General features: G+C 40.2%; 1 protein-coding gene across 1 annotated transcript; it reads left to right on the top strand.

Annotated features, from left to right (window-relative positions):
• Positions 1-31,405: 31,405 nt before the first annotated feature.
• On the top strand, positions 31,406-140,509 carry LOC137501182 (lysosomal acid glucosylceramidase-like). Its single transcript, XM_068228044.1, has 12 exons — positions 31,406-31,612; positions 31,708-31,873; positions 83,961-84,161; positions 108,636-108,777; positions 114,452-114,605; positions 117,943-118,103; positions 118,668-118,905; positions 127,506-127,644; positions 129,885-129,926; positions 130,077-130,123; positions 137,068-137,348; positions 140,332-140,509. The coding sequence occupies exons 1-12, from the start codon at positions 31,406-31,408 to the stop codon at positions 140,507-140,509; spliced, it is 1,956 nt and encodes a 651-aa protein (XP_068084145.1).
• Positions 140,510-144,179: the final 3,670 nt, after the last annotated feature.

The raw sequence follows: 144,179 nt of genomic DNA, 5'->3' as shown, positions 1-144,179 counted from the left end.
TGTTGCCAGCGCGCTACAGTCGCGAGAACAGCTACAAATGAGCATCGCCAGACCTCTGTTGCCAGCGTGCTACAGTCGCGAGAACAGCTACAAATGAGCATCGCCAGACCTCTGTTGCCAGCGCGCTACAGTCGCGAGAACAGCTGATGCACTACGACCGCGGTAAACAGCCCTCGTAAAGTGCAATACCGGACTCAGAAAAGCTAATGAACCTGGATTGGAAACAAATTCACAAACACTTCACTTACTAACAATGTCCGACACTAAAAAGAGAATACATTATTAAAAATAAAAGAGAATGAAGAAATAACACATCACTCACCACTAATGGCTGGCGCAGGATGGAGGTTATGGACTACAAGGGCAACACTCCACAGATCGCATTATCACTTTCTTGCCAGTTGTCTTTGCCGATCTACGCTGATATATTCTAAACACTCACGAACTAGTTACACTAAGCAATACACGGACGTAAATAAAACTACAGCAGTTTTTATATACTGAACCCTTTAGATCCATATAGAGGGATACCTACCTTTTTTACCTATCAGCAAAGCTCATGAGATCTGTCTCTTGGGTCGTATCGGGTTCTTCGTCACTTGCTGAGGTAAAGGTAGGGTTCAGTAATTCTAATCTATCTACTGGAATGAAAGGTCTGTTTAAAAGATTCCTATTTATTCAGGAAAATTTTGAAGCATGGTATGTCAGCGGTATCATAGAAGTCAATTGTGTCCACTGGACACCACAATCATTTTTTACATAAACGTCAGAACACTGGTGTGAGACTTTAACGTAACTGCCTGACGGGCATTCATACTAGAAACCATTGTATCAATCATTAATCATTTAAGAAAGGAAAGTCTGGAAATCCTTAAATTCGGCTTCCATGTGAGACCACATGTACCATCATAGTGATTCGTTATGGTCCAGCCCTCGTAACACGAACTCTGGACTCTGGGTATAATTAAGGCCGTCCAATCGGTGTGTGCCACACAGTGGTTCTACGGCATGGACCCTTAATTGAATCGATGTGACCTGCGTCTATGTCATGGACCGACATCTAATCTTCTAAGTTACTTTAAAGTCATTGTGGATGATGACCGCAAGGAAATGATGCTACAATGGCATATGGCCCTAATCTATGTCACTGAGGTTGATGACCCCCTGACCATCCAAGTTTCTAGGCTGAAGGCTAAACACAATTAAGTTACATCGGTTGATGACCAAAGTTTCCACTTTACTATCCCAGCACATTCACTGCTCAATCAATCAAAGTTCAATAATTACAACAATAGCAATGCTCACAAACTTTGTGGCAGTAAAATCCATCTCCTTCGGATATGTCCCTTTAATCGTTACTTTATTTTTTAATATTCCCCAGAAAACAAACTAAAATTTCCATAATGCATCTCCAAGTTATTCGCTTGATTAAAGTTATTTCAAAATGCGGTTTCACTGAATTTAATAATTAAATAAATTTAAATGATTTGACGAAATGTTAACGAACAACAAATTTTATCTCCGCGGACTCTGGTTTCTTCACAAATTCCTACACAGCTGTGATGTGAATTCAATATTGCGATGTTTATCTGGCTGGAAAAGAATTGTTACATAATTCATGTCCAGTTATATATCTTGTCTCGTGATTTCATACTTTAAAATCTAATCTAGTCCTAACCGTTATTAACACTTGGATATCCTAATACTCTACGTACAAACCAAACAACTCGCCATATAATTACGATGTCATATCTCGTCATTACCATTTATGAATTTTGCACACCCCTCACAGACAAACCGATCACAACCACCGCTCTATATTTTGGACAACCCTGAATTTGGTTACTCCGTTCCTCATACTCAAAGTTCGTGATTTCAAATGTTCATTACATCCCCAATTACAGTATTTCACAATACTCAGATCATTACCGGCTATGAATTTCAACTAAATCCAGCATTTTAACGTTTTCCCTGGCCGAGAATTACAGTACAATCTCAATTACACTCCTTTCCCGTTATCACAGCTGAGGCCTCTCACCCCCGAAGTTCGCTTGGCAGTTACATGAAACACCCGGTTCGTTCTACCTGACTGACTTCTCAAAATGCTCCCTTTAAACTCTGCCGACATAATTAAACAAATACGATATTCTAACCAACAAAATGCACAGATTATGCTTCAAGATGCCCACACTAATTATACGCGTCGCCAATTATTACCGCTATGGATTTCTATGAATTTCTTTCCATTTCCAACATAAAACATTCCTCGGGCTTCCATGTCCCGGCTTCAATGACAGGACTCTAACCTGATTCGCACATCTCATCTCAACTCATATAAAACATTCCTCGGGCCTCCATGTCCCGGCTTCAATGACAGGTCCAACCTGATTCACATATCAACAAACTAACCTCTGTTTCCCAGCTCCACAATTATCATCGACAAAGAACTGGAATAAAAACCTTACTAGAAATCTCGACGTCTAATATGGCACAATGAATTACTCATGAATAACTTCGCATAAATGAGATCGTATTTAATAACTTGATTTTATGAACAAAATGACTGAAACATTCTACTAGATTTTTTTATTGTCAGTCAGACACAGTTTAAAATGAGCCTAGAAAAACGTTTCTCTCCGTGACCAAATTCATCACCCTAGGTTCTCACCCGACAGCGCGCTTCCACTCGATTGAAAATGAGTGACCATGGATTATTATTATTATTAACGTCAAATTGCAGACAGAAAATGTTTACGTCGAATGAACATCTTAATTTGGCATCACAAAATATAGGCAGTACACTTCACACGGATGACGATCTACATTGGACGTGATATCACTTCGGAACCCTATTCAATAACTTTTTACAACATTATACGGCACTCGCAAGACTTCATAAATTTATCCAAGTGGAAAATAAAACAAATGACTTTTTTTTAGTCGTATTCTCACATTTACAAAACTTAGTAGGGATGACCACACTGCGTCGTATATCCCCATTCAAATACACCTTTTGAGATCACGAGACAAGATATAAGAGGTAGTAAGATGGAAAGTCACCTACCTCATGTAGTCATAGGGCTCACCTGAGACCCTGGCATTTTATTTAGCCATTTTTACATTCATGGCTTTACAATCCATTATGTTTCTTCAGGTTTCCTGGAATAAAGCATTAAAAAAAAATACCCTTCACTTGTTTGCTGAGTGCACACGATGGACTATAATTATTTCCGCACACGAATTCTTAATCACATTAGAATTTATTCAGTACTTTGACCGTCCTATCTGGTACAATTATTTCACTCAAGAAAAACTATCTCCTCATGGAGACAAGACCTAGCCACACTGGCTGAAATCTGCAGTTGAACTCAGTCTACTTTCGTTGTTTGATTTCGCAGAGCAGCTCAACAATTTTTCGTCCGCTTTGTATCACAAATGCCGGAGAAGGAGACTTCGTCATGGCGTCCCTTCGTATTTATAGAAGTTACCCCCTCTCTTCGGATATCTCCCTTTGCCGCCAAGAAAATTTCTATAAATTTTCTGACTTACCTAAACTGTAATTTCAAGAGTTTTGAAAGTGACTACATTCTTGCTACATTTCTGGCGGTAGTGTTCATGGACATTTAAAATTTTTACGGGTTCGATTTGCGAGATGATTGACCCCCTTTGATAGGCACTATATTTTTTTGACTTGGCTTGGTCACGCCATGTACACGCGCTTTGAAATAGTTCACAAAAATGACTTGAGATTCTTCCGCCGTTGACACGTGTGGCTGACGTCACGTACCCCAGAGCGTGAGACCGAAGTTAATCACCCCCTCGTCACGTGTCAAATCCATGCTATCAAGAATCCAACTTTTAAATGATTGTCGATTTATACATAATGTTCTTAGGGCACAAAGGTCATGGGTTCAAATACTGAACTACTAAACCTGCATTTTACTAACTTACGCTATGCTAAACTGTAAACTACGCTATACTGTACTATACTGGAGAGAAAAAAAACGAATGTGAAAAACACAAATTTCTGAAAAAAAAATGCCAAAGATTGCGAACCGTACCGAATATCATACACGCTGAGAGAGATACGTTAACCACGTGGTAAATGTAAATATTAGAGTTGGCAACTAGGTTTCGAGATTGCACTCTGTCGATATAAGTCGATATAAATAGCAGCTTGGGATTGGTTGGATGTCCATGTTTCAGCGCATAACCACCAGACAGAGCCAAAGTAGGCCAAAACGTCAATTTAGAAGGAAAACAGTGAGGAGTATAGTATCATTAAAGCATGTTATATGAAACTGTATATATTTCAGTGGTAGAAATATTCACTGCTATGTGCTACATCCAGAAACATCTGAATCGTCCGGATATAGGGCCCCCTATCCTATATGTGATTTTCATCATTGTTATTTTTATAGTATACTAATGTGAGTGCATGCAGCCATGTTTGATCGCTGGCTGTCAAGCCAGATAGTATACACTCCGTCTGATTATGGAAGAATACTATTCTCTGCTAGATACTCTTTGATTCTCTGACCTTCTCCGGCTTCTAAATATACTCAACAGATGACGGAACGTTCTAATAATTTACACGCTGCTAAGAGAAAACAGTCGACGGACGCACAGACGGGAAGATATCAAGTCGACTAGCCTTGTTTGACCATTAATGAAGCGCTGGGACAAACTCTTGAAAAAGTGGTTGCCCACTTCCCCGAACCAGTATTCAATCGTGTCCAATTATACATTGCACTACCTCGGGCAAGATCATTTGAAAATACGCCCGAATGGTCGAAGCACTAAAAAAATGAAATTGCGTATGGGTTTTAGTGACGGGAGATCCCAGGAAGGTTTCGGCTCGCCAAGTGCAGGTCTTTTGATTTGACACCCGTAGGCGACCTGAGCGTCGTGATGAGGATGAAATGATGAAGACAACACATACACCCAGCCCCTGTGCCAGGGAAATTAACCAATGATGGTTAGAATTCCCGACCCTGCCGGAAATCGAATCCGGGATCCCTGTGACCAAAGGCCAGCACGCTAACCCTTTAGCCATGGAGCCGGACGTCGAAGCACTGAATATATTGTATGGAAAAAGTGTTATAAACTACATTACGAATGAATCAATTATGTACAGGTATTAAATGTTAATAAAACTATTGAAAAGGGCGGGCAAAACAGTGCGACTATGACAGGCATATCAAGATAGGTTATCTGACCTATTTATAATAAATGCTGCGGAGTCGCACGGGTCCACTTATTATTATTATTATTATTATTATTATTATTATTATTATTATTATTATTATTATTATTATTATTATTATTATTATTATTACAAGCCACAAGTGTCATGAACAATAGTAGGGTTGCGGCACTATATATCGAACACTTAAGGTTATCTCTACGAATTATTGATCAGTATTTTTTTCCAGTGAAGAAAGGACCTCTGAAATAGTTATAAAACCTTAACGGAACAACCCCTGGTTGCAACTGGCTTGTTCAGACTTTTAAAATGTACAATTTGTGGGCTCCAGGCGCCTTTAAATGCAACAGTTGTATTCCTTCATATATCGAACGGTCTGCGTTATATATCGATCTGAGAGGTCTTATTTATCGAACACGATTTTTATATATCGAACGGTAAGGTTTTAAATACCGAACAGAAATATTTTAAATCACTTTATTTTAGACATTATATGATTGTAATAACATGAGCAAAATAGAATGATTCTTAAATATAAATCACAAAAGTAGAGGAAGCAATATTAATACACATTAAAATATCTCGAGAAACACACACACAAAAAAAACTACAGTTTCTTACCTCTACCCTTCCACAGAGAACAGAACATGTTTTTAGACTTCCTTGTTTCTTTTCTTTCTCCTCAATTCTTCCCGGTACTCCTTTGAAGATATCGCGTATATTTTCTTTAATCTAAACTGATGAGGTTTTTCTGGTACTTGAGGAACTTTGAGAAAATCTCTGAAGGAATCTTCGCTACTACTTGAGGTGGGTGAGCAAGCGAGTTCCGAAGCAATTTCATGCTCATTCAATATTTTCGGCTTGTGAACTTTTACTCCACTCTTCAAAATTACGGCACCAGGAAGATCTTTCTTGGGAGAAGGTACATACACCTCTAAACGTTCATCATTCCACGTGAAATCATCTCTTCCCTGATCACCATCATCTTCTGATGAACTGTCTGTCATCGTTTCATTCTGATTAGTAGATATTGTTTCACATGTTGTATTGTACCGAGTTGTAACACTTTTCCAATAAGCATACAAATCTGGTTCACCATCATTCTGTTTTTCTCCATCACGTCTTAGTTTGTCATTGAAGTTATCGAGAATGCGAGAAGGCAAGAATTCCTCCAGGTCATCAAGCACAAACTTTAACTTCTGGTTGGAAGTGGAAAGGGATGATGGGCTGCCTTCGTCACTCTCTTGCTGTTGCCTTCCCACCGGGGATTTCAAAATATCTGCAACACATTTTGTGTAGTCCACAGCGTTGGGATCTAGTGGATAGAGACCACACTTACGAAAGGCGCTTTTCACAATATCTGGCCTAACAGCATCATCCCAAACTTTCTTTAACATGGGTGCAAAATTTACCTTGGTTACTGATGCACCCAGAGTTCGTATTTTCTCGTCTTGAAGAGCATTTTCCCATGCTCCCTTTAGAGGTGCAAATACCCCCACATCTGCTGGTTGCAGAAGATGGGTGGCGTTAGGGAAAAGGCAGTACAATATTATTCCATTGTCATGACAATATTCACTGACTTGAAGGGATAAGTGACTCCTGTGTCCATCAAGAAATAAAATAACAGGAAGTGTAATTTTCTCTACCTCTAGCCATGACCTAAAGTGTTGAAGGTAGTTCAGAAACGTTGGGGCCTTCATCCAGCCACTTTCAGTTTTCTCGTAGATCCAAGGTTCTGGTACACTATCTTTTATAAGTTGCTGAAGTCGTATGTTGCTGAAGACGATCATTGTTGGGGCACAACGCCCGTCGGCACAGAAATTTCCGAGCACTGAGCACTGTTATGCCTTCTTTCTCTTTAGAGGTTGCCGTAATTTGAAGCTGTTCCCCTCTGACTCCAAGGTACTTTCCTGAAACCTTATGGAACAGAAAATTTGTCTCGTCTGCATTGAAGATCCTGCTTGGGTCTTCAATAATTGAACTTACATCCTCAGATTCCAGGTAGCACGACAGTCCAGCAAACCAACCACGTATTCTCTCTTCAGAGACAGCAGCCCTGCCCTTGCTAATGGTTTCAGCCTTCTTCTGAGACAGGGAAGGATGCCGTCCCATAAAGCATTTGAACCAGATTTTACCAGGTCTTCCATACTTAAACGGTGTGCTCCTTCCTGATGACTGCACAATTTGCTGAACAGTGTCAAGTAAATTCTTTTTCTTCAACGGAAATCCTCTCTTAGCCATGTTGATTACCCATTCACTAATGCCCTCTTCTTCTCGTGGACTCCGGAACGGCTTCCAGCCAAGCGCAGTCTGAATCTTCTGACGTCCAGAAAGTTTGTCGTTTAACGTTGTTAAAGGGACCTGGTATGTTTTAGATGCCTGCCTTTGCGACATCATACCGGACTTCACCTGTTGAACAGCTTCAGTCAAGGCAGATAATGAATACTGACACCTTTTCATTTTCTCAACATGTTTAACTTTGGCTTTTGGGACAGTTCCCCCATTGGGCGTCTTAATTTTGACCATAGTCAAGCTCTGAGCACTAGTTAAGGAAATAAATAATTATTTTCTGCTTTATAGTTTTAAATAGCTAAAGTGTAATAAAAATGTTTTTTTCAAAGAGTGCGGGATAACTGCCCCTACACGCCCCTCTTGTCGACGCCACTTTATTTGCCGACGACGACGAGAAACCTTGGATAGTGACAGGATTGTTAAATAAAGTGATTAGAACAACGTACGGCATCAGACAGACACAAGACTTCGTAAAGGAAATCTAACTATACCCGATGAAGTTCAAAATTCAGGCCCTCTCAAATTACAGATAGACGCCTCAGCAGTCACGACCACAGATATCCGGACTTCGGCACCAAATTAAACAGTACTACAAATTAAAATCATAAACAGCCCATTCATTTTCAGTGGTGTTCGATATTAAGGGTTGTTTTTGTATTAAATGAACCTCATTTATCGAACGTCCTTTCGATATTTGAAAATGGGAGTCAAATATCGAACAGTATTTTATTTTAGAAATAAATATGAAGATAGGTGAAAAATCACAATACAAGAAAATAAAAAATATGTATGTATGTTAACACAACCTATTATTTAAAGGATACCTTCTGAAGACACTATTTTACCGACAAAAACAGATAATCACAGGGACACTGCACCTTAGTAACAATACAACAATCTCATCAAAATCCCGCTAAGTCCAAAGTTCTAAGACTTCCCCGCGCTCGCCAACAAGGTAACGACTTCAGCCTATCGATTGATATAAAGCCTAAGTTTGGAAGGGTGAATTTAGAAATCTCACATGTTATGTAAACTTTTCTATATCCTTATTATGAAACGGGATGTGCGAACTGTTCGATATTTAAAGGATGTTCGATATATAGTGCCATTACCCTACATTATGCAACAAGCCTATAATGGCAATAATTAAGACACGAGTATGTTTATAAAAACGAGCGAAGCGAGTTTTATCATTTCCATACGAGTGCCTTAATTACCATTATAGGCGGGTTGCATACGACTGTTTATGCTCGACGATAATTATAACTCTATTTTTTTTTAATATTCATACATTTCTGTCGAGATGTCGCTTGCCAGTTGAGTTTACTGAACAGAGCGCATGCGCTGGGTTATTGATTTTCCGTGAGTGGATCAGAAACCTTGACAATGTTATATGTTTTCAAAGCTTTGATAGAAGGTTATCACAACCTAGCTTTATTTCAAATACAAATTGTTTATTGTACAGTTTGTGAAGTGAATTTGCGGGAATGTGCCGTGTGGTTGTGGAATATTGGAAGTAGAAGGTGCACTGATGTTAATGTGTAAGTCCGACATGTTTGATTTTGGAAACAAGTGCGAAGCTATCCTTACCTAATTGGTCAAACAGTTGTATCATAATGAAAATCTGAACTCTGATTGGTGGAGAACCTGTATCATAATGAAACTTGAACTATAATGAGCTTCAAAAGATTCAGTTTTCTGGCATATTCTATAATATTTATATTCCGGCAACGTTGGGCATAAAATAATTTATTGTGTTATTAGTTTTACATCTCTCTTAACTACTTTTATGTTTTTCGGAGGCGCCGAAGTGCCGGAATTTTGTCGCGCAGGAGTTCACTTACAGGGTCATCCAGTTAACGCAGAACCGCAGCTGAGGCCTCAGTCGGCAAACTATCACATCCCGCCGGCCGGGCAATACGACAGCAAGCTAGAGTGACTGACAAATAATTTTAATACACTTTAAAAGTACTCGTCCATGGATTTTAACTTAACTTACTATCTCTTTGTACGGGATCGTAAGGAATTCCCGTTTGCTGAGAAAGATGGCTAAGAGATTTCTTCGTAGAATTTTTCAACCATTGTCCCATGTCTTCAAAATTTTCTTCTGTTAGCACTACACAGCCTTCTTTTCTTCTCATTAGCATTTTCCGCTTCACAAAATTTATTAACTAATCTATGAACCGTCCCACTATTTGAAACTCGAACATCTGGGAATTTATCTTGAAATAATCTCCTAACTGCACGAGCATATTCTGAACGGACATATGAATCGAGGTGTAACAGAATAATTCGGTCTATTATGATGGTTTTCCATTTTCATACTCACCTCACTTTGCACACGAAACAACCTGCGATGCGAGAAAAACCAGAACTAGTAGTCCTCGCAGGCTCCCTTACCTCCGCGCAGCTGTCGGCTTGGTCATTTCCAGCCGTCGCTCCGGTTCCAAGATTATTGGATGACCCAGTATATCTACTACAAGAGGTTGGTGTATTCGAACACCTTCAAATTCCAGAGGACTGAGCCGGGATCGAACCACCTACTTGAGCCCAGAGGGCCAGTTTTCTTCCGTCTGAACTACTCAGTCCAGTACTTTTATTATTATTATTATTATTATTATTATTATTATTATTATTATTTATTTATTTATTTATTTATTTATTTATTTATTTATTTATTTATTTATTTATTTATTTATTTATTTATTTATTTATTTGGTCTACAGTGTTCAGGTATATCGTTTGACCCCATTAAGGTTGCCTGCGTCTCTATTTGAAGGTTTCCCTTTTACTCTACCGGGTAGCAGACCGCCTGTGCATAAATACCAAATTTGTCACCAGGGTTTGTTTACGTACGGACATCGTACGACATGGATTGCCGAATGGACTTCTTTCTCGTTCTTCAAAAATCGGACTCTGACGAATTTGAATCTACGATCTTTGGTTCCGAAAGAAAGCACTACCACTGAACCAGAGATACATTGAACTGAGGGGGAATATCAGAGTTAATACCCTTCTACAGTATATACGAAAGTATCGGCTGAGAACTAGTATTACATATTGTACTTTTATTACTCATATTAAATTTGGGGTCGATGACCTTATATGTTAGGCCCCTTAAAAGAACAAACATTATCATCAAGATCAAAGCCAAGAGAAGACAGATGAAATAACGTGGTCCTTAGCAGGCCGATACGGACAAATAATAATGATAATAATAATAATAATAACAACTTAATAATAATAATAATAATAATAATAATAATAATAATAATAATAATAATAATAATAATTCTCGTTTATGTCCTGAAGATTCGCTCGAATGTTCAGACTTGCATGTGTATTTCTCGAGAGGTTAGCTTCACCGTTAAGAATATTAATACCGCTGAACTCAATACTCCTATAGTTATCGTTAAGCTACTTTTTCTTTTCTTTTAAGGCAATTGTTCCAATGAATGACAGTTTTTAAACTTTTTATTTAGAAATTACCAGTAACCTTGGAAAAGAAGCGCTTTATCTCAATACACAGCAAACGATCAGCTACCGTATGCAATGCAGGTTAATCTAACACATAAATTACATTGGTCATGGATGTTACATCTCTAAGTTTGGTGACTGTCTTTTGTTCGTACTACTGCAAGCAAGGTACAAAATATAATTGTCTGCCTGAATATTCACATTTCACACATACATTCGGAATTTACTGAGGAATGTCAATAACAGCTACACCCTTTCAAAAAGGGGAACAAGACATTAACATTAGAATAGGAATCCCTTCTCCCTCTTTCAACAAAACTCGCCACAAGCAAAGTACCACAGTTTTGTGTACATAATCACATTAAGTCTCATTTATTTGATATATATGCCTTTTGAACACAAAAACTGCTGTTTTCATTGTAGAGGCATCGTCAAAAGAGGGATGCATTTGAGGACTGGGGACTTAACTTTCCGAGACCAGAAAGAAAAATTAAATATAGGAACGGGTTATTTACGAAAGGAGGTAAGTTAGGTTTTGACGAAGATGAGTTCTTTGAGTGTAGAGGCATCTTTTAGATTATTATTATTATTATTATTATTATTATTATTATTATTATCATCATCATTATCATTATTATGTTATTGGCTTTACGTCCCACTAACTACTTTTACGATTTTCGTAGACGCCAAAGTGCCGGAATTTAGATCCGCAGGAATTCTTTCACGTGCCAGTAAATCTACCGACACGAGGCTGACGTGTTTGAGTACCTTAAAATACCACTGGACTGACCCAGGATAGAACCTGTTGAGGTCAGAAAGCCAGCACCTCAACCGTCTGAGCTACTCAGTCCGGCCATTTATTTATCTAACGACTTAAGTCAAAAGACTTCAGATTTTTTCATAAACAAACGCATTTGTTTGCTCATTGTTGGGAAGATTAGTTCTGCATTCTTTGGTTTATTTTTTCCCGTTTCGCAGTTGGAGGTATTGCTGAATCTGTTGTAATATACAGAGAAACATTAAGTATACTGGCTATGTACAAGTATGGATATTTTAATTTATTTTTCTACAGTTTGTTTCATATCGCACCGACACAGATAGGTCTTACGGTGACGATGGATTATGAAAGGGCTTGAAGTGGGAAGGAAGCGGCCGTGGCCTTAATTACATTACAGCCCCACCATTTGCCTGATGGGAAACCACCTTTAGGGCTGCCGACAGTGGGGTTCGGACCCACTATCTCCCGAATGCAAGCTCAGTATGAATTCTAAAGATTATGTTTAACTTAGCATTTAGCTTCGTTGGTTATCTTTGAGTACAGTAGTTCTTGCAAATTTCATTTCTGTTGTGCTTAGTAGTGACGTACGGTACCGGTATCGTAATTAGGATACGTCTGAAAGTAGTTTAAAAAATTACTGTAGTGTACTGTACAGTAGTATACGAGTAATATCCTATTAGAATTGAGTGTGCTTATTTTATTATTGTAAAATATTTGTGTAGTACCGGTGTAGTAGAGGTATCCGTAGAAACTCTTACTAAAATACTGTTGTTGTAATTAGGATAGGCTTAATTGCAGTTTGGAATTGTGTAGTTCTTGTGTATTACTTTCGATATTCAGTAATTAACAGCAGTTTTAATTAACAGCAGTTTTTATCCTGTTAGGGGTTGTAGAATTAAAAAAAATAGAGCACAACTAAGTAGTATTGTAGTGTAGTCGTATATTAATTACCTTATTGTTGTGTACTATCCCAGACAATATATCCCTTCGTTCATTTATTTTTTTTGCAAATAAGTTATTTTATTTTTTAATTTAATTTTCCCCCCCGTAAAGAATGGCTAATGAGCGCGAGTGTACTTATTGTGGGTGTGGTGAGGCATTGAGGGGTATGAGGGAGGAGTTGGAAAGTTTGAGGGAGATAATTAGGATTCTCACAGAAGACAGGAAGGAAGATAGGACTCCCTCAAACAATGTACAGGTTATAGTAGGTGTACAAGAGGGAGGGGAAGGAAAGGGAGGAGTTGTAGAAGACAGGTGGTCTAATGTTCTAAGGAGAAGGAGATTGCAGGCTAAGGGCTCTATTCAGGATCAGAATTCAGGACAGGTGTCTGTGCGAAATCGGTACGAGTCACTCCAGGTAGAACAACAGAGGGAAGATGAGGGACAGGGAACTGTTGCTGAGATTCGTGGTAGTAGGAGGAAGGGAAAAGGTAGGAAAGGGAAATGTAGAGTAGAGGATAGGAAAAGACAGGTGGAACAGGGTAATGGGAAGGAGAAAAGGGAGGAGGAAGTAGCTTCTGCAACAGTGAGAGAAGATAGGGCTGACCAGGAGGGAAGGGGATCAGATGAGGTGGGGAGGGTTGAGGCTCTAGTCATGGGGGATTCCATCGTTAGACACGTGGGGAAAGTGTGTGGAGGAAAAGGAACCAGGGTAGAATGTTATCCAGGAATTAGGTTGAGGCAGATGTTGAGGAAAGTAGAAGAGAGGGAGGAGGGGAAGGAGAAGGTGGTAGTGTTTCACGTTGGTACCAACAACGTAAGGCAAGCTGATATAAGTACCAACATAGTTGGAGATGTGTGGGATCTGGTAAATGCAGCACGGGTGAAGTTTAAGAAAGCGGAGATTGTTATTAGTGGAATACTGTGTAGGAGGGATACTGACTGGAGAGTGATTGGGGATTTAAATGAGACTATGGAGTGGGTATGTGGGAAACTGGGAGTGAAATTTCTAGATCCTAATGGGTGGGTAGGAGATAGGGATCTGCGCTCAGATGGCCTTCGTATAAACCGCAGTGGTACATATAAGTTAGGAAATTTGTTTGGAAGGGTAATAGGGAGGTACATTCAGGGAAACGGGATGGCCTAGGGAGCGGTGATAAGGGAACAGGGAACTGGAAATCAAGTAGGGATGACATAAAATTGTTAGTGTTGAACTGTAGAAGTATTGTAAAGAAAGGAATAGAATTAAGTAATTTAATAGATATATATTTACCAGATATTGTAATAGGAGTTGAATCATGGCTGAGAAATGATATCATGGATGCAGAAATTTTCTCACGGCACTGGAGTGTGTATCGTAAAGATAGGATAGGAATGGTGGGAGGGGGAGTGTTCATTCTGGTGAAAGAAGAATTTGTAAGCTACGAAAAAGTTAAAGATGAGACACATGAAATTCTAGGTGTAAGGCTCATTTCTAAAGATAATAGGCAACTTGATATATTTGGAGTGTACAGATCGGGAAAGGGTAGCACTGACGCGGATTCGGAATTATTTGATAGGATAGTCAGCTATGTGGGAAACGACATGGAAAGAAATGTGATTGTAGCGGGAGATCTGAATTTGCCAGATGTAAATTGGGAAGGAAATGCGAACGACAGGAAACATGACCAACAAATGGCAAATAAGTTAATATGGGAAGGACAACTGATTCAGAAAGTGATGGAACCAACCAGAGGGAAAAATATCCTGGATGTGGTGCTGATAAAACCAGATGAGCTCTATAGGGAAACTGAAGTAATAGATGGTATTAGTGATCATGAAGCTGTTTTTGTGGTAGTTAAAAATAAATGTGATAGAAAGGAAGGTCTTAAAAGTAGGACTGTTAGGCAGTACCATATGGCTGATAAAGCAGGCATGAGGCAGTTTCTAAAAAGTAACTATGATCGGTGGAAAACGGTAAATAAAAATGTAAACAGACTCTGGGATGGGTTTAAAGAAATTGTTGAGGAATGCGAAAACAGGTTTGTACCTTTAAGGGTGGTAAGGAATGGTAAAGACCCACCTTATTATGAAAGAGAAATAAAGAGACTAAGAAGGAGGTGCAGACTGGAAAGAAATAGAATTAGAAATGGCTGTGGAAGTAAGGAGAAATTGAAGGAACTTAGTAGAAAATTGAATCTAGCAAAGAAGGCAGCTAAGGATAACATGATGGCAAGCATAATTGGCAGTCATACAAATTTTAGTGAAAAATGGAAGGGTATGTATAGGTATTTTAACGCAGAAACAGGTTCCAAGAAGGACATTCCAGGAATAATTAATGAACAAGGGGAGTGTGTATGTGAAGATCTTCAAAAGGCAGAAGTATTCAGTCAGCAGTATGTAAAGATTGTTGGTTTCAAGGATAATGTCGAGATAGAGGAGGAGACTAAGGCCAAAGAAGTAATGAAATTTACATATGATAAAAATGACATTTACAATAAGATACAAAAGTTGAAAACTAGAAAAGCGGCTGGAATTGATCAGATTTCTGGGGATATACTAAAGACAATGGGTTGGGATATAGTACCTTATCTGAAGTACTTATTTGATTATTGTTTGGTCGGAGGAGCTATACCAGATGAATGGAGAGTTGCTATAGTAGCCCCTGTGTATAAAGGAAAGGGTGATAGACATAAAGCTGAAAATTACAGGCCAGTAAGTTTGACATGCATTGTATGTAAGCTTTGGGAAGGCATTCTTTCTGATTATATTAGACATGTTTGTGAAATTAATAACTGGTTCGATAGAAGGCAATTCGGTTTTAGGAAAGATTATTCCACTGAAGCTCAACTTGTAGGATTCCAGCAAGATATAGCAGATATCTTGGATTCTGGAGGTCAAATGGACTGTATGGCGATTGACCTGCCTAAAGCATTTGATAGGGTGGATCATGGGAGACTACTGGCAAAAATGAGTGCAATTGGACTAGACAAAAGAGTGACTGAATGGGTTGCTATATTTCTAGAAAATAGATCTCTGAGAGTTAGAGTAGGTGAAGTTTTGTCTGACACTGTAATAGTTGAGAGGGGAGTTCCTCAGGGCAGTGTTATCGGACCTTTATGTTTTCTTATATATATAAATGATATGAGTAAAGGAGTGGAATCGGAGGTAAGGCTTTTTGCGGATGATGTTATTCTCTATAGAGTGATAAATAAGTTACAAGATTGTGAGCAACTGCAACGTGACCTCGAAAATGTTGTGAGATGGACAGCAGGCAATGGTATGTTGATAAACGGGGTTAAAAGTCAGGTTGTGAGTTTCACAAATAGGAAAAGTCCTCTCAGTTTTAATTACTGCGTTGATGGGGTGAAAGTTCCTTTTGGGGATCATTGTAAGTATCTAGGTGTTAATATAAGGAAAGATCTCCATTGGGGTAATCACATAAATGGGATTGTAAATAAAGGGTACCGATCTCTGCACATGGTTATGAGGGTGTTTAGGGGTTGTAGTAAGGATGTAAAGGAGAGGGCATATAAGTCTCTGGTAAGACCCCAACTAGAGTATGGTTCCAGTGTATGGGACCCTCACCAGGATTACCTGATTCAAGAACTGGAAAAAATCCAAAGAAAAGCAGCTCGATTTGTTCTGAGTGATTTCCGACAAAAGAGTAGCGTTACAAAAATGTTACAATGTTTGGGTTGGGAAGAATTGAGAGAAAGAAGAAGAGCTGCTCGACTAAGTGGTATGTTCCGAGCTGTCAGCGGAGAGATGGCTTGGAATGACATTAGTAGACGAATAAGTTTGAATGGCGTTTATAGAAGTAGGGAAGATCACAATATGAAGATAAAGTTGGAATTCAAGAGGACCAACCGGGGCAAATATTCATTTATAGGAAGGGGAGTTAGGGATTGTAATAACTTACCAAGGGAGATGTTCAATAAATTTCCAATTTGTTTGAAATCATTTCGGAAAAGGCTAGGAAAGCAACAGATAGGGAATCTGCCACCTAGGCGACTGCCCTAAATGCAGATCAGTATTGATTGATTGATTGATAGAGGTTTATTTATGAAAAGGCGTATTTTTATTTGCTTCTGTTATTAAAATGCATTTTTGGGGTACGCAAATGCATTGTTAAAATCCACCAGTGAATGGTAATATATATAGTAATTCAATAACTTTAAAGATTGTACAGGTTTATCTATAAAATGGCGCAAGTCACGTATTCTTCAAATAAGTTCATATGCTTCTGTAATTAAACTGCATTTGTGAGGAATAAACATTCATCGCGAAACCTCGTCAAATACGCGGCGGTAAATGTTTGCTAATTCAAGTTTACTTCAACGGTGCTTGGGAAAATGTATTGTTATTTTGTCATAGCCGAACAGTTGACATTTTCGGCTTATATCTTTTCCGAAATAACCGAATCACATGAAGTCACATTTATTTTATCTCATAGGCCTAATACACGCCTTTTGAACACAAAATCTGTTGTTTACGTAGTATAGTCATGGCTAAAAGTGGGATACATTTGAAGACTTAACTTGCTCAGATCATAAAAGAAAAGTAAACAAATACAGCAATCTGTTAGTTATTAAAGGGCGTAAGTTACTTTTGTGATGAAAAATAGTTCATGGGAACAAACTATTTTTTGGGCCATTTGCCTGGTGTGAACATGGGAAATCACGGGAAACCGTCTTCAGGTTTGCCGACAATGGGGTTCGAATCCGCTATTTCCCTATTGCAAGCTCACAGCTGCGTGCCCCTAACCACACGGCGAAGCCCTCATTAACTATTTTTTTTTTTTTTTTGCTAGTTGTTTTACGTCGCACCGACACAGATAGGTCTTACGGCGACGATGGGACAGGAAAGGGCTAGGAGTGGGAAGGAAGCAGCCGTGGCCTTAATTAGGGTACAGCCCCAGCATTTGCCTGGTGTGAAAATGGGAAACCACGGAAAACCATTTTCAGGGCTGCCGACAGTGGGGTTCGAACCTACTATCTCCCGAATACTGGATACTGGCCGCACTTAAGCGACTGCAGCTATCGAGCTCGGTCATCAACTAATTATTGGTTGTGGTAAAGCAGTATTTAAATTATCACGAAGGAAATGTTTCTAGATAGCTCGCCAGTTACCAATTATTTCTTGATTAGGTCTATGTCCACAGGGATTGCAGGCTAACAATTTTAGGGTATTAAGGTGTTATTGGTGTGGGCTTCCAATCCGAAGCGTTACAGGCATGTTCGGTTTACCCGAAAAACTGCTCTTAAGGAAGTCAAGAATTTAGCAAGACGACTCCCAATTCTCAAGAGGCGTATGGTCTTAAGCGGGTCATACACGATTAAACAATTTGTATGTTTTACAACACGGCTTTGTACATTACATACAACCACACATGCTGCAACAGATACGCGCAAACATTAGTTGCTCAACTCCTACTATATGAGGATGTTCGAGGAAGCTTGTGTTTTCATGGGTGCCATGAGGCGTACTCAAGGGAATTTGGATTCCTTTCATATTTCAAGACGTCATACCTGTTGACAGCCTCAGGCATACAATTTGGTGCTCGCAGTTGTGATCAACGATATTCTATAAGAAAGAACTGAGTTCTCGAAAGAAACTATTTATACACAGACTACGCTTGTTTTCTTTTTTTGCTAGTGGCTTTACGTCGCACCGACACAGATAGGTCTTATGGCGACGATGGGATAGGAAAGGCCTAGGAGTTGGAAGGATGCGGCCGTGGCCTTAAGGTACAGCCGGGTGTGTAAATGGGAACACAGAAAACCATCTTCAGGACTGCCAACAGTGGGATTCGAACCCACTATCTCCCGGATGCAAGCTCACAGCCGCGCGCCCTTAAGCGCACGGCCAATTCGCCCGGTATCACACAGACTATAGTGTAGGGGGAGTGAAAGCTGAGTGATACGGGATATCTCATTTATAAGTTAATAGGAAAAGACATGAAAGTAGCCGAACTGATAGCTCATACGGACAGATGGGAACAGTGGCAGGAAGTTAGTCTGTTTGAGGAGATCAGGGTCATGTGAGGCGAATGGAAGAGGACAGGTTACCTAGAAGAATAATGAACTCGGTCATTGTGAGTAAGAGAAGTAGAGGGAGACCTAGGTGACGATGTTAGACTCTGTTTTGATGATGATGATGATGATGATGATGATGCTTGCTTAAAGGAGCCTAACATCCAGGTCATCGGCCCACTCGATTTTGAATTATTTAATGAAAAGAGGTGTGGACCCAAACGAAGCCACATAGCTAGCTGCAAATAGAGGATTGTGGAGGCTTAGTTAAATCACAGAGGCTTGCAGACTGAACGCTGAAAGGCATTACAGTCTATAATGAATATATATACAATAATATATGTCTATGTATGAAAAAAAAAGTGAGTTGAAGTAGGGGGAACCCGCGAGAAAAGGCTATGTAATGTACAGTGTAACGGATTTAATGGAACAGACATTTATTGCATAAAAATGAATGGACATACAATAGAAATTCGAATGCACTCTTAATAGCTTAAGCAAACAAATCTTTGACTTCTTCCGTAACTGCAAAAGAAAACTGAAAAAGACCAAGTAGAATTAAAAATGACAGAAAATTCACTATTCGATCGTCCGACTCGTGGGCTGAATGGTCAACGTACTGGCCTTCGGTTCAGAGAGTCCCGGGTCGGGGATTTTAACCTCCATTGGTTAATTCCAGTGGGTCGGGGTCTGGGTGTTCGTGCTGTCCCCAACATCCTTGCAACTCACACACACCACACATAACACTATCCACAATAACACGCAGTTACCTACACATGGCAGATACCGCCCACCCTCATCGGAGGGTCTGCCTTACAAGGGATGCACTAGGTTATAAATAGCCACACGAAATTATATTATACTATTCGATCGATCAGTTGAAGTAATAACTAAAGACGAAAATACAAGGTTCCAAGACAAATCTACATTAAAAGGCAAACCTATTATCTCGAAAGACGAGAGGAAACGGAGATCAGAAAGAATGAAGAAATACTGGGCACTAAGAAAATAACAACACAGAGAGAAATGATTGATTTAATGTAGCCCACAGAGCGTGAAACGAAGAAGAAATTCGAAAAATCTAGTCCTTTTAACGTTAGAACAAAAAAATTGGTTGCTATCCAAATTTATTTATCACATTCTCAATGAATTCAATGTTCTCTAGGACTGACTTTCTTCTTGTGAACACTGAACTTAATGGCCCATTTACTCTCCCGTCTCCCTTCATAGACCGATTCGCGCCCTAACTTACCGAATGTGCGTTCAATAGCAGATGTTGTCTCTGGAAGAGTCCGGTCGATTTTGATGGCCTCTGCTACAGCTGGGTAGAACGGTGTCGTTTGATATATTAAATCAACGTGCTGAAGGGATTCAATAGGAACTCCTTTATATTTCCAGACATCATACAATGTGACAGGCTCAACCATAAATCTTTGTATCTCAACCCAGAGCATGAGAACACTACCCCTTGTTACTTTGTAAAACCGTTCTACGGGCCTGTTTTACTTCAGATTATTTAAAAATAGAAATTTCAGAAATTAATTGCAAGTTTAAGTAAAACGGACATATTTTAGGTGTCGAAATGCTTTAAAAACCGAGTCATCTGATTTCAAATTTTAAAAGATTTCTCTCTCGCCGTGGATGTAGTTGTTGTAATTGCTTATGTTGTTGATGGAAAGAAAACTTATAAACAGGGAAAAAGACGCGGGATCTGGTTGAAGGAACTAGTTTGGAAAGAGCTGATTTTAGCCACAAAAATATCTTGAAAGAAGTACAAGTATCTACGTCGCTCGACTATAAAAACGATTTACGTAACCATCCAGCTACTTTCAGTGAGCTATCAGGTATGATCCCCTTTCAATCGAATAAGAACCCATAATTATGAGAAATCCAACGCTTCGAAGAAAAGATTGTTTGCAACCTTGTGTTTTCTTTCATCTGGGCTCACTTTTGCAGACCTGAAGTTCAAAACTGCAATTGCGCGTCCAACTACTCGCAAAATTGCCCATTAATCTTCTGTTGAAACATTCCGCAAATAATATCCCTGTCTTTTTTTATTTATCCACAAGTACATCGTAACTTCCGTTCTTTAAGTCAGGCGAATTTTACACGTATCGCCTTTCACTTACAGCATTTCTGGAAGAGGCTGATGAAGTGTGAATGAAATACTTCCAAAATACTCTATTTGGTCTTAATGATGTCATTATGTTGAGATCCAGTTAGACTGGGGATTGATTGCGTAACACTTCGCAAACATGCCATGCCCGCTGCAGTCGGTTGTCCAATGAGTCTGAATTTATATCACAGATTTCAAACTGTTGTGCAACGCTTCAGCCTCTGTTGAACAAATTGTTTGATTGTTTAGGGGACACTTCAGGGCTCGCTCAGCCCTGAAATTTACGTAACCACCCAGCTACGTTCAGTGAGCGGTGACGTAATTAAGAATAGTGGAAGACAACCGTCTACTCTTCCAAGGACTGTAATGGACCCTTCGGAAATATTTCTTTACGTTTAAGCTTTCTATTTAGATTTTTCTGATATGAACTTATATTTCAGAAATTATTTCATACTTCAGGACAGTGATTTTAATTACATATTTCTTGGCTGAAACAACCTACGAAACTAGAACTACTTCTACTAATCATTTTTTTATTCTTGAAGCCTATCTTCTTTCTTTGACATATTCTATCTTATTTTTATTTATGAGAAATAATCAATAATGCAATGTGTGTTACTTTACAATTAAGATTGAGACTAAAATTACAGTAACTCCGTGAGATCTTATCAGGGAAATTTGCTCCCTACACTTGAATTAACGAACAATGTTCTCAACTTATTATTTCTGTTTTAGAAACATTTTTCCTATATAATTTGTGCCTACCAGTTTACTTCAAATATATGAATAGTTTCATTTAGTTTGAATTCTTCACATGTAAGAATTTTTTTAAATATTTATGTATCGTGTATTCATTTCTGGTTTGTCATTTATTATGTCATGTGTAATTGGAACAGTATAGACTCTTTTGATGATAAACAAGTCGCATAAAAATAACCATGTCAAACCGTGTCATCTATTTGTCTTATTATTTAAACAATTAATTATATTATAAAAACTAATCATATTAATTTATTTTGTTCTTGAAAGAATAATTTCTTTCAGATGGTTACATTATTTATTTCTCACATTTTACTCTATGTTAATTACATCAATATCATTTTTTATAACTTTAAACAAAGTTAAACAGCAAAAGACTGAAGTCTATACACTGAAATTCAATTATGCTGTACGTAATTTTAAGGATGTTTATATAAATTAAAGCTGTAGAAGATAACTACAAGAAGAACATTTTACAGCCCTCCAGAGAACGTTGTGGCAGTCCTGGGGTTTCTAAGCGGCATTTGCCTCAGTGTAACAATATGCAATGCCCTTGGAAATCCCAAACGAGCACAACGGAACGCAACTAAGAGTAAGGAAAGCCCGGTCACGTTATCAGGTAAGGAGAGGAAAAATAAAACCTGGGTAACTCGGAAATGGGATAACTCAAGAAACCTAGAAGTTTAAGGAAATATCCGGTTCCTTGCAGAAACATCGATAAGTCAAAAAATAAAATTAAAAACATGTAATTTGAAGTTCTTGCCAGGTTGTCAAGGTAAAGAATCTCTGTAAGTCGAATCTAAAGAAACCCAACCTCTGTAACCAAAAAATAATTTGAAGCTGCATGAAAACTATGTTATTTGATGCTATCAAGCTAAATTACAGTCTAATTACAATAAGGAATTGGAATCCTTGACAGAAATGATAAATAGCTATCTTTTATAATAATAATAATAATAATAATAATAATAATAATAATAATAATAATAATAATAATAATTTTTGTGGCCCTGGTGCAGCCTCATGTGGTAGACACTCCGACGGGAGCAGCTGACTACTGTTGTGTATAAAAACCTGCATGTTACTGTGGTGGAGGATAGCGTTTGAAAGTAAAGAAAGTCTGTTGCCCAGTGGAGTGATGACACAATTGTCTAGCCATTCTACTTTCAACCAGAGTGCCTCGTGTTGGAATCCTGGATACTTCGGATGAGGTTTTTGGCTACATCGAAGGAAGGGTATCTGGTCTTAAGTCTCTAGCTAAATCCTGAATAGAACCTGGGAATGTGGAATTGAAGGGGAAAAAATATTAAAAAGCAACGCTGACCAATTTTGAACGTAACAGTGCTGTGCTTAAGTCAAATATGATAAGTTAACTGTCTTTATTACCAAACTCTATTAATATATGCATTTCAAGAAATCGTTAGTATATTATTTTAATTGACATTCCATTTGTGAAGAACTACTCATTTTATTTTTTTAATTCTGTTGTAACATATTTCGTCATTTATTAAAAAGACTCCCAAAACGTTTTAGGCCTAATTTTCAAGGAAATTGAAATGCAACTAGAAACCAGAAAAGTGCATACATTTTCCCTAAACATTTGATCATTCAACTCAGGTAACACGAAAACGTCACTAAGCCAAAACTTCAAACTTCCCTTCGATTTGGGGTTATTGAGGTTCGTCTATAATAACGATCTCTTCAAATGCTGACGACCTTAAAGAGACACAATTCTCTCAGTAATACTAGTTCAAGTACATAATGTCAGCAAACCTAATGTGCACATGTTAAAGGAATAATCAGCCTGAAACAGAGCAGACCATTCTAACATCTAATGTTGTTTTGATTATTAGGAACAAGATGACCCGGATCGAATTTTATAGATACCTCAAGATCATCTCTTCAATTACTTGAATAACTGATGTTTCCTTTGAAAATAGGGTACATTAATATGCCAGTAAATCTTCTGAAGCAAGATCCTGGCATTTTTGAGCATTCTCCAATGCTAATCGACAAGGCTGGACAGGAGGCGAACGGCTAACCAATTGAGGTACGTATTATTTTATTGTACACCTAAGAGTCAAGATTCCCAAAACGTTTTAGGCATAATTTTCAAGGAAATTGAAATGCAACTAGAAACCAACCTAGTGCATACATTTCTCTTGAACATGTGGTAAGTCGCTCCTAAGGCGAATTCTCAAAGGTTTGTAAAACTGCAATATTCTGAACGTGATCGCGATCAGATATCAAGAACGAAGGATTATCTACAATCTGTAGAAAAATCAGTCTGCAGTGATAAGAATCGAGGGCTGTGAAAAAGAAGCAGCAATCCAGAAAGAAGTGAGGAAAGGCTGCAGTTCCCCCCCCCCCCCGGCGTCATTTTCAATGTTTATATAGAACAAGCGGTAAAGGAAATTAAAGAGGGATTAGGAAACGGAATCAGAATCCAAGGACAGGAAATCCAAAAGATTTGTCGATTGTATTGTTATTTTATCTGCGACTACAGATGATATGCAGAAATTGCAGAATGGTACGGACAGAGTCTTGAGTAAAGAGTACAAGATGAAAATAAATAAGTCCAAAACAAATGTAATGGGGTTCAGTCGAACGAAGTCAGGTGATGCAGGAAATATCAGATTAGGAAATTAAGTCTTAAAGGAAGTAGATGATGATGCATAAAATGCAGACTAACACAAGCAAGGGAGGCCTTTCTTAAGAACAGAAATTTGCTCATTTCTAACATTGATAAAGGAATTAGAAAGACGTTTTTGAAGACTTTCATGTGGAGCGTGGCATTGTATGGTGTGAAACATGAACGATAACTAGCTCAGAAAGAAAGAGAATAGAAGCTGTTATAGAAGAATGCTGAAGGTGAGATGGATAGATCAAGTCAGGAATCAAGAGATACTGAATCGAATTGGTGAGAGGATACATGAGCACGTCCGGGATTCAATGCGAATGCGGGCTGATGCAGGTACCAATCCTAGCGGAGCTCATTTTAAATATTTCATCTGAGAAATAGTTTCATGGTATATGTTGGTACTGATTCGCGGTCCACACAGCCTAAGTTATTAGAATTGAGGAGATATCTGACGGTGAGATAGTTGCCCCGTTCTAGAAAGCCAAGAATAACGGCCGAGAGGATTCGTCGCGCTGACCACACGACACCTCGTAATATGCAGGCCTTCAGGCTGAGCAGCGGTCGCTTGGTAGGCCAAGGCCCTTCAGGGCTGTAGTGCCATGGGGTTTGGTTTGGTTTTTTAGATTTATTTTGTCTGGAAAGATCAGACCAAATCTCTTCCACCAAATCACATTATGAGATACAGTAATGCTTCAGCTAATGACGAAAGTAATTCCTCTCAGCCTGTGTGTAATCATTGTGGGGAACTGTTTAAGTCCACCCAGTAGGGGGAAGGCGGGGGGCGCAGTATTCATATCTTAAAAGCACATCTGAATGAGCACCGGGCACTGTTAGTGAATATACAGTTAACTGGGACATCAAACCTCATAATAAGTATTGAAATAAATTTAGGAACATGTACAGAACAAGGGAATCAATATAGAAAAGAAAACAAGAAACACACACAACTCGTACTACCAAGAGCATATGGATATGGAGGGGAAAACTACAAAGTGACATCAATGAATCTGATTATTTTCTTATTTGTAGAAGACTTTGTAAAGTTCCTGTCCACTGCTATTAATTTTTTCCTGGGCCTAAAAAACCAACAAGGAAATTTTACGAGACGCGTAAAAAGAAATCGTATGTTCATAACGAAAAAGGATATAAACAAAGTTTAAATCCGCAAAGGCCGGCTAAAAGGGATAGAGATAAAAACTAAGTAAATATTTATATCAATTGCCTCAATTTCAGTTGCACTATCAACGTAGGAACGCAGTTAGAACGGTCCTTCATGTAAACAATGAACAATGTCTGATTAATTCTCAACATGTATTTGGCTATTCACATGAAATATTAGGACACGAACATAATTCAGCGAGAGAAAATGACCCCCAAAAGTTTGTGAAGTTACTCAAACGGTTCACAATGACACGTTGAGTAATGTTATATCTAAATATGAAATACAGCTTGCAACAAATAGAATCGCGGAAGACACTTCACCTGGACCTGATTAGGTCATCGTTAAAGCCATTAAAAGTGAGATGGCTTCCGAGATAATCGCTACAATAACCACCCATGCTTCAAACAGAACAGGTACCACCATGTTTTAGAAAGGCAAGAACCGTTCTTATACACAATGGAGGTGCCGTTGATGACATTTGCAAACTGAAGACCAATCACAATCTTTTCTATTGTTAGGAGAGTAATAGAGCGAGCTCTTGATAAACACCTAAGATAATACGTTGCTTTTAATCCACAACAACGGTGATTTATATCTTCAGCCGGTACACATATCAATACTTCTACACTTGACTCGGTTTTAAATTCCGCGAAACTGAACAAAACTGGTATAACAGTGATTTTTCTAGACGTCAGAAAGGCGTTTGACAATGTTGGGCACCATCATTTAAACGAGACCTCGAGTAAATTAGGAATTCCTGAGAAATTACAGGAATTAATAGTTAATCTCCGGACAAGAAACACTACAAAAACAGAAACTGTTAACTGGAAAGACAGCACCTTTAAGTCTGAAAATGGGTGTCTCTATAATCTAGCAACAGATATTTTAGACGAACTAACTGAAGACACTCTCACAAGCCACTATGGATATTCTTTAGTACCGGTATCACATTTTTCACCTTTAACGATCATGGATTTCGCTGATGACTTGGTTGTCATAGGCAATAGTCTAACAGCAACACTTGAGCTCTCGAAAATAGTCATAAGGAGATTTCATGAAATAGGGCTTTATATCAACCCAATGAAATCTACGGCAATCTGCATCGAACGCGGAAAATTAATCGAAGACCCAGCTGAATTTAAGAGCTGTGATAAATCACGTTTGCAACATGGAGAAACAATCCGATATCTAGCAGTTAACTTTTCGAATGAAATAATTTCTCAACCTAAACAGGCACTCAATTACAAAATAAAAAGGAGAAACTGATTTCTTCTCTACTATTACATGCTGATCAGAAATTTAAAGTAATAAACACAGTTATATGCCCATATCGGCGTAGAGCTAACCACTCTACCCCATCAAGTGCCGAGGTTACGGATAGTGGAAGCCTTTACCTTCCACCCCTCCACGGGCCTTCATGGCCTGTACGGAGATTACTTTGCTTTGCTTTGCTTTGCTTTATATGCCCATATCTCTTACACCCATTCCAAACTATCAAACCAGAGAAAATTCCGAAAAAGTTCCTTTCTGATACAGACATATTAATAAGAAGTGCTCCTTAGGAAATTCTTCAAATACCTGCAGACATTCCTAATGGAATGGTCTACGATGAGAAAAATATAAGGGGTTGGAACTCTTCTGCACCACTTGGGAAGGGCATCTTCAGCACATTAACATCTGTAATGTACTATTAAGCTCAGGTGACGAATACATCCATGCTACAAGAAATCTGAAAGAAGAAATAACTCTTTCACTACAATCCCTCAATGTCGCTCCATCTGACAATTTGCTACATCCTCGCTTAGAAATAACTAATGCCAGAAATGTGAGAAGAGTACTGAGAGAAAAGATATTCAGTGAGTGGTGCAACGTGCAGCAGAATGAAAGAGGTGTATGGTTACGCAATGAATATACTCCTGCCAACTCCTGGATTCGAGACCATCATGGCTTGTCATGTAGTGAATGGCGTGAGGCAATTAAGATGACAGCAAACATTTCAGCAGTCAGATCGGTACCAGGAAGATCTCCAAAAGCCTCTCTTTCTAGGAGGTGCCTCAAGGAGATTGAAACTCTTGCGCATGTTCTGGGATCTTGTCCTCATGGTGAACTTTTAAGGAATACGCGTCATCATAACATCCGTTCGTTAATTGCGACAACGCTGAAAGACTATGGTTTCCAGGTATTCGAAGAGGTTCATGGCTTAGCGGAAAACGGAAGCCACAGAAGGATCGGGATCATTGCCTTCAAAAATAAGAAGAGAGATTACATCATCGAGCCCCACTGTTCGCTTTGAAAGCCGTAAGTCGCAGCCCCCAGATGTCAACCTCGAGAAGAGGAATAGTTATCTACCAACAATCCCTTATTACAGAGAGAAATACCAGCTAGAGGAAATCGAGATAGTGGGTCTGAAGATTGGAGCGAGGGAAACAATTCCCGTTTTTGCTACTAATTTTTGGAAGCAGATGTCTCTGCCAGTTACAATGTTAGTGGAGATTGCCATCATAGCCTTAAGAGTTTCATTGATAATTCTAAGAAATCATTGTTACAATTAGGTTACCATCAACATTTCTCAAGAATATTTATTTAACTTCTAAAAATGAATAGGCCTCTAAAAGTATACTTTGTCGCAAGGCAGCCTCTGCATGAGAGGAAGTATTTTATAAAATAAAAATATATGGAATAACAATCAGGAATATCAATTGTAACGATTAACTTAATGGAATGTCCGCCTCTGTGGTGTAGTGGTTAGTGTGATTAGCTGCCACCCCCGGAGGCCCGGGCTCGATTCCTGGCTCTGCCACGAAATTTGAAAAGTGGTACGAGGGCTGGAAGGGGGGTTCACTCAGCCTCGGGAGGTCAACTGAGTAGAGGTGGGTTCGATTCCCACCTCAGCCATCCTAAAGTGGATTTCCGTGGTTTCCCGCTTCTCCTCCAGGCAAATGCCGGGATGGTACCTAATTTAAGGCCACGGCCGCTTCCTTCCTTCCTTCCTTCCTTGTCTATCCCTTCCAATCTTCCCATTCCCCACCAAGGCCCCTGTTCAGCATAGCAGGTGAGGCCACCTGGGCGAGGTACTGGTCATACTCCCCAGTTGTATCCCCAGACCCAATGTCTCACACTCCACGACACTGTCCTTGAGGCGGTAGAGGTGGGATCCCTCGCTGAGTCCGAGGGAGAAACCAACCCTAGAGGGTAAACAGATTGAGAAATAAAGAAACTTAATGGAATATGACGTTATAGAATGCTCCAAAATTAAACAAAATATTCTAGAAGACCAGAACATCTGTAAAGTCGCAATATTTCATAATGGTAGGCCATAACCTGTAAGAATCCGTGAATATTTCATGGCCAAATATTGCCATGGCGACCACAACAAAGAGGATTTTCTTAGAAAATAAGAAATTACATAAGAAGACATTTCCATTGACTTATCTTTCACACAAAGATGACGGTTTCCCACCAAAGCGGTTTTTGTTATTGCTACCAATAAACCACAAGGACAAATCTTAAATAACGAGAGTTTTTGCTACAGCCAGTAACTTTCAATTATTTTGCGCTCACCAGAAAGAAGTTCAAAGAAGACAATGAGGAATAAGACCAGGAACAGTACTAAGAAATTTAAAAGTATTTACAAAACAGTTGTTTATGCGGAAATAAATGTTATTGCTGGAAGCGCGGATTCCTCCTTACTATCCAGTAAAGATACTTCAAATATAAACCATCCTCTTGATGTCAAAAATTACCAAAATAATTCCCTCTAAAAGCCGTTAATATTTCTACGGGTATTATGCAAGTATAAGGATAATAATGAACTGTCTGACTCCTTAGCTGAATGGTTCAGAGGGTCCCGGGTTCGATTCGAGGCCGGGTCGGAGATTTTAATCGCGTCTGATTAATTATTCTGGCTCGGGGACTGGGTGTTTGAGTTTGTCCCAACACTTTCCACTTCATATTCATACAACATAATACCCTACCAACCACCACAGAAAACGCGCAATAGTGATTATATCCTTCCATATAGGGTTGGCGTCAGGAAGGGCATTGGGCCGTAAAACAGGGCCAGTTCGCACCCGTGACCTCACAAGTGTGGGAAAAGCAGTAAAAAGAATAAGAAGATAATGAACTGCAACAAATTCAATCATGAAACTAAATAGAGGATGGAACGGAGATATTTTGAAATATTCAGTGAATATTTTATTACGTTAAGCTTAGCTATAGTAAAACATTATTTTCAAACCTATCTCCATTGTTATACAGTATCCGTTGTTAAGCGGCTCGAGTCATCCAACCACCATCCTAATTGTACCATTCCAGAGCAGTCCACCTCAATTTAACGTATAATATCCACAGCTACTCCTATCAGTACAGATAATTATTTATGCATTCTTGTGGAGGTCGCGTAGGGCTCCTTATCTCTGAGACGGTTCGATATCGTACTTCCTAGAGCTCAAATACTCGCAAGGTGACTGTGTAATCAGTGGTAAATTTCATCAGGATTTTTATTCTTCTGAGTCATTGCTTGCAGATGAACGTTATTTAGTTTTTAAAGCAGTAATACATTTCTCACTTGTTTTGGAAAATTAAATTAATAATATCGGTCACTTCAATCCTATTCACTAATAATTTTATTTGTTACTTTTACTCTCGCTGCTAGCTTTGTAACATATGAGTGGCTCACCTTAATATTCGGAATTCATGTATTTTTCCAAATTACATCAGGTGTAAACCTACAAATAAATAGTATGGATTAGTTATAATTTATATAGTTAAATTATACATACAGGTAAACCCCGTTATAAGCGGATTCGTTATCCGCGATTTCGCATATACGCGATTTTGGTTTTAAGTCTAGTGCTGCCATCTGTTAACAGTACGTGGAAGCTGTAATTCGGGTACAAACACGCGTGCCGAACTCTAACGTACACTACTTCGCGCGCCAAGGTTAAACGGAGCAAGCACATCTCTACGCACATCTTCTGTTGCGTTTGTCGAGACGTGAATCGTCAGTTCAGTTCAGTAGAGCTGTGAAATTGCACAGGTTTCGTATTTAGAACGCCGGATAAAAGGAAAGAAAGTGTGCCTGTCGAAGGAAAGAATCGTATAACAAAGTCGTATTCGTTAGAAACAAAGTTAGAAGTTTTGGATCGCTATGAGAAAGGTGAGCGTGTTTTTGACATTCAGCGTGCTTTGGAACTTAGTGAATCCACTGTGAGAACTATTCGCGACAATCCAGAATCAATTCGAAAAACTGTTTAATCTTATACTGACTAGAGTGACCAAATGTCGCTCGGAAGCGATGGAAAGAATGGATTGGATTGAGCATCACAACCAACAACACATGTCTCTCTCTGGAGCTGCTATTCAAGCTAAAGCCAAGAGCTTGTATGCAGACCAGTTTATTATTGTGTGTTTCAATCTTAAATTTTTTAAGTGTATAAAGTTTGCATTAAAATGGGTTTCAGAAACATGATAATGGTTACTTTTTGTAAAATTACTAAGAATCTCTGCTACTTTAAACTTAATATGTGAGTAAACGGAAACCTAACCCTATTTTACATATAAAATGGCTCTCGATTTACGCGAATTCGGTATGCGCGGCAATTCCGCGGAACATAACTATCGCGTATAACGAGATCTACCTGTATATATAATTTAACATAACAATGACGAAAAAGTTCAATTTCCGTTGCCTGTAGCGAATTTAGCAAATTACACTGGCGGAAAAAAAAAATCCAACCACCATGAAATAAGGAATGTAGAATACGAAAATGTTGGCAATATATTTGTCGAGGTAACATATATAATTGTTTAAATGTACAAGACGACAGGTTAATTAATATCCGCGCGAGGAAAGCCATCGCAAATGTGCCATGTTGGTCCATTAATAACCGGTGTAAGCGCCTAACTGTAGAAATGTGCATGCATTGTGTCGTACAGGTGCCGTATGTCAGCTTGTGGGATGGAGTTCCATGCCTGTTGCTCTTGCTCGGTCAATACAAGGACGGTTAATGCCGATTGTGGATGACGCTGGAGTTGTCGTCCAGTGATGTCCCACGCGTGCTCGACCGGGGACAGATCGGGGGATCAAGCTGGCCATTGCAACATGTTGACACTCTGTACAGCACGTTGGGTTACAACAGCGGTATGGGGGCGTGCATGGGAATGCTGTTCATGAATGAAAGCACAACAGGCCGAATCACCAGACGGACGTACAGATCTGCAATCAGGGTGCGTGTGATAACCACGAGAATTCTCCTGCTGTCATAGGAAATTGCTCCCCAGACCAAAACTCCCAGTGTAGATCCAGTGTGTCGACTCTGCAGACAGGTGGAATACAAGCGCTCACTTGGCCTCCTCCTAACCAACACACGGCCATCACTGGCACCAAGGCAGAACCGACTTTCACCGGAAATCACAACGGACCTCCACTCCATCCTCCAATGAGCTCTCGCTTGACACCACTGAAGTCACAGACGGCGATGGTTTGGGGTAAGTGGAATGCACGCCGCCGGGCATCTGGGTCGGAGCTGTCCTTCAAGTTACCGATTTCGAACAGTTCGTTGCCTCACTGTGGTGCCAACTGCCCCTCCAATTGCTGCTACAGACGCAGTCCGCTGCGCCACACCCATACGCCGAATACGGCGGTCCTCCCTCTCACGGTACTTATCTACCGTGCTCCCTCTCGGTGGTACCACGGGGACGTCCGGATCCCGGTCTTCTTGCGAGCGTACCCTCTCGTGACCACTGCCACTGCTCCCAGCACGCATTCACAGTGGAGACATTCCTGCCAAGTCTTTCTGCAATAGCGCGGATAAAATCCACCTTCACGTAGTATAGAAAATCGCAAATAGCTTCATCACATTAATATCCAGACAATCAGTGAATGAATAACTGTATTTGTGTTATTTACTCTACCACGTCTCTACTTGGGTAAGTAGAGGGAAATTTGTGGTACACTGCGCTGTTTTGCTAAACGTAACTGCTGTATATCACGAACTATTATGATTTTTTTGCTAGTGGCTTTACGTCGCACCGACACAGATAGGTTTTATGGCAACGATGGGATAGGAAAGGTCTAGGAGTTGGAAGGAAGCGGCCATGGCATTAATTAAGGCACAGCCCCAGCATTTGCCTGGTGTGAAAATGGGAAACCACGGAAAAACATTTTTATGCTGTAATCATTTCTCGATACGTACAAGGAAGGTTCCAACCTATACCTAATACTACTCCAGACAGCCCTTCCCATGTAGCTCTTATAAAGACGACACAGACAAGCTCTAGTTGTTCTAGATTCAAGACTTTCTCAATTAATGGTAGGCTTGTTCCTCTTATTCCCGTTTACGAAACGCATCGCTCTTCTTTGAACCTCTTCTAGGGAATTTATTAAACCTACCCTGTACGGATTCCAGCAAGCAGATTCATGTTTACTTGCACGAGAACTTACAATAAAGTGGTAAAATCGCAGAGAAATATTTTAATACCTCGTATGAGATGAAGAGTAGTTAATAATATAAAATTAATTATAGATAAGATATGACCTTACACAAATGATTAAATGTGAAAAAAATAGTGTTAAGAATAACACCAAAGAATCTGAAAATGACTGCGTCACAGCTTGCACACAGAACATTTGCTTCTTACTTTCGTTACCTAATCGTTTCCTTCTCATCCTTAATCAGTGTAATGCCGTTTAATGCTTGTAATAGAGATAATGTGGTATTTACACAATATAGTAAGTTTCAGATGTATTTTTAAAACAAAAGTTAAACCAATTCAGGGAACTAAACCTGAAAGTGAAATGAAAATCCACAGCCTGTGTCCAGTCATTCGACCGGGTCAGGAATGGAATGAATGAAGCCCCGTCTAGCGGCGAGGATAGGAATTGTGCCGGCTGCCGAAGCCTGTCGCACTCCCCTGGGGGCAATGATTAATGACTGACAGATGAAAAGATATTGGAGTGTGTTGCTGAAATGAAAGATGACAGGGAAAACCGGAGTACCCGGAGAAAAACCTGGCCAGCCTCCGCTTTATCCAGCACAAATCTCACATGAAATGACCGGGATTTGAACCACGGAACCCAGCGGTGAGAGGCCGGCGCGCTTCCGAATGAGCCACGGAGGCTCATAACTAAGCCTACCACAGAAAAACATGGTAAGTTTTTGTAACGTAAGTATAGACACCATATATATCTACTATCCATAGTGTAACATTATTATTATTATTATTATTATTATTATTATTATTATTATTATTATTATTATTATTATTATTATTATTATTATTCATACTGAATATTCAACACTATTTTGAAGATTTTTGGAAACATAATATTTTTGATAATAAATAATCATCTTCTTTTGCTACCGCTTTTTCCCACACCTGTGGGGTCGCGTGTGCGAACTGCGTCGCACATGTGGATTAGGCACTGTTTTGCAGCCGGATGCCCTTCCTGATGCCAATCCTATATAGAGGGATGTAATCACTATTGTGTGTTTCTGTGGTGGCTGGTAGTGTGGTATGCTGTCTGAATATGATGAGGAGAGTGTTGGGACTGGCACATACACCCAGTCCCCGAGCCAGAAGAATTAATCAGAACCTATTAAAATCCCCGACCCGGCCGGAAATCGAACCCCGGGGCCCTCTGAACTGAAGGCCAGTACGCTGACCATTCAGCCAACGAGTCGGACCATACAGCTTTCTGAAGAATAAATACTGTTAATATCTGTAAACAGAGTAACATTTGGTAACTAAGGATAGATATATAACGAATAATGCAGCTGAGAATAAATATTACTTATTACAGAATTCAGGATTATCTATCTACAAATCCAGCGTTCCGCCCAATTGTACTCTTCAGTTGGGATAGCACACCTTACTAAGATGTTGGCTGAAAAACGGTTGAGTTACCACTGCAAGTTTCGTCTTCAAACACTATGATTCATTCTTCTAACATGGGTGTGTTTGTAGAATGGAACTTTATTTTCTAGCGAATACCAATGAGGAAAGAACTGATAAAATTAGATAATTATTATTCACATTTATTGAGAAAAAGCACTGTAATTCGTTACACTAACAAATTTTATTAAATGTTTTATTTGTCTTCCACCTAAAGCCAGACAAAGATTTTTAATGTCTGTTATAGTGAGCGACGTATTCTTCAATAATAATGTATTTTAAGTTTGATTTTTTATAAGGTTGAATTGTTCCAGACGTTTGATTTTCTAAAACGTTGTAAGTACATGTTATCGGCGGATTGGGAAGTTATCGAACTACTTGTGAACTACAGTCGAAACAAATAATACAGTATTTGGGAGTGAAGCTGAAAGCCTACTTCTCTCTTCTGTTAGTAGCAAATACTCAATACTGGAAAAATAAGTACCCAGATGTAAGAGGTACATTCAGGGAACGTAGCCTAATTAGAGAAAAACTTATATTGATATGCATAAAACTCGATAAAATGTTACATCATTACTCGAAATCCAAAAGTAAATGCCACCAACAGCAACAATCGTGCAAGGTACGTTGCGTCTGGCTTAATTTGGGGAGCCTTTAAGATATTGCGGGAGGATTCAGTTCCTTTCTAGTTACCCGTTATCATTCTCTGGTAGGCTTTTCTCTAGTTACTTTACAATTCCACAATCAAATTTTTCCCATTCAAAATATTTGACTTCTAAAACTTAACTTCATTCACTTATTATGCAACCGTGAGTTCTGATCCGAAACGTGTTAGTGTGTTGTGAGTGTTACGTGTTATCAACGGATTGGGAAGCAATCGAACTACTTGTGAAGAATACCTTTTTGTATGTTTTTCTCGTGATTTACTTCTTGAAATAACACTGTAATCGTAACATTCTAGTAGCTGATATACAACGCATGGAAACGGACACGGGAAAGATCATGGTCTGATGGTTAACTTTTCAGTTGTAGTACAGAACCAGTAGCTTCACCAGTGCTGGATGAAGTATTATGTTACTTCTCCAGGACTTCGAAAGTCATCAGAATAATCCTGCAATTGACTGGAATAATAACAATGAGTTAATTTATTAATTTGACCACCTAATCAATTCAATAAGTCTTGTCTTTGTTGATTTACAGTGACATGTTAACTAAAATGGTACATGTTTCGCCTTGTATATAGGCATCATCAGCCATTGCCTTAACCTTGAAATAAAATCAGGCACCCGATTTACATATAAATAAAATAAAACGAATAAACTCATTGTTATAATTCCAATCAAATATCATCAATACACATCAAAAATGATATTTATCACATGTAATAATAATCCTACAATATCCATCACTGGTGGAGATATTCTTAAAATTGAACAGAGGTAAAGCAGGGCGTCTTTTCAGCAAATTCCCCTAACAGGTCGAGGCTTCGTGATGAGAATTTTGAGAACTAAATTTTTTGTTAAATCAATAGCAAACTATTTGAAATGCTAAAAGTCATTAACTAAAAGGGGAAAAAATTCCAAGGTATCATTTGTAGTCGCACTTAGAGATGATAGTCATTTAATGTCTCAATGCTATAAAACCCAAAAAATGAAATAATTTCTTTTTCCTTGCAAATTTTGGTACCATTCCAACATCATTAGAAGAGAAAAATCAGTTAGGCCTATTTCCTTAAGACTGGCGTTCTCTGAAATAATTGTAATTTTAATTGTTCTGATTACTTGTTGAAAAAGTAATTGAGTAAAATACTTCTTTGGTTACTGTAAATATTTAATAACCTGGAGTCGGTTCATTAACGAACCCTTCAGTGTCCAGCCTTCGACGTCGTGAAGCAACACCGATAACAAGTGATGGGAAAAGTACGAGAAAATTTTCAGAATGTTTAAGATCTCACAGGTAGATCGCGTTACCAGCGAGGAGGTACTCCGTCGTGTCAGATCAAACAAAGTCCTAACACTCGCAAAATTCAGGAAAGTATCCATCTTTGAGGACATTTTCCGAAATAACTACAGCCTGATAGAACTGTTCATTGCTCATACGCACCATCATCAAAGAGGGCACAAACAAAATTTATCGATAATTGGCGGACAGAGCAGCCACTCTCTCCAAATTGCTTTGAATCGATTCTCCTTCAGTAATGTTGTAGAGACGATTGCAAAGAATATGTATTCATGAAATGTTACCACTATGAGAACTCCTTGTATTTGAACCTACTTACAGACCTGCATATTTTTTGTCTTGTGTAAACAAGTGCAATATGTATGCATGATTTTCTACTATAATTGAAGTTTTTATTTCTCATCTATTGCAACTAAAACTTTGTGATTCTACATTATTTCCTGCGAACCTTCGAATGACCGTTCCCTTGTCAGCCCGGTAGATTATTGTTGCAAGAGGAAGTACAACTAATTAGGAGAAAGCTTGATCCTTCGAAAAATGAAGATACTGGGAAAGAAAAGGGAAAGGGCATGAAGGATGTGAAAATGAAAGACTCCCCAGCCCTCGCAAACCCACTACCGTCAGGATCGGACGAGAACAAGACCAAAGAATGTTGGATCAGAGGATTCAAAAGGGTACCACAAGGCTGTAACTCTTAATATCATCTTCAAGAATTCAAAAAGAGGTTTCCCGTTAGTGCAACACTAGCAACGCAATTTGCATTGATTGATTGATTGATTGATTGATTGATTGATTGATTGATTGATTGATTGATTGATTGATTGATTGATTGATTGATTGATTGATTGATTGATTGATTGATTGATTGATTGATTGATTGATTGATTGATTGATTGATTGATTGATTGATTGATTGATTGATTGATTGATTGATTGATTGATTGATTGATTGATTGATTGATTGATTGATTGATTGATTGATTGATTGATTGATTGATTGATTGATTGATTGATTGATTGATTGATTGATTGATTGATTGATTGATTGATTGATTGATTGATTGATTGATTGATTGATTGATTGATTGATTGATTGATTGATTGATTGATTGATTGATTGATTGATTGATTGATTGATTGATTGATTGATTGATTGATTGATTGATTGATTGATTGATTGATTGATTGATTGATTGATTGATTGATTGATTGATTGATTGATTGATTGATTGATTGATTGATTGATTGATTGATTGATTGATTGATTGATTGATTGATTGATTGATTGATTGATTGATTGATTGATTGATTGATTGATTGATTGATTGATTGATTGATTGATTGATTGATTGATTGATTGATTGATTGATTGATTGATTGATTGATTGATTGATTGATTGATTGATTGATTGATTGATTGATTGATTGATTGATTGATTGATTGATTGATTGATTGATTGATTGATTGATTGATTGATTGATTGATTGATTCATTCATTCATTCATTCATTCATTCATTCATTCATTCATTCATTCATTCATTCATTCATTCATTCATTCATTCATTGTCAAGATTCTATAAATGTTACCATCAAGCCATAAGTTATTCTAATAGCATATGTTTCATCAAGTGAATTGTGTGTATGTTAATATTTTGTATAAACTGTAACGTAGATGTTTGTATTGTTCTTATTTGCTTAGTAACCGGGGCGACTCTAGGGAAAGAGACACGCCGACTTGTCACTCCCTAGATTTGTGAAGGAGAATAAATAGTCATTTGTATTTAACATTTATACGACATTGTTAAATAGCGGAGAGAACTTCAGTAACAGCTTCCCTCCGGAACAGTTCGCACTCACGTGACTGGCACGCACAGATCCAGGTTTTATCCAAAGCCTGGCGAGAAAACCCTTACCTGTAGAGCCCGTGCCTAGGAGTGGAGTGTGTGACAGAGACTCTTTATCACAACAGTGTGATCCGTATGCTTTCGTGACGTTACGTTACGTTTGAATTCGGTAAGCGCTCTTCTCAGGAGTCAGTTTTCTATGATGATAAACTGAAAGTGAAGCAGTTAGACGGGACCACACCAAAATTAAACATTTTGTACAAACAACAAAGTCCTGAAGTCAACGGAAGGCAAATTAACTCTGAAGTGTATACAAAAAAGTGGTTATTGAGCTGTAACGAAAAGTGCGTTTTTCTGCTTTCCGTGCGCACTTTTTCGAGGAGACTTTCTCGTGCATCTGGGCGACAAAATGAAAAAGCGTGAGCAATAAAATAAACATATCAACAATGTTACGAGTTTTTCCGTTTAGAGAGGGTAAATACAGTATGTACCAATTCTATTCGTACGGGCTGTTTGCATTAGTACTTCAACGCACTGCCAGAAAATGATAAGCTGAAAAGGATTTTATTCACTGAACATACATTCAACAAAGCCTTCATAAAACATATCTACTGTATTTGTTTGCAACCATGTTAACAAAACATACAGCCTCTAATTAAGAATAGCGCGCCCCATAATCTTGTATCTTTTCTATTCGTACAAGCAAATTGAACACTTGAAATAAACAAAAAATAAAGGTCCCTGGAACATGTTAATATCTAGTAGAATGTTCCCTAGCCTTTATAACTGCCTGACGTCGTCGCCGCACAGAATACACTAATTTTTTTGCACATGTCCGGGCTGATTTTCTGCCATTCCTGAAAAATCACACTTTTAAGTTCCTCATTCGTACGTATACGTTGTCCACGGAGATAACTCTTTAACGTAGTCAAAAGATGTTCGATGGGATTTAAATACGGAGACTGGGAAGGTGTTCTAAGCTGCTTAGGAATGTTCCAGATCAACCATGTCTTATTAATATCAGCAGTGTGTTTTGGGTCATTATTATGCTGGAGCATATAAGCAGGTGGCATCCCCATTTTTTCCGCACCCTGCTTCACGTTTTCCCTCAGGATTGCATTATAGCCCTCCTTGTTCATTATTCCGTCAATGAAATTTATGTTATCCACACCTCTGGCCGACATATAGCCCCAAAGCATTACATACAGAGCTCCGTACTTTACATTTAGGAGTGTATTCGCCACATCATTGTCCGTACCAATTTTTCTCCATATTCTGTGGATGCCATCTGACCCAAATAGGTTTAGTTTTGTCTCATCAGACGAGATAACATCATTCCAGAATTCGTTTTCCTTATTTATATGCTCCTTAGCGAATGCCAGTCTAAGCCGTCTGTTTTTTCTACTTTTCCGAGGGATTCATCCATAGTACCCATGTCGATACAGGATCCGACGGATGGTGGAGTTGCTGATATTCTTTCCAGTTCGTTCCTCCGTGAGTTGTCTCAATAATGGTGCACTTAATTTGGAATCTGTCTTTATCAGCCGAACAAAAAATCGTTCTTCCCTTTCAGTTGAACACTTTCTCCTGGGTTTCCTTGGCTTGTTCTTAACAGTGCCTTTGTATTTAAGTTTATCAACCACATATTGCACCGTAGAATGTGTTCTATTGACTAGCTGCCCAATCTTTCGTAATGAAAATCCTTTAAGTGCCGGTTTATGTACAGTGTTCTTAAGTTCCGTACTTAACTCTGCACTCGTACCCATGTCCACCACAGATACACTAGGAAGGAGAGTAACGCACTTTAGCAGTCGTATGCCGTCACTGAGACTTTTCCGTGCATCGCAAACAGTGGGCATCATCCTGTACATGTGTACGAATACAACTGGTACACGCATTTGTCGATGCCGGCACATTCATTCATATAAAATATTCTTGCCTGTATGGAAATACGTATGGTTTTCACTAACGAATTATCATTGACAAACCATGTTTTTACCCGTAAAGTACGTTTTATTTCAATTTTTCAATCGTTAATGTGAATATACGAGTCTTCATAAGAAAATGAAGCCTGTACGAATAACAGAGGCACATACTGTATACCAACGCAATGAAATTCGCACTATCAACAGTCTATGGCCAAACATAATGAACAAGTGAATAAAAAGAGTTACGTATTGAACTTAATTATAAGTTTTATTCACTTTTGTGGTGCCTTCAAGCTGGTGTTAAGAGGAGACAATGAATCTGAAGATTCGGAAAATAAAGGCATATTACGCAAGTTGATAAATTTTAGTTCAGAGCAGGGCAAGGACTTACAAGAGCATCTTAATAAATGATCAGCGTTTACAGGATTATCTAAGACAATATAAAATAATTTGCTCGAATGCGTTGCAAAGTCGGTCACTAAGAACCATCAATCAATAATCACCGATAATGAGAGTACAATAAATAATTATTAAATTGGTAGAACTTAATTCTATTATTATTATTATTATTATTATTATTATTATTATTATTATTATTATTATTATTATTATTTTCCTGTACGGCCATTTGAGACCATGCTAAGAAACAATCACACATTACTGGAAGCCGCCTTTGTAGCCCAAAATCTTTGCATTCTTTTTATGACATCCTGTCTTCTTTCCTCTGTCCATGATCTTAATTTGTGACATTTTAATGTTTTGAATTTATATTTATTAGAAAGTTAAGGTTTGTGGTACGTAACAATTTATTTTAAAATGAGTATGGTTCCAATTATTTTAGCAATGGTAGACTAAGCCAGGGACCGTGGATCTCAAACACACTCTTCCAAATTGACATCCCCTGAGGAATATTCCTTCAGTCGCCCCTTTCGTTGCTTTGGGAATATCGTAGATTCATTCTACTGCCCCAATCCATAGAGACCTTATGACATATTAAAGTGTTTTTTATTCAATTTCTTGAGGATTAAGTTCCCCCAAGTACTTTTAAAAGATGTCTTAATTCAGGTAATAAATCTGTCTGAAAAGGGAGAGCTCACAATAACATTTAAGTGAGCAGTGAGCAGTCATGTTCTCAAGACACGGCCCGTCTGGATTTATTGCCGGTAATTACACGTTCAGCTACAACAATTGTAAAACGTGAGCTTTATACCAGATATTCTCCAACTACAGAGATAGACCTTGTTACCCTCATCACATTTTCATCACTCCGCATTTGGAAGATGAAAGTTTAAACCAAACAAGTAAACGCCGTCAGATAGCGAATACTGAAGTTTCATATTCAAATTTATTTCAGGATACAACTTCAGTAACGTCCAGGACTAGGTTAGATTTGTGTGTGTATTTTTAACTTATCACCGTTGTTTTAAAGGGTTGGACTTTGTTTAGGTGTGCGTGTATATTAATTTGTCAGCATAAGTGCTTAAACTTTGTTTAGGTAAGATAATACCAGTCTCCCACAATCTCAGACACCACAGATCCGGAAGTGAGTACTGTTTATTGTAATATTTCCTTATTTTTAATACATGCAATTTACAAAAGTTGATAACCTATTATACAGTAGCATAATCGGAAAACATGCAGTGAAAGCACAAAGAAGTGTCCGGAAAACAATATGAACAGTCGTATTATTATTTTATTTGGAAACTGTCTCCCATTGGAGATAGTCCAATCGGACTCTGTATACTCTCTCCCTATCGGTTCGTTTTGGCCAACTAGTGACCACGGGGCTCGTCTTAACTCTTAGCTATGGTCTTCTGCTTTTTGTTGGCCCAGTACGCTTTCACTTTCTGGCTGTGTGCTATCACTTTCTGGCTGTGTGCCTGCCTGCTTCCTTCCACCCATCCACTTGTGTCGGGGAGTCCCTGTACTCTTTTGCTTGTGAGGGACAGTGGGAAGACCCCCTTTAGGATAGCCTGTCGGTACTGAGATCGGTTCTCTGTGGTCTCTATTTTTTTCTGCAGTTCTTCTAGGCCTGATTTTACTGAGGTGATCCACTTGGAGTCATGTGCCCGTAGGTCAATCACTTGTAGTAGTAGTAGCAGTAGTAGTAGTAGTCTCGTGAAATTACTTCACTAATGTCCTCACGATCATCAATGTTTGCTACTCCAAGCCACGAGTATACAACATACCATGCTTGTTTGTTGCCTGATCCAATCTCTGGATGTTGGCTATCTTATCAATGCCCTACGTGCAATACGGTGATCATCTCCTTGCTTAATATTTGTTACAAAGGAAACTTCTGAAATGACACGTAATAAACTGTTAGTCCATATAAATAGACGGTGAAATATGTCTCCTTTGATTAATGTTGAAATAATGGAACAATTCTATACTGAATGTCCTACTAGAATTCTGAGGTCAAATAAGCTTTAGTGAATCGTGTACTCCTCCCTAGGTACGAACTCAGGACGGCAGCCTTCTCCGAGAATCGACCCGCAGGGAAGTAGGAGGAACTGCTATGGAATTATATGTGTCAACCAGCGTAGGGAGCTGGGATTCATTGTATGTGTAATAAGCTATAAAAAATAAGAAAATTGTATTTATTCAGTATAATAATGTAGTAACGTAATATAGTTAAAAGTTGAATTTTCCGAGTCGTGAGGAAGAAGTCGATCACAAGGTAATACAGTAAGAATTACGAGGATGATAATTCAATGCACACAGGACATAGGTCAGACACGGGAGCTGATCAAGTCATAGAGGAAGAATACGGGGTCCCAGGCCTGTGACTGGCGGAGCCCGTAATTATGTAGAATGTTCTATGGTACGGAGATCATAGAGGATTCACATAGACTTCGAGAACACTGGGTGGGGCTGAGAGGTTTATATAAGCTAAGGTAGCACTATCCCGGGGCCTTCTGTAAAGAACTTGCCAGAGCAGGTGACAGACGAATATCTGTCCGTCGACAAGGAAATTGTGCAACTGATAATGATGATGATGATGATGATTATTATTATTATTATTATTATTATTATTACTGAGCGCGCTTAAGTGCGGCCAGTATCCAGTAATCGGGAGATAGTGGGTTCGAATCCCACTGTCGGCAGCCCTGAAGATGGTTTTCCGTGGTTTCGCCATTTTTACACCAGGCAAATGCTGGGGCTGCACATTAAGGCCACGGCCGCTTCCTTCCCATTCTTAGGCCTTTCCTATCCCATCGTCGCCATAAGACCTATCTGTGTCGGGGCGACGTAAAACAAATAGCAAATAATAATAATAATAATAATAATAATAATAATAATAATAATAATAATAATGTTCTCATCGGTTTAGACTCTGAACAATCAGACTCGCCTAGACGACTTCTGCTCAAGATTAAGTCGCTTTAGAGTCTTCTCTGTACATATTGTACACAAATTCAGTTTTCTCAACACTTAAATACTCTTCAAGGGAGCGGCAAGCTTTTTCTTCTTTCTTTTGTTCTCACCTACTTGGAGCTTCCTAACCAGCTTGTTCTATCCGCTAGGGAACAACTCAATCAATTAACCAGCCAACCTACGAGATCCTACCTCTGTCAGTCTCGACAATTGCTTATATGACAGTTCACCATTCCCATCATTTTATTACTATTTTCACACAATTCTCACATTCGCCCTTAATACAGCACTTCTTCCTCTAGGTGTAAGCGTTAGAGTTGCAAGGGAAAACAGTCGTTCAGCAGGATGATGAAGACCACTCTGATTACAGGATAGAGATTAATGCTTTGAACATCTTGAGATTGGTCACAAAAATATCATTACAGTATGCGCACCTTTTAGTGATTCATGCCACTGCCTTCGTAATGTCCAGGCCGTACTGTACCTCTGATGACGTCACGCTTTGGGGGGACTTGAAGGCGATACGCATACGCTCCGCTTGAATAACACACTCGTTTAAATTACTTAAAAAACTGTTAACACCTTATAAAACCAAAACCTATCCTCAAATATTTTTTAATTTTGACATACAATGCATATCCTTCTCCGTAACGTTCTATTTCTCGCGTATATACGTTCGTTTGCGTGAGTACAGCCTAACACTGAGACATATTCTTGCGATTTTATCCATTTTCTGGTCAACTGGAACATTCACATCATACACACTGACAAAACATGCAGCCAATTACCATTACTATTTATTACAAATATAAATTATTTCTGTACCTCACTGTTTCCACTCCATGAACACTGCAGCTTTCCTGCAGAGTAGGTCAACTCTCTTTGAAGCACATCGTTGAATACACAAGTCGGTGTGAATTTTGGAAAAGTTATTTAAAAATATATTCACCCAAATATATATATGCTTACACTGTCCGGCCAGGTCTTTCAATTTCTTCCCGCAGTCACAAATGACTAGGGAATCTGCCAACTGCATTAAATCCAAAGCCAAGGATTTTGTGACACACTTAGGATCGTCTGAATTTATAAATACCATCTTATATGTATCTGACACTAACACACAAAATACTTTGTACACCTCAATTCCAAGTTCTATTGACATGTCTGATGGATACTTTAAGCCCCCTCGATTTAGGAAATTCAGGTATCTTACTTCTGGAGGTAATTCATAAATAAGATCTGAATCTATCAGAAGATAAGATTTACATAAATCACACTGCTGTTTGATACTCATAATATATATATATATATATATATATATATATATATATATTGCTATTTGCTTTTCGTCGCACCGACACAGATAGGTCTTACGGCGACGATGGGACAGGAAAGGTCTAGGAATGGAAAGGAAGCGGCCGTGGCTTTAATTAAGGTAGAGCCCCAGCATTTGCCTGGCGTGAAAATGGGAAACCACAGAAAACCATCTTCAGGGCTGCCGACAGTGGGGTTCGAATCCACTGTCTCCCGAATACTTGATACTGGCCGCAGTTAAGCGACTGCAGCTATCGAGCTCGGTAATACTCATAATTAAGACTTGCATTTTCAAATACACCGAATTCAGATAAGCCTTAGGTCTGATTACATAAAAATATAGGGCCTACCTAATGTTACCCATGTTTATGACATAAAAAAATTAACTCACCATCTGGACGGGACACTCTTATTTCTCTCAGGATGTGATTTTCAGGAAAGTGCTTGATACACACAACTGTGCTGTGATTAACTATTAAATTCTCCCTGGGAATAGCCTTCTTCCATAACTTAACTCGTTCTTCATCAGAAGGAAACACAAATACCGGAGTATACTCTCCTTGTTTATAATTGGCTTTGCAGCCAGTCACACAGCAACTCTTAGGCATGGTGATTTCCCTCACTGATCATCTTAATTCAAATATATACAATTCGTGGTTAATAATAAAACACAGAATGCACTAACTCAATTAATTTTACACTATAAATATAACTTTACACAAATAAACTACAAAATTAAAACACTGAAGAGCGATCTTCTTAACCTATAGCTTCACATAAATACACGCTCACACTAAGTTTTCTTCACTAATTAACGACTTTCCACTTAATAATGCAGTCGATGACGACTCATTCTCACATATATCTGAGTGAACATGCGGCCATCGTTAAAAATTTCAAAAAACTGCGACAATCTATGCGTAACTCTACTAACTCATGTGCTAAACTTCCCCCCTAACGATCAGCTGATTGCTTTCCCGCGCTCGTTACAGTACGGCCTGGACATCACGAAGGCAGTGTTCATGCACACCCTAGTGCTAAAACGGTCATCTTCGAGATTCGTATTGGCAACCTTTGAAACACAAACTATGAATCGCTTACGTATCGCTGTGCGACATCTGGCGTACACTTTACGAACTAGTACTGTTGTTTACACAGCAAAGCCAAACTATAGAATTCATGCTAGGAACACGATTCGCATCGAGAAATGTTATATACTGTTAAATAATGTATGTGTGACACAGTTGTTGGCATAAAGTAATATCGATCGATGATATTATCGATTCAATTCCGTTTTCATTTCCATTCAGTTGGCAGTATAACCGGAACCGGGAGAACTCCCTCCTTACTCCTCACCCTGTACAAAATAATATTGCTAAAAGGTGCGCGGACTATACGTCCCTCTGCACCGGAAGGTTCTCCTCAAAATTCGAGGAAAGTCATGTCTCTGCCATCGGTTGCTGCTGCACATATTTGTCTTCCTGCATCATACGAATGTACTCTTCGTTTTGACACTATTCTGAGGAATAAAGCCAAAAGTGTTTCGCTGCCATGATTCCACGCAAGCAATCTACCTCTTATTGAAACCTGGATATGACAAGGCCTCAATAAGAGCAGCCTCAGATTCTACCTCTGTGAAATTTAATATATTCATTCCCTGCTCACGTTGTAACGTTCCAGACGTTACAGTGTAATTATATTAATTTTATTATGTGTAATTAATTCAGGAATTTAACGTCATGATATTTATCTTGGTATGTAAGTGTATTATAATTCATGTTTAATCATTTGCTCATTATCATTTCATTACTTTGTAACTACGACTTGTAAACGAGGGCTGAATATTCTAATATTCACTTAGATTCTTGCGACATTTGTTTAAAATTAACTTGCAGTAGATTTCCGCTATCTTGCCACATCACCGAGGAGGAAGGAAGGACAAATTTAGACATCAAGTTCTGAGAAAAGCGAGCACGTGTTCAAGCGTGGTAACGTAAGCTACCGTATTTCGACCAGAATTATTCGAACTGATCACCGCCTATATTTTCAAAGGAGCGTCATGTTGCCATGGATACTGAGTGAAAGGACGAATAGAAGAACAGTTGATATCTTGGTTATGGCCCGTCAACTCTAATATCTGGAGTGGGGAGAGACGTGTCATCTGATTGGACCATGTGTAGCGACCTGTAATTAGCGCGAGAGAAGGTTATAAAAGGGCGTGCTGGAGCTCTTGGCTTCATCTTCATCTCTTGCATCTTGCATCTCTTCTACTAGATCTTGGATCTACTACTGGACTCTGCTACATTCTTCGGTATTATTCTTCGTTTGATTCTGCATTAGTATTCTACAGTAATTACTTCATTACCACGACGTGGTACTTAGAAATTCTGAATGAGGGGTGTATAGCCACTCTCATCAGGAAGTACGTACAGCTCGGCTACAAGACCGGTTTGAACCAGTCTAAGTCAATAGGTAGTATTAATCTAGATAGAAATGAAACTTCAGAGAATATTTTCAGTAAAGTTGGAAGGATTCTTAATTGAGTATCCTCTCCAAATAACCCAAGGTGGTTCTGCTAACTATGACTTAGGGCTTATCTCCAATATACGGGATAAAGCATAATAGGGAGTGTTAGTTTTGAAGTCATCTTCCAATTAGTGGTGGGTGCAATTTGCAAGGCAGGAATGGTACTTAGCTGCAGATGAAGACATCTCAAAGACGACCGGTGATGTTCCAGCTACAAGGATGGAAGCTTCCCAAGGACCAGCAGAACAAGACTAAATGGTGAGCAAGCGAGTTAAAGATATTGCAAGTTTTCGCGAAGTAGAGTCATTCAATTTTCTGTTAAATTCATTTTTTTAATTTAAATTCAGTTCTCGTTAAACCGTCGTCATTTATATTAAATATAATAAATAGTATTTTTTTAGTTCACTTTAATCAATCTGCCTTACTTAGCCTTTTGATTTTTAATTCTCCTGCTTAATGATTAGTGCACTATCACCCCACCCCTGTGATAAGAGTCCGTCCAAGCTTGATTATAAATTTTTATCTTTAAGTCCTCAACTTAAAGATTGGCGCCCTTAGCTTGAATGGTTGCATTTCTCATTTGATGATTGTTCTCCGAGAGGGGAAGTCACATAAATGCCGCTCCAACGTGTGGCGAGAAAATCATTAAGTACGGAGCAGTTAATGACAGTAACGATATCAGAATTAGTATTATGGGCAAAATTTGGATATCCACGTTTCATTAGGAGTGTTTGATTGTGGGAAGGGTCATGGCTGATCAGACGAAAGAGGAGAGGATGTTGCGCAGTGGACGGGCGATAAAAGGTAATAACGTATTGAGTTCAGAGGAAGAGTTGTGTAGTCTAGTAGAGGAAATTGAAGATAGAAGTGTAAGTAGTATGGAGAGTGAAGGCAAGCAGAAAGAAGTCAGTATGGAGTCAGATGATAGTAGGATGGGGGGCGAAGTGGAAGTAAACACTAACAATGAAAGTAATAATAATGATCAGTTAATGGGAATGATGCAGTTAATGTTAAGTAAGATAGAGGACAGTAAAACAGAAATAAAAAGTGAATTGGAACAAATTAAAATAGATGTAGAACAAACTAAATCTGAGCTTAAAGGTGAATTAGAACAAACTAAATCTGAGCTTAAAGGTGAATTAGAACAAACTAACACTAAAATTGAGAATATTAAATATGAACTTAAAGAACAGTTAGAGCAAACTAAAGCTGAATTAAGCAGGGAGATGAGGGAAAATAAGGAGGAAGCGAATCGGAGAATGGACGAACACAGTAGGCAGTTACGCGATCTAGTGGTAAAAAATGAACATTTTAATAAGCGATTAGAGGACCAGAAAAGTGAATATGAACGGCGAGGGAAAGAGGTAGAAGAAAAGTTTGCGGGGCAGAGAAGTGAATTCCTGGAATTAATGGGGAAGGAAAACAACTCTACTAGGGAGGAAGTAATGAGGCAGGTCACTAGTATTGATAAGAGAGTTGAGACTCAAGGAGGGGAAATACGGATATTTAAAGACCACGTCCAACAAGAGATTGACACGGTAAAGCTTAGAATAGAAGATGAGACCCGGGCAAGTGAAGAAAGGTTTGCGATAGCTGAAGAGAATAAGATTGAAATTAGGACATTGAAAGAGAAGCAGGTTAATTTGGAGAGAGAAATTGATAGGAGAGACAGAGATGTAGAATGCCGGATGGAGAAAGCAGAAAATAAGTTAAAACAGGTGGCAAAGGATAAACAGGTGTTCACGGGAAGGCAATGTCTAGGAAATAGCTACATTAGGGAAATAGAACTACCTAAATTTAATGGGAAACAAACGAACCCGCTAGATTTCCTTAAGATGATAGAAAAACGATTTGAAAAGCGTCTAGAGGAAGGGTCTATGGACTGGGAAGACGTTATGGAAAATATTGACCATGCTTTTGTAGGAGAAACACGGTCATGGTTCATGGTATATAGGCAGACGATGACGAACCTGAAAGAATTCAGAAATAAATTTAGAGAGAAATTCTGGAATGAAGCGATACAAGCTCGGGAGAGAGAAAGGGTGGTATTTGGGAGGTACAAACAGCATGAAGGAGTTACTATGACCGAGTACTTCCTGGCACATGTCATGATTTGTCAGAACTTAGATGGTATAACCGAGGGGTCTGATGTAGTAAGACTACTTTTAAGACATTTTCCGGACAGGGTGAGAGAAGCGGCCTGTATGCAAAAAGTTGGTACTATTCAGGAGATGGAGAACCTACTAGGCAGTTTTGATGCGTTAGGTAACCTTAGGAGTAGAACGGAGAATATTCAGAACTTTAGTCATCACAACGGAATGAGACATAACGGTAGAACACAGAATCACGAAGCTCGCAATCAGTTCAGACCTCAGCAGAACAGCAGGAGCGGAGCACAGGAATATAGGACAGGAAATTCCCAACGGAGGCCAGAGCAATGTACTAATGAGTCCAACGTCAATACACAAAGGGAACCTTTAAACTAACTAGAGGCTGTAATGTTAGGTCAGAATTCCAGCCTAGTACGAAGGTAGCGAAGTGTCTTGCCATGAAAGTGTTACCATATGACCTCGATGTTAGAGACGATTTGTTGTATGAACCCGAGCAGAATAATGGAGATTCAAGTAATAAAGTAGTCAATCCCGTTGTTAAATTGAAAGTCTGGGGGGCGTGGGTTAAAGTTTTGATTGATTCTGGTAGCCAAATATCATGTATTAGTTCTCAGTGGTATGAGTCATTAGTGAAACAGGGTATTCAGTTGGAGGAAATGCCTGTTAAGTCTACTTTTATCATTACGGCTGTTGGAAAGAAGTCTAAGCAAATTTGTAAACAAGTAGCTGTCCCGATCTGCATTAATAATTCTATTAGCGTTCAGATATGTTTGGTAATTCCGCATTTGATATTTGATCTTATCTTGGGATCTGACTGGTTAACGTTAAAATTGGCTCAGTTAAATTACAATGATCTTGTGCTAAATTTGAGGTGGAATAATGAGGATATCAAGGTCAAGTTTGAGGAGGAAATTCAGAGGAAAACGGAAGTTAGTACAGTGTGGAGAATGAGAGAGGTTTCTAAAGTAAATGAAGAGGCTAGTGAGGGCCTGAAGTTGTGTCAGTTGTGGATTAATGAGGATAAGATATGTGGCTTGAAAGAAGCCGTAAGTAGAAGTGAAGTAAATGAAATCCAGAAGGACAAGTTATTTGAAGTGTTGTGTGAACACGTGGAGATTTTCTCCGAGAAACCTGGTGTTACCCATCTGTATGAACATTCTTTTTCTGTGCTGGATAAGACTCCATTCAGCGGACCGCGGTATCCGATACCACACAAATATGCAAAAGCCGTAGAGGATCAAATTCAAGCTATGTTAGCAGACGATGTGATTGAAGTATCAAACAGTCAATATGTTAATCCCTTAATTGTCGTGCCTAAGTCTGATGAATCAATACGTTTGTGTATTGAATGCGAGAGCGTAGTGAGAGTGTTAGGTTTGCCTGAGGAACCGCCTAGTAATGCTGAATTTTACGTCCGACTGGCACGGGAGAACCTGATTAAATCTGGAGATAAACGTAAAAGGCAACAGAAACGTAAGGTACTGGATAACTTTGAGGTAGGTGATATGGTTTTGGTAAGAGTTCCCATGTTGTCAAATAGTGAGGATAAGGTAACTAAGAAATTTTTTCTGTTATATCAAGGCCCTTATAAAGTACATCGTAAACTAGGACCCTGTGCTTACAAGTTAGCGGATGGCGAGAGCGTAATGAATGGTTCATATAACATTAGTAGTTTACGGAGATACCTGTCGTGTGAGGTGGCTGAACCGGATTGTGAGATATAGGTCAGTAACTCGGGGAAGTTGCTACTTGTTATGTCAGACTACGAGTGGATGAGTGTACGTCTCAATTGTGGTGGTAATTCCTAGTTGTGTTTGTAAACAAGGGAGGTGTTTGTGTGGCGGTAGATTTACGCTCGTTCATTGACGATAGATCATCTGTTTTCCGTATGTGAGGCCATGAAATTTGATATATTTGTTTTCTGAGATGTTACAGAAGGCTAATTAAAGCTGACGACGGCAAATAATTAATTTTCCCGTATGTGCATTTCTAACTTACAATAATTTTACCGTGAGCTTAAATCACGTGTGTATTCGAGTGAAATGTATTGCATCCTGCTTCAAGATAAGGTTGAAACATTCGAAAGAGTGATAAAAGTGTAAATTGTTTGTATCATTTGTTTTACATGTTTCTAATGTAAAAGATTGGAAGAGAATGTGTTATTGCTATCTAGCAAAGAATGTCGGAGAGATGGGAAGTAAAAAGGACAAATAGACACTCGGCAGAGTTTGTAATCTGAATTGTATATATATTATGTGATATTCTCTAGGGTAATCTTGTTTTTTTACAAAAATGGAAAGTTGCTCATGTTGGGCATAATTTAGCATCTAAACCTCAAGATGAACTGAAATAACAGACAGTCGCAATGGTAAGCAGTCTAAGAGAGATATGATGGAAAGAGTGAGATATAATTAATTGTATGAAAATACTGTCGCTCGTAATGGGCAGGTAATAGAGGTATTTCAAGTCAATGTGGGAGTAAGTGTGTGAGTTCTCAACTCATATGATATTTGTTAAGAACTCATGGGGGCGTATGTAACGTTCCACACGTTACAGTGTAATTATATTAATTTTATTATGTGTAATTAATTCAGGAATTTAACGTCATGATATTTATCTTGGTATGTAAGTGTATTATAATTCATGTTTAATCATTTGCTCATTATCATTTCATTACTTTGTAACTACGACTTGTAAACGAGGGCTGAATATTCTAATATTCACTTAGATTCTTGCGACATTTGTTTAAAATTAACTTGCAGTAGATTTCCGCTATCTTGCCACATCACCGAGGAGGAAGGAAGGACAAATTTAGACATCAAGTTCTGAGAAAAGCGAGCACGTGTTCAAGCGTGGTAACGTAAGCTACCGTATTTCGACCAGAATTATTCGAACTGATCACCGCCTATATTTTCAAAGGAGCGTCATGTTGCCATGGATACTGAGTGAAAGGACGAATAGAAGAACAGTTGATATCTTGGTTATGGCCCGTCAACTCTAATATCTGAAGTGGGGAGAGACGTGTCATCTGATTGGACCATGTGTAGCGACCTGTAATTAGCGCGAGAGAAGGTTATAAAAGGGCGTGCTGGAGCTCTTGGCTTCATCTTCATCTCTTGCATCTTGCATCTCTTCTACTAGATCTTGGATCTACTACTGGACTCTGCTACATTCTTCGGTATTATTCTTCGTTTGATTCTGCATTAGTATTCTACAGTAATTACTTCATTACCACGACGTGGTACTTAGAAATTCTGAATGAGGGGTGTATAGCCACTCTCATCAGGAAGTACGTACAGCTCGGCTACAAGACCGGTTTGAACCAGTCTAAGTCAATAGGTAGTATTAATCTAGATAGAAATGAAACTTCAGAGAATATTTTCAGTAAAGTTGGAAGGATTCTTAATTGAGTATCCTCTCCAAATAACCCAAGGTGGTTCTGCTAACTATGACTTAGGGCTTATCTCCAATATACGGGATAAAGCATAATAGGGAGTGTTAGTTTTGAAGTCATCTTCCAATTAGTGGTGGGTGCAATTTGCAAGGCAGGAATGGTACTTAGCTGCAGATGAAGACATCTCAAAGACGACCGGTGATGTTCCAGCTACAAGGATGGAAGCTTCCCAAGGACCAGCAGAACAAGACTAAATGGTGAGCAAGCGAGTTAAAGATATTGCAAGTTTTCGCGAAGTAGAGTCATTCAATTTTCTGTTAAATTCATTTTTTTAATTTAAATTCAGTTCTCGTTAAACCGTCGTCATTTATATTAAATATAATAAATAGTATTTTTTTAGTTCACTTTAATCAATCTGCCTTACTTAGCCTTTTGATTTTTAATTCTCCTGCTTAATGATTAGTGCACTATCACCCCACCCCTGTGATAAGAGTCCGTCCAAGCTTGATTATAAATTTTTATCTTTAAGTCCTCAACATAAAGATTGGCGCCCTTAGCTTGAATGGTTGCATTTCTCATTTGATGATTGTTCTCCGAGAGGGGAAGTCACAACGTCAACTGGCTTGAAGTCCTTCAATCAGCATTATGCCTGTGTAGAGCAAGAAACACAGGAGATGTGAACCACTTCATCTTCGAGTGCAGGAGAACTATATCCTATCGCACAGAATTCTTCGATACCCTTGTGAAACTTCAGAGTCTCCTTCCATCACATATCCATCTGTTACTAGCAACCAGCGATCTACACATGTATAGTGCAACAGCAATTTTCTTGACTAAAATTGGTGTAAATATTTAAATAAATAATAGTGTTTCTGATGTGTTTTCCTTTTCTTCGCTCTATTCTAGGCTCTTTTCGACATTCTATATGAATTTTACCTTGTCATCCCATTGTTTTCTCTTCTGTAATATTTTAGTCAATGCATTTTGTTGATGGCCAAATGTCCTAAGGACGAATTACTGAGACATGATTCTTTTCTCAAAACAATAATCAAAGGTAAAGAACTGGGAAAGAAACCCAGCGGACGACCAAGGATATCACACATCAGGAACTCCGTTTGTGAACTGACATGTGGTTCATATAGCAACATGAAGACGCTAGAAGAAGATCGTCAGATGTGGCTACAGCGACAAGGCATTGCCATTAGTAGATGATGGTGATGATGATGATTATGAATATTCCCAAGAACCTCGTGTTCAGACTCTCAAGATATGATTGCAGTACACCCATTCGTGTTGTACTGCAAATTAACAGCTTTCTTCTAAACATGAAAAAAATATCCCATAGTACATAGTCCTCTCCCCCTGAAGAATGGCTAAGGTTTGAGCAGTGTTTATGAGGTTTTTACATACTATTGTAGATACAGAAGTTCATGTTTCTCTATTAGACTTCGGTTGTTCAACCCCTTAAATAACTTTTTTTTTTAAATTTACTTTACGTCGCACCGACACAGATAGGTCTTATTCGGCGACGATGTGATAGGAAAGGCCTAGAAGTGGGAAAGAAGTGGCAGTGACCTTAACTGAGGTACAGCCTGGTGTGAAAATAGGAAACCACGGAAAACCCCATCTTCAGGACTGCGGACAGTGAGGTTCGTATCCACTATCTCCCGAATGCAAGCTCACAGCTGCGCGACCCTAACCGCACGGCCAACTCGCTCGGTCCTTTAAATAACTGAAGGCACGTTGATTCCATCTTCAAAATGTTTAATGAGTCCTAGAACGAATTCCTCCTGGTTTTATCTGGCCTTTGAAGGGTATATCCAAGTATTTACTGCGTCATGTCTGCAGATTTAGGTTTCGATTGCTGTTTAGCTTTTCTAAAGATTACACTTCGATATCACCTGCTTATGGATGGAAAATAGCGATATTTCTCGACTTTTTCAGAGTCTGTTGATGCGCACAACACCGTAATTGTCTTCGGAGGAGACATACTTCTTCAGGGATGGAAACTACCTCGAATGTTTTAGTTTCACCACGACTTGTAAAATTATCACCACTGTCCACAGCTGAGGTGTAGCTTGAATCATCATCTTCAGAGTGGTCCGTTTGTATACCGTAGATCTTGAGCGCCTTTATCAAAGTGCTGACATTTTTGGTGATTGTGGAAGTTATTCTTTCTACAATTTTAATCCATATCACTCATGAATTTCTTCCCGAGATTCGGCAATGATGTTGTCATGAGTATGATCCCGTTTGAAACGTCGGCAGGCTAAAGTAGCTAACTGACTCTCCGTATTTACTTCGGAATCCGCTGTACTGCCATGAATCATCTACTTTTTGTAGGCCAATATCGCAAGTGGTGCGTACTTAAGTTAGCAAAGGCTTAGAACTGCCTTGAGTTCGTTCAACTTTTGTTTTTGAAGTTCGTGGATCCTTCTACTCAATGAACAAGGGCTAAGTACTTGTAAGATATGCTGGAGATTATTAAGATTTTTTCAAATATGTATTTATGAATATGGACCTTCAACTATTTACATCGGCATCAATGAATGAATTTAAAAAACTGGTAATATCTGCTTGGATTTTTTCTTGTGTTGGTACATGTTTCCGGGCTCAACATATACCGCATTACTAGCTGTGGTCAGCTTTACATTTCTTTGACCGAGCAAGTTGACCGCATAGTTAGGCTAGATTAGCTGTGAGTTTGCATTCGGAAGATGATGGGTTGGAATCCCACCGACGGCAGCTTTGAAGACGGTTTTCCGCGGTTTCTCATATTCACACTAGGCAAATGCTGTACCTTAATTACTCCTTTGTCTCCTGATGGTACTTTGAAGTATCATCTCAAATTTAGCCCATTATAAAATCACAGAATATTGGAATAGTAACGTTGAGTCGTAACGGTAATCTGCAGTGCCTAGTGAAGCCATTGGGAACCTTTCAGACACGGCCGACTTGATGCGTCGCTCTAGCTAGCTCCTGGAACGCAACGAGGGATCCAGTCGGCCGTGCTTTAGATGACCTGATTCATGAATATGTCACTATAGTAGGGCCCACGAGAGTTGAAGTCTGACAGGTGAGCGGCGAAAGCTGTAACTACGAAGTACGCTGCGTTGTCATAGTTACCTCCATTTGCGGCCTACCACCCTTTCAGACAGGCTGAGTGTTTAATAAAACATGTAGGCCTAGGCCTAATACAATTCATTTACCCTTGACCGGTTCCTAAGCTAGTGTTAATAATTCCAGCATTTAAGACAGAACACGACATTATCTATATATATATATAAAAGATTTCATAATCACTAACAAAATCATCAGTTTCTGACAATAACCTCAACAAATGCACATGTTAATCACAGAATAGAATAACACTACCCACATTGATAGTTTTTTTTTATTATTTAACTCGGATTGTTAACGGTACCTGTACAATTCAGGAATAAACTACGGTATAATAAACACAATAGGAAGACGATACTTCATCGAGAAAAGAAATCAGTCAGAATATGAACGACAAAAGTGACTGAGAGCAAGCCAATCCACGTGATGATAGCGTCCTAAAATGTTGCAACTCTGTTATCGTTGCCATAGCAACAGACCATTTTCGAGCAGTGTTAGTCAACTTTTTCTCGCAGGTGGCGCTAAAAGTCAGACTTCAACTCTCATGGGCCCTACTGTAGAGAACGCCACTAACTCCTCATGTGCTATCCAAATATTCATCTAAGTTTTACTTCATTTTGGCTGAAAATAGCCACAACATCGTAACTACGATTGAGACTTATATTATGTAAAACACTAACTAAATGCTGAGTTGTACCTGCTTTCCTTTATTCCTTGAAATGCAACCAGTACACTTTAAGTACCCACAATACTATGAGAGTTCCATTCTTTTATATTCTCTTTGGCAAGTAGAAGTAGTTAATTGTAGAAATTAACTAAATTTTTTGTGTGTGTAATGCATTTAGCTCCACAAATAATTGTATTTAGTGTTTATTTGTAGTAATCTGCGATTAGTGGCATTTATTTACAGTTTTCACACTGAGTAGTTCCGTAGGCGTTCGCTAGAATACAACCGGTAATTTAGGTCTGCGTGAAAGAAGAAATGTATCTTTCTTTTTAATAGTATTATTAAAATATCAATAGGTTTGTTGATAAAAATATACGGTACTTACAAAGACGGGATATTAAGAAGAGTCGTAACTTCGGCAGCGGTTATATCTATTAGTGCAGGCATTTGACAGGGTGTTTCAAATAGCAGTTCAACGGTCCCACCTACCACGAAGGTAATAACTTCTTTTAATAACGCGGTACTGTTGTAAATTTTGTTTAAAGAAAGGATTTCAACAGAATAGACGGTATTTCACTGGCGAAATAGTTAACAGTCTTAATTGTTATTGATTATTGTCGCTCTTCTTATTCAAATATTGGCATTGTTAGATACAGTCGGTGAACAAAGGGTGTAGTGTATCAAGAAAATAAATAAAAATCAGCTGATTCTTGTATTCCGATCATTTGTAGTTCTGAGTAAGTAGTTAAAGTATCCGTAATTTATATTTCACACCCTCGACATTTCAGTATTTATGAGCGGTTAGCTAATAATCAAGTTCCTACATTCCAATAACTGCAATTCAAGTCCCTGGCGTAGTTTAGACAGAAATACTTTTGCTAGTTGTTTTTTTACGTCGCACCGACACAGATAGGTCTTACGGCGACGATGGGACAGGAAAGGGCTAGGAGTGGGAAGGAAGCGGCCGTGGCTTTAATTAAGGTACAGCCCCAGCATTTGCCTGGTGTGAAAATGGGAAACCACGGAAAACCATTTTCAGGGCTGCCGACAGTGGGGTTCGAACCTACTATCTCCCGAATACTGGATACTGGCCGCACTTAAGCGACTGCAGCTATCGAGCTCGAGAAATACTTTTGAGAAATTATTGTAAACAACCTCATATTTTTCAACATTTAAGGACACTTTTATTCTCCGTCCGCGGAGTAGGGAAAATATTAGTAATCCACCATCTGTAAAGATCACATAACCGCATTTCAGTTGAGAATTGTAGTGTAGATACAGTATATTAGATAGTATCTTGCCTGTTAAATTCGTGTGTATTTTTGTGCAAACGGCAGGTTTCATTTCTATTATAGCATAGTAGGACAAAGTAGTACTAATAATAATCTGTATGCGTGTTTAACTTTGTTGGTAATCTTTGAGTACCGTACCTACCGGTAGTTCTTGCGAATATCTAAATTTAGGCCTAATTGGAATTTTCATTTCTATTTGTGCTTAGTAAGAAGCTAGGATACGTCCGAACGTAGTTTTAACATTATTGTAGTGTAGTATAGTAACTTATTAGAAATTAGAGTGTCTATTCTATAATTTTGAGTAGTTTTGCGAATTTCGAACTTTAATGGTAACTTTCTTTTCTGTTTTTGCTTGGTAATAACCTGTTGTAATTAGAATACGTCTGAACGTAGTTTAAAATTATTGTAGTGTATTATAGCATCTTATTAGAAAGTAGTGTGTTTATTCTATTACTGTGAAATATTTGTATAGTATAGTATAGTACCGTTTCTGTGGTATCTGTAGTAACTCTCTTACTAAAATTATGTTGTAATTAGGGTAGACTTAACTGCAGTTAAGAATTGTGTAATTCTTGTGTATTGTTCTCTGTTTCCAGTAATTAACAGCAATTTTCATCGTGTTAGCGTGTTGTAGGAATAAAAATAGTACAATTAAGTAGTATTGTAGTGTAGTAGTAGCCTATATTAAATATTGTGTTCTTTGTGAACTAATCTAGACAATATTTCTTTCCTTTCATTTTTATTTTGCACAGAATAAGTTATCTTATTTTTCCTTTTCTTTTCATTATTTAGTAAAAAATGGATAAGCAGTGCCAGTGTAGGAACTGTGGGTGTGGCCAGGCATTAAGGAGTGTGAGGGAGGAGTTGGAGAGCTTGAGGGAGATAGTTAGGATACTCTCAGGGGACAGGAAGGAAAGTAGGCCTCCAAACAATGTACAGGGTACAGTAGGTGTAATAGAGGGATTGGAAGGAAATTGGGGAATTGTGGAAGACAGGTGGTCTAATGTTTTAAGGGAAATGAGATTGCAGGCTAAGGGATCCATTCAGGATCAAAATTCAGGGCAGGTGTCGGTGAGAAATCGGTACGAGTCACTGCAGGTAGAACAACCGAGGGAAGATGAGGAACAGGGAACTGTCGCCGAGAAGGTTGGAAGTAGGAGAAAGGGAAGAGGTAGGAAAGAGAAATGTGGAGTAGTGGATAGGAAAAGACAGGTGGAACAGGGTCATGGGATGGAGAAAAGGGAGGAGGAAGTAGCTTCTGCAACTGTTAGGAAAGATAGGACTGACCAGGTGGGGAGGGGATCAAATGAGGTGGGTAGGGTTGAGGCTCTGGTCATGGGGGATTCTGTCGTTAGACATGTCGGGAAAGTGTGTGGAGGAAAGGGTACCAGGGTAGAGTGTTATCCAGGAATTAGGTTAAGGCAGATGTTGAAGAAAGTAGAAGAGAAGGAGGAGGGAAAGGAGAAGGTGGTCGTGTTTCACGTTGGTATTAACAACGTAAGACAAGCAGGTGTAAGTATCAACATAGTTGGGGATGTGTGGGATCTGGTAAATGCAGCACGGATGACGTTTAAGGAAGCGGAGATTGTTATCAGTGGAATACTGTGTAGGAGGGATACTGACTGGAAGGTGATTGGGGATTTAAATGAGACTATGGAGTGGGTATGTGGGAAACTGGGAGTGAAATTTCTAGATCCTAATGGATGTGTAGGAGATAGGGATCTTCGCTCAGAAGGCCTTCACTTAAACCGCAGTGGTACGTATAAGTTAGGAAATTTGTTTAGAAGGCACCGGTGTTAAGGGAACAGGGAATTGGAAATCAAGTAGGGATGACATAAAACTGTTAGTGCTCAACTGTAGAAGTATTGTAAAGAAAGGAATAGAATTAAGTAATTTAATAGATATATACTTACCAGATATTATAATAGGAGTTGAATCATGGCTGAGAAATGATATAATGGATGCAGAAATTTTCTCACGAAACTGGAGGGTGTATCGTAGAGATAGGATAGGAAAGGTAGGAGGGGGAGTATTCATTCTTGTGAAAGAAGAATTTGTAAGCTACGAAAAAGTTAAAGATGACAAGCACGAAATTCTAGGGGTAAGGCTCATTTCTAAAGATAATAGGCAACTACATGTCTTTGGAGTGTACAGACCAGGAAAGGGTAGCGCAGATGCTGATTCAGAATTATTTGATAAGATAATCAGCTATGTGGGAAACAATAAGGAAATGAATGTGATCGTAGCGGGTGATCTCAATTTGCCAAATGTTAATTGGGAAGGTAATGCGAACGACAGGAAGCATGACCAACAAATGGCAAATAAGTTAATATGGGAAGAGCACCTGATTAATAAAGTGATGGAACCTACTAGAGGGAAGAATATTCTGGACGTGGTGCTGGTAAAACCAGATGAGCTCTATAGAGAAACCGAAGTAATAGATGGTATTAGTGATCACGAAGCTGTTTTTGTGCTAATTAAAAATAAATGTGAAAGAAAGGAAGAGATTAAAATTAGGACAGTTGGGCAGTACCATATGGCTGATAAAACAGGCATGAGGGAGTTTTTAATAAGCAACTATGATCGGTGGAAAACGGTAAATAAAAATGTAAACAGACTCTGGGATGGGTTTGCTAGGGGCTTTACGTCGCACCGACACAGTTAGGTCTTATGGCGACGATAGGATAGGAAAGGCTTGGGAGTTGGAAGGAAGCGGCCGTGGCCGTATTTAAGGTACAGCCCCAGCATTTGCCTGGTGTGAAAAGGGATGGGTTTAAAGCAATTGTTGAGGAATGTGAAAATAGGTTTGTACCTTTAAAGGTGGTAAGGAATGGTAAAGATCCACTATATTATAACAGGGAAGTAAAGAGACTAAGAAGGAGGTGCAGGTTGGAAAGAAATAGAGTTAGAAATGGCTGTGCAAGTAAGGAGAAATTGAAGGAACTTACTAGGATATTGAATCAAGCCAAGAAGTCAGCTAAGGATAACATGATGGCAAGCGTAATTGGTGGCCACACTAATTTTAGTGAAAAATGGAAGAGTATGTATAGGTACTTTAAGGCATAAACAGGTTCCAAGAAGGACATTCCAGGAATAATTAATGAACAAGGGGAGTGTGTATGCGAGGATCTTCAAAAGGCAGAAGTATTCAGTCAGCAGTATGTAAAGATTGTTGGTTACAAGTATAATGTCCAGATAGAGGAGGTGACTAATACTAAAGAAGTATTAAAATTTACCTATGACAGCAATGACATTTACAGTAAGATACAAAAGTTGAAAACTAGAAAAGCAGCTGGAATTGATAAGGTTTCGGGGGATATACTAAAGACAATGGGTTGGGATATAGTACCATATCTGAAGTACTTGTTTGATTTTTGTTTGCATGAAGGAACTTTACCAAATGAATGGAGAGTTGCTGTAGTAGCCCCTGTGTATAAAGGAAAGGGTGATAGGCATAAAGCTGAAAATTACAGGCCAGTCAGTTTGACGTGCATTGTATGGAAGCTTTGGGAAAGCATTCTTTCTGATTATATAAGACATGTTTGCAAAATTAATAAATGGTTTGACAGAAGGCAGTTTGGGTTTAGGAAAGGTTATTCCACTGAAGCCCAACTTGTAGGATTCCAGCAAGATATAACAGATATCCTGGATTCAGGAGGTCAATTGGACTGTATTGCGATTGAATTATCTAAGGCATTTGATAGGGTAGATCATGGGAGACTACTGGCAAAAATGAGTGCAATTGGACTTGACAAAAGAGTGACCGAATGGGTGGCTCTGTTTCTAGAAAATAGAACTCAGAGAATTAGAGTAGGTGAAGCTTTATCTGTCCCTATAAAAATTAAGAGGGGAATTCCTCAAGGCAGTATTATTGGACCTTTATATTTTCTTATATATATCAATGATATGTGTAAAGAAGTGGAATCAGAGATAAAGCTTTTCGCAGATGATGTTATTCTGAACAGAGTAATAAATAAGTTACAAGATTGTGAGCAACTGCAAAATGACCTCGATAATGTTGTGAGATGGACAGTAGGCAATGGTATGATGATAAACGGGGATAAAAGTGGGATAAAAGTCGGGTTGCGAGTTTCACAAATAGGAAAAGTCCTCTCAGTTTTAATTACTGCGTTGATAGGGTGAAAGTTCCCTTTGGGGATCATTGTAAATACCTAGGTATAAATATAAGGAAAGATCTTCATTGGGGTAATCACATAAATATCATTGTAAATAAAGGGTACAGATCTCTGCACATGGTTATGAGAGTATTTAGGGGTTGTAGTAAGGTTGTAAAGGAGAGAGCATAGTTGTCTCTGGTGAGATCTCAACTTGATTATGGTTCCAGTGTATGGGACCCTTACCAGGATTATTTGATTCAGGAACTGGAAAAAATCCAAAGAAAAGCAGCTCGATATGTTCTGGGCGATTTCCGACAAAAGAGTAGCATTACAAAAATGTTAGAAAGTTTGGGATGGGAAGACTTGGGAGAAAGGAGACGAGCTGCTCGACTAAGTGGTATGTTCCGAGCTGTCAGTGGAGAGATGGCATGGAGCATTCATAGCGGAAGGGAACGTACTACAGTAATTACCTCACGTTAGGACGTAAACTAAACTTTTCCCGCCATTTATACCCTCACACGCCGAGATATTGCCTCACTTTACCTGTAGTCATACAGAGTGTGGAACAACACTACAATGCACGTGTAAACATGATACGAAACCCGATCTTTGGAAAACCGCTGTAAAGAGGTGACATTAATGCACTGCGCGCTTTACATGCGCGTAATTCGCAGTGTGCGAATGACGAATCCGAATAAATAGATAAATTTCTAACGCAATCGAGTGGATACTCAGAATGTACCTCATTCGAATAACGGATGACAAATTAACTAATCGAATTCATTTTTTATTCCTATTCGTCATTCGCGGATAATAGTTTATTCGAATAGAGCTCAAATCTACTGACAGGAAACATTAGCAAAATAACTTTTCTCATTTAATATGTAACTGGGCCGATGACCTTCGATGTTAGGCCCCTTTAAACAACAAGCACCATCATCATCATCATTTAATATGTAACTATCTGTATCTTTGTGGGTTTTCATTTGCTATTTTCTTTCTATTCTTGGACATTCCTAGACATTCCTAGGCCTTCACTCAAGCAACTTAATGTTGAAAACATCCTAGGGATATGAGCTACGAATTTTAGGTAAATAAAATATAATAAAGTATGAGAATATATCTTTATTTATTCCTAAAAATTACAATCCTTTTCTTAATCATCGTTATCTTGTCGATTAGATTAGCAGTTTGACTTTCTCCACCACTACGAGCGCTAATGTGAGGCAGTGCAGAGTTTCACTTAAGCCCTTATAACTACATTCGGTGTAAACATTTTTCAAAAAAATAAAAAACGCCTGCGGGTATTGGAGCAAAGAACACATTGCAGAAAGAAAGAATTATGTAAATGAGTTAATTTGGCTAGGATTTAAATAAAAAAGAAATCGAATGAAGAGACGAACGATTTTGGGCTGTTTTTTCGGAACTGCATTTAGGCCGGAAGTGATTTTCGATTTTTTTTAGTTTGATAGAGCTATCCCAGACTCACAATTTGAAACCTTTCCGGATCCTTTATCCCTTCAACTTTCGGCACAATAATTGAGAAAATTGGATAATTTTACGTTTTTCGTATATGGGGGCCCCTACTTTTTCTGCTAAGAAATGTGTTCAACATTAAACAAAGTAACTTCCCTCTTCACAGTAATAACAATGGCGTATGGCCTCCGGAGAGGCCTGGCGCGGGTCTTTTTCTCGTAGACGGCCTATTAGGCAACAGGCATGTCTGTGAAGATGAAGGCCCTACCAAGGCTGATTTCTAATGCTGAATACGCCACACACACATCCAGCCCCCGAGCCATTGGAATTAACCAATTAAGGTTAAAATCTCCGACCCGGTCGGGAATCGAATCCTGGACCCTCTGGACCAAAGGCCAGTACGCTAACCATTTAACCATGCCGCCAGGCCTCTTCACAGTGCACCAGTGCCATACAAATGGAATGCAATGTCATTCAATTTCACACAGTATCTCTAGCTGGAGTCAAGCTGCCATCATTGCAAAAAGAATCAAACCCTCCTTCACGTTCCCTTGTCGCAAAAGGGCACTGCACAGGAACAATAGGCACCAATGAGTCAGAACTACTATTCCTGAGTGTCTGAAGAAATGTTGCGGATTTTGAAGTGTTGTGAAGTTTGTCATCTGAAGGCTGTAGTAAGCATGTGGATACAATAGCTATCAATAGCAAGCGGAACAGCGGCTTGATTATCGATCCTGCAATAAAATCTGAAAGAGAAAGCTCGGAAGACAAAGAGATCGGTGTTGAAAAGAAAATACATGATGAACCTTACTTTAGATGTCTGACAGGCTACAAAGTAAAAAGGTGGAAGGACAAAGGACTGTTGTTTGATGCTCGAGAGGTAATTCCAGATGTATCTCTTATGACTTTTCAAACACTAATATTAATTCATCGACAATACAATAAATGGTCCTAAGTGTGTCAGGAGACTTTCTACACAACGTACACCATCACTTGTATGGTTTCATTCAAAAGTAAAAAGTATGAAGAGCAGCTGCCGTTGGATATCTCGTTTATAATGTAAGATATTTTTGTATGGAACTATCTTCTGGTAAACATTGATTAAAGGAAAATATCCCTCGAAGATTTCCTCTCGGTCTCTAAAAGAAGAATGAATATATCATTCTCTAAATTAGTGTCAGTTACCAGAGTACCAGGACTGGTAAAATATATTAGCAAATTGATCGATCGATTGCTAGTATCTCGCTATGAACGACTAAACAGGGTATGCTGGACTACTTACCAAAGAAAAGTAGGCAGTATGACGTACACGAGGTTTGCAAAACAATAATAAATAATAAAAAACATGTAAGCTCTATAAGTCTTTAGGCTTTTTTAATCGTGAAATTACCAGCGTTTCGCTGCAGTGTAGCAGTGGGCTCATCAGTTTGAATGCTACACCTTTCCATAGATAATGTTGCTCGCTTTACGTTCCACTAACTAATTTTACAGTTTTCGGAGACGCCGAGGTTTAGTCCCGCAGAGTTCTTTACCGTGCCAGTATATCTACCGTCACGAGGCTGACTTATTTGAACACCTTCAAATACCATCGGACGGAGCCAGAATCAAACCTGCCTCGTTGGGGTCAGAAGGTCAGTGTCTCAACCGTCTGAGCCACTCAGCCCGGCGTTTGCAAAAGACTTACATTTCATCAGATTCCTCTTGGCAACCAAAATTGTTCGTGCCAGTTTCATAACATATTAGCGGTACCCGTGTGCTTCGTCAATGTCTATATTAAAGGTTTGCATTCCCAGTTTACGGTCGGTCGAACGAAGATAGTCCTATAAAGTCCTACTCCGCTAGTGAGTTGTGCTTCCTTAATGATCTCACATATGAAAGCACAGATGTGGAAAAAGGGGCCTAATACAGTGCGTTTAACAAATACAGTAGCCATAATGTTGATGATGATGATGTTTGTTGTTTAAAGGGGCCTAACATCGAGGTCATCGGCCCCTAATGGTACGAAATGAAATGACAACAAAAAATTCAAAATCATCCACTGACCAAATCGTCATGAAGAAGGAATGGATGGACATGAAGCAAAAAAAAAAGAGCAAACAAAAAATAGTGGATTCAACTTAAAAAAAGGAACATATATAATTTATTACTGACCAAGTGACCACTCATAAAGCAGAATCCTGAATCGAGGATGCTTGATATCTAAAGGGGTGCAATATCAACGTCTAAGGCCCCACAGAATGGTACATGTCGCGAGTAAAGTAGAACCATGCTATTTGTCATGTTGGGGTACTAATCAAAAGTAGCGAAGACTCACAGTGTTCCACACAAGATGGTACTACTCACAAGTATTGTACTTCGTACAGGTAACGCAGACCTAGGTTGTTTCTCACACAATGGCGCCACTCATAGCCAACGCAAACCGATGAGTTTCCTCACCTAGGTGTACTAGGCACGGGTGCCGGTCCCACGGGCCCCGTGGTGTTCCTCACATAGTGGGTACTAATCACAGGCAACGCAGACCCACGGCGTCGTTCATATAGCGGTACAACTCACAGGCAACGCCAAGACCCGTGGTGTTTCTCACAATGGTACTAATCACGGGTACTGGAAACCCACAGGGGAACCACACTCTGTTGCTGCTAATCACAAACCTATTGTGTACCAAATATAGTGGTACTACTCGTAAGTAAAGGCGACCCATGGTGTTCCCCGCGTGATGGTACTAATCAATAGTAGTTTCATGGTTCTAATACCAGCATCCCTTGGTCGCCCCTTTTAGTCGCCTCTTACGACAGGCAGGGGATACCGCAGGTGTATTCTACATGTGCGTCCCCCACCCGCAAGGGGTAGCCATAATGTTAAACGAAACATTACACAGAAGTGCGTCAAAATGTACAGTGTGCAATAGATCTCTATCCCTTACGGTGGATTCCGTGACGGGTTCCGAGATCTGTATCAAAAACGAGTTTTCCGTGGATTCCCATTTTCACACCAGGCAAATGCTGGGGCTGTACCTTAAGGCAACGGCCGCTTCCTTCCACCTCCTAGGCCTTTCCTATCCCATCGTCGCCATAAGACCTATCTGTGTCGGTGCGACGAAAAGCCACTAGCAAAAAAAAAAGCGAGTTAATGTTGGCGCAGACTATGGACGAATAAAACGTTGCTGATACTCTTCTTACAACAATTTAACAAAAGATCACCTTTCTGATGACGATCCCCTTACATGGTGGAGAAATAATAGCACATAATATTCAAAACTTGCTCTGCTAGCGAAGAAAATATTAACTATTTCACCCTCCAATGCAGCAAGTGAAATGACTTTCAGTTCAGCTAATTAGTGACAAAACGAGCTCGCTTAACCCAGATGCAGTAAATGACGTTCATTTGATTCTATACTAAAACAGACAACACAAAATGATGAATGTCCCTCGCTGATGAACGTTACAGAAACCTGCTGTCAGGTCATTTCCACCCATCTGTTCACCTCCAGCACCCTATAGGAGACCTGTACCTACACCAACACAATGCATCGAACCATCGTTCTCGAGTTGGTTCTATGAACAATGGATGTTCATGAGGATGCTTGCCTCGTCACGAAGGTCACCTTTGAGCACATCTAGGATGCTGTCAAGAGTAATACACACACGTCTAGCACCATGCTCTCATCAATCTCTGTACATTATGGGAGGCTGTGCAGTGGTCGTACATTAATATGGCTCCCATTGTCTTCTGGAGTCCAAGCCACATCTCCGTCGTCATGGTGAAAGTCGGTGCTGCACAATGCAAGTCATACATCTCTAATTCAATTGCTCGTCAAGATATAATACATTATTAATGAACAGATGATCGTGGTAGATGTTTCAGGGGTTCCGTTGCATCCTACGTGAACAGTCCCCGTATGAGGACTTGTCTCTACCCAGGTGACAAGAGGAATATATTTCCTCACGTGCTCAGTGACAACCCCGTACCCTGCCATCCTCATGAACATCCAGTGTTCAGTGCATTCTTCAAAGTCTCTCTCTGTCCGTTTCCATTCACCCTCGTGAGGGTCGCTCTCTCGGCCTTGATTCTCCAGGTTTCTCTGTCTTGAGCTTCTAGTACGATTTCATATAGGGTCAGGCCAGTCAGTGGGTCCAGTTGATCCAACAATCGTGCAGGTCTCCGTCCTCTCAGCCACTTACCATTTACATTCCCAGGAAGTATAGTCCTTTCCAGGTCGTTCGTTTGGGATACAAGATGACCAAAGTATTTCAGGAATCATCTACTAATTTGAGAAAAATGTGTGTTTCCAACTCGTAGTTGTTCTACGATCCATGCGTTAGTACATAGTGGATAGAAACCACGATATCCCTAGCCTCCTTCTGTACGCCCACTTTCGTAAGATTGGATTTTCTTGCGGTCACTTACTTTGAGCGTCCAAATCTCAGGAGCATACAAGTTGTTTCAAAAATACACAGCATAATTTCAGGATTGAATTCTTCACATACAGAGAAAGAAAAAGTACATATGAACACAGGTCCGAAAATGCGTATTTCTTGGCCTGCACGATCACCTGATCTTAACCCCTTGGGCGGCTTTGTGTGAGTTTAAACGAAGTCGTTGGTGTATGCGAACTGTTGTGGAGGATGAAGCAACACGGTCCATTCAGACAGTACGTACAACACCGGATATATTCGAGTGTGTCCGTGACTCCATGCGACGTCGAGCATAAGCCTGTAGTATGACTGGAGGCGATGATTTTGAACATCTCTTGTAAGGTAATGACCGAAGTACATCAATACATGCAAGACAGGGCGAGTTGGCCGTGTGGTTAGGGGCGCGCATCTGTGAGCTTCCATCCGGGATATAGTGGGTTCGAATCCCACTGTCGGCAGCCCTGAAGATGGTCTTCCGTAGTTTTCCATTTTCACACCAGGCGAATGCTGGGGTTGTACCTTAATTAAGGACATGGCCGATCCCTTCCCATTTCTAGGCCTTCCCTATCCCATCGTCGCCATAAAACCTAAAGGTGTTCTCAAGATGTAACTATGATGACAGTTTTACCAGCGTACCAGAGATTGTAGATCTCACAGCCTACAGCGATACCATCTTCCCAACCATCTCTCATTATGTGCTCACTGCAGGTGTTGAAGAGCAGTGGTAACCCCGCGTAATTCATGTCTGACATAGAAATTACCTGAAAATGCACTATCAGTTCGTATCGTTACTATGCTGTTGTCATATATGCTCTCTGCCAGACCTATGACCTCCTTTGGTACATCCATTCCCTCCAATATTTCCCTCAGTTGGTTCTCCATTTTACAGAACTGAAAGCTTTGGAGTGCTCTGCAAACAACAGATTTATATTAAACTCTTTAGCCTTTTCAATTACCCGGCGCATGTTCAGTGTATGTGCTCTCTCGTGCCCTTACCTGGAATTCATCATCTGAAATCTGTGACAGAAGGTATTTTAATCTTTCATTTATAATTGAGAAAATAATCTTACTGGCGTGAGAGATGAAGGCGATTAGTCTGTAATTATCACACTCCAGTGGAGATCCTTTTTATACAATGGTTTAAACACAGTGTGGCATCAGTCTATTGGCCATCCTTTGTTTGAGTGCAAAGATGAAGAAACATATCTACCTCTCATCTCCCATGGCCTTGATGATTTCTGCTGTAATCGTATCTAATCCAGTTTTCCAGGTTCTTAATCGCCTTTCTGACTCCCTTTCTTAATATTTCAGGTTTTCTGTCAGCCACCAGATATTCCATTACCTGTACGGTATGTTATCTTATGGTTATCCATGTTTCTGAAAAGGGCAGTGTAGTAGTCTTCCCACAGTCCGGCTCATGCTGAATGGTTCAAAGGGTTCCGAGCTCGATTCCCGGCCGTGTCAAGGATTGTAATCGCGTACGATTAATTCTTCTGGTTTGGGGACTGAGTGTTGGTGTTTGTCCCGACATTTTTCTCTTCGTATTCAGACAATATATTACACTACCAACCACCACAATTGTGATTACATCCTTCCATATAGGGTTGGCGACAGGAAGGACATCTGGGCATGAAACAGGGCCAAATCCACATATGCGATACAGTTCGCACCCGCGGTAGAAGAAGAAGTAGTCTTTCCACACCTGTACAATTTCTCTAACACGACAGATGTTTCTCCACATTTTTTTCTGGATCATCTGAAATTTAGGTTAGAATTCTTTGGCACGGCTCCAAACTTTTTCGCATAGTTCTTTGGAGCGGTTGCTCCGTTACACGACAAATATTGTCTTTCTCAACGGTTTTCTTAATCTTTTCTAAGCTGGTGGGAATCAAAAGAAGTTGCCTGTAGAGTCGTACGTACTTCTAACAGCTGGTCAGTTTCTTTGCACATCCAGTATTTCCGTATTTTGAGGTTGTCTCCTGGTGTGTATTATTCTACTGCATCCAGAACATTTTGTTTATGAGAAGTCAAGTGCTCTCTGTCTTACTGTAAGCTTCAGGTGAGGTTTCCGACAACGGAAGGATGGGAAAGGTCTACGATTGGGAAGGTAGCAGCTGTGGCCTTAATTAAGGTACAGCTCCAGCTTGCTTGCTTTCTTTCTTTCTTCACAGTTGGGCGAGGACTGAACAGATTTAAATCACTTCAGATTGTGATTTTTTACAGGTATGTTTTAGTGTTCTGTTATATTCGTGTTCGACCGACTGAAAAGGTCGCCATTGATAAAGAATGGATTGTTTCTGAGCAAATTAGGAGTATCTTACAAGTATCCTTCCCGCACACTACTTAAATGGGCAATCCTGATGTCCTCGGTGCGTCGTTTCACAGTTGCTGAATATGAAATAGGCCTAACCTTAAGCATTTCTCCGTGAAATGCTCTTGATTTCTGTTCTGTGCTTAGTAGCATTGGGGCCAACAGTGGCACAGATTTCTGATCACAATCCTTTGCTACCGGAAAGTGTTACTAGCGTTCTCTTAAATACTGTACTAGCTTTTTTCTATAAGTATGTGGATCTGCTGTGCCATATTGATTTCTATGAAATTACAGAACAAAAATACAGCAATATTACTCGTGGGATGCAATAGTGGCACAACTTAAAAAATACTATCGGTGTTATTTTAGACCCTTACGTTGTCCGTAAAATTATTTCATTATTATAAAATCGCAAAATCCCAAGATATTCCAACATAATCAATAAAAAATACATTGCAGCAATAGTGACATCACAAAACATCCACGTCATGGCTTCGGCAAGGCGAATGAAGGAGCAATTTTTAAGTAACATTCTTACTAACTGAACACCTACCGAACCATTCAGTTCCGCTTGCTCTTTATTCCATAGATTAATCGTAAGATTTCTTCATTTCGCTTCTAATGGAAACTTCGTACTCATTTATCTCAGAACTTGATTTTTTTGAACTGTGCCACTATTGCAGCTTGTGCGCGGTATAATGAACTGAACTCCGCATGATTGAATGCATACATAAAATGCCTCCTGAGTCCGTTTTCTATCAATAGCATTGCCTTTCCTTGAAGTTAAAGGAGATTTTAGGCATCTTTCCGGATCAGAAGTTAGTTTAAGTTATAAATAAGCTATCTTTGGAAAATTCTAAGATAAGTATTCACTAAACTCCTCCTGAGTAACTTAGTGTTCTTAAAGGAGGAATCGTGCCACGAAGCCTAAGGACATGTCTCATGGTAATGTGTCACGTTCTGAGTCCATTCAGGTGCTATCCGTGCAGTTACCTTGTTCGTAAGGTAATTGCCGCGCCGAGTAAGTTGCTCTACAGAAACGCAACTTACATAAAAACCTCTTCCTCTTATATGACACCATTTCTTAAACTATGGGCGCATGTGTTGACTTAGTGGAGGTGGATCTATTTAGTGGAACGTGCGGTTAATTTTTCATTGATATTGGCCCACTTGTCTGGCAGAAGAAAGTTTCTTAAGAAGAAAGCCATAATTTCCAATTCTTTAATAGTGTATATTTTTATCCCTTGTTTAATAATGGTTTTTACAGGTACGCCGAAATAAAATATTCATATTTAACGTGTTTGTTCGACAGACTGAAGAGTTTGTAAGTTACATGCTACAAGAAAGAGAAGAAATGGGCGGTTTTCTCTCCCGAAACTGCCACAAATTCGATATTTTTATAGATACTTCAAGTTATGTATAGGGAAAAGGCGACACTCCGGAGATAAAAACATCGATATTTTGGTCATTTGGGCGAATTTTTATGACTAAAATAGAAAGGATTGAGTTTCTTTTTTCTTGTCACGAAGTTATTCCGCTGAATTCAAACAATTTATCACTGTAATAATGCTTTGTTTGCTAATTGTAATTTTACATTTAAATCTCATTTTTATCCCATAATATTCTGCCAAATTTAACAAAATTTCTATGGTATATGTATCACAACTACGTTAATAATGGAATTATTGATTGCAGAATTTTTTCAAGTAGTAGGGATTTTTAAGTTCAAAATTTTAGAACGTAAAAATTACCTAAACTTTAGTACACAGAAAAATCTATACGTAGTGCTTTTAAAAGCAGTTTTATCTGGCTAATTACGAATTTACATTAACAAGTTAATTAAATTTCATGAAAAAATGTAATTAAAAATTTCAAAAAAATATTTTGGGAAAACTATTAATTGTATATGAAAGAAGTGTTCGTGATATCTCTACTTTTATGTAGGTGACATTCCCACGAAGTTTCGTGAAAATCCATGCATTAGTTAATTTTTTTTTTATCTCCGGAGTGTCGCCTTAACGAAGGCGCAATTGTCTTCAACCCGCAAAACGGTTCTGCACTGAGATTTGCATAAATATTAGCTATCTTAACTATCACAATCCCTGAAATTTATGCAACTCACAATACGTAACTGCAGGGCGGTTAGAAGATATTTGCGCATTGTTCAAATAAGCTTATATTCTAACCTATCAATGTCTAAAATTAAAAATTTTATAAAATGTTTTACGTCGCACCGTCACAGATAGGTCTTACGGCGACGATGGGATAGGAAAGGCCCAGGAGTGGAAAAGAAACGTCCGTGTAGTTAATCAAGGTACATCCCCAGCATCTTCTTAGTGTGAAAATGGGAAACCACGGAAAACCATATTCAGGGCTGCTAACACTGGGGTTCGAACCCAGTATCTCCCGAATGGAAGATCACAGCTGTACGACGCTAACCACATGGCCAACTTGCTCGGTCAAGACTAAATTCTAGGTTTCTGCAGTAGCTGCGATTGGGGGGGGGGGGGCGAGAGGGGGCAGTCACCCCCACCCACTTTGTGGACAAAACATTACATTTTTATTCCATCTTAGTCGGCTAAAAGTAGGAAATGTAGGAATTATTTAAAAAATTATTTTTTTCAAGACCCGTTGTCTTATCAACTAATTCTTTCCTGTATTTTCTTTAATTAAAAGCCTCCGTGGCTCAGGCGGCAGCACGTCGGCTTCTCACTGCTGGGTTCTGTGGTTCAAATCCCGGTCACTCCATGCGAGATTCGTGCTGGACAAAGCGGAGGGGGGGAAAGGTTTTTCTCCGGGTACTCCGGTTTTCTCTGTCATCTTTCATTCCAGTAACACTCTCCAAAATCATTTCATTTTATCTGTCAGTCATTAATCATTGCCCCAGAGGAGCGCGACAGGCTTCGGCAGCCGGCAAACTTCGTATCCACGCCGCTAGATGAGGGCTTCATTCATTCCATTCCTAACAAGGTCAAATGACTGGAAACAGGCTGTGGAGTTTCATTTTCTTTAATTATTAACAAAATTGTTAGCGGAAATATGCGCAAAATATCGTTCGTCGCGGCTAACCGATTTGCATAGCACCACAGCTAGTAGTGGAGAATTTGTATGTTCTGTAAAGAAGGGTAGCAGGTTTTTTATTTCTTTTTTGTGCCAAATTCATGGACACTGAGGTATGTTTCACCTGCTTGACGCGCGCATTCGTTTGTCTGGTAGTCTCTTTAGTGTCTGTTAGTTTCTTAGTGTGTAGTCAAATACTAAGTGTTTTTAATTGTATAATCACGCCATACTTCTCTTTAATTGTAATAAAGGTGTAATATTGTTCTTTGGTGAAAGTTTCATTGTATAATATTCAATCAAAATCTCAAAAAAAAACTATAAATACCGCATTTAAGTTGGTAGACTGTCAACCTTTACTCCTCTGTCGAAACTCGCTCAGAGAACATAAAAAAATTTACCATATTGTGCCTTTTTTTCAGTTTTGATGTATACACCCCGCCCGCGCAACACACCCCCAACCCCTCCGCTCACCCCATCCGTTATATCCTACAAAACCGTGTAGTTTTTGTTGTCTGTACATATTTTACCCCCTCCCCTCCAACACTTCGAATTCTCAATCGCCGCTACTGGGTTTCTGGCATGTCATTAGTTAAAATGAAAGGTGGGTAAATACATTTCCGGAAAAAGGTGTGCTAAAGCAGAGACAACTCAAAAACCCTGACAACACCATTGCACCATAATCATACCGAACTGTATACATTGATGAGCATTGATCCAACAAGATCGGCGCCGCTGTGTCAAATTTAGCCATAGCTCGGAGCACGTGATCGTTCACACAGATATATCTGAACTCACCTACCCTGTGTAGATAACGCAGGTTACGTGAACGAATTCGATCCACGATATGACACTATTATTTGTCCGAAATGGAAGATAACTGCTTTTACTCAAAGAAAGTGTAAAATCTGCCGTAAATTAAGAAAAAGTACCCAATATTTTACTTGTAGAGAATAATATGGATACATACTTTACTACCTTACAACTATTTTTTTCCGCTACGTCGCAGATCTTCCGTATGTGCTTTGTTTGTCTAACACTGCCAAGTGTGATGTCTTTGCTCACTGAAGTTGTTTGAATTAATTAGGTGTCGCTTTCTTCATGTTGCTCATTCGTTTTGTGCCCTAACTCATTCATTATTATTGGTAAAGGGACCATGCTATTTTAGTGGCTGAACTGCCCGCGCTACTTATATGGACAAAGATAATGAGAATTCACAGACATAGCATTCCCATTCGTTGGTGTTATCCCTGGACCTCAAGAAAGAAACAAAATACGGCACGAGCAGCGGAATGCAACATAAGGGAGTCCTGTATACAGCCCGTAAGTACGTATACATACTTCTCTAGATATTTCTCTAGTAACGACGGTATTTCTTAATTTACTGCAGATTTTGCACGTCATTTGCGTAAAATGAATTATTATGTTCCATTTGGGGCAAATATTTCAGTGACATTAAGTGGTTCGGATTCGTTCACAAAACCAAAGTCGTTATCTCCAACAAAGATATCTTCATCTGGATTTTACATGACGTACAGTAGTCAATACAATTCTTCCTTCCCTGTTCGTCACCCCCAGAAAACAAAGCGCGGTCTCTTGGATGATCATAGAGGGGACATGATAGCCGAGTAGCATCGTCACTGGCTTTTTAGCATGGTGGCCATGGTTCAAAATACTGTCACTGAATGTGTGATTTTTGAAATGAGAAGTCACGTCCAATATGTATTATTATTATTATTATTATTATTATTATTATTATTATTATTATTATTATTATTATTATTATTATTATTATTATTATGATGCGTGGCCTCCGCTGAGGTCTGGTGCAAGTCTTTTAAGGCGACACTCTGGAGATAAAAAGATATTTTTACCTAATGCATGGATTTTCACGAAACTTTGTGGGAATGTCATCTACATAAAAGTAGAGATATCACGAAAATTTCTTTCAGGTAAGTTACAATTAATAGTTTTCCGAAATAAATTTTTCTTGAAATTTTCAATTCCCTTTTTTCATGAAATTGAATTAACATGTTAACGTAATTTCGTTATTAGGTAGATAATACTTCCTTTAAAAGCACTACGTATCGATTTCTCTGTACATAATTTATATAACGAGATATATCGTACTAAAGTTTGTGTAATTTTTACGTTCTAAAATTGTGGAGTTAAAAATCCCTACTACTTGAAAAAACTATGCAATCAAAAATTCCATACGCAGGTTTCTTAATATAGCTGTGATACATACACCATACAAATTTTGTTATATTTGGCAGAATATTGTGGGAGAAAAATGGGATTTAAATGTAAAATTACAATTGATAAACAGATCATTATTACAGTGATAAATTGTTTGAATTCAGTGGAACAACTTCCTGACAAAAAAAAAAAAAAAGAAACTCAGCCCTTTCAATTTCAGTCATTAAGAAAGTTCACTAAAATGACCTAAATATCGATTTTTATCTCCGGAATGTCGCCTAAATTGACGACCTGTGAGGATGGGGCCCTATGGTGAATTGTAATGTACACACATACCCAGCTCTCGAGTGATCGGAATTAAACAATGAAGCTTAAAATTCCCGACCCGGCCAAGAATCGAATCCTGGACCTCTTGAACGAAAGGCTAGCGAGCTTATCATTTATCGATGGAACCGGACAAAACTGATGGTCACGATGCTATGATCAAAATATCAACAGTCACGTAAAAGCTTATTTGCTTTCAGATTATCATGTACTGTATATAAGTATTGAACAAATCATTGTTACATCGGAAATTACAGAGTATCCAGCATTTCTACAAAGCTAAACATAAATTGCTTTGCAAAGTGGTAGACGTCACCTCATTGTCGAAAATCTGTACATAATAAACAATGAACAACACAGGAAGGATTCCTTAAGTAGCGATTTTTTAAATTTTTTAAACAGAATTATTAGGTTTTTTAATTTTTAGAATTTGCTTTACGTCTCATTAACACAGGCAGGTCTTATGACGACGATGGGGCAGGAAAGGCCTAGGAATGGAAAGTTAAGTGACCATGGCCTTAATTACGGCACAGACCCAGAATTTACTGGCGTGAGAAAGGGACACCAAGGAAAACCATCTTCAGAGCTGCAGACAGTGGGGTTCGAACCCACTATCTTCCAAATGCAAGCTGATAGCCACGCGACCAATTGCTCGTTGGGAATTGGTTTGAAATTACTTTGAAAACTTGCAATTTGGTAATAGAGGTCTAAAATATTAGTACAGTGGTTTCTTGCTACCTGCGTGAATAACAACTAGTACTTCCACTAAATGTTTTAATTCCTCCCCTGAAGGCATTCGCCTTAGTGTAGGAGAATGGAAATCCACGGAAAACCATTCTCAGGACAGCCGATGGTGGAGACTGGCCCCTCTCCGTCTACCCCCTCCTCTGCTCGGTTGGACGTTCAGAGTGCAGGGAACTTTAAAACTGCGTTTTCAAACGAAATTTTCCCATGTCGTTGGTTTTCGGCATGTTTAAGAACTCCCCGGAGACAGTGACCAATTCCCAACAACTCTTCCTTCCCAGTTCAATACGTCCAGAAAGTATAGCAACTGAAGGGAAGTTAAACAAATAAGACTATAACATTAATAGGTTGATGTAGAAATATTTTCAAAGAGGTACCAGCGTCACACAGGAACACAGCACTATCTATGTAAGCAAGTAAGAACAATGGCAAATACACCAGTCGGTACCTATCGCTTATTGTCAACCAGACTAGGACAACCACAGGTCTTCTCAGTGGTGAGAGATGTGTCCATCAGTGTACACACTACTTCTAGGTGCTTTTCTTTGGATTTCAGGTGAGTTTCATTAATGTGAGCATACAGAACGTAGGAATTTAGGATGCAATCGTCAATGCACTTTGTTGTTTTCGAGTATTTTTACGTAGATATTACAAATTCTGACAGATGCTTCTGATTGAACCGTTGAATCCATGATTTTTATATTGATATTTATCGCCTCTGTGGTGTAGTGGTTAGAGTAATTAGCTGCCACCCCCGGAGGCTCGGATTCGATTACCGGCTTTGCCATCCAAGTGGTTCTCCGTGTTTTCCCACTTCTTTTCCAGGAAAATACCGGGATGGTTCCTAACTTACGGCCACGGCCACTTCCTTCCCTCTTCCTTGCCTATCCCTTCCAATCTTCCTATCCCTCACAAGGCCTCTGTTCAGCATAGCAGGTGAGGTCGCCTGGGCGAGGTACTGGTCATCCTTCTCAGTAGTATCCCCAACCAAAAGTCTCACTCTCCAGGAGTTAGGTACCTTGAGGCGGTACAGGTCGGATCCCTCTCTGAGTCCGAGGGAAAAACCAACCCTGGACGGTAAACTGAGTAAATAATAACTATTATTATTAACTACTATTAACTGAGCTTTTAAATAGGAAATATGAAAACTTTAGAATTCAAGATGAAAAATCGGGGCAAATATTCATTTATAAGACGAGGAATACGGGATTGTAACAATTTATCAAGAGAAATGTTCGATAAATATCCAAGTTATTGGAAAACATTGAAAGAAATGCTAGGTGAACAATTGATAGGGAATCTGCCGTCTGAACGACAGCACTAAATTCAGATCATTGACGACTGAGGATTTGTAAATACTGAAAATTTGTGGCAAAAATATACGAACACGTACCGGAGAAGGGATATCTTGATTAGCAGCCACGTGTGCTTTTATTTTACGTCGCACCGACACAGTTATGTATGTCTTATGGCGACGATGGGATAGGAAAGTTCTAGGAGTGGGAAGGAAGCGACCGTTGCCTTAATTTAGGTACAGCTCCAACATTTCCCTGGCGTGAAAATGGGAAACCATGGAAAACCATTTTAGAGCTGCCAGCAATGGGGTTCGATTCCACTATCTTCCGAATGCAAGCTCACAGCTCTGTGGCCGTATCTTGTATGTAAGACACATACCCCTGCTTTCGTCGTGAGTCGAAGTGGGGAAACCACAGTATATCATTTTTAAGACCTGTGGTGGTTGTGGTGATTATTGTTTTAACAGGAAGTACAACTATAAGTTAATTCCATGTTAAGGAAACAGTATTGCTCTTATGACAACAGGGTTGCTATATCGAATGGCTTTGCTCAACACAATCACGGGTAAACGGCGGCACATTTTTTGTGAAATTCGGTACTTATTTTCAAGATAAATAGCGGAAGAAACTAAGCTGCAAATTATTTTATGAACGAAAGGGGACGGGGGATTTACAGGGGCTATTTTTGATTTGTACATAATCAGGGATAAACTACGGCAAAAAAAAGTCCTCAGCATTGAAGTGCAAGGCAAATTCGGGGAAAAAATAGAAAAATAATATCTTTTATGGGCTCGAGGGGTGAGGGATGCATTTATTTGCATGTAATAAATTTCCCCAGGCAACATCGGATACTATTGTTCTGTTGTATCGCTCGAAAAAGCAACAGTAAAAATGAAATGTGGTCGTGAAAAAAGTTTAAAATTAAAATGCGCTTAAGAAAGAACAGCGAAATAACAAAACCAAGCACAAATAAAACATACGGTAAATTCTTTTATCAGTACAAGTTTTGCCATGCCACGACACCAAAATCTTCAGTAACAACTCCTGTACAGTACAAAAATAATAGAACACACACTAATACTATGCAATATACAACCAACTCTCACTCAATACAAGACAAGTATGCACTGATTTAGAGCGGGAAAACACTCATGCAAATTGTGCTTCCTCCCTACGAATATATCTATTAAAATTAAAATGTTATGTAGTTTAATAACTCACGGGCAAAAATGCCTCATCCTTTTTATCTGTCTTTCGTAATACATTACAAAATTTAGTATAATAACCCTTAATCACGAGGGATTCTAGGTGTCTCAGAGGGGTTGTGTTCACTCCTTCACTCCTTATAGGTCCATAAGAACAGTACTGGTTTCTTAACGTGGAATGGGCTTAACCAGCCTCTATATAGCCTAACACTAATGAGAGAGTAACAGATGGAAAAGATCCGACACTTCGAAAAATTAAGGTATCGGTCTAAGAATGATAAGAGTCACGAAGGGCGTCAAAATGAAAGTCCCTAGGCGTCCAATGCTCTAATGCCGTCGGGTTAGGAAAATAACAAGAGTTGACCAAGGGAGGTCGGATAGGATAGATGAAAGTGAGGAGCCTAGCACAAGTAGGCGGAAGGAATGCCAGAACTCAGTTAAGGTCCCCATGGTCTCCAACCCATGCTCCTAAGTTGAGAGTCCCTGGAGCCCCTTTTAGTCCCCTCTTACGAAAGGGAGAGGATACCGTGGGTGTTATTCTACCACCCACACACACAGGGGTGGGGGGCGATTGCTTTAAGGAAAAGTGCAAGGAGATAACCATCCCCCTCTTAACTCTAATCAGGAAAAAGTAAGAGTTCTCATCTTTCGAAGAATTATGGTGTCGGCAAAAGGAATGGGTGGGGGTGGGGGAGTACGAAGGGCGCAGGCCCCGAAAACCTATATGTTCATTCGTTGACAAAGATGAGTTATTGCCCTGGGAGGACTATACTGAAGGACGTTAGCTATTTGTAGTACATGTTTGTGTTTAGTTTGCGCGTAACAAAGTACTGCAATACTGAGTTGTATGGGTGTGTGTATATTTCGATTGTCCCCTGCCGTTAGCTCCTGTACCTCGACACCTCAGACGCACATTGGCTTAGACTTCGAACAAACATTGTGGATTTTTCCGTGTTGCGGCATTATCGGACGATGTTACATATTTGCCATTACTAGCGAAACAATCCTTGTATTTTAACTTAAACCGAGCTCGATAGCTGCAGTCGCTTAAGTGCGGGCAGTGTCCAATATTCGGGAGATAGTGGGTTCGAACCCCACTGTCGGCAGCCCTGCAGATGGTTTTCCATGGTTTCCCATTTTCACACCAGGCAAATGCTGGGGCTGTACCTTAATTAAGGCCACGCCGCTTCCTTCCCAGTCCTAGCCCTTTCCTGTCCCATCGTCGCCATAAGACCTATCTGTGTCGGTGCGACGTAAAGCCAATAGCAAAAAAATATAATTAACTTAATTTTTCCGACACGTCTGTCACAAACGGGGCCTTATATTTGTCTCATTGCCATCCTCTCCCATGCTCCTCTCCCAAGATGTTCAGTGTCCAATCAGTACCACATGCAGGTCTGATTGTAATGTCAAAATTCCTTATTTTAATCACCTAGAATATATCTCTGACATTCATCACGGTATTCAGAGCTCGGAGACATCTGTTTCCAGATGCTATTCTGTCCTTTATTTCCACAGTGAAATCATGGTTGCGCAGAACTCTACAGCTTCAATATCTGAACCATGACACTTCTCTATCTGTTGCATTATTTATAGTTACCTCAATCGTTATAGCATTAAATGCCATTCCTTTCGATGTGAATATTGCCTAACTGCGAGTACAATTAATATTCAGTCCAGGTGAATATGCTCCAGTCTCAAGTTTTAAATATTTCATTCAAGTTGATTACATTTCTGACAAAGAGAAATAAATCGTCTTCATACGCCAAATAATACTACTCCATACAACGAAAAATTGAGTGTCTTATACTGTCTGGTCCAAGAAAATATCCTCACGCTTCCTTGAAGATAGATCCTTCTCCTTTCTCGTGATTTGGAAGTTAAAAATGCCTCAGTATTTCAATTTGCACATATTTAAATTGTGAAGTAAGTTCCATTTAGTGAGAGAAACTGCGGTCTACCGGACTATTTACAAAATGTATATACTTTGGCACAATTCTGCTTACTGGATAACAACAATTAAGAAGAAGCCATTTGTGAAGAGCTTTGGAGACCTATGCAACATCTAGTGACTAAACAACACGTTTATTGCTAAACGGTAGGTTTGAATTTGTCTGTTAATATTCGAAGCTGGAATGATATTAAATTATTTTGCAAATATTGCTTATATAAACTGATCAGAAATCAACTGATAGCAGTAAAAATCCCTTTAGGCAAGCAACTCAATGGTGAAAACATCCTAGGGACATAAGCTACGAATTTTATGTAAATAAAATATAACAAAGTATGAGAATATATTTAAGGTCTTCAGGCTTTTTCAATCGTGAAATTACCAGCGTTTCACCCCAGTGTGGCAGTGGGCTCATCAGTTGGAATGCTACACCTTTCAAAGACGCTGGCGGCTAGTGCACCGCTGAGACACGGACGAACGAATGAATGCAGTAATCCGTTGAGACACCACTGCAAGCCTCTTATGTAGGACAATGCAGTGACAGTGCACTAGGGGAAGTATGTGCCTCCACTTGTACAAATGCCTGCCTTTGGCCTTTATGTCAAAAAAATAAGGTTCCTAAAAGGAAACCATAATTTAATTTAATCGATTGTTGATATGTGAATATATTCTTTATTCCTAAAAAACACAATCCTTTTCTTAATCATCGTTATCCGGTCGATTAGATTAGCAGATTGCCTTTTTCTACCACTATGAGCGCTGATGTTTGTCAATGCAAAATTTCACTTAAAAACTTTATAACTACATTCGGTGTGAGTAGTTTTCAAAAATCATAAAGAAACTCTTGAGGCCATTGAATCAAGGAACACATTACAGAAATAATTTTGTAAATAACTTAATGTGGCTAGGATTTGAAACAAAAAAGAAAAAGAATAAAGAAACAAGCGATTTAAGGCAGTTTTCCGGAACTTCATTTAGGCCGGAAGTGATTTTCGAAATTGTTTTTCTCATTTTAATAGGGCTATCCATGATACACAATTTGAAACATTTCCGAGCCCTTCATCCTTTCAACTTTCGGCACAATAGAGGAAATTGCTTAATTTTACGTTTTTCGTAGTATGGAGACCCCTAATTTGTCTGCCAAGGAATGTTTTCAAGATTAAAACTGCGAGAATTTTTTTTTCTAGTTGTTTTACCTCGCACCGACACAGATAGGTTTTACGGCGACGATGGGACAGGATAGGGCTAGGAGTGGGAAGGGCGGCCTTAAGGTACAGCCCCAGCATTTGCCTGGTATGAAAATGGGAAACCACGGAAAACCATTTTCAGGGCTGCCGACAGTGGGGTTCGAACTTACTATCTCCCGAATACTGGATACTGGCCGCACTTAAGCGACTGCAGCTATCGAGCTCGGTGCGAGAAAAATATCCGTAAATGATGGAAAATATATGTGTAGGATGTAGGGCCTGGTGGAAGCATAAATCTGTAAGAAAATTTATTAACAAATGGAACGCTAAAATCAGTACCCATACAGAGGATGTTTTTGGACCAGACTGTATCACAACTAAAATGTTACTATTTAGGGAATTTACAGTGGTAAGATTGCAGAAGCATAACATTTTTTAAAATTTAATGGACCTTTATTGGTCATCCTCCATGTACAAGGAACACTCACAGCACACATGTTTGTTTGTTTGTTTGTTTGTTTGTTTGTTTGTTTGTCAAACCCTTGTCCCGTTTCTCTACAGGACCGGGTATGAGGAGAGATGATCTGTCGTGGCGGGTTTTTATGACCGGATGCTCTTCCTGACGTCAACCTCATCAGAGGAGTTAATGAGATGAAACGAATGACATAATATATGATAGTAGGAAGGGAGAGGGTGAAACCCAGTGCAGGCACATAGCCTACTCCTGTCGAATAGCACCAAGCGGTCTGCTGAAGGCTTAACGTCCTCATCCGACAGACGAATCACCACGAACAGCGTCATATGCGCTCACTCCATATGAGCACTGCGGAGAAGTTTGGAATTTAATCCAGACTTTTGGCACGCAATCTAGTGATTAGAAATTGTATAGCCTACCACCACCTCTCCTACTCTGCTGGCCAACATTCTGATGGTGAAAACTTTTTCGACCAGCGTGACTCGAACCGGCTAACCTCGGTGTCAGACCGTTTACACTTCAATGCCTTAACGATCATGGCCACAAGGTGGGCTACTCACAGCACACATACAAAAATATAAATAAATAAATTATTGTCAGCGCAAAGAACATATAAGAAATGAAAACCAAATCGTCCACATTCTTCAAGTAGATAACACCACACTGAATCACTCTTCCGGGAGGAGAGGGGGAAAACAAACAAAACACTGGCAACAATGCGATGAGCACAAAGTCAAATTCTAATATCCGCGACTCTCAAAACGTCCATCACAGCATTGAGAACCGAATTGTTTTCACCTTTCAACACCAATGCAGCGCTAGTTGGGAACGGCACTTGTAAACACACTTCAGCCAGAAAACGGCTTCGAGAAGCATCATAAAGGCACACTTAAACAAAATGTGGTCGAGATCTCCATCCTCCGCATACTGACATCGACACATCGACAGCGCGCTGAATCTAAAACCCCTATGCGATGTAGATGTGAAGGGAATGATCCATTATTTAGCCTCATTCGGATTATTGAAACCGTTAGACCTCGTGAAAGCATAATATTACATAGCCTCATATTTCAAGTCTCTCTCTATCAATAAAATTTACATTTTGAGATAACATGGACATTTCCCAGTATTAAACAGAAAAGAAACACACACCACTGAAACGTTAATATATTTTTATATTTTTGACACTTATCGTAAGAACTATTATATCTGTATCATTTTCAGGAAATTACTACGTGAACGACGACATTATCGTCAAAAATTAATCTATTTGACCTCCGATATTATAATGGTAATCCTCCGCAGCTGATCGTTCCAAGCCTGCTATGGTCACCATAACCAGGTAAGCTACGTGCGAGCAGTAACTTATCGTGATATGTCTTGTTACAGGTGCTGCTGGGCTTGCCTGCTCACCACGAGACTATGGATGGGGCAGTAACGTGTGTGTCTGCAATGCAAGTTATTGCGATATTATAACTCCTTCGATGGAGAAGAACTTACCATTCAATAAGTACTTGAGGTACTCCTCCTCGAAACATGGACTGCGCCTACTTAAGTCGCTCGGATTCTTTGTTCCTCAGCTAAAGAAAAGTGAGTAACCTTAAATATGAAGTTAAATGTAATAACCTCTAACTAACAAGTGCCGACCGATCAAGTGGCTGCGCAGTTTGAATCACTTAGCTATCAGCTTGCATTCGGGAGACAGTGGGTTCGAACCCCAATATCGACAGTCCTGAAGATAGTACTCCATGGTTTCCCATTTTCACACCAGGCAAGTGCTGGAACTGTATCTTAATTAAGCCCTTTCCTCTCCCATCGTCGCAATTTAAGACCTATCTGTTTCAATGCGAAGTAAAGCAAATTGTAAATAAATAAATAAATAAATAAATAAATAAATAAATAAATAAATAAATAAATAAATAAATAAATAAATAAATGAAAAAAGCAAATACCAATGGCTTCGTACGTGTGGAATTCGTTCTAGTTTGATACTAATGTCTTTTTTGTATCTCTCTTCTGGTTTCCTGTGAGATAATGGCAGTGTTTTCAGCGCTCCATGCGGACAATATGCACCGTTGATCCATTAAATTCTGATCACCTACCTAATACGATGCAGAACAACATTTTGCCCGCAGAACCGTGTCCACTCGTCGAGGTATAGATTCATCGAGGTGGCGGAAGATATTCTGGGGTATCTGGTACCACAAGCGCAATAGGTCTTCCAGTTGGCATACACTGCTGGGTGGTGGTAAGGTAGCACGGATCCGCTTCTCCAAGTAAAACCACAATTATTGGATGGGGTTCAAAAGCGAGGCTAACTGGGGCCACAGCATTAAATCAGATTCACTATCCTGTTCCTCGAACAAGTCCTTTCCAAACCTGGCAATGTAGCATAGCTCACTGCCCTGTTAGAAGTGGCCGACACCATCAGGGAACACTGTTGACGTGAACAGATGGACTTGCTCCCTGTTACGGGGTTACCCGTGAACCAGCAGAGGTGAAAGAAGGTGCCGGGGTGAATGGGTCTAACTAGAATGCCACGAATTGATTTAAAACTTTAACAAAGGTTATATTTCTTTAGAATTTCAAAAATCAACAAATAACAATGTAACAGGTACCAGTAGTAATACACAAGCCTAGGAAAAACAAGATTGGTGGTATAAACAGATATTGTGCTTCAAGCCGTCACTTTACAGTTCCTGAGCTCCTAGCTCAAATTTACAAGAGACACAAATTTGCACAAGGGCAGAAATACCTCAATACATAGAGCGCTTGCTCCCAACATATAATATCCAGCCTTCAAAAGGCAGTCAGTAATCTTACTTTTAAAAAAACTAACAGGCTCTCAGTTTTCAAGCCTACTCAAGGCAACACCAAAAATATCTTACATCTTTTGGCCTACCATGGCCCAGCTTACAAATTGAAACAGGGGTATCTCGTACCCAACCTATAGGGCCTTCGAGTAAAAGGAAATAACAGTTAGATAAATGGCCCAAACACAAAATGAAAGGAGGCGAAAGCTTGCACTCCTCGATATGAATTCTTAAAAACTAAAGGGCACTAGGTGAAACAGGGGCTATACCCGAACTATGGAGGTGACTCGTATAAGAAAAAAATTTAAGACATTACGGAAAGGACGAAAATCAGTTACAAAACGTAGTCACCTCAAACCAATATGAAGCGGAGCTCGAGAGGGTACATCACTCTCTATCCCCGATTTACAGTGAAAGATTTTATGAAGTTATTACATAAGCTGGCAGAGGTTACATTTTCAGGAAAGTAGGTTACATAGTTAAAGTTTCGGACCTCTCCCTCGGGTTAAACTGCAGAGCTAGCAAGAAATAAAGATGTTAATTGGCCATTACCTTATCGGTGTACTGTTGCCTGATGAAAGAGGCGTCTCCCGCCTCCGGCTTGACACACACACTTAGATGACGATCAATTGGCCAAGAGACGTGAAAATCCGCACTTAATAAAACCTCGGGGAAAGTTCGAGACCTTTCATGAATAAACCAGCCATGCCCTCTCACTTTATTGGTAAATTTATAAGTTACACTCAAAATCGTGGAAGAAGCCTGTGATAGGCGGAAAATTAATTACAGAAATTCGTGATTGGCTAAATTCAAAACTGGCGGAAAGAAAAGATAAATATTGCCAACCCAAAAATATGGAACAATAATTAGTTAAAAGCAACTTATGAATACAAAACTTCTTTATATCAAAGTTCATCCACTTCGCACCAGCGTGCATGATCATAGTTTTTGTAGTGACATCTGTTGAAAAAAGTCCAAACTTCTTGATGAAGGGCAAACAAAACAAGTAGAAATTCACACAGTACTGGAAACTTCACAATAACGAAATTACTGTAGTGACATCTTCTGAGTAAAGGTTTAAGTATGTCTAGTTTCAAGTTCACTATTTCTCCTGTAGAGGAGTTCTTTTAAGCGCAAGATTTAAATGCGCGGCGTTGGGGTGTACCTCCCGGTACTCCCCAATAACGTCCAGATACCTTATAGCTGTTACAGATTGACGTATCGTATTAATGGGCTCAGTGTGTCCCATGAAAACATCACTCAGATGTTTTTTTTTTTAAATCACCCAGATAACTACACCTCCTCCACCAACCTGTCTCCACTCGTCCGTGCAACCACCTGCCGCAACCTCCTATGGAAATCTGTTACACGCGCTCGGCCGTCGACGTGATGGGCCAGGAATCTTGATCCATCGGGCTAGGCAATCTTTATCCAATCATCCACAGTCCAGTGGCGATGATTTTGTGTCCACCTCATACTCTACTTTGTGTGGAGTGCAGTCAGCATTGGGGTACGACAAGGTCGACTCCGCAGTCCCATGCGCTTGGAAATATTGGCCTGGTCTTCACTGTTGAACCTGTTGAGATTTATCGTACTGTGGCCCTGTGGTCGCCCCGAACAATGCGTGACAGCCTAGGCTGGCCTCTGGCATCAATGAGCCGCTGTCGACACACAGCTGGATGACGCGTTGTTGTTTGCCCATTGTTGCACCACTTTCGATACGTGCTCACAACGGCACGAGAGAAACCTACAGGCCGTGCCGTTTCAAAGATGCTGGTAGCAAGGTGCCGCGCCATTACTATTTCCCCTATATCAAACGCGGAGGAATCGACAGCTTTTCCCATTTTAACACCGGATAATATGTCCGGCTCCATGGCTAAATGGTTATCGTGCTGGCCTTTGGCCACAGGGGTCCCGGGTTCGATTCCCGGTAAGGTCGTGAATTTTAACCATCATTGGTTAATTTCTCTGGCACGAGGGCTGGGTGTATGTGTCGTCTTCATCATCATTTCATCTGCATCACGACGCGCAGGTCGCCTACGGGAGTTAAATCAAAAGACCTCCACCTGGCGAGCCGAGCTTGTCCTCGGACATTCCAGGCACTAAAAGCCATACGCCATTTCATTTAATTTCACCGGATAATATATCATAATTACAGTATATATAACCAATAATAATATGAAATAAATAATATTTCGAATGGTGAAAGAATTACTGAAGTCGATTGAGTAGTTCGTGAGATTAGTCTCCATGAACACACAAACTTCCTATTTTTCTTCATATAAATTGCTCCAATTGTATTAAAAATTGAAAGCCCTATAATTTGTCATCAATCTTTGGTATTCACTCTCCAAATAATCAATTACCAGCCATTTAAAATACTCCGCTTTTCTCATTTTCTGTGTCAAATAATGGGAAAACTTGCTCAATAATCTTTTTTTTGCTAGTTGCTTTACGTCGCACCGACTCAGATAGGTCTTACGGCGACGATGGGACAGGATAGGGCTAGGAGTGGGAAGGAATCGGCCGTGGCCTTAATTAAGGTACAGCCCCAGCATTTGCCTGGTGTGAAAATGGGAAACCACGGAAAACCATTTTCAGGGCTGCCGATAGTGGGGTTCGAACCTACTATCTCCCGAATACTGGATACTGGCCGCAATTAAGCGACTGCAGCTATCGAGCTCGGTGCTCAATAATCTAACAGCAAGACTGTACTGCTACATTTCCAGAACATGTGAGGCAGAAATAATGTTTTTGAGATTCTTTCTCTTTTTCAGACCTTATGCCCTTGCCAAAAATATACGAACGAATTCTTGAACAGGCGATTGCATTGTTATCTAGTGGCTGATTCGTATAGTACTAAGTACCCTCGACTGCCACCTTTCGCTATATCTGACAGAACTCAACCGCTGTCCGTCAGTAGCGTCTTGAATCAACTTGAATATCGTTGTAGCTTGAGGAGCCTTCAAGTTTACAATGGCAGAAAGTCGAAAACAACGTTACGCAATCAAGTTTTGCGTTCTGTTGAACGCTTCAAGATCTTCGTAGAGATTATGATGAACCTACAATGTTTCGTACTGCATACTTCCGTTGGCATAAGGCTTTCAAAGATGGAAAAGAGAGTTGTGAGCTGCTAGGAGGCAGGAGGGGGTGGGGGGAGGGGCCCCATCACAGTCTTGAAGTGGAAACTTCATCATGACAATGCGCGGCGTCGCATGGCAACAGCCGTTACGACCTTATTGGTCAAGAAAGGCATTTCTACGTCTCTCACCCTCTTACACCCTGATCTTGCCCCGTGCGACTTTTTTTTTTTTTTTTTTCAGCTGCCAGAAACGACCACAAAAGACGAAGATTCCGCTGCGAAAATGAGGCGTTGTAGGATTTAGAGGCGATTTTGAATCGCCTTTCAAAAAAAGGATTTGAAGACATCTTACTAAAGTGGATAACAATACGGGATAAATACATCTCACTTAATGGTGACTATACTGAAGAGATAAAACGTGATTTGATTGATATCTTGGTAATAAAGTTTTCACAGCATTACTCTCACTCTTAATTGTCTTTTCTTAACATCAGTTGTTAAAGGGTTAGCATACATTTATGAAATACTCACTTTGGCAATAAACCTGCGGAGTTCGATTGTGTTCGCAAAGTAATAAACAGCGCTTAGAACAATATTTGTAGCGAATGTTATCTAAACTACTTTTGCATAGAAATACACACCTTTCACTGGCAAAGTTAAGATAAACATCTGTAAGTTAACTAGCAAAGAAATCTCTTTGATAATGTGTTCCTTCATGAGGCGTTAGAGATAAGAAACCTGCTTTTTGTCCCCAAAACTCGCCACGGGGAGCAATACTCGTCTTTTCGAACTCTTTCAAACACATGTCCCCCCATAATCGACTCATCTCCAAACTCGTCCCGTACGCCTACACTCGCCAGATGAAGACTGGTTTGCGCTGTACTCGTGTGCTCACCTCACGGGTGGAATACGTCCTGAACCGCGCACAGAGTAGAGCGAGCACAGGGGTTGACAAGTGCACTCGTTGACACATTGCAATACACCTTCAATGCGTTAGCGCGAAAATTAAATAAATAAATAAATAAATAAATAAATAAATAAATAAATAAATAAATAAATAAATAAATAAATAAATAAATCACGTCCGGCTCCATACCAAAATGGTTAGGGTGTTGGTCTTTGGCCCAGTGAGTCCTGGGTTCAATTCCCGCCGGGTCAGGGTTTTTAACCCTAATTGATTAATTCCATGGCTCGGGTGCTGAGTGTGTGCCATCTTCAGCATTCGAATTCATCATCATAGGTAGGACCCCGTCCTCACAGATGCGCAGGTTCCCTTTACGGTGTCAGCTCGAAAGGCCTGCACCAAGCTTGCTTTCTTTTTTTTTTTTTACAGTCGGCTTTACGTCGCACCGACACAGACAGGTCTTATGGCCAGGAGTGCGAAGGAAGCGGCCGTGGCCTTAATTAAGATGCCTGGTGCCTGGTATGAAAATGCTAAACTACGGAAAAACATCTTCAGGACTGCCGAGAGTGGGGTTCGAACCCACTATCTCCCGGGTGCGAGCTCACAGCTGCGCGCCCCTAACCGCACGGCCAACTCGCCCGGTCATCAACAAGGTGGGTAGAGTGACAGTGATCTGTTGCATTTAGAGACGGAATGGAAGTCATTTGTGCTTCTATAAGGGCGATCGATGCAATGGTGATAGTGGTGATTATGGTTTTAAAAGGAAGTACAACTGGGCAACCATGTTCTATTAACACGAATCAGAGGGAAAAACTGGAAGGGATCCGACACTTCGAAAAATGAAGGTATAGGCCAAAGAAAGACAAGGGCCACGAAGGGCGTGAAAATGGAAGACTCCATAGATCTCGTAACCTAATACCGCCGGGGTCGGGGAAAAAACAACAGTTCACCAAGAGGGGTCGGTAGGATAGATGAGAGTGAGAAGCCTGGCAAAAGTAAGAAAAAGCAATGCCAGGACTCAGCTAAGGGCCCCGTGGCGTTCAACCCACGTCACCCATGGTGAGAACCCCACGACAGGCAGGGAATACCGTGGATGTTATTCTACCCTCTCTCGCCCACCCACCCGCCGGTGCGATCGATGTAGATGGACGCAAGAGAGAAATGGCTTGGAATGACGTTAGTATACTAATATGCTAAAGTAGAGTTTTTAAAATTAGGGAAGATCATAATATGAAGATAGGGCAAATACTCTTTTATAGAAGGAGGAATTAGGAAATGGAATATGTTACCAAGGGAGATTTGTGATAAATTTCCACCTTTTTAATATAATAGTAGGTAAACAACCGACAGGAAATCTGCCATATAATTGACAGCCCTTGATGCAGATCACTGGTTATTTATTTATTTATTTATTTATTTATTTATTTATTTATTTATTTATTTATTTATTTATTTATTTATTTATTTATTTATTTATTGTTTGATTAATTGATTGATTGACAATGCTAGCAATGAATAAAACTAAATAACATAAAATTCATACCAAAGACATTTTAGTGCCCTGATTATTCGCTGTCTGCGACGGCTTAGTTCATAAAAAATATTGCTATCTTATACATTTTCTAAATACACAAGAAGTATGGATTGAACTAAGATTATACTGGAAAGAAATATACCTAACAAAAAAATACCATATAACACTAGCATCATTAGTCACGACTAAGCTACTCACGAGGAAATATTGGCGATTAGGACTGTGTTGTGCGAAGGCTGCTCTGGCTGGTTAACAGCACCCCCATTTTGCTTGCAGCCTCGTAGCTACTGTAGGAAATTTCTTCATGAGCACGCATTTATTTAGGTAAATGAAATGAAATGGCGTATGGCTTTTAGTGCCGAGAGTGTCCGAGGACAAGTTCGGCTTGTCAGGTGCAGGACTTTTCAATTGACACCCGTAGGCGACCTGCGCGTCGTGTTGATGAATTCCCGACGCTGCCGGAAATCGAACCCGGGACCCCTGTGACCAAAGGCCAGCACGCTAACCATTTAGTCATGGAGACGGACATTCAGATAAATATAACATGAACATCGTTAATAAAATATAGAAAGAAAAAGCTGTGGACTTCGCCCACGCCATGAAGGCTGTTGGTGGGATAGAGTGGTTAGTTCTACGCCCGGCCACTTTTGCCGCAGGAATTAGCCCGATACTCGTTTTTGGTGTAGGCTCAGTGAGCCTCTGGGTCCTGTGCACCTCCGAAAGTGGAGATTGCTTTTTTTTAATTTTTCGACTTGGCGGGCAATCGAACCCGCATTCTTCCGGTTGAACCGAGCGCGCCTTTACCGCCTCGACTAGGCAACCCTCGTTAATAAAATATATTTTGTGGAAATTATTTGCTCTCATTACGAACTGCAATCAAATGGAACTAATTTGAACATTTTCTGACTTGAGGGTATGTATTTCATCACCCCTGTGGGTGGGGGTCGTAAAAGGCGACTAAAAGGGGCCTCAGGGGCTCTTAACTTGGGAGTCTGGGTTGGCGACCACGTGGCCCTTAGCCGAGTCCGGGCATTGCTTCATTATTGTGTCAGGCTTCTCAGTTTTATCCATTCTACCCGACCTCATTTGATGAACTTCAGTTCTTTTCCGACCCTGACGGTATTACGTGTAGAGGCCTAGGGAGTATTTTTATTTTCACGCCCATGGTGGCCCTTTTCTTTCTTAGGCCGATCAGTTACCTTCATTTTTCGAAAAGTAGGACCCCTTCCATAGTTTTTCCTCTGCTTAGTGTTAATAGAGGATGGTTGCCCAGTTCTACTCACTTTTAAAGCAATAATCACCACCACCACCACCACCACCACTATATGTAGACATCAGCAGCAACCAACTCAATTCTACAATTTCTAGTTTTCTGGGATACAGAGTAATGAAATGTAACCGTCTGTGACATCCGACGCAATACAAATATGATGTTGGGAGCCGAGTCGTACAATAGTCGAGCATATACAGAGAGTGACCAACTGTTAAAGGAAGGCATGAGGGACAAGAGAGTCAAAAAATGCGACATTTCACAATTTGGGGGGACAGCTACATTTTTAGCTGTGATTTTAAAACGACAAATATTGTAACATTTTAAAAAGCATTGTGTTGCCAGTTTCTGTTTTGGACTAAGAGTACTCTATCTGAAATAATAGCACTTTAAAAAAATTTCACTCATCTTTGTTGTACAATATATTTTCCAACCCTTCAACCATGAGGAACACTGAAAGTTTTCTTGCAAAATTTGCAAAACGCCTCGTGGACATTACTTCTATCAGGATATAAGTATGACGTGTTGGTTTCCCACTTCGCATTATGTCCGGCTCCATGGCTAAATGGTTAGCGTGCTGGCCTTTGGCCACAGGGGTCCCGGGTTCGATTCCCGGCAGGGTCGGGAATTTTAACCTTAATTGGTTAATTTCGCTGGCACGGGGGCTGGTTATATGTGTTGTCTTCCTCATTATTTCATCCTCATCACGACGCGCAGGTCGCCTACGGGAGTCAAATCGAAAGAGCTGCATCTGGCGAGCCGAACTTGTCCTCGGACACTCCCAGCACTAAAAGCCATACGCCATTTCATTTCATTTTTACTTCGCATTATATGCATGTGCGAGTTTAATTAACCATTCTGCCTCTTCAGATTTAAATGATGGCTTTCTCTTTTGTGACGAAGTAGAAGTACAGTCAATACTATCCGACGCCGAATCCATTTAAAAAATCACAAACGTTTAAGGAACTCCAATTAATACAACACATCAACAGATGTTGATGCGCTTCGTGCTACAGAATGGCCAAGCACGCCGTTCCACAGGCTAAAGGTAACTCGGAAGACGGAAGGTACATGCGGAACGCTTCTCCAAAGATGCTATAACTTGCTCCTTTGCGCTTTCAAAGATCATACTGTTGGAAACGTTTACGCTATGTTCAGCCGAAGCTATCTAACAGGACATTTGCGTATAGTGAAAATTCGTACCGATGACACTAACACGAAAATTCGTTCAGATAGAAAAAGGAAACAATTACGGGACGTTTACAAAATACCTTAAAATGCGGACGCTACGAACATATTACATCTTAAACGAAAGTCCCTTTCCTGCACGACTACAAGAACCTTCTCTTTCATCAGGGCAATGCCTGTACACAGACTGTACTCTACAATGAATACAACGTGCTGTATAGTTAGGGACTGTGTCTGCTCGGTCTCCAGTCCTTTCCCTCGTTGGAGATGTGTGATTCGGTGGGTTAGCATGTCATCTGTCTCCAAGCACATGCGAGGAATCAAGCCAAATTGGCAGTGCATGTTGAACATGAATGTACTGCTGAGGTAGAACTTTCCATACATCATCTCTTACGACACTAAGTATGACAGAACCCAGGCGTGCATAACAACACACGAAGGCTACACACAGCACTAATGTTTGTCTCAAGTCAAAAGCCTAGCTCCCAGCAAGGCAACTACAATGACATATTGCATTCTTATTGAAATCAAATGTCTACCGTAGTTCCAGAACTACAATGCTCTCGCCAGGTTAATATTACTTTTGGGTGTTCCTTTTCTACGTTTCTGCTAGTATTTAACTGAGTGGGATCTACTGTATATCTGAAGGATGTAAAGAATCTCAAAACGTATTTCTCACGTTCATAAGTAATGTATAATTGAGAATACGAGCGTTTGAATCTTGGCCCAGTAACATCTGACACGACGACGTTTGCGGGTATGTATTTTTTATTTCACAGATTGTTTTAAGTCGCACCGACACAGATAGGTCTTATGGCGACTATGGGGTATGCTATTTAAGAATGTTAGTTGTGTGTGTGGGGGGGGTCCTAGGAAAGAAATATTATCTCGGATTGAAAAGGGCAGAAATGCATTTAACAGCATGAGGACACTCTTCATTGACCTTCCAATAATAATAATGTGGCGTGGCGTGGCATGTCTTCCGAAGAAACCTGGTGCAGATATTTCAAATTGACGCCGTATAGATGACCTGTGCGCTTATTACGATGGGTCCCTATCTAAGACGGCGCACGCACCCAGCCCCCGAGCCATTGGAATTAAACAATGAAAGTTAAAATTCCTAACCAGGCCGGGAATAGACTCCGGGATCCCTGGACTAAAGGCCAGCACACTGAACATTTTGCCATGGAGCCGAACCGCGTTCGGATGGTTTTTTTTTTTTTTTGCTAGTGGTTTTACGTCGCACTGACACGGATAAGTCTTATGGCGACGATGGGATAGGAAAGGCCTAGGAGTGGGAAGGAAGCGGCCGTGGTCTCAATTAAGGTACAGCCCCAGCATTTGCCTGGTGTGAAAATGGGAAGCCACGGAAAACCATCTTCAGGGCTGCCGACAGTGGGATTCGAACCCACTATCTCCCGGATGCAAGCTCACAGCCGCGTACCTCTAACCGCACGGCCAACTCGCCCGATCGTTCGGATGTTTCGCTGTTAGATTTTCCTATCACTTTTCGTGGTTTGGAAAGCTGGGCGCTCAATCTATTGCTGGAGACCCGAGCCGAAGCCTTCCAGAAGTACTTGTACAGAAAAATACTCCGAATGTCCTTGGTAGAAAAGAAAACTAATGATAAATTCCTTAAACGGCTGAGTAAGAAGTTAAGAGCTTTTGACGACCATTAAAGAAATGCTCACATCATAGAATTGATCTACATGAATTTCAACAACACATCACTGAGCATATATTCAGACCCGCTGTTCAACAAGTAATCATAAACGAATTGGATCGCCAACCTTCAGAGGGAGATGGCGTCCTAAGAAGAAAAAGAAAAATGTCTGATTTGAGAAGGAAAACGACGAAATTATTCACTTCCCATAAAGTGAGTCGTAGGAGGAAGAGGTTTGAGGACATATGGTGCAGCTCAACGTGAATGGCGATGATGGACATGAAGAGTCAAGGTTCCGTAGTTTACACAGATTTGTAATTATAGGAGTCAGTGAAGAACGAAGACTGAAAAGGGAGGTCGAATAGTAAAGATGAAGAGGAGCATGGCACAAAGTGTGTCCCTGACGTCACCTTGTCATGTTCATAATTTGTGTACCAAGTGACACTTCACTAATACAAATCGGATGTAACATGACGTAAGTACGTTGAATGAGAACAATGAAATGTCAATCGAAGAACGTAACCATTTTAAGAGTGGAAGGGCAAACTCCTCAAATGTAAGAGTTAAAATGTAAAATACTCAAAGGAATGTTACTGATCAAGAGATGGTAAAGCTACTGTGAATTCTTTGGGACTCGATTCGGGACATCTAGTTTCCTAACACAAACCCGTTTACACTACACTTCAGTGCATGGCAATAGAGACACTGTGATGCAAAAAATAGAAATATTATCCCGGACAGAAGAGACAAGAGTGCATTCCTAAGGATGAGAGCCCTCTTTATCAATGAGATCGGCCTCTCTGCTATAAAGTCTGGAGCTTCTGAATAGAAATCGGAAGTTTCCTTGACTTAAATCCCATCGAAATCACTAATTTACATATTCACCATCGTAATGGTATGGCATGTATTAACTTTGTGAGTAGCATGTATTTGTCCAAAATTCTAATTTCAAGTTGTTCATTCCAAATTAAAGCTGACAGCGATCTTGTACGGGTGCATAATGGGTAAAAATAAAATGGAGAAATTCCAAGGTAAAATCGCTTTCAGAAGTTTTTCGGCAATTTGAGATTTTAAACTTGAAATGTAATCTCCTTTGTAGGAAGAGAATAGAGAAAATGCAATTTTCGATATGGAATTCTACTAGAACGTACAGTTCTACTCTTTAGAGGGTAAAATATCAGACATAATGGTCTTTTAAATGTATTTATTCCACAAAGGAAAGCCCGCCTGGTAGCCATAATCGTCACGGTCTGACACCGTGGTTAGCCGAAATCCCATTGGTCAAACCAAAGCACCATCAGAATGTTGGCTGGCAGATAGGAGAGGTGGTGGTATACCATCTATAATCACTAGATTGCGTAACAAGCCTCGATTCAATTCCAAACCTCTCTCCAGTGTTCATAACGAGTGAGGGTATATGATGCTGTTGATTGTGATTTATCCGTCAGATGGAGACGTTAAGCAGCCTTGAGCAGACCCTTTGGTACTCGGCAGGAGTATGCTATGTGCCGACACCGGGTTTTACCATTTCTACTATCATATGTCACGTAATTTTATTTCATTAACTCCACTGGTGAGGTTGATGTCAGGAAGAGCATCGGGTCGTAAAAACTCACTGCGAAGATTAATATCACTTCATATCCGACAACAAACGAACAAACAAACCTACAAACAAACAGAAGCAAACATACAAACAAATCTTGGCGTCCTGGGAATCGGAGTGGCTAGTTATCAGAAATCCCAACCAGCTGAGAGCAAACAAGAAAACAGCTACCTGTGGCGGTCCTCTTTCCAGCCTTCATGGAGCTAGGCCGTAATTTTGTGTGGGCTGAGGATAAGTCATAGAAGATATACGCACTCTTACCTCCTAAAAAAGGAAGCCCCCCAGTGTGCTCTTGTGGTGCCGATTTCACCGTGGTCCACATCCTCACGGAGTGCGCCGATCTCTCTGGCCTGAGACGGAACCTCGGCCTACAGGAAACACTCGAACTCATACTAGCCGATGAAGCGACTACTGATGAACTTGGTGATTCGTTTTATGTGAGAGTGGGTTAACCAAGGGCATGTAAATGTCAAGTGTTCTGTTACTCAGGGAATTCAGTTTTGATGCGTTTGTGACCTTTACGGCTTAATGAAAATATTTTTCCTTTATTTTTAATTCTTTCAAATTCCTGTGTTAAAAATGAATGCATTTTATTTCAATTTTTGTCTCCACTGAATTTATTCAGAGAGGATGAATACCTAGTTGTACTTCTTAAAACTAAAATCACCGCGAGAGTTGGCCGTGCGGTTAGGGGCGCGCAGCTGTGAGCTTGCATCCGGGAGATAGTGGGCTCGAACCTCACTGTCGGTAACCCTGAAAATGGTTTTCCGTTGTTTCCTACTTTCACACCAAGAAAATGCTGGGTCTGTACCGTAATTAAGGCCACGGCCACTTCCTTCCCACTCCTAGCCCTTTCCTATCCCATCGTCGCTACAAGAAAAGCCCCCTCAGTTTTAATTACTGCGTTGATGGGGTGAAAGTTCCTTTTGGGGATCATTGTAAGTATCTAAGTATTAATATAAGGAAAGATCTCCATTGGGGTAAACACATAAATGGGACTGTAAATAAAGGGTACAGATCTCTGCACATGGTTATGAGGGTATTTACTGATTGTAGTAAGGATGTAAAGGAGAGGGCATGTAAGTCTCTGGTAAGACCCCAATTAGAGTATGGTTCCCATGTATGGGACCCTCACCAGGATTACTTGATTCCAGAACTAGCAAAAATCCAAAGAAGAGCAGCTCGATTTTTTCTGGGTGATTTCCGACAAAAGAGTAGCGTTACAAAAATGTTGCAAAGTTTGGGCTGAGAAGAACTGGGAGAAAGAAGACGAGCTGCTCGACTAAGTGGTATGTTCCGAGCTGTCAGCGGAGAGATGGAGTGGAATGACATTAGTAGACGAATAAGTTTGAGTGGCGTCTTTCAAAGTAGGAAAGATCACAATATGAAGATAAAGTTGGAATTCAAAAGGACAAATTGGGGCAAATATTCGTTTATAGGAAGGGGAGTTGGGGATTTTAATAACTTACCAAGGAAGATGTTCAATAAATTTCCAATTTCTTTGAAATCATTTAAGAAAAAGGGGATCTGCCACCTGGGCGACTGCCCTAAATGCACATCAGGATTGATTGATTGATTGATTGATTGATTGATTGATTGATTGATTGATTGATTGATTGATTGATTGATTGATTGATTGATTATCTGTGTCGGTGTGACGTAAAGCCGATTGTAAAATAAATCGCCACCATTACCACCACCAATATCAACGGTGACCGGTTATCTTCATGCAAATTAGTGAGAGAATCGCCGCTATGAAACATGAACTTGACGTTGCTTGCTTCCTCTCTCCAAGCTTACCGGCGAGTTGTCGCGGTGTGAATTTCAGTCGATATTCACGTAGTCCTTATCCTCAACTAATTTGTTTGTCGTCCAGTATTATTGCGCGACTGGTACTGGAGACAATAGTACAGATGTTTGTGAGTGTTATTACAGCAGCACAATCGAAAGCTTTCATGTACTTTTACAATGGTAAGGTCACGGTAAATAACAGAAACTAACATGATAATTCAACTGTGTTAGGAAACAACTAATTTTCGATTAAATATTACTGCATGTTGACTTGTTTTTAAGTCCCACGCTATATCTAGGCGACTGGAGTATTAAATGTAAGAGCAACCTCAAAGTTTAGGGGAGAGACTGCTAGAATGTGGTGTCTGATTTCCTTACTTCTCGACTAAGTGCTATGTTCCAAGCTGTCAGTGGAGAGATGGCATGGAATGACGTAAATAGATCAATAACCTTGAATTTGAGAGTACTACACCGTTGGTCTATTGTAGTGCGGCTCCATGGCTTAATGGTTAGCGTGCTGGCGTTTGGCCACAGGGGTCCCGAGTTCGATTCCCGGCAGGGTCGGGAATTTTAACCATCATTGGTTAATTTCCCTGGCACGGGGGCTGGGTGTATGTGTTGTCTTCATCATCATTTCATCCTCATCACGACACGCAGGTCGCCTACGGGTGTCAAATTTAAAGACCTGCACCTGTCGAAACGAACCCGTCCTGAGATCTCCCGGCACTAAAAGCCATACGCCATTTCATTTCAGGGGAACCCTTTTTTTTTTTTTTTTGCTTTATGTCGCACCAACACAGATAGGTCTTATGGAAACGATGGGACAGGGAAGGGCTAGAAGTGGGAAGGAAGCGGCCGTGGTCTTAATTAAGGTACAGCCCCAGCTTTTGCCTGGTGTGAAAATGGGAAACCACGGAAAACCATTTTCAGGGTTGCCGACAGTGGGGTTCGAACCTACTATCTCCCGAATACTGGATACTGGCCGCAATTAAGCGACTGCAGCTATCAAGCTCGGTCAGTGGTACTCTAGACCACCGGTAAAGAAGTCTCAAATTTAAACCGCCATTATTAGAGAAGTCTTCCACCTCGACAGGTGTGTTTTATCTTTTGAAGACGCGGACCAAGTCTCCGCGAAACGTAAAGAATTTCTGAATTTTGACATGGCCAAAGCCCAAAAACTACGTTATCATGTCTACCAATACTTCTGTCAGCCACCATATTAATGTGTGATTTGTTCAATATTCTCTCTATTTAATTTGCATTCTTTAGTTTGTATCCTCCAAGTACACGCATGCACAGAAATGGTGTCCTGATATAAACAAAGCATGGCGTCCCTCCACCTCCTTGGTTAACGCATTGCTGCAGGTAGACAGCTCGCTACAAGGCTGTTGTGACTGAAATGGACACCGTGGTGGATGTATACCAACATACGCACTGTGCCTTCAGCACTACCCATTCACTCCCCTCCTTTTCAGAACTGGACTGGCCTTCAACACTACCACTTAACTCCCTTACCTCCTTTTCAGTATTGGAGTGGGGAAGTGTCGATTGTTTATGTCGGAACACCATTTCTGTGCATGCGTGTACTAAAAAGGCTTCGAGCACGAGATCACATTCCAGGAGAGAAAGATCTGTCAGCTTAAAAGAATACACCACTAACCACTATTCAACTTTGTAAAACGTGTCTTGCTATTTAAACCAGAAGACGGACTGTCGGGCTAGTAACACTTATACATCTGACGTGTCAAACACAGTAAGGTTCTGAGGACAATATTGGGAAAAATTAAGAATGATTTCAAAGCATACCGCTATTACACCAACAAGGAATCTCCAAATGATTGTACGGCGTGATACGCCACGACACCTTCGTTGTAAGCTGTTCGTGTCGGAGCCACTCGACTAGTTATAACTGCAAAGTAAGAAAAGGCACAAGAAACTTTTCCATTTCATATAGGAGACGATAATCAGAGATATCTCACAGCTGAATTAGTCGCAGTTGACGCTACATCTAACTGCTTTGCAGTTGGTTGTCTGAGCCAATCAACATCACTTGCGCCGAGCGAGATAACTATACGGTACAAAATGAGGAACTGTAAACTTATATCCGGGAGAACGTGAATTCGAATCCCTCCGTCAGCAACCCTGAAGTTGGATTTTCGTGATCCCCGTTTTCACATCAGGCAAACGATTAGGCCCTTATTGAAGGGCTGTGCCACTTTCTTCCCAGTCCTAGACATTTCCTATCCTATCATTGCCGAATTTATATCCGAGTGACATTAAACTGGGCACCGCAATGTCAAATTATCCTGCCATAGATACAGATAGCTGTTCAACAATTCTCACGAAACTGAACACGAAATGTTCTAATCAAAAGTAAATCTAGGCTATCGGTTCTGGGAGTGTATGCCGAAGTCATCGGTGTAATAGTCCATGCATCGTCAATCGAGAGCGAAATGCTTTCGGAGCCAGTTTGCTCCCCGCTCTCGAGGAACGAGAGCAGCTTAGCGAGCAAGTAGGGGAAGTGCATGACGTAGTATGTACTGAAGGCCAGTGGCGCAAGTACAATACGGCCACGGTATATGCAACCTGCCTGACTGCTGCTCTCTTGTCACGTGACAAACACCCTTCCCGAGCGGAGCGAGTAACACCGGCTCCCTAGAGCAACTACGTGATGACGTCTGTAATAGTCAAATACTCGATCCATTAAATCAAGACGCCTTGCCTAATACACCATTGAATAGGATTTAACACAAAACGAAGGCTAAAGTGGCGGTGACTGACAGCAAAGCAACGGAGATTTCAGTCCATATTAACACTAATGGTACAAGGCAAAGCGCCTCAATACTTTGCATATTTACTGCAAAAAAAATAATGTTGTAAACATTTCCTAGCAGACAAAGCAGGGGTCCCTATACTACGAAAAACATAAAATTAAGCGATTTCCTCAATTGTACCGAAACAGCCTAAAATCGTGGGTTTCTTTAGTCGTTTTCTTTTTATTCAAATCCTAGCCAAATTAGCTGTAGTCTTGTTGTTACGTGCCGTAACTCGTAGTTGGCTTCCTCCCATTTGTCGTACATCATCGCTTCCGTACTGTAGAAGTCCAGCCAGATTTCCGATTTCTTTCTCTGATGTTCGCGAAATAAACTTCGGTGTGCTGAAGTTGATGAGAGAGAGAATTTGTCCCGTATATCCTCCAAAAACATTTCCGTAGTTAGCTCATACACCAGTCTCGAGGAGAACCACTAACCAGTGTGAATAAATTTAAATATCTCCGAATAACACTGCAAATACAAGGAACGAATTTCACAGCGCATATCAAACACAGATTAACAGTAGCAGTGATACGTAGGTCGAGTCATTAGTCTTGGCAAATATCTTTTTTTTCTCGCGAACAGGAGACAACACGGAAAATTTAAAATATGCCTTTGGAAACGTACGGTATGTACTTGCGTACGATGCCACTAGATGGTGTATGCAAACAACAGTGTGGGTCTAAGCATGCCCCCAAGTTCAGTGTGTGAGAGCGTCACAAAATGGAGGTCAACAAGCAGGAGCAACGATCGTATATTAAAATAGCAGTTCTCCGCGGCAGAAATGCACGCCAATGGCATGCAGAGCTGCGGGAAGCATTAGGTGTGCATGCTATTAGGCTACGTGGAAAATGGTTTGCTAACAAAGAGGACATCGTAACAGCATTTCGGAGAGAGGTGTCACTCAGTGATACTCATGTAGCGAATGGTATTCAGCGCCTGCCCCACCGCTGGAACGCACAGTGGAAACCTTGGATGATTATTTCGAAGGTATGTAACCACTGGAGACCTGTCCTTTGTACGTAGTCTTGTGTATTTGCTGTCTATACCATAACAAAACAATGTTTACCAATGGCCTGTGTTCTGTCACTTTCCTACGAGAATCCCCTGAAGTCAGAATTTGTCTTTAGGCATTATGAATAAGTACATGCCCTATATTTCCAAATGTATATCTTAGATTGTCCGTGTTGTCTCCTGTTCGCGAGAAAAAATAGTTGCCATGACTTTGATTCGACCCTCGTAGCTATTAATTACATCAAATATTTACGTAAAATCTCTCTTTAGACAGGGTTGAAGTTATTCAGAGTGAAAATAACACCTGTAATAACCAACAGCATCTCTAGTATCTGGCAGCACCTGTCAGTAAGAAACTTTAAGGATGTGGAGAAGATAAAAGCAACATTTTTAAAGAGAGCCGTATGTTGAAGCGGTGTCACCGAAGCGTACTAGCCATGGCGTGATCCTGTCAGCTCGGAGGTCCGTATTCAAATTCCTCGCCTAGGCAAGTTTTTTCTTCGACTGGTGCTCTCAAGAAGATCTTAAGCTACGTGCATATTTAGCAACACTGCCTCTACAAAATCGAAACTGGGAAAAATGGAAACTGGACAAGGAAGGTTTACTTTAAAACAAAAATTCTACAACCTTGTTCACGGAATAATTTTTATAGTTTATTCAAACTGACCGAAATATCAGAAGTGCCGAAAATTTTGTCCTGAAAGTGTTATTGTCTGGTAAATGCACCGATATAAAGGGAAGATACCAGTAGCGTACCGAGGATCGATAATTGGGGTGGGAAGGGTTATAATTACAAAATGATAATAGAACATAATTAAAGTGCTGTCCGGCTCCATGGCTAAATGGTTAGCGTGCTGGCCTTTGGTCACAGGGGTCCCGGGTTCGATTCCTGGAAGGGTCGGAAATTTTAACCATCATTGGTTAATTTCGCTGGTACGGGGGCTGGGTGTATGTGTCGTCTTCATCATCATTTCATCCTCATCCCGACGCGCGGGTCGCCTAGGGGCATCAAATCGAAAGACTTGCACCTGGCGAGCCGAATATGTCCTCGGACACTCCCGGCACTAAAATCCATACGCCATTTCATTTCATTAAAATGCTGGTGCGTGTGTGGTGTCCGCATGCATGAATGCCATTATAAGGACACTGATACAAGTGAATTATGCTGATATTCAGATTGCAGTACACTACAAAATCTTTACATTTCAACACAGGCCAAAACAATATGAACAAGCTCAACAATTTTACAGCAAACGGTGTGTTCAGATTACAATCTAAAATCCAACTCTTTTTGTCCTGAAAGAGTTATTTTCTGGTAAATGCACCGATATAAAGAGAAGATACCAGTAGCGTAGGCTTCTTAGAAAATAGATACGAGAAATGTGTTGGTTATACAAATTATTTCTTTATGGATGTTCAAAAGAATCAGCCACTGAGTCGACTTTCACTTGTTTATAGTCAATCAGGTTTTTTTGCTTGTTTTTTTTGTTTGTGTGTGTTTTTTTGTAAAAATTCCATTGAGGAATTCTCAGGAAGGTACACAAAGACGTGTTGAGACCAGCAATGATATATGGCCCAAACACTTGACATATAAAAGAGAATATGGGCGGGAAAACGGGTCGTGGCAGAAATGTAAATTCTGCGGTGGGCAAGTGAACACGCAAGGTTGGATCAAGTGAGAAATGAAGAGATTAGGAGAAAAATTAAGGTCGTGCAAGTTTCTAAGAAAGTCAGAGAAGTTGGGCTCAGAGGGTATGGCCACGCCATGAGATGATATCAAAATTATGTGGAGAATAAGAATATTTAAATGCTTCCACCACGGAAAAGAGTCGAGAACGACCCCGAAGGCGGTAGATGGAGAGCATTCAAGAAAAAGCACGAAATAGCGGGAGCTTGTGGAGGCAGTGGTGGTGATTAGACAAATTGCCCCCCCCCCCGGTCCCCCCCCCAAACACAGATTGTGGAGAAAACATTACATTTTAATTCCATTTTAGCCACCTGAAACCAGATTTTTTTTTTTAAGTGTACAAACCCTGTTGTCTTATGTGCTAGCCGGGCTGCGTAGTTCAGACGGTTAAGGCGCTGAACTTCTGACCCCAACCTGGCGGGTTCGATCCTGGCTCAGTCCGGTAGTATTTGAAGGTGCTCAGATAGCCTACGTCAGCCTCGTGTCGGTAGATTTACTGGCTCGTAAAAGAACTCTTGCGGGACTAAATTCCGGCACCTCGGCGTCTCCGAAAACCGTAAAAGTAGATAATGAAACGTAAAGCAAATATTTTTTTTGCTATTTGCTTTACGTCGCACCGACACAGATAGGTCTTATGGCGACGATGGGACAAGGAAGGGCTAGGAGTGGGAAGGAAGCGGCAAACATTATTATTATTATTATTATTATTATTATTATTATTATTATTATTATTATTATTATCATCCTTTAATTTCTTTAATTATTAAGAAAAATACTTAGCGGACATACAAAATGTCGTTCGTTGCGACTAACCAAGGTCGGTCTAGGGAGGTCAAGTCACGAATGCTTCTTGTGGAGCCGCCATATTGGGTCTGTAAGCGAGCGTAACCAAAGGCAAGTGTATTCGAATTTACAGGATTTCGATGCCATACATTGAAATAAAAACAAAATACGAACTATTTTTCATAAAGAATTTAATTGGGCATCTACTGGTCATGTATATATAACCGTATAACGCTCACATGATATGAATACGTTCACAGCTATTTGAATAGGAAGATAATTAACAGCGCCTGAATGAGAAACAAAAATCAACAGAAAAGCTCATGTCCTACTCTTTTACTTCCTTACAACTTTGTCTTACTGTGTTTCTTATTAATATCATCTGTTTGACAGAAACATAGAAATATGTACAGTACCTCTGTCATATTATGATTACCGGTACATGAAATACTGAACTTGAAGTATTGTACTTAAAATAATAAAAGACAGTTGTAATAAATTACCTTCAGGGTTTTCTTTATTAAGAAGTAATTACCGATACTGCGTTTCTAAAAGGTTACTCCAGTATGTTGACAAGCACTGAATGCCTCTTGAGTTGAGTGCATTAAATTATGTATGGTAACTGTTGTTATCCATTCTTGTGGTATTTCTTTGGGTTCTAAGGCAAAAATACTCTGCACATGTGCAACAAGAGTGATGTTCTTAGCTACTCTTAACTAGTTTATTGATAACCCATGCAGCTATATAGTACAAAGTGGTGGTGGTGATTATTGTTTCAAGAGGAAGTACAACTGGGCAACCATCCTCTATAAACACTAATCAGAAGAAAACAAATGGAAGGGGTCCAACACTTCGTAAAATGAAGGTATCGGCAAAAGAAAGATGAAGGCCACAATGCGTGGAAATGAAAAACTTCCTAGGCCTCGAATGCGCTAAAGCCGTCGCGGTCGGATAAGAACAAGTGTTGACCAGGGGAGGTCGGATGGGCTAGAATGGGTGAGAGCTGACACAAGTAAGTGAAAGCAATGTAAAGACTCAGCTAAGGGCCTCGTAGTCACAACCCAAATTGATCTCCCCCTGTGGGCGGAGGCAATAGAATAACACCCACGGTATCCCCTGCCTGTCATAAGGTGTGACTGAAAGGGGTGTCAGGAGCTCCTAACCAGGGAGCGTGGGTTGGCGACCACGGGGCTCTTAACTGAGTCCTAACATTCATGCATATAATAATAATAATAATAATAATAATAATAATAATAATGAAAATGAAAACCTACAACCTGTTTTCCAGTCATTGACCGGGTCAGGGATGGAATGAATGAAGCATATAGGCCATTAGTACGATGGGGTCACCTCTCCCAAAGTGATTTATTAATGACTGATATATGCTATGAAATGAGAATGGAGAGTGTTGCTGGAATGGAAGATGACAGGAAAAACCGGAGTACCCGGAGAAAAACCTGTCCCGCCTCCGCTTTGTCCAGCACAAATCTTACATGGAACGACAGGGATTTGAACCACGGTATCCAGCGGTGAGAGGCCGACGCGCTGCCGTCTGAGCCACGGAGGCTAATAATAATAATAATAATAATAATAATAATAATAATAATGGTTAAGAAAATGAAAGCTGTTGGTAGACAAGATTCCATAAGAAATAGAAATTCAGTCACTATTGAGTTAACCTAGGTTAGGCTATTTTTGGGATTACATTAGGATATTATGTTAGGCTACGGTACGTTAAATTACATTAGTTGGTTAGTGCGAGTGTTGTGATCTTTAAGTATTTGTCCAGCCATATAATGTACTCCAAAGAGGATTTAAGATGAATGAAATATAGCTGTAAATAATAACTACAGTACCGTATAAGACTGCTATTAACAATTGTTGTTGTAATGATGGCAAGCTGGACACAAATTGTTGTTTTGAAGTGTTAGGCCAGAGAAATTAACCAATTACGGTTAAAATTCCTGACCTTGCCGTGAATCGAACCCGGAACCCCTGTGCCAGCACGCTAACCATTTAGCCATGGGGCCGGACACAAGAACAGAAAATTTTCATAAACATCAATACTACTATTACACATTTCCTGATACGTTTCTTGCTTGTTTTGAAAGACAATTCTCTTTCTTTGGGAGGTTTCCTATTATATGTCAAAGACTTGGGTGGTTTAGGAACGTTGAAAATTGTTGGGATGGAATTCCACTTGAGTAGTTTACGTCCATCTGCCTTCTTTAGTTCAAATTGCGATTCTTCAAAATTATGCTAGAAGAAAGTACATAATAAGACCTATAAATATAAAACATCGTTCATATAAACATATTATTATTCAGGAATACTGCAATACGAATGTATAACTTCACTAACCGCGCACAATAAGGAATTATCTGTAGATTGCCATTTGCCACGCCTACAGTTTTGTACCCATTGAGCTCTCCTTTGCTTATCTCTCGGGAAGCGAAAAACACTAATTCCGTCAGTTGTCTTATTTTGACAATTTGGTGCGGTACAGTATTCCATTCTCCTTCAAAATACAAGTAATAACTCACATAATTACATCGGGCACGCCCACATAACGACGATATTTAAGACCCAATATGGCCGCCACCGCAAAGGATTGTGGTAGCGTGACCAGACCTCCCTAGACAGACCTTGCGACTAACAGATTCCTACAGCGCCACAACAAGTAGTGGAGACTCGCGCAGCAACGTGTGCTGTGAGGAAGGGTAGCAGGGGTATATTTTTGCCAAAGTAATGAACACGGAGGTATAATTCGCCCGCTTGCTGCGCGTATTCGTCAGTCGGCGAATCTTGCTCAGTCACTGTGTCTGTAGTTCTATCTAGTGTCTTTGTATGTAGTCAAATACTAAATAATATTTAATTGTATATTCACGCCGTACTTCTATTTAATTATAATACATACGTAATTATTGTTCCTTTGGTGAACGTTTTATTGTATGGTATTGGATCAAAACCTCAAAAACTATTATTACCGCAATTAAGTTGGTAGACTGAACCTTTCCTCTCCGTGGAAATTCGCTCACAAAATTTACCATTTTGTATCTTTTCTTTTTTCTTTTTTCCGTTTTTTTTGTACCCCTCTCTCCACCTTATCCCTTAAACACGGGTGTTGTCTAAAAATGTTTAGTCTCCCCCCTCCCACCACTTCTAATTGCCAATTGCCGCTACTGTCTGGAGACGACTGTTCAGGACAGAGCAACACGGGGGAGGAATATCCTCATCAGCGATCCCACATTAAGTGCGATTAATCATGCATAAGAAGAAGAATAAACTGATACGAAGCTGACGCATTTGAACAACTTCAAATACCATCGTACTGATCTGGGATCAAATCTACCAACTTGGGCTCAGAAAGTCAGCACTCTACCATGAGAACCACTGAACCTGGTGTGAGAAACCAGTAATGTGTGTTCTTTGTGTTGTTTACTTCCTTGAACTTGGTTATGTACTCTTTGGAAATGGAGAACTCTGGGAGTGTGTAAAAAGAAAATGGTGTGATTGTTTGTGGTTTGTAGATGTCTGGAGAATTAAATCTCGTGTGAAAGTATGTTCTGTGTTTTGAACTGTGTTTACATGCATAGATGACGTCCTGTAGTTATTAATGTTGGTGCAAGGATCTGTTGCACGGGTAGTGCGCGAGTGTCTAACCCAACACCTGGTACTGCCTAGCTTTATTGCAGGTTTTTCTCTCCCTTGTTGTTCATCCTTTACGACAGGTTTCTGTCAATGTTGTTGTTCCATAGACGAATACATTTTAAATAAGTTTGATAGAAATAATGGTATAATTAATATTCAATTACCACAATGCTTAAATTTAAGAACTTGTTTCCTTTATGAACCGTATGTCCACCAGATTAAGTGTTAATGCTATGAGATTTAAAGTTGATGAAGCAACTTTTGACAGATACAACAAACGACATGGCTTTCTTCGAAGTGGATCACAACACTCAGTATCAGAAGGTGCTGGGATTCGGAGGCGCCGTCACCGATGCGGCTGCTCTGAACATCATGTCTCTGAGTGAGAAGACTCGAAATTTCCTGCTCCGGTAAGTAACCTTTCATCTATTACCTAAACCGGGGACGGAAGCCTCATAATAAGAATATGTAAACAATATCTGCTTTGTAAATCCAGCATTTAGTGCAGGGATTGTCAAACTTTGAACATTGATATATATTTCCCGAAGTTATTATAACCATGGCAACCCGTGTTCGTCTATGTCAGGGGTTTCCAATTAGTAAGTGCTCGAGGGCCACATTGGAAACCTTAGGCATGATCGCGGGCCGCACTGTAATAATAGGCCAATTTTCGTAAAATTCCGCAAATAGAACAGAGTATGAAATAATATGCATAGTTCAATTGAAATGAAGGTTTAATAATTTTAATTGCTTGAAACACTATTTGACAATTGCATAAAAGAGTGAAATTTAACAAATGCTATTATACCCAGGACAATTACACTTGGACGAAGAGCACCCAACATCAGTTCACTTGAATTAATATTTGACAAATGGCAAAAAGGAAGAACAATACCTAAAGACAAACTGAAATTAATATTGTAAGCAAAACAAAACTTAAAGAAGAACAATTTGGTGGTGGTGGTGGTGGTGGTGGTGGTGGTGGTGGTGGTGATTGTTTTAAGAGGAAGTACAACTGGGCAACCATCCTCTATATAACACTAATCAGAGGGGAAAATGGAAGGGGTCCGACACTTCGAGAAATGAAGGTATCGGCCAAAGGAAGACAAGGGCCACGAAGGGCGTGAAAATGAAAGACTCCCTAGGCCGCCATACGCAATACCGTCGGGGTCGGAAAAGAACAAGAGTTGACCAAGGGAGGTCGGATAGGATAGATGAATGTGAGGAGCCTGACACAAGTAAGTGAAAGCAATGCCAGGACTCAGCTAAGGGCCCCGTGGTCGCCATCCCACGCTCCAAAGTTCAGAGCCCCTAGGGCCCCTTTTAGTCGCCTCTTACGACAGGCAGGGGATACCGTGGGTGTTATTCTATCGCCCCCACCCACAGGGGGACAATTTGGTGGGAGTAGTGTGGAGGGAACAATGAGCCTAAAATCGCAGCAATGTATTTCCAGGAGTCTTCTTCTGTCTCCGCTTTTTCCCCACACCTGTGGGGTCACGGGTGCGAATTGTGTCGCAAATGTGGATTTGGCCTTGTTTTACGGCCGGATGCCCTTCCTGACGCCAACCCTGTATGGAGGTATGTAATAAGTATTGCGTGTTTGTGTGGTGGTTGGTAGTGTGGTGTGGTGTCTGAATACAAAGATGAAGGTGTTGGGACTAACACAAACACCCAGTCCCCGAGCCAGAAGAATTAATCTGATACGATTAAAATTCCCAAGCCGGTCGGGAATCGAATCCGCGACCCTCTTAACTGAAGACCTCAACGCTGACCATTCAGCCAATGAGTCGGACCAATGTACTTCCAGGAGTACTTCCCTGAAAATTTATTGGAGTGCGCAGCACTGTGTACCAGCCAATACTACCAATGAGAGAAGAATGAAGAATTGTAGCCGCTTCTTACTCTTCTCGCAATTAAAAGTTTTTTTTTTAATTCACTACATGCTACGTTGCATAAAATATCCACAGTACGGTTGGTATAGAGTTCAAAATTTGGTATGGATCCCATAGCCATTTTAAAATGGTTAAGGCATAGCACTGGCATTTGTGAGGGCTCATTTTCCACTGGCGTTTGTATTTTAATTTTTAAAATAAAAATAATATATTGACACCAATTGAATACTTAAAAAAAGAAAACAATGTTAAAGAATGAATTAGTTCTGGCGTGGGTCTATAAAGGGTATAACAATTAATACATTTTTGTCCTAGCTGTGATTTTTTTAATTTTATTCATATTTCTTAAAATATATATTTTAAAGCCTTCGTGGACCGCCATTTGGAAACCGCTGGTCTATGTATACTAGATCACAGGAGTCATCTCACTGTGCGCTTTCTTCCTGTAACTAAGAGCGTGAGAAAATCGCGTATCGAGTGAACTCCATTCCACCCCTCAGTCCACAATTTATTGAAATGCTTCAACTGGCTGGAAAACTAACCTAGAGCCTACACCACAGGGCTGGCTATTCGGAGACTGCTAAAAGGGGAACAACGAAAGAATCTGTACTCGCATTCTCATCTTCTTATCCCAAAGAATTGTGACATTTCCTTTTGGGAAAATCAAATGAACATAAATAGCAAAGCAAAGTCACCTCCGTACAGGCCATGAATGCCCTTGGAGGAGTGGAATGTAAAGGCTTCCACTATTGTTAACCTCGGCACATGATGAGTAGAGTGGTTAGCTCTACGCCCGGCCGCCTTTGCCCCTAAGAATTAACCTGGTACTCATTTTTGGTGCAGGCTGAGTGAACCTCATGGTCATATGCACCTCCGGAAGTGGAAATCTCATTTCTTAAATTTTACGACTTCCTGACGGGGATTCAAACCCATGTCCTTCCGGGCGAACCGATTACGCCTTTACCGCCTCGGCCAGGCAGCCCCTGAACATAAACATGTCTTTCAATAAATGAAACTCAAATCGATAACGATCAATTTATTTGCATCTCAGCCAGCCCCTGAACATAAATAGATCTTTCAATAAATGAAACTCAAATTGATAACTATTAATTTATGTGCATCTCAGGCAGCCCCTGAACATAGATAGGTCTTTCAATAAATGAAACTCAAATTGATAACGATTAACTTATTTGCATCTAACTAATCGTTTTCGAGAGATATTTGTACAGAATATAGAGTAGAGGAGAGTAGGATTCACTTCCTCGAAAGGGGGAACCTGACTCACGTTGTATGAAACTACAACGAATGAAATATGTGTCTCTTGGGTATGATAAGATGAGGCAACGCCACCAAAGCACTCTTCATTGGCCACAGTACCTGCTGGAAACTGTCAGCGAAGGTGTCTTTTGGAATCGATCGAAACACTGATGTCACATGTCTTTGGATATTCGGTATGTGAGCACAATGTATGTCTTTCAGGATTCCCTTGAGGCAAAAAAAAACAAGAAATAATTTGCAGGGGCCAGATCCGAGAACCCAATGAACACTGTCATTGACTGTCGCTTGATCCCCGGATAAAAGGACAAGGGTTCAGGAATAATCTGGTGGTTGATGGGAGTTTTAAAAAATAACAATAAAATAAAAATAATCTTTTGAAGCTTAACTATAGTAATAAACATATGTTTTATTTTCAAATACATTTCACAGAAATAAAAAGTTTAAAACAGTTTTAGAACAGTATGTTTTACAACTCAACGGGTAAAGTAGAAAGGTAAATTCACAGCCTTCTGGTCCGCAGGACACGCTTTAACATGTGCGTGCAGCGCTACACAAAGATTTCTGTTGTTTGTTTAAAAATGGAGATAACAATATGCTTCACTGTAGGTATTACAATATTTAAAGGTTTTATTCATTTTTAACCTTCTAGCGGATCGATTACATGAACATATTTCTGTATTATGTTTATTGAAATTGATTTTATGATATAAAATTTATTAAGAACATAAAAACAACCCGCATATCACACACCAAAAATTAAAAATTCCCTTTATTTTTTCAGTAGCTTTGTTAACTATATTCCATAAAGAAACATTTAAAGACGGCACAGATTTTATAGGTTAAGTGCAATTAATCATTCTGCAAATGCTTGTTTTTTGTAATATTGCTAATTGATTGTATTTCAGAACCCGTATATGTTGTTTAAAATTGTCAAGTTCACTTTTATTTGGGAAGGGGTTTGAACCGCCGTAACCTTACTCCTCGGTACGGCCTTGCCCGGATCGAACTGGTAGTACCAGCTCTCATCGCCTGTGATGATGTTTTTCAGAAAAGATGGATCTTAGTCACACGTGTCAATCAAATCTCTAACAATTTCCATCCGTGTCACCTTCTGCTCGTCTGTCAATGTGCGCGCCACAAATGCAGAACGGATCTGGTTACCCAAACTGTTGTGAGTGATGGCGTTCACACTGTCCTGGCTAATCCCTAATTCCACTGATATCCTTCTCAGAGATCGTCGCCGATTTTGTACCAGCGTGTGTCGCGCTTGCTCGATGTTTTCTGCACTTCTGCTTATTGACGTTCGAGCCGGACTGGCGCATCATCAAGAGTTTCCTGTCCATCCCAAAAGCGTTTGAACCAATCGTAAACAAATTTTCTGCTTACGGCTTCTGCTCCGTACACCTGTACCAACATCGCATGCATCTCCGTCACCGTTTTCCCAATTTGTAACAGAACTTTATGTTTATGCGTTGTTCCATAGCACTATGACACGAGTATTTACACGCACTATGTTCGACCGGTCGCAGCAGACTAACCTGCTTCAGCTCCATGTGTTCAACGCCACGTGACGCTTCTCGAGATGTTCCTCTATTCACACACATACACACACACACACACACATACACACACACACATGCACCGAGAAAGTGGTTGTCCGGTTTGGGTCACGTAGCTATCAGTTTGCATTCGGGAGTTAGTGAGTTTGATCCTCATTGTCGGCAGCCCTGGAGATGATTTTCCGTGGCTTCCCATTTTCACATCAGTAAAATGCTGGGGAAGTACTGTACTTTAACTAAGGCCACGGTCGCTTCCTTCCAATTCCTAGCTCTTCCCTACCACATCGTCGCCATAAAATCTGTGTCGGCGCGACATAAAACATATTATTAAAAACGCATGCACACACAACATCGGCCATTCGCCGTAACTTTTAAACATACCTTGTTTATACAATTACATTCATGGATGACTGTGCACTTGGATATGCCGTCAAAAGCAGCATGGTGGACTACCGTAACCTTTTCCGCTCTGCATTTAAATGCCACACATTTATTACGAAGAACGTTGGTAATGTGGAACATCCCTTGCTTCAGTAGATGTAGGGGCGCTGGTTGAGTAGCAGCAGGTCATTATGCATGTTAAGTATCAAAATTGGGTTTTTTTAAGTAATGTCAATTTAAATCTTATAGCAGTTCTGTAGTATCATTTGAAGTGACTATACATACTGCATGTGTATGTCCAGTCTTCAGCCCTAAGGCTGGTTGGATCCTCAACAGCTCCGCCATCAACAGTCATAGATGGCCTAGGCGTCACTGAAGAGGCGTATTGGGGAAAATGAGGAGTGAGCTAGTTTCCCGTTGCTTTCCTCACTGCTTCAGAAGTTGCTATCATATATCAGTCTGCCAAGCCCACTGAAATGCATGCATCAACCGACCCTATGAGCAACATTTTCACACCGTTCACAGCAGGGACTGGCTGCAGAAAGAATGGCATTACTATCATCGCTCATACCTCTGTCACTTTCATATTCTCAAAACCAAGGATAAGACAGAGACAGATCAATGAAAGTAACAAAATTGCTCTAGCCCATACCAGAAGACATGGTGCACTGTAAACACTACGTCCTGTCAGCTAAGACATACATACGAGTTGATAATGTAAGTGCAGAAGATATGAGTAAAATGTTGTACATAATACAAATTTATTAAGGGTGAGCTGTGTGTTCAATAGAAAATTGATAGTGTAAATTGTATAGTATTGTATTTTAGGAAATTTTCTTCTTTTAAAAAAATTAAAATGTAGTGCTTAATAATAATGTATTTCTGTTTATCATTTGCCACCGAGGTAGACACCTCATTTGCGAATAAATTTATTTTGATTTTGATTTAATTTTTATGTTCTCCCACTGTTTCAGGTCGTACTTCGGACGAGAAGGTGCACGCTATTCTCTTCTGCGAGTTCCGATGGCTGGAACAGACTTCTCCACTCGCTTCTACACATACGATGATTTAGCAAACGACACCAAGCTCACGTATTTCAGTTTGGCTGAAGAGGATCATCAGTACAAGGTAATATATCCCTATCTGTTGTGACTGTACGAAACGGAAAATAAAATGATTGGCGCCAGAGAGAAAGGCATCCACTCAAATATGAATTTAAAATGAAATTACCTATGGTAGGCCTTTCTTCACCGACACAACTTGTAAAAGTACTCCTGAGGGAGAGAATGTGGTTACGGACCGAGCGAGTTGGCTGTGCGGTTAGGGTCGAGAAGTTCTCAGCTTTAATTCGGCAGATAGTGAGTTTGAACCCACAGTCGGCAGTCATCAAGATGGTTTTCCGCGGTTTCCCAATTTCACACCAGGAAAATTTTGGGGCTGTACCTTAATTAAGGCCACGGCCGATTCCTTCCCACCCCTAGCAGTTTCCTATCCCATCGTCCGTTTCGGTGCGACGTAAAGCGGAATTGTAAAGAAAAAATATCTTCTTCCTCTTCATTTCACGAAAGTTTGGCAACCATTATTAAATATTAGTCATCACTATTTTGTGCGTTCCGTATCATGGTAGCCTCATCGTAGATCTCGAACCACTGCCGGAGCTTCCTCTCCAAGAAAACTTTCACTACCCATGTCCATGTTTCCTTTCAATCTTGCCTTCTATGATTAATTGTATCAGGCTATATTTCGGAAACTTATCACTATTCTATACAAATATGATCGTCCTGAATTCTATCCCACATTTCTATTCATAGATTTATACTTCTCGCACCTCCTACAGTTACATTTTCTATATTCCCCAGGAAACAACGATGCGAGCTGGACGCTTTGTGGCGCTTTCAACGATGTCTACAATAGTGTACTTTATTGATCTCGAAGCGGATGACTTCCCATAAGATAATGTGTGCTAATATATTTATAGTCGAAGTGTAATTCAGTTGCGTATCACTAATCACTCATCTGCTATCTCAATCATTATACATTAACGTTTATGAAATTTGCAACACCAAGAAGGAAACAGATGACTGAAATGATCCTTGCCGCCTCAACGCACTGCAATTAGAGCCTCCAACCCTCATGGTGTGGAATGAATGAGGTTCTGGATATATTCCTGGTGAATCCTCCTAAACGCACTTCGTAGGCGAGTCCATAAGTCATAGACACTGATTACTGGGGGACCGTGGCAAACAAGTTGCCGACCAACAATATGCCAGATATATTGGATGGACATGTCAGGTGAACGTACAGGTAAGAGAAGCAATAGTACCCGCAGTTCTTCGAAGAAGGCTTGCACATTCCTCGCCACATGTGGTCGGGCTTTGTCCTGCTGAAATATGGCATGTGGAGTTTCCTAAAGGAGGGACAAACCGTCCTCATGTTGTTCAGATTGCCCTCAATACGTAGGACCCAAGATCGGTTGTTATCCGCAATGGTGCTCCAAACCATCACACTTTGTGTTTCTGCGCTATGCCGCTCAACAGGGCAAGCTGCCAGATTGCACTCACAGTGGTAGCGTGGAACACGTACGCGGCCATCGCTGTAGGACAGGCTGAAGGTGGACTCGTCTGAAAACGCTACATTTTGCCACTCAGCACGCCAGTTGCGGCATTCGCGTGGCTGTTGCAGTCTGAGGCTTTTACGGTTTCAGAAAAATGGAAGCCGGCGCAATGGTTTGTGTGCAACCAGTCCAATCCGCAGCAGACGGCTTCGAACCGCCGATGCAGACAGGTTCACCCCAGTTGCAATGCTCCAGCGTCAAGCCAACACTGTTTATGAAGCTGAACGATCCGTTACATCCATGCGGACAAGATTGCGGTCATCCCGTGCTGTGGTCATATTGCGTGGTCCAATACCCGCTCATCGCTGCGTGCGGCCCTTTTCTATCCGCTGCATCGTAGCAACATGCCCTATACGAGCCGAAATGTCATGGTATGACAAACCCGCTTCCCGGAGGCAGATTCATTCGGCCCCGTTTGAACTCACATGCTGATGATATTGCGCACTTTGACGTCGACGAGGCATACTTGCACTTACATTCACGTTTCCACCTTGTCTGACAGCTCTTCAATAACTAAGCTCGGCGTAACATTGACCTTGTCACACAAGAAATTTACCTGCTGGATCTACGTATTCCCCATCTCTCTACAATCCTAATATACCGAGCTCGATAGCTGCAGTCGCTTAAGTGCGGCCAGTATCCAGCAATCGGGAGATAGTGGGTTCGAGCCCTACTGTCGGCAGCTCTGAAGATGGTTTTCCATGGTTTCCCATTTTCACACCAGGCAAATGCCGGGGCTGAACCTTAATTAAGGCCACGGCCGCTTCCTTCCAATTCCTAAGCCGTTCCTATCCCATCGTCGCCATAAGACCTATCTGTGTCGGCGCGACGCAAAAAAAAAAAAAAAAAGAAGAAACCCTTATAACTTGTTACTGGTGCACTGTTCAACACATCCACCGAGTTTGGATTCATTCGGGCAATTCTTTCACGGTGTTTCAATTTTTACAAATGTTAGTGTATATTCCATTGGAAATTAAACAAACTGAATAAGTTAGTTAAAAGTATTTGTTAAGTATGTATAAAAGATTACCGCCAGTCTTCTATCCACCCTAAATAAATAAGCAGTTAATTAAGCCTAATTAAAACTAACCTCTCTCTCTCTCTCTCTCTCTCTCTCTCTCTCTAATAAACTCTACAATAATCCACGTTACGGTATTTTCTACACTAATAACCACATGGTACTGGAGGTTACATTGGTGTTAGGTCCCTAATATGGACCTAAATCTAATAAGACTTTGATACAGAAGTCGTAATGGAATGCTATACAGAGTGGTCGGAAACAACGTGAACTGGGCACATGAGCTTTAGAGAGTTGGTAATACTGATAAATAAATGTTCCAAGAAAATAATTCGAAATCTCATGACGTTCTCATTTTATCAGCTGCTGAAGTTAACCAATCAGATCGCGAATTAATGGGCTTTGCGAGGCGCTGTTTGCAAAATCTGCACATGGCTTAAGACTGGCTTGAGAGAAATCTGAACACAAACATTCCGTGGGTTTCAGCCGATGTCACCATAGCGTACTTGCTAGGGTGCCATCCTGTCAGTTCCGAGTTCCGTGGCCAAATCTCATCCTTGGCGAAACGATTAGTGTTCTCAGCCAATCTTAAGCCACATTCAAATTTAGCAACACCGGCTCGTAAAACTCATTTGAATTCGCCCGCGAAGCGATTTGATTGGCTAACTTCAGCATCTGATGAAAAGACAACGGTGCAAAATATCGAATTATTTTTTCAAATTATTTATCAGTATGACCAACATTCTAGCGTTCATACACGTTTCTTCCGACCACCCTGTATATTTTTCACAGCACACTCTACTTGGAAGTAACACAAAATGTCACTGTTTCAGATTCCTGTCATCAAGCGAGCACGGTCCATCAGCTACCAGACGTTATTGCTACAAGCGTGTCCATGGACGGCTCCGGAATGGATGAAGTTTTCGAATGGGAAGGACGGATTCAACCGCCTGAATCCCATTTACTACCAGTCCTGGGCTGAGTATTATGTCAAGTAAACAGTATTTGCTTATAAATACTAATGAACTAGATAAAATGTCACTAATTATCAAGTACGTCTCTTCCCAGGATCTTACAACTTGTGAGAGACGTGCGTGAGTAACCTGGAGCCACAGTTACATCTGGCATATGTTTCCAATTAAGTCATGTTCGTCTCGCTTTTCCTGTCTGACTTCACTTCATCAGATCTTGGTATCTCCAGCCCTGACGATATTGGATTTCCGGGCTTTCCCTGCCTTTCGTTGTTCCTCCGCTCCTTCATCTATTAATCTTTAACGTACGACGAATTATTTCCTTTTCATTACGATCATATTTTCTTCATCTTAAAAATGTAAGTAAATTCGTGCTCTCATCCCGAGGTGTTGCAGCTCTTTTCAGAGCACACCACTTTAGCCATATACCAGCCCTCCTGCCATTCTTAAATCTCTGGCAGTACCGGGAATCGAACCCGGGCCACAGAGAATGGCATGGCTCTCGAATTTCGATTATTGATACCATATCTCACTAAACTCGTAATAAAGTCTCGATTTCAAAGGTGTATTTTTCTGTGTTTGTACAGGTTTCTTAAGAATTATTACAAATCAGGGATCTACTTCTGGAGTGTATCAATGCAGAATGAACCGTCGATTGGATACCTGATGAGTTTTGGGAACTACACTATGGGCTGGAGTCCACAAGAACAGTATCAGTGGCTCACGAGAAACCTAGGGCCCACACTTGCCAAGAGAGGTTTTGGAAAACTGAGGATATTGGCAATGGAGGATAACCGAGTACTCTTGCCCTTCTGGCCTAACCAAGTAAGTAACAGAATTGTTGTCCATTATGAAAATAGTCATGTTGGTCAAGAGGCAAGTTTTATCATACACACTGCATACTGTTACAATGGTAAAATGTTGGAAATATATTAGTGTGTACGGAGTATATCAACGGCCGTCGTGAAGTGATCTGGGATTGACTAAGGAAAAATTTTCATCCCAGATCTAATGATAAACAAACGTTAAGATATTCTTAGAAATCATTAGGACTTCAGTATCACTGGAAATATTCATAAGAACGTCCTACGTTTTCTTAAATACGTTTTACGTTCTTACCTAAGGTCGTGGTACTTGTTTGGTAAATTAAGAAATGTATCTGTAATTTCACTTTGAGGTGAAAATTATGAGTTAGACGGTCGATTTACCCCCTACTGTAATTGTTACAGCTGTTGATCACGACCTATATCTGTACGTCCTGTACAAGAAGAATAACATAATCAGTTTGTGACAAACTAGAACAAAAGATTTACACAACACTGATGATAGAAGTTACGTGACATCTCTCGTACAGTTTTTAACAGATCAATTGCATGTGGAGTATCTTCACCTATGTACATATCAACACTACACATTACCACACACAATAGTGAACACATCCCTCCACATAGGGTTGGCGTCAGGAAGGGCATCCGGCCGTAAACATGGGCCAAGGTGATACTAGTTTCTACTTCCAGGAAATTGGTAAATGGTCAAGAAGAAGAATCAATGGCGTGTAAACCACCTCTGCCCTAGACATATGCTCAGCAGACACCATGAGGCATGTTTGAACATAATTCAATTTGTTCAGTGGTAGATAGTTCCATATATTCAAAGCCAGGGATTTATGAATATGCTATCGCAGGGACTGACGTCCAGGCAGGAGGACATGCAAAAACGAGGCCCTAAAGAATAGACTGTTTAGTGTTTAAACAACTATTTATATCTGCTTTACGTCGTACCGACACAGATAGGTCTTCTGACGACGATGTGATAGGAAAGAGCTAGAAGTGGGAAGGAATTGACAGTGGCCTTAATTAAGGTACAACTCCAGCATTTGCCTGGTGTGAAAACGGAAAACCATCTTCAGGGCTGTCGACAGTTGGGTTCGAACCCACTATCTCCCGGATGCAAGCTCATAGTTGCGCGCCCTTAACCGCACGGCCAACTTTCCCGGTATCATTCAAAGTACTTCGGTGCTCAAAAAAGTGGTTTGCATCTTTTGGTTTAATGCACTTTCCATTACGTACATATATTATACATTAGGAAGGGTATATAAAAAGAAAAACAACATGGAATCAGCTATGCAAAAACGCATGACGAGACATACTCACAATCAGTACCAAAGATTCCAACTTGTTTTGATGCCTACTCTTCTACTCTTGGATAGCAGCTCAACAAGCTGCTGAATGTTACCATTAGGATTAGGATGATAGGCCATTGCTCTCTTCAATTCACGCCATGCATGTTCGTTCAACACAGTTCATGTCCGTAGAATATGGCGGCCACACCATTCGCTGTATGCTATGCGCCTCAAGGAACTGACTGACCACCTGGCTCGATGGGCACGAGCATTATCATCTACTATCGTAAATCTCGCGCCCACAGTGACAGAAAATCCTGTAACTACAGGATGGAGGATGGTGTATCTGTATAACAGACCGGTTATCTTACATTGTATAGGACTCAATCAGGAGCGTAAGTCGACCGAACATGACGCAATCCTCCTTGCTGCTGTTGGCACTCCAGGATGAAAGGCTCATTCCATCTCTCACCAGATCGTCTCCAGACTCTAATGCTCCTGTTGTATGGGTGCAAGCTTCTCGTGATCTCAACAGAAAAGAGCGTAAACTTCCACAACTAGTCTAATGCCTTGAGCACTGGGTTATTGGTCACGTATTTATGAAAAACATTTAACAGTTCCTTTCCCAAATCTTGACATTGCTCCCAGAATGTTTGAATGTTCTGCCATCAAAAGCCAGCAGAGTGTGATCATTCAGAGTTTTGAAAATAATAAAAACTACCCTCACATATTCAGCAACCGACAGTAGACTTCCTCGTTTGGCATCCTTACAACGAATGATGATATCCTGCAAGGCATAACTTCGAGTCTCTCTTTCACCAGTTTGATGCCAGAAATTCCAGAAGAAAAGAGTTCAGGTAAGTTTTCTTATAAATCAAAATTATTGCTTTATTGAAGTTCGATATCTGGTGATTTTATGAGATGTGTCTATATTTTGAAGTTTACAAATATCATTAATATAGAGATATTTCTTTATTTAGTGAGAGTTTAGTATCTTAATAACAAACTCTTGCCAATAATAAATGTAGGGCCTAAAACTGAGTCTAGACTAGGGCCCAAATTTTATACTCCCCCCCCGTTTCGGTTGATTGTAATATTTTCAGTCTTGTGTTTATATAAATGAGAGGGTTCTACGTTAGCTGAAACTTCACTCGCTTAAGTGTGTTCATGCATTTATAGCACAGTTCATGACCAGAGAATAAGCTGGCCATACCACTTCATTCCGATAATGCACATATCCCTAGGGATCGATAGGACCGTACGTCAACTTTCCTAGGAGTAAATCTCCCACCCATAGTGGCACAGAAATCTATAAACACAGGTCGGATAATGTAGTCTATACACCACGTAAAGTCAGTCGGTCAGTCATTTTATTCCAAAAGTCTTACTAATTGTGCTTATCATTTACAAATTACTACAGTATCGTGCATAACTTAAGAGGTATTCAATGACATACGCTATTCTAGGACTGCTTTCATTAATGTGGGACAAACTTTCAGTGAATTTATTATTATACACTTATAATTTATATCCAGGATGTGGTACCCATGACTTTGGGCTATTTCATTAATTTGGAAACGTTCCTTTCAATCTTGGCCCGTAGGCATTATTCATTTAGATCATTTGGATAAGAGGTGAGTTGCTAAAGTTGCCGTTACTTTTTCTGTTGGCTTTTCTTTTCGATTCAGTTAGAACGTGCTTGCTGCTAGTGGAAGAGCAACTGGTTAAAGCAGTTAATAATTCTCATGTTGTGTAGGTATTTATCGCCACCTTTTCTATAATCGGCGTGAACTGTGAGGATGTATTTTTGCTATCATTAATAAGGCAGATACTTGACTTAGCTCTTCTTCTTGTAGTGCCTTTTTCATTACTGAACATTGGCCACAATCACAGCGAAGACAGTACGATGTTCGGCTGTCCTCATCAGGCCTACTGGAATCTAGTCCTGTCCAGTCCCGTAAGTTCCTCAGCAAAAAGTGTACGCCTATCAATTATAACCTGTAGGATCAATTTTAGTAGGTTGTACGTATCATTCCTGTTGTAACCAAGGTTGAGATTTACAAAACACAACTTTATTATTCGCTTCAAATGCAAAATACACTATTTACACAAATAAAACTGAAATTTAACTTGAAGCAAAATGAATTAGGAATCTTGAGAAAGAGTCTATCTTTTGTACACTATATACAAGTTTGCAGTATTTACATCCACTACTATCTCGAAAGATAGTCCTTGGGATATGAAAAGTCGATAGTCGAAAACTATCAGAAGTACTGACATAAATGTTTTGGAAAGTCCTTCCTTGCTGAGTTCATAAAAGCAAGTTCAATGTTGGAAGAATTCTTACTTGGCGAAACCAAGGGAGTTTGCATTAATCAGGGAAATATAACGGTATGTAATAGTACGACTGGATATGGGCAGCGGAATGGGAAAGAGGAGCAGTGACCAGAGGTGAGACCTCGTACTGCCAGAAATTCAGTCCACCTGGCCGAAGCACATTTTCAAGAGGAGTAGCCTCCGTGCTCGACGTAGGGTGTATTCTGGAGCTGGACACCGGGGCAAGTGGGCATCAGGACAGGCTGGGAGTTCCTCTTTATAGTACACACACGACGGTCCAGGCACGCGCACTGAGGGCTGCGCGTCGAGGCTAGAAGAATGACACTTGGCGCGCGTGTAGCTGGCTGGCGGAGCGAGAAGGGAGCGCCGGACATACAACAATTCCTCATAATATTCTCAAGGTAGGCTGTCCTTTTCTTCATTGTACACACCAACATTCGTTCCCTCCACATGCGCCTGAGTACAACAGCATTGGAGGCGTGCCCGGTCCACGAGATCCGTAATAACCTTCAGAAAACCCATATCTCGGAGGCATTTATTCTCTTAATGGTATTACATTTCAGAGTTCATGTTTCAGCACCGTACAGAAGCACCGAATATACAGAGCATCTTACGAAGTTATGACGTGCCTCCAAAGTGAGACTTCTATCACACAGTAGATTCCTCATTATCAGAAAGCTAGCACGAGCCATTCTATTCGTACACGGATCTCTGGCCTAGCTGAAATTCTAAAACAGTATTAAATAGGACTTCTCTTCTTCAAGTGCCGCATCCGTCCTCGGACTTTGGCGATCATTTCGGTTATCTTATTTTTGCTGGTGTCTACGCGGAACAGGGATATAGTTGTTTGTCCGAACCACTGTCTCAGGTTCTTCATACACGACGTGCGAGGTCTTCCAGGACCTCTCTTCCCTTCGATCTTCCCTCGTATAATTATTTGGAGGAGGCTGTAAACTGCCGTTTGCCTCACGATATGGCCAAAGTAGGAGATCATCTTAATCTTAACAGTCCTACACAGATTTCTTCTTTACACATCCTGGTCAATATCTCCTCACTGCGTATTTTGCCTACCCAGCTGAAACGAAGTATGTGACGGTAGACCCACATTCCAAATGCTTCTGGTCTTCTCATGGTGGCTTTTGTGATAGTCCAGGACTCTACTCCGTACACCACGATGTAGAACGCATAGCAACGTGCTATACTAACCCGAAGCAGTTATGGTAGTTCTCTGCTAAAGAGCTTGTAAATGTTGCCATGGCCTTTACAACGCGGCACTTTATTTCTTGGGATTGGTCCCAGTGCTCGTTGATGACGCCGCCTAGGTACATGATTTTCTCGACGGTCTATATCGGAACTCAGCTGACCCAGAGACCGGGATCTGTGACAGGGTCCTTGTTCACAGTCATGCCTTTGGTCTTCTTTAAGTACAAGTTTAGACCAAGGTTTTCGCATGTCTCCACCACTTTCGACAAGTTTTTCCCGCTATTGGTCATTAGGACAATGCCGTCAACATATATATGTGATGTCACTCCATTCATTTTGTTGCCACTATCTAGCCTATATCATGCAGAACCTCCCTGAAGCAGGTCTCTGAGTACAGTTTTAACAGGAGCGGGGACAGGATACACCTTGCCTCAAACCTCGTTTGATCGCAACTTAATCCCATTCGAATACGAACTTTCCATTTACAATATACCAGTACAGTAGTAATACAACTCAAGTTTCCAGAAATAATTCACATTTCTTCGCGTGAAAGGCATTGAAAAAGTTGTGTATGTATGTTGGGTATTCAGTCCGAAGGCTGGTTTGATCCTCTACAGCTCCACCAACAGCTGTCATAGATAGCGTAGTTGTCACTGAAGAGGCGTATTAGGAAAATTAGGAGTGAGGTCGTTTCCCGTTGCTTTCCTCGCTGAGCCAGAAGTTGCTATTGTATATCAGTCTGCCAAGCCGACTGAAATGCATGCACCAACCGACCCTATGAGCGATATTTTCACATCATACATAACAGGGACTGGCTGCATAAGGAATGGCATTACTAGTATCGCCCATACGTCAGTCAAAGCCAACGATGAGACTGAGACAGGTCAATGAAAGTAACAAATTTATTTTAGCCCATACCAGAAGACAGCGCACTGCAAACACTCCATCTCGCCAGCGAAGGCATTTGAACAAGTTATGTCTAACAAAAGGAGGAATATTGAGGTAATTTCAATCACCTTCAAAGTTAGGAATTCACCTGCATTTGGGTGCGACCGTCTGGTAGTCATTGGTAGTCTAATTACGCCAATGATGACCGTGGTGTTTGTCTTAAGAGGAAGTACAATTGGACTACCATCCCCTAATCCGATCCTTCGAAGAATGCAGGTGTCTGTAAAAGAAAGGGAGGGCCATGAAGGGCGTAAAAATGGAAGACTCCCATGGTCTTGCAAACGTAATACCCTCGAGTTCTGAAGAGAACAAGAGTTGACCAACGGAGATCATATAGTAAATACAAAAATAATGAGCAAAGTACAACCTAGATTCGATTAGCGGCCCTGTGGTCGCAAACACACGCTCGTAAGTAGAGAGCCTCTTGCTCACCTTTGACTCAACTCTTACGCTTCCTACATATAGGAAATGTTAGAATTAGCGTCCGTCACGAAATCGCTCTGAAAGAGCGTGTCATTTTTATGGGTGAAAGGACACTCAGGACTTCTATACAACGACCTGGTCGACAGTTTGGCCAAACAAGGCGCAACGCACTGGATTATTCCTTTCATTAGCCTCCCCTGCACTGATTTTTACTGTATGTAAACAGCAGAAGGAAAACTTATGTTGAATGGACAGTTCTGTGGAGCAGGACAACTCAACACAGAGGTCATTACTATTGCTCTGTTCAGCCAGCTATCCCACACAAGCCATGGTGTGAAGACGTCACATAGGCCGGAGGCACAGTAACCACCATCATCCGGATGAGATTCAACCATGCTTCATTCTCTGCTCATCTCAACAGGATTGGAGTCCTCCAATCAGCACAATGCCCGTGTAGTGCAAAAATCACAGGAGATGTAAACCACCCCGTCTTCTAGTGCAGTACAACTATATACTATCGCACAGAATTGTTTGATACCCTTGTGTACCTTCGTGTTCCTTTCCCAACACACATCCAGCTGTACTAACAACTAGAGATCTCCGTGTGTACAACGTAATGGCAAAATACTTGACGGAAACTGGTGTAAATGCTTTTATACTTATTACGCACCTAAAGAAACAAGAGTGTTAATTTTAAGTTTTTCTCTGTTCTGTAGTTCATTCCATGTTAGCAATAATAGCAATAATAGCAATAATAATAATAATAATAATAATAATAATAATAATAATAATAATAATAATAATAATAATAATAATAAATAATATTTGCTTTACGTCTCACTAACTACTTTTACGGTTTTAGGAGACGCCGAGGTGCCGAAATTTAGTCCCACAGGGGTTCTTTTACGTGCCAGTAAATCTACCGACACGAGGCTGACGTATTTGAGCACCTTCAAATACCACCGGACTGAGCCAAGATCGAACCCTTCAACCGTCTGAGCCACTCAGCCCAGCATTCCATGTTAAGAAAACAGTATTGCTCTTACGGCAACAGGGTTGCCATATCGAACGGTTCTGCTCAACACCATCACGGGAAAACGGTAGCACATAAATTTATGAAATTCAGTACTTAAGTTCGAGATAAAAAGCGGAAGAAACTAGGGTGCAAATTATGTTTATGAACTAAAGTGGACGGGAGGTTTAGAGGGGCTATTTTTAGTTTGTACAGAATCAGATGTAAACTACGGCACATACAAAACTTCAGCACTGAAGTGCAAGGCAAATTTGGGAAGAAAATAGAAAAATAATTTTTTATTTTTATTTTTTATGAGCTCGAGGGGTGAGGGATCCATTTAATTGCATTTAATAAATTTCCCCAGGCAACGCGGGGTACTACTGTGAGTAGTATCGCTCACAAAAACAATAGTAAAAAAATAAACGCGGTCGTAAAGAAACAGTGGTAAAATTAAAACGCGCTTAAGAAAGAACAACTAAATAACGAAACCAAGCATAAATAAAACACACGACAGATATTCATCAGTACAAGTTATGCCATGACGTATCGCTGCACGCCACAACACCCAAATCTTCAGTAACAACTTCTGTACAGTACGAAAATAATAGAACACACACAAATACTATACAATATAGAACCAACTCTCACTCAACTCAACACAAGACAAGTACGCACTAATGTAAAGCCTAAGAAAACACACGTAATAAATAAATACAGCAAATAAATACTGTAGATGACTTCACTATAGAAGTGAGCTGCCGACAGTTGACAGAGTGAGGGACTACACGAGGCTTGTACCAGAGCAACACTGAAGGAAAGCGACGAAGCAATGGCTGTTCCTGCCATTGTGCTTCCTCCCTACGGATATATTTAAGAAAAAGGAAATGTTATGTAGTTATTTTAATAACTCAGGGCAAAAATGCCTCAGCACTTTTATCTGTATTTCATAATACAATATAAAGCACATTATAATATCCCTTAATCATGAGGAATTATGGGTGTGTAAGAGGGGGTGTGTTCACACCTTGTAGGTCCATAAGAGCAATACTATTTTTTTTAACGTGGAATGAGCTATTGGCCTTTTGTCATTCTACATGTATTTAGCATTATTGTCCAATTCTTTCTCTGTAACTTTTTAATCATTGTACGTTTTTGATGGCTAAACATTCTAAGGACGAAGACCATAAATAAAAATAAAAAATAAAATAAAAACATCTCTTAAGACTGGCAGGGGATATTGTGGATGTATCCTACCCTCCCCCTCGCCATCCAATAGCGCCGATAATGACAAAGATACTTCATCCTAGTTATTTAAATCATAGCTGTATATTTAACGTATATCCTGAAAAAATCACTGATCAATCCACACTGTTCCAGACACTTGTAGACGAAGTTGCCAAGGACTACATCTCGGGATTTGCTATTCATTGGTACACCCGAGCTGTAAGTGATCCGCAGCAGCTGGATTTGACCCATGATCTCTTCCCGGGCATGTTCTTGTTGTATACGGAAGCTGCCAATGGTAAGTGGAATAAAATTATCATCAATTGTTTTAAAATGTGTGTCTATAACCTTAGTTTTCAAATATTTGTCATCACGGCTTGAACTATTAGACGCGAGTGTGTGACGTAAGAAACAAGAGAAGTAGCGTAAATTCTGTGTGTTCCATGAATACATTTTCTTCGCGTTCTCTAAAGAAATCATAATTTTGTCCAGGTTTCCAATGTTTTCCCTTGTCGCGATCGGATAACAATTGGTTCTTATAGTCTGACATTTCTTTAAAGGGGAGTAATGTTATTTGTGCGCTGAGACTCTCTCTTTTTTTTTTCTCATGACTTTGCGGTTTGGTCATACTAATTTTGTGATTTATTTCTCAATTCGTTTGTCCGGCCCCTTGAAGGAACGGTCAGCGTCGAGGCCTTCGGTTCAGAGGGCCCCAGGTTCGATTTCCGGCCGGGTCAAGGATTTTAACCGCATTCGGTTTATTCCTCTGACTAGGGGTATGGGTGTTTTTGTTTGTGCCCGATACACTCCTCTTCATATATACACAATACAGCAGAGGCCCCATTAGAAACCATTCCAGCAACACGCGATGGTGAGTACATCCCAGCGTCGGCAGGCTGAGTGGCTCAGACGGTTGAGGCGCTGGTCTTCTGACCCCAACTTGGCAGGTTCGATCCTGGCTCAGTAGGGTGCTATTTGAAGGTTATCAAATAAGTCAGCCTCGTGTCGGCAGATTTACTGTCATGTAAAAGAACTCCTACGGGATTAAATTCTGGCACCTCGGCGTCTCCGAAAACCGTAAAAGTAGTTTGTGGGTCGTAAAGCAAATAACACTATTATTATTATTATTATTATTATTATTATTATTATTATTATTATTATTATTATTATTATTATTATTATTATTATTATTATTATTATTATTATTATTATTTGGAACTCAGTTCACACCCACGACACCACCAGCGTGTGGGAAAGGCGACAGAAGAAGATCCCTTACTTCGTATCTTGTTTCTTCAGGCAGGCGACTTGCATTAAATGAATGTGGGCCCACCACGTTGGTCTCCTGCCAAATTCCAGTCCCGGAAACCTGCAGATCTGATAGTGTTTTTCTAGCGAAGCTCCGGGTCAGAGTGCACAGACCGCAGTTAAAACTTGACGCAACCACCTGTCAGCAACAACCATATTTCCAGAACTGAAGTACATAGTGAAATCGTCTACTTATACAGCGATGGAAAAACCACGGTCGCAGAATGAGACGAACAGTGTAATACTCTCTACAGAAATCTAAGGCACTCCACTTTTCTTTACAATAACACTGAATTTATGCCCTTCCTACTAGACTCGTAATAGTCGTAGGGCCATGGAGGATTCGAATCCTAAAGGGGCCCTCTTTGCTTTTACAGAGATTGCTTTTGCTTTTATATTATAATCATATTTAAATGCGAGTCGGTATTTATATATTATATGAATTGCAATAGTATAGGCTGGATTTGTATATTTATTTTATTTTATGTCTTTCTTTTCCTAAAACCCGTGCATGGATTATGGGTAGGGTTCGAATGTTAATGGAAAGTTTCATTTTATTCCCTGCCTAAATTGCATACTTAACTGGTTTTCAATGCAAATCCGCTTATTCTCGTCACCAATAAATGGTTTCTGTCATATAAATTAATATTTCTGTCTTATTTTGACATTGTCAGTTTTTTTGTAAAAGCGTAATATTTTAGTCACATTTGTAAGATTTGGTGGCAACTATGCATTTACAGTAATTAATATGAAAAGAGAAAACTTCTGTCAATTGGTATTTTTTAAATTTTGTTTTACATAGCACCGACACAGATAGGTCTTATGGCGACGATGGGATGGGAAAGATCTAGGAGTGGTAAGGAAGTGGCCGTGGCCTTAATTAAGGCACATCCCCAGCATTTGCCTGGTGTGAAAATGGGAAATCACGGAAAACCATCTTCAGGGCTGCCGACAGTGGGGCTCAACCCACTATCTCCCGGATGCAAGCTCATAGCTGCGAGCCTCTAACCGCACGGCCAACTCACCCGGTCAGTCGGTATTTAAACGTGAATATTCAGAAACCTGGTATGAAAATAACTGTAAATAATTAGGCAAGAATACAAAATACAAAATTTTGCAGTTTAGAATTTTAATTTAAAAATGGCCACATATGGTGATTTTTTGGGTCATATTTAGTTCTTTCTGAGTCATAATTTGGTCATTTAAATGTCATATTTGCTTGCACTTTTGGACCATTTTTAGGTCTTACACATCCGAGCCCTAATTATTACGTACCTTTGTATTTCGATGATTTGCATTAATATGTTTTCGTCACAAAACAGAAAGTGTTCAGTTCTGGCGATTTATTGTCCTAATTCTATTTCTGGTGTTTCTTTAATCTAGTTCCTACTTCAAATGACTCTGTTGTGGTCAAACTGGGCTCATGGGAACGTGCTGAAGCTTATTCCAGCCATATTATTCAGGTAAGTCTAAAACAATTCAATCCTATTTTTTTAGGGTGAAACTAAATTCGTGAAAACTACTTTTTCTTGCAAACTAGGTCTTATGGTGACGGTGGGATATGATAGGGTTAGGAGTGGTAAGGAAGCGGTCGTGACTTTAATGAAGGTAATTAAGGTGCCTGGTGTTAAAATGGGGAAACCATGGAAAACCATCTTCAGGGCTGCCGAGAGTGAGGTTAGAACACCCCAAAACTAAATTTAAAGTACTGAATAAACATACTATATTGTATAATGAGGTATGTTACATAAATTAGAATATATTAGAATAGAACATTCCCATCCCCCAGTTACGAAACGCCTGTAACTGTGGAGAGAGCATTTATTTATTGCAATCCATTTATTCGATACAGTAAATTATCCTTCTTACAATTATTTTACTTTTTCTACATTAAAAATTATACTTAAGCTAATAATGTTTATATTCATTCCACAAATTATCATTTTTTCTTTCAACTTTCTTTTTAATCTAGATGTAGTACGGTACAATGCTACATATTTTAGATAAATCAATCAATCAATCAATCAATCAATCAATCAATCAATCACTACTGAAATGCATTTAGGGCAGTCACCCAGGTGGCAGATTCCGTATCTGTTGTTTTCCTAATATTTTCTTAAATGATTGCAAAGAAATTGGAAATTTATTGAACATCGCCCTTGGTAAGTTATTCCAATCCCTAACTCCCCTTCCTATAAGCGAATATTTACCCCTATTTGCCCTCTTGAATTCCAACTTTATCTGCACATTGTGATCATTCCTACTTTTAAAGACACGACTCAAACTTATTCGTCTACTGATGTCCTCCCACGCCATCCCTCCACTGACAGCCCGGAACACACCGCTTAGTCTAGGAGCTCGTCTCCTTTCTCCCAAGTCTTCCCAGCCCCAACTTTGCAACATTCTTGTAACGCTACTGTTTTGTCGGAAATCACCCAGAACAAATCGAGCTGCTTTTCTTTGGATTTTTTCCAGTTCTTGAATCAAGTAATCTTGGTGAGGGTCCCATACACTGGAACCATACTCTAGTTGGGTTCTTACCAGAGACTTGTATGCCCTCTCCTTTACATCCTCACTACAACCCCTAAATACCCTCATAACGATGTGCAGAGATCTGTACCTTTTACAATCATATTTATGTGATTACCCCAATGAAGATCTTTACTTATATCAAGACCTAGGTATTTACAATGATTTGCAAAGGGCAAACATGTATCCTACTCTTCATTTAGATAGGTTTTTTTATTTTTTTGCCATATATATTTTTGAATGCAAAAATTTGCCTTTCTTCCCGGTGTAATCCGCTCTTTGTTTAATAATCTAACTTTTGTATAGAATTATTTCTCTGTTTCTATATGTGTTTTATATTCACTACCCTAATACTTAATTCCAAGTGCATCAGTTCCCCTACACACTCTCAACAGATGCGCCTGTTTCCGTATTTCCCCACAAAATAAACAAGGATTTTCGTTATATTTCTCTCTCTGGCCCTTATATTTTTATACCTAATTAGCCACCACACCATGCCTCTTACTCCTCTGTTTGAATACCATTATTTCCTTATTGACATATTTGGATAATTTCGCAGAATTAAGATAATGTTCTTGTGATCTGACATTCTGCATAATCATCTGCTTCTCAATATCCTTCACTCTAATCGTTACTTTGTTCTTATCTTTGTTCTGAGTCTCTTTACCCAAGTAGTCTCCCATTCCTATTCTGTTGACCATCCTTTCCACTTTCGTTAGTCAAAAATCACCATACAAGTGTTTCACCCGGTTTTGGTAGTATTACATAATTGTCAGAGTAGTAAATACCATTCCTCATATGTCGTGTATTTCATTTTCTTGCTGAACTAACAGAACACATTCGTCGATGACGGGTCGATGGTTGGCGATGTTACAGACTCCTGACGTTTAATTTTGAACCAGCAATCTGCGCACACTCTGGTGGTCTGATTTTCCGTATTTATTTATTAAATATCCTGACAGTTTGAACCCTATTGTAAATGAGTATATTAGAGTTATAGTTTTGACCAGTTTTTTAAATTGTTGGTCTTTGAAACAAAATTAGAAAACTAAATTATTGAAGATGTGGTGAATGAACTTAAAGAACTGATTGTAGCAGCAGGATTTCCGAAACGGATTGTATAATGGCAAGGCCTTCGTGATACACAGGCCATACTGTAGCTCTGATGACGTCACGCTTTGGGTGGGACTTGAGGCGATACGCATCTGCTCCGCTTGAATAATACACTCGTTTAAATTAGTTAAGAAACTGTTAACACCTTATAAAACCAAAAACTATTCATAAATATTTGTTCGTTCTGACATACAATGCATATCCTTCCCCGTAACGTTCTATTTGCGATTTCTATTCTTTTTCCAGTCAACTGGAACATTCACATCATACACACTGATAGAAAATAAACAAACAATTACCAATACAATATACTACAAATGCAAATTATTTCCGTACCACCAATTCAATACCTGCAAGAAAGATTACGAGTAAGCTAACCTCCAACAACAACAAAACATTTACTGTCACTGTCATGAGATTCAGTTGTTGTTTAAAAAAATGTAGATTTTAAACAGTAAATAATGCCTATACAATTATTTTCATGGAATAACCCTGTTCCATTGCCTATGATAAGAAATTTTATAGGAAAATCTCAACAGTGTTATTTCACAATACATTTCTGTCTAAAATGACAAAATGAATAAATTGGACTTGAATTTTCAAATACATCGAATTCATATAAGCCGTAAGTCTGATTCCATAAAAATATATCTAATGTTACCCATGTTTTTGACATAAGAAATTTTAACTCACCATCTGGACGAGACACGCTTATTTCCCTCAGGATTTAGTCTTCAGGAAAGCTTTGTGGTGATTAACTATTAATTCCTCCCTAGTAATAGCCTTTTTCCATACCCTAACTCTTTCTTCATCAGAAGGAAACACAGATACTGGAGTGTACTCTCCTTATTTAATTTTGGCTTTGCAGCCGGGCATGCAGCAACTCTTAGCATGGTGATTTCTTTCTCTGACAACCTTAATTCAATTATACACACGTCGTGGTTGATAATAAAACGCTGAATGCACTAACTCAACTCATTTTACTGTATGGATATAACATTACACAAATAAACTACAAAATTAAAACACTGAAGAGTAATATTCTTAACCTATAGCCTCACATGAATACACAATAACACTATGTTTTCTTCACTAATTGAGGACTTTTCATTAATAATACAGTCGATAACGACTCAGTATGATATATATCTGAGTAAACATGCGGCCAACTTTAAAAATTTCAATAAAACAGCGAAAAATTCACATGTAACTCAACTAACTCACGTGCTAAACTTCCCCCCTAACGATCAGCTGATTGTTTTCCCGCGCTTGCTACAATACGGCCTGTACTTCACGAAGGCAGTGATAATGGCTTTGAAAGTTGCACATTACATTTTTTTTAGATGACATTCAAGTTGGAATCATGTGCTTCCAAACATGGCACAGTCGAACAGTAAATGGTCCACCGTTTGTGAAGATCCACAAAAGCACAAGTAATCGCCTTCAATGATAATTTTGAAGCGTTCAAAGTAACATTTAAACTTTTCATGGCCAGAGAGAAACTGAGTGAGAATGAATTCGGGCACCAATGTCTAAATCTGCATAACCTACCAGGAAGTGGCCAAATACCCGCCAAACAACGCTCGGGTGGCAGGTGCTGCGGAACACGTGCTCAAGTGCAATTGACTCGAGAACCATTAGAGTTACAAACAAATGCATATGACCTTTCAGTCAATCAGCACTGTTCTGCATTTAGGGCTAACGTGGTCGATTCCCTATCGCTTGTTTGTCTATTCTTAAATTATATCCAAGAAGTACGGTATGATCTGTATTTGGAAGTACCGGAGATGTAAGAAATCACCTTGTCCAGCACTGGTGAAGCTACTGGTTCTGTTGTAGTAGCAACAGAAAAAGTGATCTGCATCATCATCACCATTTAATTTTTCTCCCCATTACTGCTTCCGTGCGATGTATATCAATCACTAGAACGTAACGATTACTAGAATATGAAATGAAAATCCACAGTCTGTTTCCAGTCATTCGACCGAGTCAGCGGCGACGACAGGAAATGTGCCAGTCGCACTCCTCTGGGGCAATGATATATGACTGACAGATGAAATGAAATGTTAATGGAGAGTGTTGCTGGAATGAAAGATGACAGGGAAAACCGAAGTACCCGCAGAAAAACCTGTCCCGCCTCCGCTTTGTCCAGCACAAATCTCACATGGAGTGACCGGGATTTGAACCACGGTATCCAGCGGTGAGAGGCCGGCGCGCTGCCGTCTGAACACGGAGGCTACAACTAGAATATAACGATTACAATTTTATTTCAGGGATTATATGACAAGCAGTCCGCCTCTGTGGTGTGGTGGTTATTGTGATTAGCTGTCACCTCCGGAGGCTGGGTTCGTTTCCCGGCTCTGCCACGATTTTTGAAAAGTGGTACGGGGACTGGAATAGGGTCCACTCAGCCTGGGGAGGTCAACTGAGTAGAAAGGGGTGTTCGATTCCCACCTCAGCCATCCTCGAAATGGTTTTCCGTGGTTTCCTACTTCTCCTCCAGGAAAACACCGGGATGGTACCTAACTTAAGGCCACGGCCGTTTCGTTCCCTATTCCTAGGCTATCCCTTCTAATCTTCCCATCCCCCTCCCACAAATCCCCTGTTCAGCGTAGCAGGAGAGGCCGCCTGGGCGAGGTACTTGTCCTCCTCCCCAGGTGTATCCCAGACCCAAGTCTTACGCTCCAGCACACTTTAAACCAACCCTGGGAGTTAACGGATAATGAAATTACAAGTAAGGATTACTTTTTGTAAAAGTAACTATTACAAATGAAAATGGCTAAGGATGTAATAGTTACAAGTGATGGATACAGTACTTTTGCATCCATCTCTTGGCACAGGTCAGAGTAAAGTGTAGCTTCCACCGAAGTCCCAGTCAACATCCATGGCTGTGACAATATGGAAGTTGCTGGGGTATGGGTGGTGCTGAGTAATGACATTCAGAGCATGACTAGCTCATCTGAGTGTTATGAAAGGTGCTGCTCATAGGGTCAGTCGTGCTGCAATAGTACTTTCTGACCCAGTGAGGAAAGCAATGGCAAACTACCTCACGCCTCATCTTACCTAGTACGCCTCATTTTGGTGCTGCCATTGGTTTTTGGGGTTTCTTTATAACCGCATAACCTTTGGTGGTGCTGTTTGAGGATCCAACCAGCCTCTGGGCTGATGACCTAACAGACAGACACAATCCGAGTACATTTGCTCAATTACTCCCCAATTTTATACTTACAGCCATAAATGAGAGAAAGCCTCCATTTTATCTGGCATCCGTGGCCTTAATTAACCTAAGAGCCTCAACATATACCCAGGGTGAAAACGGTAAAACATAGAAAACCATCTGTAGGGTTGCAGATGGTACCAGGCATAGCAACTCCGCCTAAAAATACACCCGTGATATCAGAGCACTGCACTGTTATAAACAGACTACCCGGCCTGCATTGAACAGATGGTAAGGTGTTAGCGTTTTAACTAGGTTCACGCTTCAATGCAGGTTCGAGTCTGGCCTCGGGCATGGGTGTAGGACTATGTGTTTTCCTTAACAGTGCGTTTAGTATGTATTAGATTAAATCTTGATGCGTAATAAAGCGGAACTCAAATACAGGACTTGCACAGCCATGTATGGAAGTAAAAAAAAGAATACAATCCTGCACAGAATAACTATCTGTTAAAATGGACATAGACTCGACAGACAAGAGAAAATTGGAAAAGGGTATAAATCATCCTTCAGGGACCATAATTTCAGTGTCATGTACAAGTTTCTTTGATGCAGAAAATATTACGTGTTACCCACTCAAGACCTGGAGAATCGTACAAGGAACACTTTCAAAACAAATGTACCTAAGCTGCTGTAGCCTGGAGGAGGGGTTGATAGTGTTCATAGTGGTGATGAACGAAATAACGAGATTACCAGCCTCTTATGACATATATAAGTATTTGGAAGAACAGAAGAAATTATGAGAGAAAGAATGAACTACAGAATGCCGAAAAGAACAAACACTTCAATAGGGATGCTGAATTCTTCAGTAATTATACATTCGGTAGTGATGGTGGTGGTGGTGGTGGTGGTGGTGGTGGTGGTGGTGGTGGTGGTGGTGGTGGTGGTGGTGGTGGTGATTCTTTTAAGGTTTTTAAGGTACAGAAAAAGGAAGAGCTCCCATTATTCAAAGAATGGTATCGGCAGAGAAGGGCCATGAAGAGCGTGATATTGAGAAATCTAATACCGTCACGGTCAGGGAACAAGAGCTGACCGAATGGGGTCAAACAGGAATGAAAGTGAGGAAACTGACACAATCAAGAGTCTCAGCTAGTGGGCCCCTTGGTCGTCACCAGTAAGAGAGAAAATAGGAAAGCTGGCGCAGATGAATTGCTCTTATAGGAATGATTCTGGGCAGCTGACGCAGGGCTAATGGTGATACACTGATTTTATAGGGCTAACTCTGGTGAAGTATCTCAGGCGATCACAACTTGTAACCTAGGATCTCTTAGTATCATCGGTCTAACTCTGGAGAACTGACTAAGGGGCTACTGGGCAAGATGGCTGCCATATGGGACTACCTCCGGAGAGCTATTTCAGGGGCCCGAAATTTAACAGCCACTGTGGTTCCCTTAGAAAAAATAAAGGCAAATAGGATAGGGAGTATAACAGTGAGGAGACACTTCTTTGGAATTAGTCGTGAATTGTAGAGTTGGAACAGTTAGCTTATTCTACTGTTCTTGCAGTACATTCTCTGGCTAGCACAACTGATCATGTTATTCTTGGTTTCAGGTTCTCAACCATTGGGCGACAGGTTGGATGGACTATAACCTCGCTTTGAATCTCCAAGGAGGTCCAAACTGGAGTGGTAATGTGGTCGACGCCTCTGTCATTGTGAACGCTACGGCAGATGAGTTCTACAAACAGCCCATGTTTTACGCCATCGCACATTTCTCGAGGTTCGTTCCCCGAGGATCTCGCCGCATCAGACTCATCACGCTCGACAACAAGGGTGTAGAGAACGTCGCCTTCGTTACACCGAGCGGAACAATCGTAACGATTTTACTCAACAGGTAAGTGATGCATACGTAGACTTACGTGGAATCCAGTCTGAAAAGCAGAGAATGTGACGCATGGAGTAAATCAGAGATGCACAAATCGTTGCTCTAGGAGTAAGAGCGTTTGTTGAGGATCTTGCTTGTCACTCTGAGCTCTCATCCCTGCCAGACTCCTCGCTCGTAGCTACCCGCTATCCGTTCTCTCTCTCTCTCTCTCTCTCTCTCTCTTGTTCTGCTGCTTGTTTATCACCGTAACCCTCGCATCCGAAAGTGTGTTCCCCCTAATGAAACTTACGAAGACTCGACTGAGAATAAATAATCTTGACACAAACTTTAAGGCAGTGGTCGCAAAATGTCACAAATTAACGACGTATTGTGAAAACGAATACTACCTGCTCGATATGCGAGTAGAATGAACGCTAGAGCAGTGGTCCGCAATGTCACGCCCTCCCGTCTGGAACATAAAATTCCTTTTATCCCCTTTATTGCTTTTTCCTTCCTTCTTTCCTTCCTTCCTTCCTTCCTTATAGGTACTCGTACTTTAGACAAAAACCCGGCTTTCGGGAACTTCTGTTTGGACCTATGTAATTAATAGTGATATAATGGGAGGCATGATAGTGCAGTGGCTTTGTTACTTTGACGGTTTTCGGAGACGCTGAGGTGCCGGAATTTTTTCCCCTGCAGGAGTTATTTTACTGCCATTACATCTACGGACATCAGGCAAATACCAACGAACTGAGCCAGGATCGAACCTGCTAAACTGGAGTCAGAAGGCCACAGCCTCAACCGTCTGAGCCACTCAGTCCGGCCGTTGAATAATTTGAATTGCATTCAGTTAATAATTGCAGAATCAAAATATACCATCCAATACTCAGTCAAGACTTCGTAAGAGAATTTAAATTCAGCTAGTACAACGTATTCAGTTTAATGAACTATTGTTTTATCTAAACTGACAGAACAAGTAACGGATCAGTCCCTAGCAAATAATACACAAGTCAACAAAACGTTGACATTCTGAAGGACATAACTTCATCCTTTTAAAACCTTTTAACAACAAACAAGTATAATCGTTATTAAAATACCAAAATATTCAAAAATAATTCTAATACCAGATGAACTAGTAAAAAAAAGTTTATCTGTCCGGCAAGTGTGTACGAAACATAGTCATAAAATGATCGAAGATGTACAGCTTTTCCTCCTTTCTTTTCTTTTTTTCTTTTTTTTCTTTTTTCGTTAAGCTGCCTCTGTGGATCATTGGTAGAGTGTCGGCCTTAGGATCCCAAGATAGAGGGTTCAAACGCGGCAGAGGTAGTCGGATTTTTTAAGGGCGGAAGAAAGTCCATTCGACACTACTCCATATCGTACGATGTCGCCATGTAAAAGATCTCTGGTGGCACATTTGGTGTTTACGCGACAAAATTCGTTAAACCTCAGCCATAGACGCCCAATAGAGTTTCGGTTTACTCGGTCTGCCATCTAGTGGGCCTAGAGTAAAACGGAACGTCGAAATTGACGAGCCGACAGCAGGATGGCGTCAAATTGAAATGTCTGCACACAGTACCTGAGGCCATATTATTATTATTATTATTATTATTATTATTATTATTATTATTATTATTATTATTATTATTATTATTATTATTCGTCTCAACGTCATTACCTATTTTTGAAGGATCTTCGACTGGTATAGGCACACAAAGTAATAAAAATTGGTCTAGAACTACTTGCTGAAATAAACACATATTTAAGTCAATAAAGCACAGGTTGTAACTGTTTTGCTTTCCCATTTTCATCTTGTTTTACTTTTCTTTTCACACAACTTTATTAACCCTTTGAAGGAAGAGCCATTCCCGATTTTGAATTGTGCAACCTCAAAGTCAACCCTGGTACCAATATTGCTTCCCATTGGCCACCTCTCACAATATGGGACGTGTTCGTGAAACTGACTCCAAAACTAGGCCTCGATAGTGCCAACCTTCCCGGTTCCAGGCGCCATTCGCAGACATCTTCAGTAACAGAGCAGCTCTGTACCTCGTGGTGGCTCCGAGCATACAGTGGGAGCTACTTGTGTGTGTTTCCCTGGAATGTATCGTGTAAAGTCTATGCAATAAGAGACTAGCACTCATCTGCGCAGAAGGTTGAATATTTAATTCAATCAAGACGTAATAAATTTTAAAATATGTGGTGGTTACTGTGGTTTTTTTTTGCTAGTGGCTTTACGTCGCGCCGACACAGATAGGTCTTATGGCGACGATGGGATAGGAAAGGCCTAGGAGTTGGAAGGAAGCGGCTGTGGCCTTAATTAAGGTACAGCCCCAGCATTTGCCTGGTGTAAAACTGGAGAAACCACGGAAAACCATCTTCAGGGCTACCGACAGTGGAATTGGAACCCACTATCTCCCGGATGTAAGCTCACAGCCGTGCGCCTCTAACCGCACGGCCAACTCGCCCGGTAGGGTTACTGTTTTAAGGGGAAGTACAATCAGATAAGAATCACCTCATAATACTAATCGGAATAAAAGAATGGAAGAAATACGACCATTCGGTGAGTGCTGGTGGTGATTATTGTTTTAAGGGGAAATACAACAGTGAAATCACTCTCTTAACACTAATCACACGAAGCAATTGGCTGAGTAATGGTTTGCGTCATGTAGCTATCAAAATCCACTGTCTCCGCAGGCTCACGGCGGGCATAAAACATTTTGAGATGAGGATTTCATTGTTATGATTATTTATTGTTGTTGTTATGATCAAAACCGGATTAAACTAATGCCACTTGCTCGCTATAATCATCCCTTCTGTGGAATCCACTTCCCCAGACAGCAAATATATCTTGACAACATTACCTTTCAAACCATGTGAAACACATATCCTTAATTTTTTATTTCATTAAAGTGTTTAACATCAAAACCCCTGAGTTATTTTGTGGAAACTTCGTATTTTTTATGGTGTAACAGTTTGATGTTTTTAGAATTCAGTGCTGTGTTCATTTCTACAGATATGATTCTCACAACAAAGAAGAGTGTGTATATCGTGGAACATTATTTCCAGTCGTCAGAATGGGCCGAGTTTGCTTCATGTTAAAGAACAGTACGGGGAGCAGTTTAATAAGTAGTCGCCAAATAGCAGCACAATGCTGGCTGCCGTACGGGATCATTCATATGTCAACGAAATGAAACAGCAGGACGCCCAAGAAGATTCACTACAACCGAGAATCGTTGACAACTTTTCCAACAGATGTTACATCTCCGGCCAAGGAATATAATCGAGAATGCTGCACGGAATCCAAAAGCATAGGGCCAGGTAGTCTTCAGAAACCTTATCAGTACTCCCCATTCGTGTGGGATTTGTGCCGTTTGTCGCGCCAAAATCTTACCTCTCCAATGAGAGTGGACGCAGCAAGATGGAGCTACGGTGGCGGTAGTGGTGATTACTGTTTTAAAAGAGGAAGTAGAACTGGGCAACCATCCTTTATTAACAATAATTGGAGGGAAAATATCGAACGGGTCCAACATTTCGAAAATAGTAGAAATCAGACGAAGAAAGAATGAAAAAATCTCTACTCCTAATACCGCGGGGGTAGGAAAAGAGAAATAGTTGACCAAGGGAGGTCGGATAGGATAGATGAAAATTAGGAGCCTGGCGCAAATAAGTAGAATCAATGCCAGGACTCAGCTAAGGGTCTCGTGGTCGCCAACCCACGCTCCCAAGTCGAAAGTCCCTGGGCCCCCTTTAAGTCACCTCTTACGATAGGCAGGGGGTACCGTGGGTGTTATTGTATCACCTCCACCCACAGGGAGGTACCAGTTCCAGAAACGTATTCCTTTTTACAAAGTTCTATACACACTAGTGTTGGCAACTGAGAACATGATTCGAAGCGGTGTACCGATTCATTCAAGTGTCCGAGTGAATCAATTCACAGGAACACGATTCAGCTGACTAGCAGCGGACAGTGCTGAGTGGCGCACTCACGACTCACTAGCGGGACACTGGACATTGGCGGGGAGCCGAGCTTCCCCTGCGGCGAGACACAGTGAACCATGGCAGACTGAAAGAATCGTGCGCGATCACAGCTCAGTGATACACAAGATACACACGGCTCCTTATCGGCACACTGGACACTGGTGAGGAGCCGAGCTTTCGTTGCAGCTAGGCATACAGTGAGCTATGGTACATTGAAAGAATCGTACGCTATAATGGACTCTCGAGCTGAGCTCAGCTCATTTGAAAATAATGCCCACTTCCACTCACTGTCCTCTTCTTACAGGGAGTTTTAAATAATACATGGATTTATTTGCAGTGTTAAAAAGGTAGTCAAAACATAATTACAAAGTACCTACAGTAGCTTGTAAGTAGGTAGGCTATTAGGTTATTCTATTTACCGTATTAGTTTAATCAATCAGTATTTTTGTAACTAATTGACGTTCGACAATAAATTAAAGTCAGCTCTCTAGCCTCCCAGCCTGGCTGAGTGGCACAGACGGTTGAGGCGCTAGCCTTCTGAACCCAACTTGGCTGGTTCGATCTTGCCTCAGTGCGATGATATTTTAAGGTGCTCAGCCTCGTGTCGGTAGATTTACTGGCACGTAAGAGAGCTCCTGCGAGACTACATTCCGGCACCTCGGCGTCTCCAAAAACCATAAAAGTTGTTAGAGGGACGTAGAACCGCTCGATATTCTCTCAGTTCGTAGGTCGCATCATTGCACAATACTTCAAAAATCAAATCACAAGATCACCGGTGTACTGGACAGTGAGTAAGTGAGCAGACTGATGCAATAGCTTAAATAAAAAGATGTTTAATCAGAAAACCAGTGGGTTACTGTACATCTCGTGTAGTCTATACAAAATATGAGGATTTAAAAATCCTCTGCTGATAGAAAAACACATTTTCAAAGATGACCGAGCTAGTTGGCCGTGTGTTTAGGGTCGCGTAGCTATGAGCTTGCATTCGGGGGATGGCGGGTTCGAATTCTACCGTCGGCGACCATTAAGATGGTTTTCTGCGGTTTCCCATTTTCACACTAGGCACATGCTGGTACTGTGCCTGAGTTAAGGCCACAGCCGCTTCCTTCCCACTTCTAGCCCTTTCCTATCTCTTCGTCGCCATAAGACCTATCTGTGTCAGTGCAACGTAAAGCAACTTATTTGATTTATATTTAATATGTGGGCTACTTATTGTGAACACAGGTATTTTTACATCTAATTCTATATATAAAAACGTTGCGACTTTCAGAGAACTGTGGAAAACCATTAGGTAGTGTATAAAATTTGAGTTACCTAACAATAATAATTATTACTATTATTATTATTATTATTATTATTATTATAATTATTATTGTTATTGTTATTATTAACTACGTAAGTTTTGTGCTGTACTATAATAAGCAAGTATTGTACTGAATCTGAAAGTTATATGACGCACAGGAAAGTAGTTCATAGAATGAAGACCAGATGGCAGCAAAAAGCATTGACTGTTGTTGCTGCTGTCTTATCAGTACACACTACACAGATGCAATAGGATCGATGACTAATGAGCCGTGAATCAGTAACGTGAACGGAATCAAATGAATTGATTCATTAAAATTAATAGAATATCCCATCACTAATACAAACCAGCGTACAGTGAATATAACTTTCAGTGATTAAAACTCAGCATATGAATTATTGTAACTATTGTTGAACTTGCTACTTGAATTGCTTCTGATATCCATCACATCCCCACCAAAACAGAGGAGGAGAATTTGCTCTTCATCATCTATGCCCTCTTCCTAAAGTAGCACGCAAGTGGCGAGATCCATTGGACGGAACAGGATTTCGCACTGTGAGAAACCAAAAAGCCTCGTGACGTCCTTGTGAAGGTAGTACGCAGCATAACCCTCGCACCTCGCATCCGTCGAGTCTTAAATACAAGCCTTAAATCTGTGGGATTCATGTCCATAAAGACATTCGAGTTAAATCGCCGTATTGTAATGTCCGCGTTTAGATTGCATTGTAATTGCCTTTTTCTTGTACAGGTTCTGAGTTCTGCGAAACTCTGTGGGCATCCTTTCTTGCCTACTGTTAGCTTCTCTTTCACTGGATCCCATCTGCACAATCTTACCGAGATATTTGAAGCTGTTAACTCTTTCAATCTTACCACACCTTGTCTTTAGTTGTTGTAAAGCTGTGGCGATATTAGTCAGGTACTTAATTTTTTCAAAAGAAATTATTGTTATTATTATTATTATTATTATTATTATTATTATTATTATTATTATTATTATTATTATTATTATTATTGTTTCAGGAACGAGAAGAGTGTCCACGTGGTGATCAAGGATTCCAGCAATGGTTACATGACACTCAAGTTAGGGCCCCGTTCTATGCACAGTTTGATCTACAAGCAGGTAGTAAATGAGACCCGCAGCCCATATGAACTGCAGAGTACGACGGAAAAACATGCGAACCAAAACAATGGGTCAACACTGGCCTAAAATTAGCCAACAATTACAAACCCAAGTATTTCTTGCTAAGACTTAGTGCGACTGCCTCCACAACAGCCATTGAAAGCAGTCATTTTGACATGCTATATGTTAATTTGAAACTGTTATAGCTCAGTCTTGTTTGTCAACTATTGTATCGCAAATGGTTTAATAAATGATATTTACTGCATACGATATTTCCATTCATTTGAAAGGTAACACGTAACTAAGGAAAAAAATTATATATTCTGAGGTATACGTTCGGCAGGGCGGCTCCTTGGCTGAATGGTCAGAGTCGAGGTATTTGGTTCGAAACCTGGCCGGGTCGGTGATTTTAGCCACGTCTGGTTAATTCCCGTGACTGGTAGCGGTGGTGATTATGGTT

This window comes from Anabrus simplex, chromosome 6 (genome assembly GCF_040414725.1).
Source record: "Anabrus simplex isolate iqAnaSimp1 chromosome 6, ASM4041472v1, whole genome shotgun sequence".
Classification (NCBI taxonomy): Eukaryota; Metazoa; Arthropoda; class Insecta; order Orthoptera; family Tettigoniidae; genus Anabrus; species Anabrus simplex.
Note: the sequence above shows the minus strand (reverse complement) of the source record. Positions and strands in the feature narration are given on the sequence as shown.

Bases quoted from the DNA above. Each gene is read 5' to 3' on its own strand.
- LOC137501182 (XM_068228044.1), top strand. From the start codon at position 31,406: ATGACGCTGGAGTTGTCGTCCAGTGATGTCCCACGCGTGCTCGACCGG. The intron at 31,874-83,960 runs GTAAGTGGAATG...GTCTTGTTACAG, and splicing joins ACAGACGGCGATGGTTTGGG to GTGCTGCTGGGCTTGCCTGC. The intron at 118,104-118,667 runs GTAAACAGTATT...GTGTTTGTACAG, and splicing joins TGGGCTGAGTATTATGTCAA to GTTTCTTAAGAATTATTACA.